A 144,179-nucleotide genomic window follows, 5' to 3' on the forward strand; every position below is an offset into this window, starting at 1 on the left:
AAAAAGTATAATCTATCAATAATGGGGAAAAATATCTTGAGTTCTCTTTTTTGCAGTAATGGGGAGGATGGGTTTCTCCGAGCCCCCTCCAGGTGTTGTACCCAATTCTCTTGGGTCCCAAAAGAAGATCTTTGTGAAGTAGCTGACAGAATGAGGGATATATTTGGGATTAGCTGTTGTGCAGTTGACACCAGAGCCCTTCATTGGACTGTAACCCCCTGGAGGCAGGGAGCAGACCATAGCCACTTCTGTATTCTGGGTCACAGGTGGTGGAAAGCCATGCAATGGACCAACTTTTTCACCGACACATATGACTTTGGCCCATGAGATAACCTCTGGGCTTCTCAGTTTCTTACCTTTAAAAGAATAATGATAGTATCTGCAATGACTTATCAAGAGAATTAACTAAGAGACTATTAAAGCATTCAGTTATTTACCTGGCTGTAGAAGCTCTTGGTATGTGTTAGAATTATTCTCAGCTGGCACATGTTTACCTATGCAACAAACCTGAACGTTCTGCACATGTATCCTGAAACTTAAAGTGAAATAAAAAAAAATAGTAAACAAATAAAAGAATTATTCTCAGCTGGGCCTGGTGGTTCACACACCTGTAAGCCCAGCATTTGGGGAGGCCAAGGTGGGCAGTCTGCTTGAGCCCAGGAGTTTGAGACCAGCCTGAGCAAAAGGGCAAGACCCCGTTTCTACAAAAAAATACAAACATTAGCCAGGTGTGGTGGCACGTGCCTATAGTCCTAGCTACTTAAGAGGCTGAGATGGGAAGACAGCTTGAGCCCAGGAGGTTGAGGCTGCAGTGAGCCACGATCACGCCACTGCATTCCAGCCTGGGTGACAGAGTGAGACTCTGTCTCAAAAACAAACAAGCAAGCAAACAAAAAAGAATTATTCTCACAGAGTGGTGGAAATTCATTTATAAATCAGGTCTTCAGCATTTTCCCTAAAGTGATAGACTTATTTGCTTCAGATTGTTCATGAAATGTAATAACAAAGATCTCAACAGATCACAGAAAAACACTAGCTGGATGTTTAGTAATTTTTATTATTATTTGGGTTTGGAAATATTGGGATTTTTTCTCTGGGAGCTTTCCCAGGTTCTATAGATATCGAGTTTCCTTTATGAAATTAAGACAAAGGATCACTGCCTGAAACCTTCATAGGTCCAGCTTCCAAACACAACCACATCAAACATAGAAGGTCACTGGGTTTTACAGGTCTTGGGAAGGCCCTGTTGTAAATCAATGTTGGGTAATGTTGACGGCCTGTTCCAACTCTGGAATGTCCTATGTAGATTGCACTTCTTTTATGTTACTATAGAAAGACTATGCAGAATCATTTTTATCATTATCATCATCATCCTTATCTTTCTGTTTGATGAATTCTGGAATTTTGCCAACCCAGGCAGCTTGTGAAATAAATTCTCACTGCTATTTGTACTGAGCCTTAAATCACGAACACCAGCTGTTTCTTGTATTTGAAGTAAAGCTTCAGGTATATTGGGGGCATCTAGAGAGCACAGGCGGTTTTTCCTCCTCTAGAATACACAGGTTCTGTGGTTCAGCTGGGCAATTTTCTCCTGTAGTGTAGAAAGTGAATCTCATGCTTTTTTGTATCTCCTACAAGGCTTAGCTCAGCAGCTAGTAAATATTTGTTGATATGATTTGCTGCAGGGCAGCCGGGTAACAATTGCAGAAGCCATACTCTCAACAAGTCAGGGCAACAGGAAAAAAGTACTTTTTCCAACCAACATTATCAGTGGAAGTTTGGAAAATATATTGGAATGTACGTCCCTAAGTTCTAAGAGAGACAGAGCATAAATTAAATATTCAGAGATAAGAAAGGCTTGATATTGGTTAAATTGCTTACAGCTTTGTAGTGATTTATAGTTTTAAAGTGCTTTATAGCTATTGGATAATTAAATTATCCCAATCACCCGGTGATAGATGCAGGCTGGGTATTATAATCCTTATTTAACTGTTGAGGCAGTTGAAGTGCTGAAGAGGCAAAGGAATATGCCCAGACTTAAGGCAATGGAAATGGCGAAGCAGATTGTCAAGAGCGGCTCTACAGATTGTTGCTAAGGTAGCAAGAGGGCAGGAGATGCTTTGCTGACTTTGGTTTTGAATTTGAATGTCTTTAAAATACACATAGCTCTTGCAGTCCTTCTGGTCTCATACTTTTGTATTTTGTGCCTGGCTCCTGAAACCTTTTAATTTTCAATTGTGCACTCATGAGAGGGAATTTAGGGAGCAAAAGCCAGCTCTCCCTTGCCGGTTGAGGGGTATCCTGCTGTTCCTATAGGCTCTCCCACTATGGGTCTGGGCTCAGGATTGCCATTGGGAGAGTTATGGCTAATATTTTAATGCAAAACATCTGGAATGGGCTGAAGACTCTATTTCCAACCTTTAGGGACTTTATGTCTTTTTTTTTTTTTTTTTTTTTGAGATGGAGTCTCATTCTGTTGCCAGGGTGGAGTGCAATGCCGTGATTTCGGTTCACTGCAAACTCTGCCTCCTGGATTCAAGTGATTCTCCTGCCTCAGCCTCCTGAGTAGCTGGGACTACAGGTGCTCACCACCATGCCTGGCTAATTTTTGCATTTTTAGTAGAGATGGGATTTCACCATATTAGCCAGGATGGTCTCGATCTCTTGACCTCGTGATCCGCCCGCTTTGGCCTCCCAAAGTGTTGGGATTACAGGCGTGAACCACTGCGTCTGGCCAAGGGACTTTATGTCTTTTTATAGGGATTCACAGCCCATAGAACCACCTATCCCATCTTTATTTAGCCTCTCACATCCTTGGATGACAAAATGTCCACTTCCCTCAACAAGCAAATAGATGTATTCTGTTTGAGTATTGAAGCAATTCAGCCTAGCTTTATCATTAACCTCGGCTTTGGGCTTATAAGCCCTTCATGGGCAGAGCCAAGGTTTTATTCATTTAGAATCCTCAGCACCTAAGCATACAATGGTGCATCATAAAGAAGTATTGAATGACTATCTGCAGCGGGACCAAGTCCACATAGGATCTCAAGGAAGCCCGGGATATTCTTTCCGCTTAGCTCACTGGCTGCAGCAATCTTCCTCCCTCAGCTCTGAGTACCTCGCCGTGGCATTGTTCTTTCTGATGGATGTGAGAAGCACAGAGGTCAGGAAAAGCAAAGAACTTCTGTTCCCATTTCAGCAAATCTGTATTAGAAAACTCAGAGACACCAGGCCCAGTGGGAAAGGATAACCTGTTTCCTCACTGTGAAGTGGTATTTCTAAAATGCTTCCAGAGGCAGCTGGCAGGTGGACAGGTATTAACTTGGTTAAAGAGACATTAAAGAAGAAGGCACTAGATCTTCCTCCCTCCCTCCTGTGCCAGGGCCACCAATACAATCAGTATTTAACAGGCATGTCTCTGTATGTCCTTATGGGCTCTCTGGAACCTGACTCCTATCTAGGAGTCTTCTGTTTACTTTGGAAAACAAATGAAGGACACATATAGCCAGAAAGAGACTCATTCAAGCTGGAAAGTGGACATTTTGCTGGGCCACGGAAGGCCTGTTCATGAGCAGTGCTGGCCCTTGAAGCGGCCTTCCCTCTTGCTGCCAGTACTGCAGAGATGGGAAAGCCCAGACGCCAGCTCTGCGGTCGTGGAGGCCAACTGTATCATAACCTTTGGAAATTAAATCAGGAGATCAGGTGGAGGATGGCCAGAGATGTTTCCCTTACTCCTAATGCAAGAAATAGGAACAACATTGATCAATGCTCTTCTGGGCCGCTCATACTGGAAACGGCTTTTACTCCAGCAATACTAAGATTTTACTTTTTATTTCTCTGATACTTGGATCCAAATACTCTTCCCCAACAGCTACCATCGATATTTGAGCAATGTAAAGCTCAGAGGGAAGTTGTTGCTTAGGACTTGACGGCCCTGTGTTCTAAATCTTTGTTTTCAACATCCTGAAGCATCTCTCAACTTTCTCATGATCTCATTGCCCAGGGTATTTCTGTGGTCCCGGGAAAGGATAGGCCTTACTCTTTATTTATTTATTTATTTATTTATTTATTTATTTGTTTGTTTATTATACTTTAAGTTCTAGGGTACATGTGCACAACATGCAGGTTTGTTACATATGTGTACATGTGGGCCTTACTCTTATTGCAAGAATCATCTTCCAGAGTCAGGCTACCTTCTCCTTCCCTACATGATACATTCCTGAACATATCTATACCTCTATCTATCTATCTGTATGTATGTGTATACATCTATATAAAGCCTTAAGTATGCAAGTCTAGCAGTAGACACAGATTATAATGAGAAGTCTGTTTCCAGTGAGCCAAAACCCTGCTGCTCAAATAGAATGACAATATCAGGCAAAACCAGGGAGCTTGTCAGAAACGGAATCTCTGGCCCTCCTCCAGACCTTATTGCATCAGAATCTGCATTGAACATAATTCCAGGTAATTCACATGCACAGCAAAGCTTGGGAAGCACTGAGCTAAAAAATATGTTATTAATTATATCTCACCTCAGCAACTTTTAGACAGGTGGTCTCCACCTTGGCTATACATTAAAATCACACAGGGGTTTTAAAAACTACTGACGCTTGGAGCTTTACCCCAGACCAATGGAAACTGTATCTCTGGGCATTGGTTTTATAAAAATCCGTCCAGGTGGTGCTAACGGACTGCCAAGGTTGCGGACTACAGTTTTAAACTTTATTTCCGGCACCATTTTCCCAATGTTTTATACATCCATTGGGAGACAGTTCTCCTTGGGCCTTTTATATTTCTGCATGTCTAGATTATTCCAGATGATCTTTTCAAGGATGTTAGAATAACAAACAACCTTGGAAGATAGACAATATCTCCCTGTGGAGTGAAGGGCAGATTTCTTTACTGTCCCTTATAATAAAAGTAATGTTCCTTCTAGAGCAAAGGGCAGTTAGGCTCACTGCCTATTATAAAAGGTTTGGGGACTTCTGGCTTTAGTGCTGACATGTAAAGAGCTTGGAAACTCTTGGAAACTCTTTCAACAAGAAATAAGCTGAATACGCTGAAAGTTAATGACTTTTCTTGGACCAATCAGAGAACTGAACTCCCAAGGTACCTGCCACCCCCAAATCTGGAGAGACAGGCCAACCTTCTGAGAGCCGAAGCTGTTAAAGCCATAAGCTGGTAAAAACACTTACATGGTAATTTTGATGTAGTTGGAGGCTGAGTGTGAACCTGCTTGAGAGTGAGAAACTCCTGGGGGCCTGTAGCCTTAGGGGCTCGTCCAATATGTTTGTGGATCTTACCTCTAGGAACTCCACCAGGTTCTCATAATGAAGAACCAAGAAAAATTCTCTGGTGTTTCTGGCAGGGTGGAGGATAGGTAACCATTTTGAAATGCCCAGAGTGTTCTTCATAACAAAGACCTACTCTGCTAGGAGAAGACTTTACCAGAGCCTTATCTACTTGGCGGAAGGGAAATTATCCAAATCCAGTCCCCTCTAATATTCCTATCTCACCCTAGAGAGAGAGGAAAAAGCTAAGAAACACTTGTGAAAGTCACAGCCCAGAGACCTATTCATCTCATAATCATAAGATGATAGAACACTTTTCTCCTCCCACATCTTACCACCACACCAAGAGGTATAATGAAACTGGATTAAAGCTGAAAGAACTGGAAGATGCTGACTTTCTCAGAGGAGGAATACTTAGGGAAGCCAAAAGACAACTGGGGAGACAAAACCAAAGACCCCTGAGGAATTGGAAGCCTCTGGCACCAATAACTACAGAAAACATTAAGCATGGCCCAACTCCTAGCCAGACTAATATAAAGTCCCACACTGAAAGCCTATTTACCTCAGTTTCTATTAGTCAATATATCATGTCCAGCTTTCAAAAAAAAATTACAAGGTATGTTAAAAGGCAAAACAAAACAAAACCCAAAACCAAAATCAAAAACATTGTCTGTAGCTGGGTGTGGTGGCACATGCCTATAGTCCCAGCTACTCAGCCGGCTGCTGGGGAGGATCGCTTGAGCCCAAGAGTTCGAGGCTGCAGTGAGCTATGATAGTGCCATTGTGCTCCAGCCTGGGCAACAGAACAAGACTTTGTCTCTGGAGAAACAAAACAAAACAAAGCAAAAGCTGTCTGAAGAGGAAAAGAAACCAAACTTGAACATGATATAGATTCTGGAATTATCACACAGGGAATTAAAAATAACAATGATTAGAGCTGAGTGTGGTAGTTCATGCCTAAGTTCCAGCTACTTGGGAGGCTGAGGCAGGAAGATTGCTTGAGCCCAGGAGTTTGAGTCCAGTCTGGGCAACATAGTGAGACCCTGTCTCTAGAAAAAAAGTAAAATAAATAAAAAGAAAATAACAATGATTAGTGTGTTAACTGTTCTAAGGGAAAAGACAGATGAGTAATGTAAGCAGCAGAAAGATGGAAACTCTAAGAAAGAATCAAAGGAAAGTGTTATAAATCAGAAACACTATAACAGAAACAAAGAATGCCTTTGATGGGCTCATTATTGGTGAAGTGGACACAGCCAAGGAAAGAATCAGTGAAATTGAAGGGGGAAAACAAACACTTCTCATATTGAAATGCAAAAGAGAAAAGATGAAAAAACCCAGAAGAGAACACTCAAGAACTGTAGGACAGTTTCAAAAGGTGTAATGTACAAGTAATTGGAATGCCAGAAGGAGAAGAGAGAACAGAGCCAAATAAATATTTGAAGTAATATGCTTGAGGATTTTCCAGAATTAATAGATACCAAACATATATCTAGGAAGTTCAGAGAAAACCAAAAAGATAAATATCAAGAAACTATACCTAGGCACAACATAATCAAACTGAAAAAAAAAAATCGAAGTCTTGAAAGAGCCGGAGGGAACACTTTACCTATAGAGAACAAGAATAAAAACCGCAGCAGACTTCTTGTCAGAAACTATGCAAGCAAGTAGAAAGTGAGGTGAAATATTTAAAGTGGTGAAAGAAAAAAACTCTTCAACCTAGAATTGTATACCCAGTGACATTATCCTTCAAGAGTGAAGGCTCGGCTGGGTGCAGTGGCTCGCGCCTGTAATCCCAGCACTTTGGGAAGCCGAGGCAGGAGGATCACCTGAGGTCAGGAGTTTGAGATCAGCCTGGCCAATATGCTGAAACCCCATCTCTACCAAAAATACAAAAATTAGCTGGGCGGGGTGGTACATGCCTGTAATCCCAGCTACTCAGGAGGCTGAGGCAGGAGAATCGCTTGAACCCAGAAGGTGGAGGTTGCAGTGAGCCGAGATCGTGCCACTGCACCGCTGCACCCCAGCCTGGATGACAGAGCGAGACTCTGCTTCAAAAACAAAACAAAACAAAAGAGTGAAGGATAAATATTTTCTCAGACAGACAAATACTGAGGGAATTCATCACCAGAAAATACTGAGGGAATTCATCACCACCAGCATATCTGCTCTACAAGAAATGTTAAAAGAAGCATTTCAGTGAGTAGGAAAATAGTAAATCAGTAATTCACATCTACATAAAGAAAGGGAAGAAGGAATAAATGAAAGTAAAATAAAATATCTTATTTTTCTTATTCTTAATTTATCTAAAAGATAATTATTTGTTAAAAGCAATAATAGCAATGTATTGTGTGATTATAACATATGAATAAGTGAAATAAATTTCAGCGATGTCATAAGGGGCGGGAGAAAAAAATTGGGAATACTTTGTTATAAGGTACCTGCACTACATGTGAAATAGTCTAGTGTTATTTCAAAGTGAACTTTGGGCCAGGCGTGGTGGCTCATGCCTGTAATCCCAACACTGGGAGGCTGAGGCGGGCGGGATCACCTAAGGTCTGGAGTTCGTAGACCAGCCTGACCAACATGGAGACACTCCGTCTCTACTAAAAAATACAAAATTAGCCAGGCGTGGTGGTGCATGCCTGTAATCCCAGCTACTCTGGACTCTGAGGCAGGAGAATTGCTTGAACCCGGGAGGCGGAGATTGCGGTGAGCTGGGATGGGGCCATTGCACTCCAGCCTGGGCAACAAGAGCGAAACCCTATCTCAAAAAAAAAAAAAGTGAACTTTGATCAAAAAGTGATAAAACTTTTGCCCACTTTTTCCCAACCAGACATGAGGTTACAGAGGCAGAATCTTGCTCATAGTGGTGCTTAGCAAATAGCCTTTCACTCTATAATACATAGCTTTCAAGGACAGTGAAATTCTGCAACATCTATCAACATGAATTTAAATAAATTTTAATTTTAAAAATCAGATTTTGCCATCCAGCACTATGTGAGAGAAGAGATATTTATAGAAACAAAGGCACGGTAGTGTGCAAGTTTACAAAATAAATTGATGTAAGAACTCTAGGCAGAATTCTTCAGATTTTTTTATCCCGCACTCCTATAATTTTTTAAAAATCTGGCTTGTCACACCCAACATATGTAATTATATATTTATAAATTCTGTACAAATGCCACTGTACTCATATATTTTATAAAACATAAAAATTAAAATTGAAAGGATGGAATAAAAGTATAGCTTATAAGTCTTAATAGTTTCTTCTTTTACCCCCTGGTAGGAATGAATGTCTCACTTTGGAAATCACTGGATTTGATTGAAAATGCTTCTAATTCTCAACTCTGACTTACCTTGAGCTCTCTAATAGATCTGAATAATCTCATAAATGAATGCCTGCCTCTTCAAGTAGACCGGATAGACAAACTATGGCCCACAGATCAAATCTAGACTCCATAGCCTTCAAGCTAAGAATGGTTTTTACATTTTTAAATGTAAAAAGACTCTTTAGGCTGGGTACAGTGGCTCGTGCCTGTAACCCCAGCACTTTGGGAGGCTGAGGTGGGAGATCGCTTGAGCCCAGGAGTTCAAGACCAGCCTGGGCAACGTAGCAAGACCCTGTCTCTATGAATTTTTTTTTTTTTAATTAAAGAATAAAACAGATTCTTCAGTGAGAACAGTTGCTCTAGCTTACCTTCTGGACCCCAAAGCCTAAAATATTTATTTTTTGGCCCTTTCCAGAAAAAATTTGGTGGTCCCTGGACAGGGAAAGCGTGTGGGTCACCTTTACATTTCCTCTACATGGTGAGGCCTTTGGAAGCTCTGCACAGGGCTGTAAAGGTGGCTCTCCGGGCCCAAGGGGCTGGCCTTGGCTGCAGCTGCATCCCTTCCTTGGCCTGTAGGCTACCAACCTACTGTCTCACTGGGAGCAGGCCCTCAGCCTGTGCTCTTGGGCACCTCATGGTGGTCATTAGCTAGGTCCCAGATGACCAGGCATTAGACACCCACCCAGGGAGCCCCCAGCCCCAGCCCACTTCCTCCCAGTATCTCTGAGGCTTGGCAAGTGACATGTCCTGGCCTGCCATTCCATAGCTCTTGCTGCCCTGTGGCTGGTCGGGGGGTGTCTGGCCTCCATCCAGACACCCAGCTAGCGGGGAAGGGGTGGGTGTAGTACAGTTGAGAGGAGGCCAACTGGGTGCCCGGATGGAGGCAGCCAAGTGGTGGAGGGTTGCCCAAGAGTCTATCTTCAACTGCTGGGCCTACATCTGGGCAGGGATGTACGTCCTGGGGGAGGGGGAGGCAAGACCTTGGTGTTAGAGGCCTGCATTTGAGGATGACGCCAGGGGAGGTAGGTCCCTGGTTGTGGGGCATGAGAGTGAGGTCCAGTAACAAAACATGGGGAGCAGCTCAGAGCAAAGGTTTAGGAGCTCTGGGCTGACAGAGGCACAGCTGAGCGGAGCAGGCAAGGGTGAAGGTCCTGGATGTGAAGGTTTGTTCCCCTAAGATTTGGGAAGTCATTGGAATGAGTGAATCAACAAATCAGTCAACAAATAGATCCTGGGCAGTGGCCTGGCTATACAAAGGGTTCCTGGGATGGTGCAAATGAATATGACACAGCCCCAGCCCACGAAGACTTTGTTTTGTGTTTGCAGATGCCTGTAAAGAATTAGAATCTATGGTGTGTGATGGAGGCACAAGGCATGATTAGCTAAACTGGGGAGATGTGGTCAGTAGGCTTGGGTTCCCTGCGGTGGGTGGCCCCAGACTGGGATTTTGCATGAGAAAGTAAATTTCAAACCTCTAATCCAGAGCGGCATTAACCTACCTTTTAGGCCTTTCATTGTTTTCTTGGATTTTTAATATTCCATTTCCTGAAAGCACCTGCTTGGCATATTTCTGAAAGGTGGGATAAGCCTGTTTTTTTGATTAATTAAATCACATTTTGAGTGCACTAGGGGAGCTTTCATTTTAAGAAACAGTGGCAAATCCTCTCAATAATCAAAGAATCCTTTTAGAAAGGGAACGATGATGCTCCTGTTGTTCTTTTTTAAAAGATTACACTCGATGTATTTATTTTCCTAAAACACTCAAAGGGGGCTTTTGGAGACTAAAACATAATTTAGTTTGGAAGTTTTGTTTGCGGATGTTGGAGCACCTCATTCGATCTCTGGAGACCCCCAGGGTGGTCCCCAGCCAGATATGGGAATTAATATCTTTAACGAGGAAGGGATTCAGGGCTAGAATCAGATTTCCTGCAATCTCCCCATCACGCTTTGTCGAGTTAACTCCTTCACATCTTACCTTACCGAACTCAGCTCAAATGTTACTGTTTGGCTGGGTTTTTTTAGTCTTAATTTTGTGTATGTGATAAAATATACATAACATAAAATGTACCATTTTGTTTTTAAGTGTGGAGTTCAGTGGCATTAAGTATATCTACACTGCTATGCAACCATTACCACCATCCATCTCCAGGACTTTTTCCTCTTCCTAAACTGAAACTATATCCTCATTAAATAACTTCCCGTTTGCCCATCGGCAACCACCATTCTGCTTGGTATCTCTATAAGCTGGACTACTCTAGGTATTAAATGCCACTTTTACAACTTCTCTTTAATTTAAAGGGTTACACAGCACATCATATGAAGAGTCAGAGTTCTACAAGACTTGTTATAAAAAGCAACAGAGTCCTGCTCTTTGCTTTCTTGCCAGGTCTTGCTCTCTGGCAATAACCACATTGAGTTCTTCTAGCCTTGATGCTCAACATTCATAAGACTAGGTAAAGTGCTTACATTGCTACTTCTTGATTTTTCAGTTTTGGGCATTTTCGATTGATTCTCACTATAAAAATAAATTAACTTCCCCATATTTCCTTTAAAATATGTTTTATTGTGAAGTATATCATACGTACAAGATCCTGTATAAAACTTCAGTGGCTGTTAAAAATAAAATTAACAGCCGGGGGCGGTGGATCACGCCTGTAATCCTAGCACTTTGGGAGGCCGAGGCAGGCAGATCACTTGAGGTCAAGAGTTCAAGACCAGCCTAGCCAACATGGTGAAACCCCATCTCTACTAAAAATACAAAATTAGCCGGGTGTGGTGGTGGGTGCCTGTAATCCCAGCTACTGGGAGGCTGAGGCAGGAGAATCGCTTGAACTTGGGAGGCAGAGGTTGCAGTGAGCCAAGATCACACCACTGCACTCCAGCCTGAGTGATGGAGTGAGATTCTGTATTTAAAAAAAAAAAAAAGTTAAATTAAATTAACACCCTTACCCTATCATTCAGCTTAAGAACAAGAATGTAACATTATTCGAGTAGCCTGCACATGCCTCTCAAATGTACTCCCTTTCCTTTCCTTTTCTAGACAAAACCAGTAATCATGCTAATAATTTTCTTTCTTTTCCTTATAATTACCGCATATGGACATATTCCTAAACAATATACTGTTTTGTGGATGTATATAAATGGAAACACAGTGCGTTCTGACTTGGCTTCTTTTGCTCAACATTACATTTTTTGAGGTTCAACCATGTGGATGCATGGTGCTGTAGCTGACTCCTTTTCTCTGCTCTTTGTATTCCATTGATTCAGCCAATCTTGTACATATGTTCTGGTGGCATGTGCAAGAGTTCCTCTCTCTCTTTTTTTTTTTTTTTTGACAGGGTCTCACTCTGTCATCCAGGCTGGAGTACGGTGGTGCGATGACAGCTCACTGCAGCCTCTACCTCCCAGGTGCAGGCCATCCTCCCACCTCAGTCTCCCAAGTAGCCGGGACCATAGGCGCACACGATCACACCCGGCTAATTTTAACTTTTTGTAGAGATGGGGTCTCACTCTGTCACCCAGGTTGGAGCACAGTGGCGTGATGACATTGAGTTTTCTTATTTGAGAATACAGTATACTGTTAGATTCGTTTGGAATGTTAGCATTTTCCAATAGTTTTATAGTTGTCTCCAGGAAGTATGGAGGCCAAAGCAACTCCATCTTGGATGCTAATCTGCCATGTTGACTTCCGGTTGCCCCCCGATCGGGGAAGGCCTCGGGATTTCCAGTTTGTCTGTTGTTCCTTGAGTGGAGTATGTGCTTGCTGTGAATCCTGCCCTGGGGTTGGTACAGCCTTGATGCTATCACCCTTCAACGGTCCTACACATTCCTTCGGAGTTATCCTGTCCCTGTGGTATATGGGCCATGGGTCTCGGAAGTAGTGGTGCAGGAATCCACCAGCTTGTCTCACCAACACCTGAGACACAGACATGGCTTCTGCTTGTAAGTCCCTATTAAATGTTTCTTTCTAAAAAACAGATGTGTCGGCCTCTTTCTTGGACCTCTCAGCTTCCTAAGACTTTGGCGGCAGGTTTGCATATATCTGCTTACTTCAGAACAGGGAGGATTGCACATTGCTTGTTAGAATTATTCCTGATTTTTTTTTTTAAGAAGGGGTGTCCCAAGTAGCTGAGACCACAGGTGCATGCCACCATGCCTGGCTAACTTATTTCTATTTTTTTATAGGGACAGGGTCTCCCTATGTTGCCTGGGCTGGTCTTGAACTGCTGTCCTCAAGTGATCGTCCCTCTTTGGCCTCCCAAAGTGTTGGGATTACAGGCATGAGACACTGCACCTGGCTATAAGCTTTCTTTTACTAGTATTTACTTGGAATATCTTTTTTCCATCCTTGACTTTGAGTCTTTCTTTGTTCTTATGTTTTAAGAGTGCCTCTTGTGAAACCATATAGCTAGTATTTTTTTCTTTGTTTTTGAGACAGTCTTGCTCTGTCGCCCAGGTTGGAGTGCCACGGCATGATCTTGGCTCACTGCAACCTCCGCCTCCTGGGTTCAAGCAATTCTCCCACCTCAGCCTCCCGAGTAGCTGGGATGATTCCCACCACCATGATCAGCTAATTTTTGTATTTTTAGTAGAGACGGGGTTTCACCATGTTGGCCAGGCTGGTCTTGAACTTCTGACCTCAGGTGATCCACCCACCTCAGCTTCCCAAAGTGCTGGGATTATAGGCCTGAGCCACCACGCCTGGCCATATAGCTAGTATTCTAAATAAATCATATTGATCATTTTTGTCCTTTATTGAAGCGTTAAATCCATTTACATTTAGTATTATTGGAACGATATTTAGGCAACTTTCTTCTTTTTATGCCCTTTCAAATTGTTCTACTTTTTTTTTCCTAGGCTCTGGAGTATTTTTATGTTCTACTTTTTAAAATTCCTTTTTGTAAACCTTTTTTCCTCATCTTTTTCTGGTTTATGTTTCCTCCTTCATCTCTTTTCATCTTTACCCTTTCTACCTGTTTGAAAGTTATGTGCACTGGGCCTATTCTTCTAGTTGTTGCTCTAGCTATTTGAACACGCATATTTACCAAAATCTAAAAAATTATCAATATCTCTCCTTTCTCCCAACAATTCCAGGACCTTAAAGACACTTTAACTCTGACGACCCACTTGCAGATAACATGCTATTCTTGTCCAGGACTTAAAACTTTGGTGTTAGATGATGCTGGGGAAAATATTTCCTGAGATTTCATAACCACAAGTAAGCCCCCGACATGAGTTTGTGGTTTAAGGTTATGCTAACTATGCAGTCCAAAAAAAAAAAAAATCTTAAACTATTTAATTTAGAGTGGTCTCAGGTTGGTAGTGTCCCCAGCAACTTACAGAAGTAAATGCAAATCTTCTCTGGAAGAAACCACCTTCAACCCAGGCCTCAAGGGATTCTCACAGACAAATATTCAAGGAAAATGATTGGTTCACAGATACGTGGCATGAGAGAAAATGCACCATGAGTGAGAACCAGCGGAAAGAATACGCAGCAGAAATAGACTTAAAACATCTAGGAATTGTAATTATCTAACACAGAATATAAAATATCTGTCTTATACGTTTAAAGAAATAATCAAGAAATTCTAAAATAGATAAGTGTAGGGAGACCCCCTGAAACTATTGCTATGGAATAAAAGAGGAAACGCTCCTGATTATTGTAAATACAAAATTGCATGCAGGATTGTGTAAAGACAATGTCAGGCTGGACTGCCAGAACGAGCCAACAGCGTGTGATGTGCTTCCCCCTGCAGGGAGCCTATGAATGGACGTGCAGTCAGGGAGGTTTCACATCACCAAGATTCCTATCCCAGAAAAGCTGATGTTCATAGCTCTGGGAATGAAATGCGACCCTTGTGGAAAGCCTATAAACGGATGCATGGGGGGCACCTGTCCATATGGATAAGATAGGGCTATAAACGCCCTCATCTTGCCGTGGCTCTTCTAGGCTTCTTTAGGGTTAAGGGCATACTCCCTTCTGAGAATTTCTGGTCTAACTGGTTGTCTAGCTTCACATCCTGTTTCCATGGATTGTTTGTAACCAGCTTTTGTTGCAAGTGTTACTGCTGATTAATATCTTGCTAATCATAGGTTATGGAAAGACTGTGTTTCTGTCCTAAGGCTCTGTTAGAAATTACTGATGCACACACTATGTTGTAAATTCTTATCTCTGTATACTGTACTTCTACATACAAATGTACTGTACTTCTACATACAACTGTTATGTTAAAGAATTACTTCATCCCCATGTGACTATCTCACCTCATAATCAAATGACCCTAAATCCCTCACTAACCTACCCCCGCCCTCACTAAACTTAATAATAAATGCTGGTATATCCAGTGCATTGTTGGCACCGTGGGACCAGAAGGCGGTGACCCCCCTGGACCCAGCTTTCACTATCTTGTGTGTGTCTATTATTTCTCAACCTGCCGATCTGCCTAGGAGCAAAGAGAGAGCCCCGTTGCATTGCAGGCTGCTGGCCAGATCCCGCAATAGATAAGAAATTCAAGTCATTTGGGCTTGAATCAGAAAAAAAGAATCAAATAGAACTTCCAAAAATGAAAAATGAATATCATATTGCATTGACTATAAAACAGGATTGATTTTATAAGATGCACCATAATTTTATGTGCCACCTTAGCATTGCAAGATGCCACCAATTGTAAGATGTATCCTGATTTTAGCAGTGTTAAAAATGAAAAAAAAGGTTGCAGAATCAGTGAATCGTAGCAATTGAAATGTAAAACTTCACAGATCAATTAAATTGCAGATTAAACTCAGCCAATGAAAGAATCAGGTAACTGGAATAAAGACACAAATATTTTTTACAAATAAATTATCCAGAATGTAGCCCAGAGAGACCACACAATGGAAATATAACAGAATGCTTATGAGTCTTGGGGGCTAGAATGAGGAGGTCTAACCAGTCAAAAGTTCCAGATGAAGGTAATAGAGAGGAAAAGGGGCAACGTTTAAAAATATAATGGCTGAGAAATTTGGAAAATAATGGAAAGCGAGTGACACTCAGATACAGGAATTCAAATGATTCTCAAGCAAGACAAAACAAAAAAAATCCATACCTGGACTTATGATGATAAAACTGTGGAACATCAAAAGCAAAGAGAAGCTCTTCAAAGAAACCAGGAACAAAGAGAGGTCACCTTCTGAAGAACAGTAAGTCAACAAACTGATTACCTTTTAGCAGCAAAAATGGAAGCCAGAAGACTGTGGGATAATATTTTCAATGTGTTGAGAGGAAAACAGTAATCAACTTAGAATTTCTATCCCAAAAAACCCTTTCAAGAATGAGAGCAAAATAATTCTTTCTTTCTTTTCTTTCTTTCTTTCTCTTTCTTTCTTTCTTTCCTTTCTTTCTTTCTTTCTCTTTCTTTCCTCTTTCTCTTTCTTTCTTCTTTCCTTCGTTCTTTCTTCTTTCTCTTTCTTTCTTCTTTCTTTTTCTTTCCTTCTTTCTTCTTTCTTTTTCTTTCCTTCTTTCTTCTTTCTTTCTTCCTTTCTTTCTCTCTTTCTTTCTCTTTCTTCTTTCTTCTTTTCTTTTTTTCCTTTCTTTCTCTTTCCCTCTCTTTCTTTCTCCTTTCTTTTTTGTTTTTTTCTTTCTCTCCTTCCTTCCTTCCTTCCCTCCCTCCTTCCTTGTTCCCTCCCTCCCTCCCTCTCTCCCTCTCTCCCTCCCTTCCTTCCTTATTTCTTTTCTTTTTCTTTTTTCTTTTTTTTTTTTTTTGAGATAGATTTTTGTTCTGTCACTCAGGCTGGAGTATGGTTCTCTGCAGCCTCAAAGTCCTGGACTCAATCGATCTGCTTGCTTGCTTTCTTCCCGAGTAGCTAGGACTACAGATGCATGCCTCACCATGCCCAGCTAATTTTATTTTATTTTTGCAGAGATAGGGTCTCCCTGACTTGCCCAGGCTGGTCTCGGACTCCTGGGCTCAAGCGAACTCCTGGGCTCCTCCTGCCTTGGCCTCCCATAGCACTGGGATTACAGATGTGAGTGGCCATACCTGGCCAAAAATTTTCAAATAAGTAAAAACAGAAACCTTCACTAAAGGAAGGTTTGAAAAGATGGATTTGAAGCAGGGGGAAGATGATTCTAGATACACGGTACATGCATCCAGTAGGAAAATCAAGAACACCAGCATTCTGAGAAGTTCTCTGAGGCAAAACTTGCTTACCTCTTGGGTGTCTGTCTGGCTTTTCCTTCTTTTTGGGATCTGTAGATTCTTATTTTTGTGCCAACCCAGCGATGGCTTTAAAAAGTTGTTACTAAAAATATTTTATCCTGCATTTGAGTTCTTTCATTTGGGCAGGATTGCTTAGGTGTCTAACTCACCCATCTGCAGGAAATAAAAGTTCTCCAGTAAAATTTCTGATTTAGGGAAACTCTCCTTCAGTCTTTATGGAGTCCACGTTCACCTTCCTCATGGTACAATGTGCCTTTCCCTTAGAGCACAAACACCAGCTATAGTTTTACACTTATCTGGAGTGAGATGGGCTACCATTATGTCTTGGGGTCACCAATTATCTGCATGCTATTTAAATTGTCTACTTACCCCTTTAGAAATGTAAGGGCCAGATATGTGTTGCTTTCTATTTTGCTTCCAGACTTTAGCAAGTGCCTGGAACATAGTAGGTATTCAGAGGACATTTACTGAGTAAATGATTAGGTGAGTAATTAATTATAAGTGAAAAGCCAAAATGAGGTATTAGGTCAAGCATAGCTACATGTCTCCGCTTCAAATCCAGCCATAAGCTGATAATTGCCGTTCATAAGTGTGATAACTGGGTGCTCACACATGCGTGTGTGAGATGTGTCACCCTCAAACCTTGTTATGACATCAGCACATTACCCGTCTAACATGAACTTAGAGGAAGCAAAACCAAAAACAAATCCAGCCATTGGAGATGGTGCTTTCAGGATTGGTGAATTCCCTGAGAACTCTGCTGTCCAATATGGTAGTCATTAGCCACATGCGGCTATTTAAATTTTATTTAAATTAATTAAAGTTAAATACAACTCCAAAATCAATATTCAATCACACTAGCCACATTTCAAGAGGTTAGTCGCTATCCTATTGGGGGGTGTGGACATAGAATATTTCCATTATCACAGAAAGTTCTATTGGAAGCTGTGTCATAGAATTCTCAAAAATTCCTAACTGCTTCTCTCTCTCTCTTTTGCTCTTATTCTTTCTCTCTCACTCTCTCTCTTTTCCCACCCTTAAGCCAAGTACAGGGATAGTTGTCTCATTATTGGTGGCTTAAAATGATGTTTTTGAACAAGAAGACGCTGGGTACTTTTGGTGACTAGCACTATCTCTGTTTTTTTCCTTTTAAATTCCTGAGCTATTGTTTAGCAGTACACTCTTTTATCTCCATTGCTACTGAAGCTGAATGTTACTTGGGTGGAAAGCATACTGCTTTCTTTTCTATGTCCTTAAACCCTTTGATAATGTTACTGTTTGAGAGTCCCTGAAGCCAGGGTTCTAGGAGAGTCTGGCTTGTCTCAACAGCTGAACTACAAAATAATGGAGTAGGGCAGGTGGGTGGGGGAGCAGGGCGTTCTGTCGATAAAAGAGCTCCCTTCTTTGCACACATAGCCAGTTAATCGGCCATTCTGAGATAGTTTGGATGGGGAGGGGGGGCTTCTGAGAATCGCCAGTGACAGTTAAGTGGCCTATTGTTGACGTCCTCTGCTGAACGACTTGGTTGGATTCAGCTTCTGCCTTACCCACACCCGCTGTGGATTTTCTGTTAGATTCATCGTTTGCCATTCAGGCATCATCTTTCACTTTCTCCTTCCAACATGACTGCTTTGTGTGCTGGCCCCTGCTTTACTCCTGCTATTCCCAAACTATAAAAGGAACTGTGTGGGGCTTCAGCAGGACTGAGAAACTGACTCTGCTGTCTGTTGAGAACTCTAATAATGGCTGCGGTGACCTTCATGTCTAGCAGAAAGCCCACTATCTGTGCTAGCACAGTGATGACCACCTGAAGACAGAGAAAAGGGAATCTTGATTGAATTCCTTCTCATACACTATATAGTTATTTCCTTTGTTCTCCTCTCCATTCTCTTCTCTTCCCCTTCTCCCCATCTCCACTGGAGGACTGATCTCAAATGCAGCTGTGACTAAAAGTTAATGCCTTTGAAATAATAATACATTGCATTTTGCAGGCTTTACCAAGCCAATTCACTCAAGTTGTCTCATCTATACCCCTTCAAACCCTGTGAGGTAGGGAGGGGAGGTATGATTAACCCCATTTGATGGATAAGTAAACTGAGATTTAGAGATTAGGGCAGCTGCCCCAGATATTTTAGACAGGAAGTGAGCATCCAGTCTCTGTCTCTAAGCCCAGTGGTGTTTCAATGGCATCCACACCTTATGTGTAAGGAGGATATGGCCCAGGGAAAGCATGAGTGGGCTAGGGGGAGAAGAAGAGCAAAAGAGAAGATGCTGTAGAGGAGGGAGGAAAGGAGGGGTATCCCAGGGCTGCTGGCTACTCTGGTCTTTCTCCAGAGATGGAAGCTTTGATGCTCACAAGGGGCTGCCCTGGCAAACCTCCTGAGAGAAAAGAAAAGCTAAGGGCCTGTCTTCCTCCTTCTCTGTTTCCTCTCCCCTTCCTGGGAGAGGATGTGCTGGGTTGGGGAGAGGCAGCTGTAGCTCTCCCAAGGCCTGATATGTGGGAGCCACATGCTGGGTGCCCCAGATATAGCCTAATGCTCATTCTCAGGTGGGGCCTTCCAGCCTCTAGGTGCTGTGCTGTCCTGAGGCCTGGGCCATGGTGCCCAAGGAAAGCCCCTGAAGCTCACCAGGAGGAAGAAGCATGCAGGGCACCCCTGGAGGAGGGACGCGCCCTGGGCCATCCCCCATGGACAGGCGGACACTCCTGGTCTTCAGCTTTATCCTGGCAGCAGCTTTGGGCCAAATGAATTTCACAGGGTGAGTGGCTGCTCCACAGTGGGAGGGAGGACTGGCTGGGAGGAGGGGACTGGATGTCCCAGCAGGAGGTGGCTGCCCCGCTGGTGCCTGATCAAGGCGGAGAGTCAGGATGTGGGTTCCTGTCCTGAACCCACTTCCAGCTCCGCAGCCTCCCACTCTCATGCTCCAGGGCTGGCTCGTTGGTGGTCCTCCCCAAATCCAGAGTTCTTAATCCAGAGTCCAGGAGGAAGCCCCCGGGGCTCCAAGAATCCCCTGAAACCACATGCAACAGTTTTCCTATACAACAGCGGCTTCTTCAGGGAGGAAGCATTCATAGCTTTCCTCTGATTCTCAGAGAAGTTGTAGCCCCCACAAGACTACATACCCCTACCAAAAATGGATGTGGGTGTCGTCCTCCTTCAAATGACATGAAGTTCTAGTATTACATGCCAGGACCTCTGTGGATGTACTTTGAGCCTCTCCAAGGTCCACAGGTGGATGCCCCACAGTGCTCCACAGTAGAGAAGAGGAGACACAGCGAGCGTAGAGATGGGGTTCCTCACCCACGGTCTCAGAGCCAGCCTGTGAGGGCACCAACCCCATCCCAGGTGTCGCACCCCAGAGCCTACACCACAGGCCTCTTGGATACGCAACCTCCATCCACCTCCATTGGGAAGGAAGGAGCTCAGCTTCCTCCATGTCAGGTGGGGTGAGGTTGTCTGATCTCACCTTCCGGGCGTTGAGACAGACCATGGCCTTGGGGCCCCCTCACGAAGAGCCCTTGGGGCCACACTGGTACCCCCAGCCCCTGTGTCTATTCCTTTCTCCCCTTCATTCCTTTCATTTGACACACCACCCCCCTCCCCATTCCTTTCCCTTCCTTCTTCCCCTGGCCTGGCCTTCAGTCCAGCAGTAGCACTGACAGGCTTTATTTAGCCCCCGGGGTGGTCTGTCCTTGGGGCTGGAGAGCCCACTGGCTCTAGACTGAAGGACCATGTGCTTCTCAGAGCTGCCTGCGAGTCCTGCCTGCTCAGGGCTCCTTCAGCCTCCACTCATGCGGTGCCTCCCGGCCTTCCTGCCTGGCCCTCAGCTGGGCCTCTGCTCCACTCTGCCCCTTCCAAGTGACACAAGCCTTCCAGGGATCCTTCTCCGCAGCTTCCTCTGCCCCTCCATGTGTTTTTCTAGGGACCAGGTTCTTCGAGTCCTGGCCAAAGATGAGAAGCAGCTTTCACTTCTCAGGGATCTGGAGGGCCTGAAGCCCCAGAAGGTGAGGACTCCTCAGGCTTGAGGACACCCCCCCCCTCAGTGGCTCACACCTTTAGCTCCTTGTCCTGTCCCCCTTTACCCCAAACCTGCCCTCCTGAGGTCCCTGCAAAGAGCACAGACCTGTGGGAAATCACATGTGGCTCCTCTTCGGGAAAAATCAGGGACACCTGCCCAGAAATTTGGGCTGCATTTTTAGGCTGTGTCTCCTCTAGCCTCTCACTCTCTCCTGGATAGGGAGCTGCTACATGACCCATCAGGGCACCGATCTCCAAACAGCAGGAATTTCCTAAAGCCACGCGGGTGGGAGGGCACGATGTCTCTGGGTGGGATGCCACGTAGCATGGAGATTGGATACATTGGCCTCCCAAGTGAAATGGCTTAGCTTGGCAAACCTGTATGTTATCTGGGTTCGTCCCTGTCAGCCTGAGCATCTTTCCTGAGAACACTTGTCCTCTGCAGGTTTTCACAATGGAAAACATTTTCTTTGACTTTGACTATTACATAGAAGGGTTTTGTTAGGGGGCCATTGGAACTACCAGATATTCCTGGATGTGGTCAAAGCCCTTGCTCCTACTTGTCTGAGTGTCCCGTCGACTGGGACTCATGCTGCTTTATGATCATTCTCTCCATTTTACTAATTGAAAAATAGGCATCGCAAAAGGCTGACCTAGGGACCCAGATTCGGGCTCTCCTACTTCTGTGGGGATGGCAACAATGATGCCTCCCTTTCCTGACCAGGGTTCTTGTCCGTGTTCATGTCCCAGATGATGAGCGGCCTCACCTTGAGGACTCTTTAGGGCTCTCTGGATCCAGACGAAGTTGCAATGAGTATGAGTGAGGTGTGGAGGCAACAAGACTTGGAATTAGGGAAAGAACCTCAGTGCCTTGGGGATTTTGTTTGTCCCAGTCTTTCTGCTCAGCCTTAGGGTTTCATTACAGAACTGGGGCCCGTTTAGGTGTACAGTAGTCCCTCCTGATTGGCAGTCAACCAAAAACGTTAAATGGAAAGTTCCAGAAAGAAACAACTCATAAGTTTTAAATTGCAAGCTGTTCTGAGTAGTGTGATGAAGTCTCGCACCTGCACACTGTCCACACTCCCTTCCGCAAGTCACTTAGCGGCCATCTCGGTCATCAGACTGATTGTCGCGGTGTTGCAGTGCTTCTGTTCGTCTAACCCTTATTCGACTTAATAATGGCCCCAAAGCGCAAGAGTAGTGATGCTGGCATTTGTTATAATTGCTCTATTTTATTATTAAGCTATTGGTTTTAATCTTTAACTGTGCCTAATTTATAAGTTAGGGCCAGGTGTGGTGGCTCATGCCTGCAATCCCAGCACTTTGGGAGACCAAGGTGGGTGGATCATCTGAGGCAGGGAGTTCGAGACCAGCCTGGCCAACATGGTGAAACCCCTGTCTCTACTAAAAATACAAAAATTAGCTGGGCTTGGTGGCGCGCACCTGTAGTTCCAGCTACTCAGGAGGCTGAGGTAGGAGAATGGCGTGAACCCGGGAGGCAAAGGTTGCGGTGAGCCGAGACCATGCCATTGCACCCCAGCCTGGGCGAAACTCCATCTCAAAAAAAGAAAAATTTGTAAGTTAAACTTTATTATAGGTCTGTCAAAAACATAGAAAGAGTGAATAAAATCTAGTATTTAACAGCACAACAGGGAGACTATAGTCAATAATAATTTAATTGTATATTTTAAAATAACTACAAGAGTGTACTTGGAGTACTTGGATTGTCTGTAACACAAAGAATATGTGCTTGAGTGATAGATACCTCATTTGCCCTGATGTGATCATTACATATTGTATACCTGTATCAAAATATCCCATATACCCCAGAAATATATACACCTACTATGTATCCACAAAAATTAAAAATTACAAAAAAATTTAAAAAAATTAAAAAATTAAAAAATTTAAAAAATTTAAAAAATTACAAAAAATTAAAAATTACAAAAAAATTACAAAAAAAGAGCATAGTCTAGGGTTCAGTACTATCTGCTGTTTCAGGCATCCGCTGGGGCACCTTGGGACATCACACCCCCGTCTCCATCTCCTGCCTAGAAAGAGGGTCTCTATTGGCTGAGAGATTCTCTGGCTCTCTGTGGTCACCTACAGGATTGTGTGGAAGGACATGGAGTAATGCAGCTCTCTCTCTTTCCTTGGTGAACAAGGTGGACTTCTGGCGTGGCCCAGCCAGGCCCAGCCTCCCTGTGGATATGAGAGTTCCTTTCTCTGAACTGAAAGACATCAAAGCTTATCTGGAGTCCCATGGCCTTGCTTACAGCATCATGATAAAGGACATCCAGGTGAGGCCCTGCCCCAGCTGGGACCCTGCCTTCCGCCTTCCTTTCTGGTTGGGGCCCAACATGGAGAAGATGTTCTCGGGGCTAAAAGTGGACATGGGGTTTCTGGGTCTCCATCGGCGTGTTTGCGAACATGCTGTGGAAGGAAGTGAGCCGCACGCTTCTCAGAATCTGAAGCTAGGACAGAGTTCATGGGGGAAGCACTCACAGTGTGGGAGTGGAGAGGATGCCTGTGATGAGTCCTCCTGGGGAGGGATTTGCAGCTAATAAACAGCAAAGGCGCGGGGAGAAGGGAGACAGGAGGATGTAGCTGGGGCCTTCCGCAGGCACTGTGGGAAGGTGCCTCTGGATAGCTTCTTCCTTTGCTTATCTGACCACTCCCTCCTGTTCCCGCTGTGTCTCAGCCATCCAATGCCTGGGGGAACGGCTTTACTTCAGAGGATTGGGAAATGGTGAAAGAAGCAGAGCACTGGTGTGGTTGACTTCCCCCAACCTCCACTGCATGGCTCTCTGCACAGGGCATCTCTCCCAGGCAGGATTCTCCCAGAGGAACCACTTTGAGAGAAGCAGCTACAGACCTGCTCTTGAGTAGGACAAAGGTAGCCTTCATCCTGGACACCCCAGTCTCCCTGCTGCTTTCCCTGCGTCTTTTCTGAACATCATGAAATTCTGTTTCAATTGTTCTATTTTCCAGTATATCCTAAAGAGCCCCTGAAAGGTGCTGGTAGCACAGCCTCCTTCCTAGAGATCTTTGTGGGTACCACTCATTGGTTAAGCCTCCCTGGCTGCATCTTTCTGCAGCTGCTGCTGCTGGCCGTGTACCTGTGGAACTGTATCCATAAAGATTCATTCCCAACTTTGTTGTATGGCGCTAATCTCCCCTAAGGGCTCCGACTGTGGGAACACAGAGCCTCCCGGAGTGCACACACTTGACACCGTATGTCAGGGGATCAACGCATCAGGCAGCATTCCGTTCCCATGCAAGCGCAGGGCTGGGGCACTTTGGTCCTTTCAAAGACCTTTATCCCTCATCAGGCACATCTGTTTCCCGCTCAACGTGTGGGGGTGGGATACTTCTCTAATGAAATCCCCCACAAACAAAAATGGGGAAACTCCCGCAGACAAAAGAGGCAACCACATCAAAAGAAATAGAACTGAATTCTCATTTTTAGCCCAGGCCTCTATTTTGAAGTTTCCATTTCCCTGGTTCAGCCCCACCCTGGGAACTCCGCAGCATTTGGCAAACAGACACACAGAGGTCTCTAAAAACTTTCTGTTGATTTCTGCACATCAGGGACGGCCCCAGAGTCCCCTCTGAGCCTCCCCCACTGGCTTTAGCCTGTCCTCTCCCCACATCCGCAGCCCCGAGTCCCTCTAGGGCTTTGCCCTCCCTCTCAGGAAAATGCTCTGACCTCTTAGCCTTGATCCAGCCAGGCAGGATTTTCACCAACTCGCTCTTCCTGCAGGGATCAAGCACTCACTGCCATACTTGAGATCATATTTTGGCTTAGAGGGAGCTGGGGGTGGGGGTGGCTGATGTGTTGATGTGTTGAGGGGTTGATGATGGGAAGGGGTCCAGGAGGAGGGAAGCTGAGATTTGCTAACAGGACCGCAAGGGCTTTGCACCCCTTGGGTGTTGGTGTCCAGTCTTGTATTTCAGATACAGACTCGCAGCCCGATTGTCTCCCTGTCCTCTGGATCCCCTCAGCCAAGTACTTGGCAATGTCCCCTGCAGGATGGGCCCTCGGTGGTTGTCTGCTGAATGACTTGCTCGGTTGGGGAGTTCAGGACAGGCAGGACCTTATTCACATGTGGGTCTTTTGTTCCTCTGGCCCCCTCCCCTCAGCCAAGTTGAGCTCCATGCTCCGTATCCATCTTCCTACCCCAGCACCTACCATAGGACCTGCTGCTTCGTTGGGCTTGATAAATGCCAGTGGAACTAACGGACATTCATTAGGAGGAGGAAAGGAAAGAGGAGTGGTCGTGTTTGGTGGCTAGGACCGGGCTGGAAAACCTCGATGCTGGTTTTCACTTTGGCCAGAGGCAGGGGAGATTTTGGAATCTCTCCCTCCCTCTGCCCTGTGATCAGAGGGATGCTTGAGAAACATGAGGCAGGGCCATTCTTTCCACTTCCAGACACAGAGAGCCCTACTGTGTGCTGTGCATCGGGCAACAGACTGGAAACACAGATAAAAAACCTGGCCCTGTATCCAGGACAGCTGGAGGGTCGCGGGGGCCCGGAATGGAGGGGAGTAAATCGGTGGTTACAATGGAGTGGATGAGCGGCTGATGGAGTGAGGGCGGTTGCTATGGGAGCGCATACAAGAGGCACTGCACGCCGTGCTTCTGAGAAGGCAGTAATTACGGTGCGCTGAAGAGCAGGTGAGGGGGGGCTGGCCAGAGGAAGGGGGGCCCCCACCCCGACTGGCGATGAAGCCAGACCCCATCACAAAGAGTGCCCTCCACCATGTGATGAGGTCAGGATTTTATCCTGACAACTAGTGGGGAGTCATGGGAGGTGCTTTGACATGATCAGATTTGCATTTCAGAAAAACCACCCTGACAGTGACAGTGTTGAGTTGGGGACAGGGCCAGGGAGAGACTGACAGGCAGGAGGGTGGTGAGGAAATTGCAGTGGGCCAGGCAAGAAAGTATCTGATTCCGAGCGAGCTCTATTTGCATTTAATTTTTCTTCACCTCCTCGTTCTTTTCAGCCCTTTGGTTTTTTTTTTCCCCCTAGGATGAGTCACCATGGAAAAACTTCACTTGAGCAACCAGCTCTGTGGCTTTTAATGGCTTTTTTTCTGATTACAAAATTAATAAATATTCATGTTAGATAATTTGGAAAATAGTGGAAAGCACAGGGAGAAAACAAAAATCACCGATACTCTGGCCATCTAGAGCAGAATACAATTGAGTGTAAATGCTGCTTTGCCAATTTCCCTCGCCCTAGTGGATCACTCTCATCACCATGCAAATACAGTTATTTCTCCCATTTTAAAAAACCCTCTCTTGATCCTTTCCCTCTTCCCTCCAGCCATCACCCCATTTTTATGCTTCCCCATAGACTGAAACTCCTGAAAATACTGACTCTCCCTGTCATCTCCATCCCTTTCTGCCGGCAGGCTGCCCACCCCCTCACTTCACCAAAGCTTCCCTCGACAATGTCACACGCAACTTCCAGATCCAACCTGATGGCCGACTCTCAATGTTCCTCTTCCAACAGCACAACTGGTCACTCTCTCCTTCCTGGAGTCTGTCTCTTCTCCTGGCATCCAGGACTTCTGTGTTCTGTCTCCAGCCAGCACCTCCTCTCCTGGATCCAACCGCCTACTCAGTGTTTCCACCTGGGGGTCCAATGGGCATCTCCAACTTTCCAGGTCCAGACCAAGCTCCCCTGGCCCTTCATCAGTGCCTCCACAGCCCTCTCTATCTCAGGAAATGGCAACACCATCCTTCCAGTCGCTCAGACCAGAAGCTGGGAGCCATTCTTGACCCCTTCCTCAAACCCCTCATCAACAACAGATATACTGCTGCCTTCAGAATGGATCTTAGCACATCCCACACCACCCCCGAGGGCCCATGCGCCATCTCGTCCCTCACCTGGGTTCTTCCAGTTGCTTTCTAACTGCTCTTCCCGATTCCCCACCTTGATTCCTTATTACCTAGTCTCAAAACAGCAGCCAGAACGGTCCTTTAAAACTATTGCAAATTCAAACATGTTGTTCATCTGCTTAAAACCCAACTAATTTGGAGTAAAAGCCAAAGCCCTTGCAATGGTCATAAGGCTTTTCATTTTATTGTATTTATTTATTTTGAGACAAGATCTCACTCTGTTGTCTAGGCTGAAGTGCAGTGGCACGATCATGGCTCACTGCAGCCTCGAACTCCCAGGCTCACTCCATCCTCTGACCTCAGCCTTCTAAGTAGCTGGGACTACAGGCCCATGTCACCATACCCAGCTAATTTTTGTATTTTTTGTAGAGATAGGGTCTGATTATGTTGCCCAGGCTGGTCTTGAACTCCTGGGCTCAGGCAACCCGCCAACCTCGACCTCCCAAAGTGCTGAAATTACAGATGTGAGCCACCACACCAGACTGCTCATCTTATTTTAAATTGTACCCTTCTTCTTCCCCGCTTCCCCAACTTCCTCTTTCCTTCCCATTTCACTCTTGTTGACATTTACCATTTTCTCATTGCCTATATAATTTAATTCTTTACTTCTTTAAATTATTATCTTGCTAGCCGAAGAGTACAGTTTTTATTTGTTTATTTGTTTTCTTTTTGAGACAGGGTCTCACTCCCTCACCCAGGTTGTAGTACAGTGGCATGATCTCGGCTCACTGCAGCCTCCACCTCCCAGGCTCAAGCAATTCTCATGCCTTAGCCTACTGAGTAGCTTGGATTACAGGCACACACCACCATCCCTGGCTAATTTTTGTATTATTATTATTATTATTATTTTAAGTAGAGACAGGGTTTCACCATGTTGGCCAGGCTGGTCCCAAACTCCTGGCCTCAAGTGATCCACCTGCCTCAGCCTCCCAAAGTGCTGGGATTATAGGCATGAACCACCAGAGTTTTTGTTTTGTTTTTTTTTTTTTTAAGATGGGGTCTTGCTATATTGCCCAGGGTGGAGTGCAGTGGCTATTCACAGGCACAGTCATAGTGCACTGCAGCCTTGAATGCCTGGGCTCAAGAGATCCTCCTGCCTCAGCCTCCTGAATGGCTGGGACTGCAGGCATACACCACCATGCCTGGCTTGAATAGCAGAGTTTTAAAGGTAGAAATGCTGTTGGCTGGTCTGAGGGTGAGTGGCAGCTCCAGAGAGGAGAAGAAGACAGCAGGAAAGATTGCAGGAGAAGCCAGGGAAGACAGGAGCAGTGATGGACAAGACCCTAAGAGAGGTGGAGCCTGCCTGCATCATGGGGCAGGGACAGAAGAGGACCCAGGCCCCTCTGTTGGGCCACATGAAAGTCAGGTGCTGACTGACTCCCCCAGATGACCATTAATGGGGGCTTTCTGCCCTCCAAGTCCTACAGAAGCTATCCTACCTCTGGAGGAACCCAGACTTCCTGGTCATGCCTTGTAATGCTCCATCACAGAGCCCTGGAGTCACCCCAAAGTTATTATCACCCTCCTTATCATTGTCACCCTCCTCCTCATCATCATAGCTAACATTCACTAGCATTTACTACATGCCTGGCAAAAGTCTAAGCATTTAGCATGTATTAACCCTTCTAATCCTCATGAGAACATTGGGGTGTGTGTTTGTGTGTGTGTGAGACGGAGTCTTGCTCTGTCGCCCAGGCTGGAGTGCAGTGGCACAATCGTGGCTAACTGCAACCTCCGCCTCCTGGGTTCAAGCAATTCTCCTGCCTCAGTTTCCCAAGTAGCTGGGATTACAGGCGCGCGCCACCACGCCCGGATAATTTTTGTATTTTTAGTAGAGACAGGGTTTTGCAATGTTGGTCAGGCCAGTCTCAAACTCCGGAGGCCTCAAGTGATCCACCTGCCTTGGCATCCCAAAGTGCTGGGATTACAGGTGTCAGCCACTGCGCCTGGCTCTCATGAGAACATTTTAAAGTATGTGATAACATGACCTCCATTTTACAAAGGGGAAACTGAGGCACAGAGAAGTTAGTAATTTGATGGAGTTGGTGGCAGGATCAGGGTTTAACCTGAGCTCCCGCAGCCTCAGACTCCACTCTCAAGCCATCTGTCCCCTCAGTGGTCATCACTGTTGTCTGTGTGGCATTTTAACTTTGCCTTTTAGACAGGGAAGCCTTATGGTTTGGCCTTGACCTCTAGGGGGTCCATTCTGAAAACTTCAGATCGGCAGCCACCTCTCACATCCAGTGACACAGGACTGGAGTTGCTACTGGCCACATAGCTGCTACTGCAGATGTTAGACCTGGAAGAGAAGGCCAAGAACCTGGGAGGAGAGGCAGCGGCTGCTTTCCCAGAGCCCCCAACCCACTCTGTTTCCACGAGCTGCGTCCATTTTGCATGTGTGGCTGGAGTTCGGCTGTGAGAGATTCTGCTCTCCTCCACCTCAGCTTCAGCACTGGGGCCCCGCTGCCTCCTCCCCTGCCCAACCCAGGAGGACTGTTCTTCCCTTAGGGCCCCCATCCTTCCTGACTCATCGTAAATTAATTCACACCAAGGTATTACTTTCCCTGTCAGGTTATGGCTTCCAGGGAGGCAGATGGCTTACTTCTGAGTTGGTTGGTTTCTTTGTTTTGTTATTTTTTCCTGAGAAGCCTGACAGGGCTGTCATTAGGCATTCCTCCGCCTGTGGCCAGACCGCATTCTTCGGTCACCCATCCCCTTCCCCCAGCCCCAGGAATGGAGCAAACGCTGGTGCATTTTCCAGGCCAAGGCAGATTCCTGTTCCTGGAAGTGGGGCCAGCTGTGAGGGCTGAGAATTCCCAGTTTGAAAGAGGGTGTCACCTCCATTCACAAGGCTGTGAGGGTGTCTGGAAAGTTATTTGCAGTTTGGTGCTGACTTCCCATTTGCCTCCAAGCTCTTGTGTGGAACAAAGGACAGCCTCCTGGGTCCTGTCTTCCTGTGGATGTCCCAGGCTGTGTGGGGAAAATTGAGTCTTCTAGTCCTTTTTTTTTTCCGATTTCTCCTCCCTGTCCTCCACTTTCACCCCAACTTCAGGCTTCTACCAGATCCTTGGAGACCCTCTGCCTTGTCCTCACGGCTGGCAGGCTGCTGTCTTCCTTGCAGCTGCTCGTCACAGCTGATGGCACCAGGCACACAGTGGCTGGCACATATTGGTCACGGTAGGCTGTTGAGATTTGGGTCGGCTTCCTGGGAAGAAGACAAATTCCTTTTGTTAGAGCTTCCCAGAAGTGTTTGCGAAGGGCCAGAGAGGACCGGGGCTCCTCTGGCCATATCTAACTTACCCAGCAATCCCGGCTTTGCCCCTGGCCAGCCATTGCAGCTGGAAAACATCACAACTGTAATTGCCTCGCATGGAGTTGGTGCTCAAAAATAAAGCGAGCCCCAAACATCGATTTCCAGTCCCATTTTTAAATCTGTGAACCTGAGCGTTGTGAGCGAGCTGACTAGGCCTCAGGGATGAGTGAGTCATTAGGCATTGCCTCATCTGTGGCAGGTGGGGCGGGGAGGGACACCGCTCTTCCTGACGGGGGTGGAAGACTCCACAGCAATTAGGGCTTTTGGTTTTGCTATTATTTATTCATTTAAAAGTTCTGGGCTGAGGTGGGTGCATCACCTGAGGTTGGGAGCTCGAGACCAGCCTGACCAACATGGAGAAACCCTGTTTCTACTAAAAATACAAAAAATTAGCCAGGCGTGGTGGTGCATACTTGTAATCCCAGCTACTCGGGAGGCAGAGGCAGAAGAATTGCTTGAACCCGGGAGGCGGAGGTTGCGGTGAGACGAGATCATGCCACTGTACTGCAGCCTGGCCAAGAAGAGAGAAATTCCATCTCCAAAAAAAAAAAAAAAAAGTTCTTATTGAAGTAGTATAAGCACATTTCCAAAATGTAAAAATAGAGGATAGAAAAAATTTACTCCAAATCTGCCTTCTTCTATCTTAGCAGGCATTGTGAACATTTTGGTTTATATTTTTGGTATTTTAGTGTCTTGCGTTCTTATGCTCAGGGGTCCTTGATTTTTCATCATTGTAAAAAACTTTCAAATTGAAAGAATAGTACAATGGAGTCTTTAGCTGTTGTTAACATTTGCATGCTCTTTCTGTCCACACACATATGCATACACACAGACATAAACATATCTGTGTAAACATATCTGTGTTTTTGTGCCTCTGTGTGTGTGTGTGTGTGTGTGTGTGTGTGTGTGTTTAGAAATAGGGTGTTGCTCTGTTGCCCAGGCTGGAGTACAGTGGTATGATCATAACTCACTCTCAATCATAGCTCACTCTAGCCTCCAACTCCCAGGCTCAAGCAGTCCTCCTGCCTCAGCTTAAGTAGCTGGGACTACAGGCATGCGTCATCAAGCCTGGCTAATTTTTTAATTTTAATTTTTTGTGGAGATGGGGCCTTGCTTTGTTGCCCAGGCTGGTCTCAAACTCCTGGGCTCCAGTGACCCTCCTGCCTTGGACTCCCAAAGTGTTGCGTTTACAGGTGTGAGCCACCATGCTCAACCTGCATATGTGTTATTACTGTTGGCCTTTAGTTTTGATAGTTGGCCTTAAGGAACCCAAGGGTACAGACTAGAATGCCTGGTTCTTATCTCACCTCCACCACTTGTTAGCTTTGCCATTAAGTCCCTTTACCACTGCAATCTGCTTTAGCTCTAAAACACAAATAGCTCATTTCTGTCCTGTTATCAGGTCATCTGACCAGATCAAGTGAGATCATGAAGATGAAGAAGCTTGGTCAACTAAGGCTCTAGCCCCAAATAAGTTATTGGCAAGACTTAGTTGTGGCCCAGTGCTGCAAACAAAGGGCAACTTGGGTTAATGAGGATGCTTTCTCAGCATCCTCTGTGGCAGAAGACCTGAGTACTTCCCACACTGGACAGTCTGTGCTGAATCCTGGGGTGCCTTGGCTCCTGGATGCCATTATAAGGGCATGAGCTTGGTGAAGGACGCTAGCTCATCTCATTGTGACCCAAGCAGAGAAAAATGTCCCAAGATTATGTAGGTGGTCTGAGCAGTGAGTGAGTGGTTAACCCAACCAGGCATTATACTGCCCTTTGTATGGGCAGCGGGAAGTACCATGTAAGGCTTGAATGCTTGACTCCACGTTGATACCCAAGGACATTGCTTTTGGCTCCTCCAGACTTGTGTTTAGGAGATAAGTGAAAGACCATTGGCATATTAATCATATTGATTTGGACTGACTTTGGCCATGCCTGGCTTTCTGAATGGCTTGCATACCAGTTGTCTAGGCTGTTTCCTGGAAGTGGAGTTAATGTTGGGGTCAGAGGAACCCTCTGCTTCCCCCAGGGGGGTCAGTGCACATGGTTCAGCTTGGGTCCTGACTCAACAGAGTGTTCATTAAGTGCAAAAGCAATGTTGGCAGTAGACTGTGAGCACATTTTTCTCCCCCCAAAACATCTTCAAATCCATTATTACATTTTATCCTATGAGGTGGCAAGGCAGATATTGCTTTCCCAATTTTCAAGCTGAGGAAACTAAGGCCACAGTAAGTTCCACAGCCAGTTAGTGGCAGAGGCAGATCTAGAACCCAGCTCTCTGGACTCCTTACCCTGTGCTCATTTGGGAAATGGCAGCATTACTGCCAGCTTGCCAGGCAGAAGAATCACCCAGCAACCTGGACCTTCCTTCTTTTGTGCAGTTCACACTCATGGTGGCTTATTCTCCTGTGTTGCTACTGTCTTTATGCACAGCTAGTGGAGGCAGGGCTCAGAAGAGGCATAGCCAGGCCAGCTCTCCCCTTCCTTTCCAATATGTGTTCCCCATCACCCAGGTGCTGCTGGATGAGGAAAGAGAGGCCATGGCGAAATCCCGCCGGCTGGAGCGCAGCACCAGCAGCTTCAGTTACTCCTCATACCACACCCTGGAGGAGGTAGGTCTGGCTGGTCAAGCTCTGGGCTCTCTTGTGTCTTTGGGCCCCTTAGGGTCTCCTGACTCAGTCAGAAACTAGTGAAGGACTCCAGGGTTTATGGGAAACTGTGACTGACACTTAGGGACTGTACAGCAGACATTAGGTGAAGGTCTTTTAGGCAGAGAGTCATATTCCAAGAGATCTGGAAGCCAGAATTCAGATAGAGGTGACAGTAGTTCAACTGTACAGCCCTAGGCAGGTACAGAGCAGAGTAATGGATCTACTAGGCAGAACACTAAGGCAGGGATCCATTATGGGCCAGAATAGAGCAGGTAGAAGCTACCTTCATCCTGACAGAGCAGGAGCGTCACCATCTTGAACAAACACCACCATTCTAAGTTCCCCTTGATTAAAAAACTGCCTAAATCCAGTCCCTATAGTTATAAAAAGGACAAAAAAATCAGCCAGAAGCCCCTCCCGGGTTTATTTCTCTAAAATAAACCTGTCCTTGACTGTGAAGCCACATTTTGTGTTTCTTTCCTCTTTCTTTAACTCTTACACATATCCAATCCAGCTAGGGACCTAGGGCTCTCAGCCTCTCCGTGACCAGTTCTGGTGTTCAGTGGCCCCAGCCGTGGGTGCTGGGGTATATAATACGAGGGGCAGGAAGCCAGGCACATTGGACAGCCATGTTTGTAGAATAAAAGGGAGGTGACTTCACTTGGAGAAAGTTCATGATCACAGTTACAGCCAGCCAGGGCAAGTGACTTGTTTATAAAGGAGAATGTACACGGAGGGTGCAGCGATGCCCACTCTAGAAAGGAACTCAAGGCACACGTCTCATTTTGCATGTCAAAGGACATGACATTCTTGATATCATCCATCTACTATCATCATCGCTTTTCCCACTTCAGAAGTCATGCAATAGAGCATCCATTTTCTTTCATATATTTGTTAATTCAATTACATGTATTGAAAGAACAAGAGAATGAAATAATACAGTCTGTCACTATTTATTGATGCCAAAGATAAAACAAGGACCCTGCCTTCAAGGGGCTTACAGTCTAAAAGAAGCGAGAAGATAAAAACAACACTACAAGGTCTGTCAGATCTGTCAAATGGATTGAATGGGCCAAAGAATGGAGGCAAGAGAGAATTTCCAACCAGAGAGAGCCATGTGGGTCAAGCCTGGGGATTTGAGCAGGCTCAGCACACACTGTTCTCCCAGGCAAAGGCATAGCTCTGCACAGAACAAGGAGCCTGGGAACCCAGCAAGATCACAACTCACTTCCTTTAGCTTTGAGGGAATGCTTTATTTTTGCAATTCTTTATCTGGGTTCTTTTAGACCCTCTGAGGGTCTAAAATACCCAAAGCATTGAAGAGAGTGGGAAGGGGCACAGAGAACATTCAGAGAGGCCCTGGTGTTCATCCCTCTTCCTGCTCAACTGCCAATCTTACACACTTCTTTCCTTTCAGATATATAGCTGGATTGACAACTTTGTAATGGAGCATTCCGATATTGTCTCAAAAATTCAGATTGGCAACAGCTTTGAAAACCGATCCATTCTTGTCCTGAAGGTAAAAGCCAACAGCATCAACCTGTAGACTCTACATTGAGGGCCTCTGGCATAAGATTGAGCTCATATGGGGTAGTGGCTGGGCAGGAATTTTGGGGAGAAGGACAATGTGTCTACTCCCGTCCCCAGGTGACCCATAAACCTTGGGGTTGTGGCATGCAGAGACCCACCCTTGTAGTATGAAGAGGTGACAGTGTGGTGACCTAGCCTGTCCTTCGTCAGGAGTAGGTGGGAGGATGGCTAAGGAGTTGGGGCTGCAGATTGGCAGTTGTCACCCTGGACTTGGGGTGTGAGTGTGGGTGAGCTGGCGTTCTATTATCTCAGTTGCTTCATCTGTTCAATGGGAAGAGAGGTACACAGAGGGCCCATTTGCTAGTGAGGTCATCTGGCTCAGACAGCCCTGCAGACATGCCTGGGTCTATACAGAAGCCTCCCAGCCCTTCCCAGGAGCCACTGGAACAGAATTCAAGCAAACTCAGGACCCTGCAGTTCCCTGGGACATGAAGGAAGCAGGAAATGTGAATGCAGAGCCCATCAGAAAGCAATTCTTAGTTTGCGCCCAAAAGGGCACCCGGGAGTGTGGACCCTGCGGGGCATTTAGCATCAGCTGTCAGGAAGGACAGGTGCCTGCTGCCGCTCTCAACGATTCTCTGGTGGGCTCCTCCGAACAGCCAAGTGGACCCACCTAACTTTGGTTTTGACTTAACCTGTCCCTGCTTCCATTTCTCCAGGGGCCGTGGTCTTCTCTCTCTAATGTTGTCTGAAGCCTTGCTACTCAAAGCACGGCCCCTGCATGACAGCATCAACATCACCTGGGAGCTTATTAGAAATGCCAAACCTCAGACCCCTCCCCAGACCTACTAAGTCAGAATCTGCACTGGAATAAGATCCCCAGGAGACTCATGTGCCCATTAGAGTTTGAGAAACCCTGGTCTTAAGATACTTTCAATCCTAGGAAATTCTGTGCTTCTGCATGGATCACTTTGCTCCCCAATGGCACCACCATATTTTCAAAGGCCCTCACACGTGTGCACTTTTGGGCACACGGACAGGTACCTGCACACACACCCTCTTACCCAGTGCTTAAAGCTGCCCCAGGCACTGAGGATGCCTCGGGGGCCTCCTTCCAGGTAGCCCAGAGACAGTAGCTGTCTGAGTTCAAACCTCGGTTTGGGGCCCGATTCTTTTTCTCAGTTCAGCACTGGAGGTTCTCGGCACCCAGCCATCTGGATTGACACTGGAATTCACTCCCGGGAGTGGATCACCCATGCCACCGGCATCTGGACTGCCAATAAGGTCAGCATGGACCTGTAGCCAAGGTGCACCCATGATGGGAGCTGCAACTGGGGGCAGGGACTTACTAGTTAAGGGCACCTTCAGTTGAACAATTACACTCAGGGTGCTGTCTCCAACCTGCCCTTTGGAGCAGCCACCGTGCACTCTTACCTTTTGCAGCATGGAGCCCACATTGATCCCCTGCCTTCTAGTTGTTTAAAATCCAAGCCTTTGGTTCTGCATAAAAGATATACCTCAGGGGTTTCATGCCACCCCTTCCTGCAGCCACTGGCTGTGAAAATGTCCTGTGCCACCTCCAAGGAGACCCAGTAGGGTCTCCCATCCCTCCTCACTCTTTCTTGCAGATTGTCAGTGATTATGGCAAAGACCGTGTCCTGACGGACATACTGAATGCCATGGACATCTTCATAGAGCTCGTCACAAACCCTGATGGGTTTGCTTTTACCCACAGCATGGTGAGGGCACCTGGGAAGGATGGAAGGAGGGGGTCAGCTCTAGGGGGATGGAGAAAAGGTCACTGTGCTTTGGGAACCAGCCCCTTCAGAGCCTCTTTGCAGAAGCCCTCACTAAGGGCAGGAGGGCTGCTCAGGTACTGCACCTGCAGCCTCTTGCCCTCTGACCTCTTTCTTGCTGCCCAGGGAAGGCCACTATTGGCAGCCTGTGCCCAGGCCTCTCCCCAGACCCTGACTTCAACTGCACAGTATCTGAGCTGCATCCTTGGCCCAGCCCCATGCCAGCCCCATCCTGTCCTGGCAATTCCTTCCCTTTGCTCCTCCCTGCCCCACCAGGGTCCCCTACCCCCATAGGCCAGGATATCAGAGGCTCCCATCCCTGGGAATGAGCCCAGCGAATGAGGTCACCTGACCTGGGCTTTCCCAGAACCGCTTATGGAGGAAGAACAAGTCCATCAGACCTGGAATCTTCTGCATTGGCGTGGATCTCAATAGGAATTGGAAGTCAGGCTTTGGAGGTATGGCAACCTGCTGTCCTGGGGCAGGGTTGGAGAAGAGGTGTTGGCCCATGGCAGGTTCTCCCACTCAGTCAGATTACGTTGACTCAACTTGGGAGGCACAGGACAATGTAGTCAGCTAATATGCATGAGTCACGGCCAGGGACAGGCAAGCACATACCTCAGACTGGCTGTGGGTATGGGAGAGGTTGTGTGTGTGTGTGTTGAATGTACACATGTGTCAAACCTTCATGGGAAACATTTAGGGGAGCCCCCAGCTCCTGAAATGAGGACTAACTGCATGAGTCAAATCCTAAATATAACAGAGAAAGGCTTAAAGGAGGTACAAAGTAGCCTTGCTTGTTGTTCAAAATCCAGAGTTTATGGTGCTCCTAAAATATCCCTAGCCCTGCCCTGAAGGGAGCACAACACGAAGAAATGCCTCTGAACTCTTTCCCCGAGAGCTAGGACCTGAAATCTGCCCTTTGGGGAGGCCAGGGCAATAGTTTCAAGTGTCCAATAGAATGAACCACTTTTTTTTCTTGTTTTCTTTTTTTTGAGACAAGGTCTCATTCTGTCACCCAGGCTGGAGTGCAGTGGTGTGATCATGGCTCACTGCAGCTTTGACCTCCTGGGCTCAGGTGATCCTCCCACCTCAGCCTCCCAAGTAGCCGGGACCACAGTTGCACACCACCACACCCAGCTAATTTTTGTTTTTGTTTTGAGACTGAGTCTTGCTCCGTTGCCCAGGCTGGAGTGCAGTGGCGTGATCTCGGCTCACTGCAATGTCTGCCTCCTGGGTTCAAATGATTCTCCTATCTCAGCCTCCTGAGTAGCTGGGATTGCAGGCGTCCACCACCACGCTGGGCTAATTTTTGTATTTTTAGTAGAGATAGAATTTCCCCATATTGGTCAGGCTGGTCTCAAACTCCTGACTTCAGGTGATCTACTCACCTCGGCCTCCCAAAGTGCTGGAATTACAGGCATGAGCCACGGCACCCAGCCGATTTTTGTATTTTTAAAAAATTTTGTAGAGACGTTCTTTCACCATGTTCCCTCAGCTGATCTTGAACTCTTGGGCTCAAGTCAATCAGCCGCCTCGGCCACCCAAAGTGCTGAGATTACAGGCATAAGCCACCACACCTGGCCTCAAGCCAATTCTTTATCATCAAGGCTGGCTTGAGCCTGATTTTTATTTTTGACCCATTACTTTATGAACCTGGTGCATACCTGCAGAGCTGTCTGATTCCAGTGAGGGAGAGGGGGCAGCTTTCTCCCGAGTTCCTTGGTGTTCTTCCCTAATTATCTCCCTTACCATGCGAGGGGCACAGAGATTGGGAAATTGAGGCATCCAGAAAGCTCAGAGACAGTTCCATGGACCCTGGAAATACAGCAATTTGATGGGCAGGACAATTTGATGGGTCCAGTCATGACAGAGATTCCAGAACAGACACAGCCCTCGGCCCCCAGACATGGCATCTGCACTTCACCGGGGGCTCAGGGTTTGGCTCCACAGGGGACGGTGTCATTGCTGTTGATAATCAGACCTATAGGCTGGTGTTTCAACCAAGGAGATAGAACATTTTAGATCTGGATGCCCATTGCTTTTAAAATCTGGCTTCTTGGGGTCTGTTCTCACTGAAAAATAAGGATGGCCCCAAAGCACTGAGAGTGAGGTCCCTGGCCCTAGCGTGGGGGTTGTAACTGCTTGTGTAAGGGAACAAGACCATGCAAAATTAGGCATTTCCACCTCCAAATGAACAGACGCTTGCCTCAGGGGGGGCATCCACGTGGCCCCTCAGCACTGACTGGAGTGAGTACCCATGGATCCCAAGATAGGCTGGCTAGTAGAAAGATAAATTATCTCTTAAAGAAAATAACTTCTGTGGGTCTCACCGCAGGAAAAAAATATCCGTATACACACAATGTACAAAACAATTATGGAAAAAAGCCCAGAGGGGGCAAAAAGCTCCCATAATCCCACCACTCAAAGATCACTGCTTTTAATAATTTACCATGTCCTTCCAGAGATTTCTCCTTGCTACAAATTACATTTTTAGAGAAGGAAAAATAAATAGCTAATGAATCCATTAGCAGGTACTTGTGAAACAGGCGGACTCAGAGGACCTTGACTGTGAACGTCAGAGATGCAGGCAGCCAATTCCCATTTGGCCAGGGGAAGATTAGTTTATTCTGCTTAGCTCAAACCAGAACTAATGGCCTAAAGTGTTTCTCCATATTTGGGCAAAGCCACCTGGTCGTTGGCAAGGGAACCGCTTTCTGTGCGTGGGCCGCAAAGGCAGACAAAGCCTTCAACCTCCCCCGCTCTGCGCATCTGTTGCTGTTTGTCATTCATCAAGTGGAGCAGGTGCAGGAGCTCCCGGCAGACATAACAAACAAGGCCACTGTTAGATGGGCTGATTCCAGCCTGGGGGCTGCCTTTCACCCCCTAGCTCTGCCGGCACATCCCCTTCTAACCAGCGTCCCCATCCCAGGTGAGGACCACCAAACTGAGAGGGGGCTCGCTCCCTGGGCCTCCCTGGGGCCAGCAAGAGTGTGTGTCTGGGTTGGTGACTCAGGCTGGATGATTTTGTTTATGGTTTTGTTATTGCCTTAATTGAATGGCTGTGTAATGAGTAACCTGTAGACCATCCTTCCCACCCGTGCCTGGCCTCCTGTGCATTCTTGGGGAGGACCTGTGTGCTACATTCCTAGAGCATCATCTGAAGTGGTCCATGGGCCAGCCCCCAGCCCCAGGAGTCAAGAGGAATGCTGTGGCCTCCTCAGGAGACTTCAGAAGTTGAGGCGATCCCTGATCTCTGGATGGTGCCAACATTCCAGGGAAGAGGAGAGAGAGGAGAAACTGGGATGACTCCTTCTAAGTGTGTCCTTAGCCTACAAAGTCTTGACCAGCTCAGCACAGCCCAACCCTCTCCTCAGGAATAAGAGAAAAACAGAGGAGGAGTGGAAGAGGAAGACAGAGATGGGGCGAAGGCAAAGAGTCCAGGCGGAAATGGAAACAAATGAAACTTGGGAAAAGAATAAAAGCCCTGCTCCTCTTTGTTCTCTCCCTCATCTTAAGTCCCCAAGAATAATTTTCAAAGACTTCTTTGCACCTCTGGCTCCCAGAACAGCCTCAGGCAACTATGGGGAACTATTCTCCCATATTGGTTTCCCATATCCCCAGACCCCAAGTTCATGGTGCACCTGGGGCCATGGCTGTGGCAAAGCTTCAGCTGACACCGAGTCTGAGCCCTCAACTGATGGCACACCCAGGAAGGGTCAGCCTAAAGGCATTTGCTGCTCACTAGGGGAAGCCGGGGTTGAGGCAGAGACTTACAGTTTCCTCTGGATGCAACTTCTGAGCCAGGCCCGCCTTCCTAAAGGGACCACAGGACAAGCCGAGGGGGCTCCCTGCAGGGCTTCAGAACTGAGGGCTCTGAAGATGGTGTGGCTGCAGTCCTCTGCCATATTAGACTAGAGGATGCAGCAGTAACAAATATCCATCCCAATCTCAGTGGTTTAACACAATAAAAGTTTGTTTTTCATGTGCACAAAGTCCAACATGAATAGGTGACTCTCCTTGGCAGCTTTCTTCCGCAGTGAGAGAGGGATTCAGGAGGCTGTTTCTATCTAGAATTTTTTTTTTTTTTTTTGTGCTTCCAGCCACACAGATAGAAAAGAGCATGGAGAAGTCACACTTGCTCTTAACAATCTCAACCCAGAAGTGCCATGTCATTTCTGCTCAACTTTCCATGTGTCAAAGTAGTCACATGACCTCAGTCATACTGCAAAGGAGGCTGGGAAATGTAGGGGAACACACAGGTATTTTGTGAGCGCCGTCTGTGTCGCACGTGGGGATTTGACTCTTTGGGTGGCTTTATTTTACTTCCAGGAAATGGTTCTAACAGCAACCCCTGCTCAGAGACTTACCACGGGCCCTCCCCTCAGTCGGAGCCAGAGGTGGCTGCCATAGTGAACTTCATCACAGCCCATGGCAACTTCAAGGCTCTGATCTCCATCCACAGCTACTCTCAGATGCTCATGTACCCTTACGGCCGATCGCTGGAGCCCGTTTCAAATCAGAGGGAGTTGGTGAGACTGGCTGCTTAGGGCTTGGGGAGAAGAGACCGCTTCTCAGGAGAATCCACATCTGTCATACTCCCAGAGGGCTCAGGTTGTTACTCTGAATGCAAGGGTCTGGACTGATAGACCCCATGGTGCGGGGGTGGGGTAGGGAGAGCTTGCTGTTCTCACGTGTGATCAAGTTCAAAGCTGGAGATGCTGTGCTCCCTTCTCACAAGGGCCATCTCCACCTTCAACTTCCAGGACTGCTAAATCTATGCTTCTCACCAGCTGGTGAGGGTGGGGGAGTGTGTGGGAGCCCGGGGGAGCCCCTGCCTTTCACCCCGCCAATGTCATCTCGCAGTATGATCTTGCCAAGGATGCGGTGGAGGCCTTGTATGAGGTCCATGGGATCGAGTACATTTTTGGCAGCATCAGCACCACCCTCTGTGAGTGAGCCTCCCCTGGCCCTGCTTCAGACACCACATCCACCTGGGGCTGGCTGCAGGGCAGTGCCATGGATCTAGCTGGGCTGGCCCAAAGCTGCCTCCCACACTGGATAGAAGGGTGAACAGTGGTACCCAGGCAGGTGTTTCTTGGCAGCTTTTGTGCACAGCTCCCAGTGCCTGGCTTACTGCAAGGTTCCTAAGCCTAGTAGCCTGCAGGAGCTTTCTTTTTGCAGGAGTAGAGAATGGGCTGGGTTCACGGATGTGATCCCGTTTGAGGCCTGGGCAGGAAGCCTGCTGTGGCCTGGGGTGGGTGGGGGTTTGGCTCCCAGGGCTCACTTTCCGCCCAGGATGCCTCTGTACCTTGCAGCCACATCCCCTTCTTCCTTTTGGGGGCACATTTTGGACCTTTTGTTTCTAGATGTGGCCAGTGGGATCACCGTCGACTGGGCCTACGACAGTGGCATCAAGTACGCCTTCAGCTTTGAGCTCCGGGACACTGGGCACTATGGCTTCCTGCTGCCGGCCACACAGATCATCCCCACGGCCCAGGAGACATGGATGGCGCTTCGGACCATCATGGAGCACACCCTGAATCACCCTTACTAGCAGGACGACTGAGGGCAGGAGGCTCCATCCTTCTCCCCAAGGTCTGCGGCTCCTCCCGAAATCCAAGTTATGCATCCCCGTCCCCATGCCCTCATCCCGACCTCTTAGAAAATAAATACAAGTTTGAACAGGCTTTGCTGCCTCTCATGTTGGCTACCACCCCTATGGGCTCAGCACTGACAAGGGGACGAGAGGCTGCTTCTCATTCCGCAGGGGAGCCTGAAATGTGGGGGAAGCCTCTTCACTCTCTAGGCTACCTTCAGGAAAATAAGGGGGTAGAGGCTGTAGCTTTTCTCCTCTTGCAGTGTTTTCAGGGCCCGGAACAAAGAAGGCACACATCGTCCCAGCATATTTACATTTTAAGATGCTCCTGGAGGGGACAGTGTTTGCTCCAAAAGAGCATTTCTGATGGGGGCATTTCTGCCACCTTGAGGGAAAGGTTGGCCCATACAGGCCACCTCTGCCTCGGTTGGCTTCACTTCCCATGCAGGGAGGGAGCAGAAGCACGTTTTGGAGGTTACCACTCACCCCACAACCCAACACGAATGAGTCATTGGCTTGTGACCTGCTCCCCCTGAGGTGTCCTCAAAGGCTCCCTTGGTCTTGGGAACACAGGGTCAGAGCTAGTCAGAGCCAGCACATCAAAGCTCCGCATATCTAGGAAGAAGAGCTTCTCCTCATCCTCATCATCAGCGACACCATCCTGGTTGTCATCCCTGAGCTGTGTTAAGTAGGCACTTCCCCTAAGAGAGTTAAAGGGGCACTTGTGAGATACTAATAAGGCTCCTTCCCCCAGTCCCAGGCTTCCTTGTACCTTTTGCCTCTTCATTCTGCCTGCTGCCTTCTGGGAAATGATGGGACTGGCAGGCTGTACTGGGCAGCAGGGATAGCAGGGCTGTTTGCTCTGCCCTCAGGAAGGCAGATAACCCCCAGAAACAGGAAGAGCCAAATGAGGTTGTGTAAGTCTGAGGCAGAAACATTAGTCATGAGAGCAAGACTTGCATTTGCAAGAGCCAGGCTGTGTATGTGTTTGTGTGTGTGCGTGCATGTGCATATGTGTGCACGTGTGTGTGCATGTGCGTGTGTGTGTCTGTGTGTGTGTGTAAAACTGGATGGCCACGAGCCGACCCCTGGAGGGCATGGAGACAGGGAAGAAAATAGAGTGAAACAAAAATATTTGTGTAGAAGGCATAAACGTTACAATCACAGACTCCGCTGTGTAAAGGCGTAACTTGCTTTATTTATCTCTAGTGTGTATTAACTTAGCCTCCCTTTCCATTCAAACTGTGAAAGGAGATAGTGCTTGGGCCATTTGGTAGAAGAAGGGGATGGGAGATGATCAAAACCCCAAGTAAGGTTCATATCCAATATGGTGTCTAAGCAGCAAATGACTAATGGCTGAAGAAGGAGACTAGACGGATTAGAGGCAGCCATGGGGCTGGTGCAGCTGTGGAGAGCTCTGAGCAAAGAAACAAGGTTGGCAGGTGAGGAGGCCTAGGATAGAGGCCAGAAAGCCAAGCCTGGGGCTGTGCAGCCAGTGGCCATGGTGGCACAGCGGGCACTGGCTGGGCATTGGCTGGGAATGCAGATGCCCAAGGCCAGCTGTGCCACATGGAAGCCCTGGGGAAGTGAGGGTAATTAACCCCTGAACAACCCGGGTCATCTTCAGGGGAACAGCCAGCAGCAGAGGAGGAGAAAATCTTGACTTTGGCTGAAGTTTCCCACAGGAGAATTTTTTTTTTTTTTTTTTTTTTTTTAAAGCTGGAATTGGTCTGAGTGAGCTAGAATTTCCAACCCAAAGTTTTCTGCTGCTAGTGGAAATTCGAGATCATGGGCTAAGTTAATATAAGCTAGAGGTAAATAAAGCAAGTTATACCTTTGCACAGTGGAGTCTGTGATTATAACTTTTATGCTGTCTATACAAATATTTTTATTTTTATTTCATTCTCTTGGGGAGGGTACTCCTGGTATTAATAAGTTCATTTTTTTAGATAGGAAAGCAAGGTTTGGAGATGTTTTAAAAGCCATACAAGGCCACATGGACAGAAAATCGTTGAGAAAGATTTGAACTTGGGTTTGTCGAACTCCAAAACCACTGTCACCATTTGTCCAAGCGTAGCCAGTGGCCCATCTGCAGCAGAATCCATGGAGACTTGTTTAACAGGAAGGGATTTGGTTCCATCTCCAGACTGAATTAGAATATCTGGGGGTAGACACCCCAAATCTGCATTTTTACCAACTGCCCAAGGAGTTCTGAGGTATCTTCAAATACCCACTGATCCCTGTTCCTCTGCCTCCCAGGAAGAATATATTCCAGTCTTCCGGCGGGAGTTGGGCCTTGGGTCTCCCCGCTCAGCCATTGTCCACTGGGGCTGGAGGTGGCTGCCACAGAGGAAGGCCAGTCATTCTCTAGAGTACTTCCTGGGGGCTGCCTTGGCTCTAGCCTAAAGGAGTGTGGTCTGCAGACCACAGGCATCACATCACCTGGGAGCTTAGTCCCAGCCCTACTAAATCCAAGTCTCTAGGGGGTGGAGCCTAGGAGATTTGAATGCCAAATTGGGGAAGAACTGGCCTAGGGGCAGGAGGCCTTGAGCTCTGATGAGCTTCCCAGTAACAGCCGAAATAAACTCTTTTCTAGCACTTACAATATTCCAGGCACAGTGCCAAGTGCATTAGGGGATTCAGCATGTCGCCTCCTCACAGCTCTCAGAGGCAGGACTATTACTGTCCTTATTTTCAGCCAAGGAAGTGACTCAGGCTCAGACAGGATGGTTGCTGAAAGGCACACAGGTCCTGAGTGGCAGGGTTGGGGCTGACCTGCAGGCTGCTAGCTCATCATCTGCCTTCAGAACCTGAACCCAACTCACGGCCAAGGCTCTGCAGGATCAGGGATGAGGAACTTGTTCTCACAGCCAGCTTGGCCAGATCTCTGTACAGCCATCAAGCTCACAAAAGTTGAGGCTGAAACTGCTGTCCAGATGGAGGTCTTCTTTTTTTTTTTTTTTTTTTTTTGTTCTTGTTGCCCATGGTGTGATCTTGGCTCCTCTGCCTCCCGGGTTCAAGCAATTCTCCTGCCTCAGCCCCCCGAGTAGCTGGGATTACAGGCATGTGCCACCACGCCTGGCTAATTTTGTATTTTTAGTAGAGACAGGGTTTCTCCATGTTGGTCAGGCTGGTCTCGAACTCCCGACCTCAGGTAATCTGCCCTCCTCAGCCTCCCAAAGTGCTGGGATTACAGGCATGAGCCACTGTGCCCAGCCCCAGATGGAGGTCTTCTTAAAAGGCCCAAGGTGCTGCCCGGTGGCCCTGTCTACCTTTCCTGCCTTGTGCCAGTACCTCTTGCCTCCCTGCTCATCAGCTCCAACCTCACTGGCTCCTCTCAGGTCCCTCAACACCAATGTTCCTGCCCAGCAGCTTTGTGTATGCTGCTTTCCTGGAACATTCTTTTTTCCCTGTCTCCCTCTTCAATATCCTTTCCTCACAAGTCCTAGGACCTCCCACTGGAAGTAGATCTTCTCCTATTATTCTCTTTTCCAGGACTTCATTTATTTCCTTCAGAGCAATGCAATGATAATTAATAACTAATTGACTTCTTAGTCTACTGCTGTCTGTTGCCCCCATCATGTGCGAGCTACATGAGGGCAGGGGCCATGTGTGCGTTGCTCACTCTCTCTGCACCTGTCAGCACTGGGCATACAGAAGATTCTCTATATTTGTTAAAGGACTGTTTCTTCTCAGCCTAGTAAAATTAGGACTAGGTTTCACTCTATGTGGCTGAAGTCCACCTTACTGTGGCTTAACCAGATAGGGGTTTTATTTCTGTCATATAACAAGTAGTCATCTGAGGTGGGCAGTCCAGGGCTGGACAGTGACTCCTGGGTATACTGGGGACCCAGACCCTTCTGATCTCTTCTGCTTCACCATTCTGCTCTAGTTTGACCTCTACTTTCAAGATGGCTGCTCTACCTCCCTTGTGACGGAATTCCAGGCAGGAAGAGCAAGGGGCAAAGAAGTGAGCCAGCCAAGGTGGCGGGTCCAGAGACTTCGCCTTACACTATATTTGTTGAAACTGTCATGTGGCCATGCCTAGCTGCAAGGTAGGCTGGGAAATTGCTCTATAGCTGGGCATGTTGCTGCCCCAAAGAAAATTGCAGTTCTGTGGGCAAGGAGGAAAGGAAGAACGGATACTTGGAAGGAGCCAGCAGAGTCTGCAGCAGCTTCTCTGAGGGGCAGGGAGGATCTGAAGGGGCCTCAGAACCCATTTCTTGCTCTAGTTTATCAAGGACTTAATCCTAAAGACATATAATTATCCAGATGTTTTAGCCCAACCCACTCATTTTTGCAGTTATGAAGACAGGGGCCTCTGGATCACAAGATTTGCGCAAGGCCCCATGTGAATTTAACAGCTGGGAGAAGACTAAAGCCAGGGGGGTGCTCTAGTCCCAGCCCCACTGCGGCTTCCTTCTGCCACAGATTGAGGGTCCACCCCTCTGGGTCTCCTCAGCAAGCCCAGAGAGATGATGGCGGGGGTTTAAGTTTATCAAATAAAAGCTCAAGATGTAGACGTGCAAGTTGTAGAGCTGTTACAGAAGAACCTCCTTTTTATAAACCCTGAACGTTTTTTCTCCCATTTTCTGAAGTATATAATGCTAAACAGCAGCTCCGTTTTTCAACATACTGCTTGCTGGTGGTTTTTTTTTCTTTTTCCAACAAACTGCTCTTTTTAGGTATGTTTTTTCATCCTTTACACCAGCAAAATTTATGAGCATTTATTTAAAAGAAAAAAAGCATTGGAAAAACTGAAGAGAGAAAGAGCAATTCTACATATGGAAAGCTATAAAGAACCACAGCGAATGTGCTGCGGTTATTGCTTTCTTAAAAAAACAAACCAGGCAGGCAGTTTGGAATGTGAGGGGCCTGTGTGAGGCCAGGCTGGCCGGGAGGCCGCGGGGGCTGGGCCCTGGCAGGGATCCAGGGAGTGCAGTGAGGGGCCCTTCACGCCCCGGTCCTCGTCCATGGCCCCTCTGACCACTCCAGCGAGAAACGGGGCCAGACAGAAAAAGACTTTACTGAGAACATTTAATTTAATGTAAAAATGCTCCTTTAGGAAAACAAGAAGGCCCAGGCGGCCGGTCAGCACAGGCTGGGAGAGAATGCAGCGAACATGGGGCCTGTCGGAGCTTCCCAGACTGGTGGTGGGAACCACACCAGCACAGAGTCAACAGCAGGCAGGGGAAGGCCTGCGGGGCTCCAGGGCCAGAGGCTAGGACGGGCAAGCCAGACCGGATTTGGGAAATGTGTTATCATTTCCAAGGACTATCCCAAGTACGTGGGGTAGGAGAACCTTGAAGGCCAAACAGGCTGCCTGGATTTGTCCTTCCGGACGCCTCCCCCGCCCATTATTTATTGCTGTCACTTTGTTGACGTTCCAGAGCCAGGCCTGGCTGCTGCGGCTCCCAGACCCGGTCCCAGGCATGTTGGGACACGGGCCGGCTGGGCTCTGTGGAATGTTCCCAGGCAGCAGGTCCACTTCCTGGGCTGCAGCCCTGGGTCCTGCTGATACCCCTTCTGTAGCAGACTTCTCCTGCCCTGTCCTCCAGCATGGCCTGCCCGTGTGGGACAGGCCTGCCCCACATCTCAAACTTGGGGGGCAAAAAATGTCCTTCTGTGGAGGGGGCCCCTGAAGGAGAACTCCAGCCTGCTTGGTTGACTGAGGTTCTTCCCTGAGCTTCTAGGACGTCCTTAGCGTGGGAATCCATTCCTTCTGGTCGTCCCTTACCAGGCTCTTGCTCCGGGGCCTGCAGTTCACCTCTTGCTCTCTTCTAACCAGCTCTGCCAAGCTCTGCGGCTCTCCCTCCACCTTCCTGCCCTGTCAGCCCACCTCTCTCAATTTCCCAAAGCATGGCTAGACCACGGGGTAACAGTTCCCACAACTTTACTTGGGATATGGAAGGAACATACAATATAGAAAATAAAACATGGAAGCTGGACGCTGGATGTCTCTGGTGTTGGAGCTGGTGGTTCATGTCCCGCCACGGGTCACCCCAATAGGCCTTCACTCTCCTTGACCCTCAGCCAGCTCCCACGCTGCTGGGGTGGCCCGTACCCCCTCCTACAGTGCGGACGCCCTCCAGGTGCTCCTGAAGCCTCTCAGGCTCCCGCCATCTTTCCTGATACCCGAGGTGCACCCCTGCCCAGTTTCTCTTAGTGGCAGTTCTCCATTCTGAGACTGGGGCTCTGTTCTCAACATTCCCTAAAGACCCTGGACACTGGGGGGCTTCTCTCTTCAGGGGACCCTTCCATCAGAGAAAAATTAGGCCTCTACTTCTAGAGAAAAAATACCACTAGCCACTTTAAAGTTTTGACAGCTCTGCAGCTTCAAAGCAAACACACCAATAGGCTCTGCTGGACACTCAGTTATAAAAGCAAAACTTAAGGAGGCCACTAACTGGACCTCATCCTCTCAGCCTCCCACAATGCCCCCAAGCCCTGGTGACCTCCCACTACCACAGCCTCTGCAGGATGCAGCCCCTCTCAACCCACACTGCCCTGGATGTGCATACCCATTGCAAGCCCCAGGCCCTGCCTGGCTCAATCCTTACCTCCCTGCAAACATGGCATCCTCTCTCCACCCTTCCCAGACCTGTCACCATGGCTTGATTTGTTTTGGGGTAAAAAAATTTAAGTGTGTCAGGTGTAGTGGATCATGACTGTAATCCCAGCATCTTGGGAGGCTGAGGTGGGAGGATTGCTTGGGCCCAGGAGTTTGAGACTAGCCTGGGTAACATGGTGAGACCTCATTGCTACAAAAAAAAAAAAAAAAAAAAACCTTAAAAAATTAGCAGGGTATGGTGGCATGCACCTGTAGTCCCAGCTACCTGGGAGTCTGAGGCAGGAGGATCCCTTGAACTTAAGAATTCCAGGCAGCAATGAGCTATGATCACACCACTGCACTCCAGCCTGGGCAACAGAGTAAGACCCCATCTCAAAAAAAGAAAGAAAAAGAAAAAAATAAAACCCAAATATCCTAGCATTGTAAAGTGTCACCACTGGAAGGGACCACGGAGATTATTCTGACCAACTCCTCCATTTAATAGATGAGGAAACTGAGGCCCAGGGATGTGAAGTGACCTGCCCAAAGTCCTATAACGAGTTTGCGGCAAACCACTTAGAAAGTATTCTTGTTTTATTTTGCTCTCTTCTGAAGTTAGAGAATGTCTTTGTATCACCTGTGCACTGTCTCCAGTCACATGTAACAGAAAACCAACTTGAAAAAGCTTGAGGAAAAGAAGAAATTAATTCATTGGCCCATCCGGAGAACTGGGGTTGGGCTGGGATGTCTAAGTCCACCTGAATCATGTGGCCTCAGAGTGGGCAAGGAGTGGTCTCTAGGGGAAAATGGAGGTCCTGTTATCAGATGGAAGAGGCTACCAGGCAGGGTAATGAGAGGTACACACTGCAGTCCCCGACTCGGCTGCTGCAGTTTCTCAGACTTCCCTTCCATCTGCACAACCGTGTCATGTCCAACCCTGAACACACCTGCAGAAGGGAGGCAGCTGAAGTCTCATCTAGCTATTGCATCCAGCCCTTCTGACAGCACCCATCATGTTCTCTACAGGGATCTTTCTCCACTGTCCCCTATTGATCCCTAACGTGGACACTGGGGACCAGTTCTCCTTTTGCTTCTTTGACAATCCATTTTCTAAGTTTCAGTTTGGGGGTTTCTGAGCATTGCCTTAGAGCCTCTGTCTACCATGTTTGGGGATGTTCTGGAAGCAGGGCTGTCATGGATAGTTGTCCAGTTTGTGCACTGCTCAAAGTCATACGGCCGAGAGAGAAAGGGACTATACCTGCCCAGACAAGGAGGGGTGCTGATATGGGCTGGCTGTGTCCCCACCCAAATCTCATCTTGAATTCCTGCATGTTATGGGATAGACCCGGTGGGAGGTAATTGAATTATGGGGGCAGGTCTTTCCCGTGCTGTTCTTGTGATAGTGAATAAGTCTCATGAGATCTGATGGTTTTTAAAAAGGGAAGTTTCCCTGCACAAGCTCTCTCTCTTTGCCTGCTGCCATCCATGTAAAATGTGACTTGCTCCTCTTTGCCTTCTGCCATGATTGTGAGGCTTCCCCAGCCATGTGGAACTGTAAGTCCAATTAAACCTCTTTCATTTGTAAATTGCCCAGTCTCAGGTATATCTTTATCAGCAGTGTGAACACGGACCAAAACAGGTGCCTTTCTGCATGTTACATAAAGGCTCTGATAGGCTAGAATTGGTCCCCTTTTCTGAAAATACAAACACTTTAAAAGCTTAATAGGTGCATCAGTTAGAATGCTTTTTTCAACAACAGAAACTTCAACTAACAAAAAAGAAATGTACATTCTTTCATATATATATGACCTATGTGTATATGTATATATATACATAGACCTAAACATATACATAAACATATATATATATATATATATATAGTCTGAAGGTGAGGCAACAGACCTGACAGTATCCAGAGAAAGTTGCCCTCTTTTTGGGAGTGGGGAAACCTTTCCTAGAAGCTTCCTCACGGGCCTCCTCTCATGTCTCATTGGCAAAGCTGGGTCATGTGCCCACCTTTAAACCAGTGACTTGCAAAAGCCAATGAGATTTCTTCAATTGTCTTAAACCAGTCAGAATTTGTCCCGAGCCGGCAATGACAGTGTTTCTGGGGGCGGATGCTGACACACAATCTGGTTTATTTAGCAAGGAAGAAACGGGGAGGGACGCTGTGGGCCACAGTCAGCGTGGCTGCTGCAGGCCTCCCACTGTTTGCGTTCTGGCACTTGCCCATGACTTATTCTTGTGTCTAGATCCCAGCCTGGTGGCTTCTTTCTCATGGCGATAGGTCCTGGTGCTCTATTTACCCAGCCCTCGGCCCAGTGGCCTCCATCTTTGCCCTTGCCTTGCTTGGACCAATGTGAAACTATCACATGGAGTGGGAGGGTAGAACCCTAGCCCTCTGACCTAGGTTACATTCTAGCAAATTGGCCTTTACCAAGAGGTGCATTTTTGGCTTCCTGAGGTGGCCGAGAGGGGCCCGAAGCATTAGGCTTAGCCCGCACCTGAGACCCAAATTCCTCTGGCATGATGCTGCCCACTTTCTGCTGGTGCTGGCCCTGATGAACTTGTAGCATCGAATTCATCCTTTCCAGCCTCGCAAAAAAATATATGACTCTTGGGCATCGTAAATTGCTGGCTGGAGGCTCCCTTGGTGAGTCTGCACCCTCTCCCCCAGGCCGCCCCTTTATTCAGAGGTGTCGTCTTTTCTGGAAGTAATTCACAGAAGGCCCAAGAACTAGCCAACATCCCCCAACATGTGTAGTGTGAGCAAAAGAGATTCAAAATTATAGGACAGCTTCATATTTAGGAATAGAAAAAGAAATATTGTTTTTAAAATGCAAACTAAATAAAGACTCTACAAAATCTTCCTTCCCCGTGGGGAGCAGGGTAGAGAAGCCCGAGGACCCTGTGGGGCACCAGGAGATAAGGAGTGGGGAAGACATGGCTCCTGGCCTGGGGTAATTTAATTTTTTTTTAATGTTTTAATTTCATTTTTAACTTTTTAGAGAGATGGGATCTCACTCTGTTGCCCAGCCTGGGGCAGTCACGGCTGACTGCAGCCTTGGACTCCCAGGCTCAAGAGATCCTCCCGTCCCAGCCTCCCAAGTAGCTGGGACTATCGGTGCCACCACGCCCAGCTAAGGAAGTTTACAGTCTCCGTGGAGAGACAAAAATAACATTCTAGGAGCAATGAAGAAGAAATCAATGTGAGTTTGTGTTCAAGCACTAAATAGTGTGATGAACACCCTTCCCCACCTGGCAAAATCCTGTCATAAGACCTAAGTTAAGCTGGGCACGGTGGCTCAAGCCTATAATCCCAACACTTTGGGAGGCCAAGGTGGGCGGGTTGCATGAGCCCAGGAGTTCGAGACTAGCCTGAGCAACATAGTGAGACTCCATCTCTACAATAAAAATTTTAAAATTATCCAAGTGTGGTGGTGCACACCTATAGTCTCAGCTACTCGGGAGGCTGAGATGGGAGGACTGCTTGAGCCCAGGAGGTTGAGCCTACAGTGAGCCATGATGGTGCCACTGCTCTCCAGCCTGGGTGACAGAGCAAGAACTTGTCTTAAAAAAAAAAAAGGCCTAGGTCAAATGTCACCTTCTTGGTAAAGTCTTCCCTGGACTTTGTGCCACAGTGTGTGTCCTTTTAGCCCTCATGGTACTTTCCATACCACATCACAGAAAATGTGCTGTTTAGGTCTCTTACAGGGAGGAGAACAGTCCCCAAAAGTCCTTTGCACATCTAATCCTGTATTGGTGACAGCTTCTTGGAGGACCTGTTAGAGAACCAACAAGTTAGTTGGTTACTTCTGTCTTCCCACCTAGACCGTGAGCTTCCTGAGGTCAGAGAACATCTGTATTGGGTGTCGTGTCCGTGTGGAGCACAGTACTTGGCCCAGAAGAATAAGTATTGATTGAATAAATCGACAAAGGGGTGAGCATTTAGAGAAGGAGCAGACAGGTGAGCCAGGAGGCAGCCGGAGGAAGCTCCAGGGAGCACTGGAGCCCTGCCAGGGGCCGGTGGGGCCAGCAAGGCTGTACAGGGGAGAGCAGGAGCCTCTGCGCAGGCTCCACATCTGTTAAAAGCGGGTTTAGGGCTTTCTCACCTTCCTAGAGTTAGGCTTGGGAGAAAGTTGTGGGTAAATATAAGAGGGTCATTCTGCCTTGGCATGGGAGGGTTGGCCAGCTAGGGGGTAGGGTAAGGAGGCAGTGGGAGTGGATAGAAACTAGAACGGGCACTATGGCTGTCACCAGTGCCCAAGGTCAAGGTCCTGACACAGAGCAGAGCCTCTAGATGGTGCCGGGGAAGCCCTGGGGAGCCTGTGAATGAGGGTGGATTTGTGGGAGACGTCTCTGGGGTGAGATCAGCATCCAGAACCCAGTGAATTCCCCTGTGTGGGTTCCGGTTTCTACTGGACACTGCAGTCCCCACAGGGGTCTGGCCCTGGCTCCCCCCGCCACACTTGCTATTCAGACGACATCTGGTTACTGTTCCCACCAAGGGCAACCCCGACCTCGGGGCCCTGTAGCGGTGGGGGTGGAGGGAAATGCTGGCAAGGGTTGGGCTCCTGACCCTGCTGCTGCTGCCCGGGCTGGACTCCCACAGGACCCTAAGGCCAGCAGGAGGGGGCTGGGAAGTCCCACAGAGGGGGATGTGCCCCGCACAGGGCCGGGGCAGCCTGGACAAAGCCGGTGTGGTGACAGGCCAAATGGATGCAAAAGGTTAGTCCACCGTGCTGGTCTCTCCAAGGCATCAGGGTCCGTGGGAGGAGGAGGTGTCCAGCACTCTGCAGGTATCTGTGCCTCACACAGTTCTAATGGGGGAAAGCTTGGGCCTGCCTGAAGCCGCCTTGGGGATGAGAGAGGGCAGAGGCCCCGCTTGCTCGATCACAGGAATGAAAGGCTGGTGCTCAGGAGCACGGAACAAGGAGACGCCTAGAATGAGGCCCCAGCGGGAGTGGCTGCTTGGAGTCCTGGCTCCTTCTCCGCTACCTAGTGGGCAAACACAACCGCAGCTTTAGGGTGTGGGCAGGCAGAGTCCTGGCTGGGACTCCAGGAGGCCTCGAGCCCCCGCTGACCCTCAGGCCCCGCTGGCCCCAGATGGTCGGGGGTGGAGCTCTGGCTTATCTCTCCAGCTGCCTAGTTCCCTGCCACTTTATCATGGAGGGTGAGAGGGTGTCAGAGCTCAGAACTCCCACCCCAGCCTCCCCGTGGGACAGGACCCAGGTGCTGGGGGAGAACAGACCTCGGGAGCAGCCAGGAGTCCTTGGTCCTGGGAGGGTTTAAAAGCCAGGGGGCCGTCTCGGCCTCAGTCTGACCTTCCCTCCCGGTGGCAGCATGCGGGAGTTGCTGGTGTTGAGTGTCCTGTTGGGGGCTGTCTTTGGCAAGGAGGACTTTGTGGGGTAGGGATGTGGAGAGGAAGGGGTGCCCTCTGAGGGTGATGGGGAGGACTCAGCCCCCAACCAGTAGAGGAGAGAGCCAGACACATGCCAACACAGCCAGAGAGGATGGCCTGGCACCACCTGGGACAGCCGGCAGATGAGGAACCAGGGTTGGGAAGAGGTTGTGTCTCCCAAGACAGTCTCCTGAGCCCTGGAGAAATCTGAGCTCTGAGGAGTTTTCAGGAGAGGAGAAAGGAGGAGGCCTGGCTGGCTTGGAACAGAGAAATAGTCCAAACTGGGATTGAGATAGTAACAGTGTCTAGAAGTTTCTAAAGATGGGGAGAGAAGGGGTGAGGGATCCCAGGCCTCTCCTTGCTGAGACCCTCAGTGCTGTCCCCTGCCCAGCCAGAGGACGAGGCCCAGTCTGGGGATTCCAGGCTGCTGCCTCCCTCCTGCACCTGGGGAGTGCTCGTGGCCAGGGCAGGTGCGGCTTGGGTGCTCACTCCCCACTCCCACTCTGCCCAGGCATCAGGTGCTCCGAATCTCTGTAGCCGATGAGGCCCAGGTACAGAAGGTGAAGGAGCTGGAGGACCTGGAGCACCTGCAGGTCAGAAGAGGGGAGAAGGGCTCTCTGAGGCCCCAGGGTATCAGCTGGGGCCACCCCAGGTCCCCACCAGCCCCAGCGGCTGACTGTGCCTGGGCTCTCTCCACCCAAAAAGGAGACATGGAATTGACCCTGTTAGGAAGCAACTTCAACCCTAGAAGTCGCTCCAGAGTCTTGCTGCCCTTGAGCACCTGGGCAATGTGCCGGGCCCCTTTCCGGTTCCTCCCTCTGCCTTGCTGTTTCAAAGGCCCCTCACTCTGCCCCTGACCTCCACCCAGTCCCCAGGGTTTCCCCGTCTTTCTCTGGCCCTATTACCCCTGACCCATTCCCCAATTATATGAGAACTACTGGCACCAACAGCCCCTCCCAGGCTGGCCCTGTCCCTGCCTACTGTCCTGGCTTGTGCCCCCAGCCCACTGTGACCGTGCCAGCTCTTGTCCTCCCCAGCTGGACTTCTGGCGCGGCCCTGCCCACCCTGGCTCCCCCATCGACGTCCGAGTGCCCTTCCCCAGCATCCAGGCGGTCAAGATCTTTCTGGAGTCCCACGGCATCAGCTATGAGACCATGATCGAGGACGTGCAGTCGCTGCTGGATGAGGAGCAGGAGCAGATGTTCGCCTTCCAGTCCCGGGCGCGCTCCACCGACACCTTTAACTACGCCACCTACCACACCCTGGAGGAGGTGAGGGCGCCCCTCGCGGCCTCTCCCTGCAGCCACCAGCTCTTCATCATGGCTGGTAGAACCAGGCAGTGCCAAGGCCAGGGCCAGCCTGGGTGTGCGCAGCGCCTGCTCTGTTTCCATGTGGCCTGTGTGGTCGTAGCTCCATTGCATTGCAGGGCTCGCAGCAGGCTGGGATGGTGGAGCTGCTAAGGGAAGCATCTGGGTGCCCAGAAGCTATTAAGGCCAGTGGTCTCTTCTTTCGCACCTCAGATCTATGACTTCCTGGACCTGCTGGTGGCGGAGAACCCGCACCTTGTCAGCAAGATCCAGATTGGCAACACTTATGAAGGGCGTCCCATTTACGTGCTGAAGGTAACATCCACATGTGGACATACACACGGGAGAATGGACCCACACGTGGCATCCGTGATGGGTGTGGGCTCTCACGAGGAAATCACGGTCCCAGGGAACACGCTGTTAAATGGACTCCCCATGCAGACATTTGGAAAGGCCTGAGTCTCCACCCTGGTCTTGGTGTGTACACTCCTGCCCATACACAAAGACAGGTGATCCACTGTTTCCAATCAAGTGTCCATTGTGGAAGGTATTGTAGAGTCTGGGTAGTCCAGATAAAGTATTTTCTTGAGACAGAGTCTCGCTCTGTCACCTAGGCTGGAGTGCAGTGGCATGATCTCGGCTTACTGCAACCTCCACCTCCTGGGTTCAAGCGATTCTCCTGCCTCAGCCTCCCGAGTAGCTGAGACTACAAGCACGCGTTACCATGCCCGGGTAATTTTTTTTTTTTTTTTTTTTTTGAGACAGTGTCTCACTCTGTCGCCCAGGCTGGAGTACAGTGGCACAGTAACGTGATCTCGGCTCGCTGCAACCTCCACCTCCTGGGTTCAAGCGATTCCCCTGCCTCAGCCTCCCAAGTAGCTGGGATTACAGGCACCTGCCACCACGCCCGGCTAATTTTTTGTATTTTTAGCAGAGACAGGGTTTCACCGTATTAGCCAGGATGGTCTCGATCTCCTGACCTTGTGATCTGCCCGCCTCAGCTTCCCAAAGTGCTGGGATTACAGGCATGAGCCACTGCGCCTGGCCAATAATTTTTATATTTTTAGTAGAGACAGGGTTTCACCATGTTGCCCTGGCTGGTCTCAAACTCCTGGGCTCAAGTGATCTACCCACCTCAGCCTCCCAAAGTGCTGGGATTACAGGCATGAGCCACCACGCCTGACCCAGATTAAGTGTTTTGTTTGTGATTTCCCCCAGAGAACTGTCCAAGCAGCAGAACGGGGGAAGGGCCAGGGGCCTGGTCAAGTCATATTCACCCCAAGCTTGGGCTGAGGGCAGGAGGCCAAGCTCTGTGGGATTGCTGTCCGGCCCCCAGCCCCACACCCACCTGAGTGATGGCCCCACAAGCAGAGCCTCTATCTGAGATACACAGAGAGCAGGTGGTCTCTGGCCCAGGTCGGGGTCTCCTTCAGGGCAGCAAGATGAGGTCTCAGCTGTGAAATTGCCTCTGATCACTCCCCTGTCTCCTGTCCAGTTCAGCACGGGGGGCAGTAAGCGTCCAGCCATCTGGATCGACACGGGCATCCATTCCCGGGAGTGGGTCACCCAGGCCAGTGGGGTCTGGTTTGCAAAGAAGGTAAGGCTGGGGAGGTAAGGAGGGCTCTCACCTGGTGGGGCATTGGTGTCCAACGCCCACGGAAGCCCGGGCCTCCCTTTGCCCATCCAGAAGCAGTGACCACAGAGGACATGGGGAAAGGTATCCATTGCTGTGGCTTGGCAGATGCCTGGTCCAGCCTGCGCTGCCCCTCTGCCCCTGTAACCCCCCAGATCACTCAAGACTACGGGCAGGATGCAGCTTTCACCGCCATTCTCGACACCTTGGACATCTTCCTGGAGATTGTCACCAACCCTGATGGCTTTGCCTTCACCCACAGCACGGTACCAGCCTTCTCCTGTCCTTGGGGGAAGCGGGATGGGCCTCTGGCTTCTAAGCCGCACAAGTAGTTCACCCCTAATCTCAACCCCCAGAAGTCAAGGGAGGGGCAATCAGACCTGTGCTCCTAGCCGAGGGTGTCTCAACAGTGGCGTGATTGGCATTTGGGGTGAATGATTCTTTGTCATGGGGGCTGTCCTGTGCATCCAAGGTGTTTCTAGCATCCTAACCTTACACCCATTCAATGCCAGTAGGAGCCCCTCTCTCCAGTGGTGACAACCACAATGTCTTCAGATATTGCAAAATGTCTCAGGGGAGGGTCAAGATTGTCCCCAGTGGAGGCCCACTGTCCCAGACCTTAATTCCTGGTCCTACTTCTATTTTTACGGCAAATAACACATCTGACCAATGACATGGGGCCACAGAGGTGGTGGAGGACACCTCGCGGCTTCTTCGCCATTTCGAACCCTCTAGCCAAATGCCATCCTACGGCCTTCCCCACTGTCTTCCACCCGACGCCCCCTCTGCTGATCTTCCTCCCCGACAACCAGCTGGGAGTGGATCCCATCCCAAGCTGTGCCTGCAGCTCAGCTTCCGATCAGGGCACTTGTGTTGAGGGCTTCCACCTCCAGGGAGCCCTCCCCCCAGTCCACTCTGCTCTCTCCAGCCTCTGAACCATCCCCCACCCAGCACTGTGACAAGCATCACACGTGCCTAGGGGTGGCTGATCCCATTTCCTTCCTCAGAATCGCATGTGGCGCAAGACTCGGTCCCACACAGCAGGCTCCCTCTGTATTGGCGTGGACCCCAACAGGAACTGGGACGCCGGCTTTGGATGTAAGGCCCAGAGCGTCTTGGGAGCAAGGATGGGACGGCCTGGAATGGCTCCTCACCACTGCTCTTGCTCCCCACCTCTCTCCTGCCCCTGCAGTGAGGGGAGGGTTGGGGGTGGCAGCTCTGCTTCTGAGGGCTCTTGGAGATGGAGGCTGTGCTCTGAGAGTTGGTTGTTACTCGCCTGCAAAAGGCAAGTTGCTTGCAAATGGGCTAAGGTCTGAAATCCTATCTAGGGGGCTTCTAGCTTAACCTCAAGTCCTGCCTCCTTGGCCACGTCTCTGTGAGAACTGGTCTCCACTGAGGAGCCCATCTTTCCTCCCTGGGTGTGTCCATCAGCTCTGCCCAAACCAGGCTGGGAGGGCAACTCCCCCAGGTTATAGAAGGCCTCTGGGCTTTCCCGAATCCAGGGGTGGGAGTGAGCCCTTCCGTACCCACCTCACCCCCAACTCCATGCAAATAACTGGATTCCAGAAGCCACAGAAGCTGGAGGAGCCACACCGCCATGCCCTCTGTCCCCCCACAGTGTCCGGAGCCAGCAGTAACCCCTGCTCGGAGACTTACCATGGCAAGTTTGCCAATTCCGAAGTGGAGGTCAAGTCCATTGTGGACTTTGTGAAGGACCACGGGAACATCAAGGCCTTCATCTCCATCCACAGCTACTCCCAGCTCCTCATGTATCCCTATGGCTACAAAACAGAACCAGTCCCTGACCAGGCTGAGCTGGTAGGCACTGACCTCGGCTTGCCCTCTCGTCCCCAAGGTGGCTTCAGACAGGTCCAGGCTTTCCCCCATCAGACCTGCTTAAGGCACAGAAACCTCCAGAGTGCCTGACACCCTTCCTTCCCTGATGGCTTGGGAAGACCAGCAGGGTGGACTAACCATTTTTTCTGGGAAACCGAGGCACAGGAGTGATGGAGTCACTTCTGTAATGTGACAGAGCAAGGGGCAGGGCTAGACTTCGATCTTAGGCACCACATGTGGAGGTGCATGTGACTGAAGGGCAGGGAAGGCCAGCCGGACACCCTGAAGGGCCAGAAAACTGTGCTGACAGGCTCCCGGGCTGAGCTTCCAGGCTAAGCAGGCTCTGTGCTCCCTGCTGGAGGCCCACTTCTGCAGGGTGCTTCTCCTAGGCTCGCCTGCCAGCCCCCAGACTACCCTGGACATGCTGTTCCAGGAGCCTGGCCATGACAGGTGGCTTTGCTTGGTGTTTTGTCCAGGATCAGCTTTCCAAGGCTGCTGTGACAGCCCTGGCCTCTCTCTATGGGACCAAGTTCAACTATGGCAGCATCATCAAGGCAATCTGTAAGTGGCTATATGGTCTCTTGGTGGGCCTGCGAGGAACATCTGCTGGCTCTTCCTGACCGAGGGAGTATCCCTCATGGAAGGAAGTAGCCAAGGGCGCCCAGATTTGCCAACTGCTGTTGAGGGCTGTTCTGAGGGGTGGGCAGTCCCTTTTCCTGACATGAACTCTGCTTCCTTTGATACTTTCAGACAAATGTGAATTCCTCTGACAGCTCTTGTCCTCTTGTGTTGGGGCCAAGTCTAGTTTCTTGGTTGGATGGGGTGGAGAGTCCTGCTGGGATTTGTAGATCACCAGGAAATTCAACTTAAAAAAACACTTCTCGGGGGCAGGGCACCGTGGCTCATGCCTGTAATCCCAGCACTTTGGGAGGCTGAGGTGGGTGGATCACGAGGTCAGGAGATAGAGACCATCCTGGCTAAGATGGTGAAACCCCATCTCTATTAAAAATACAAAAAATTAGCTGTGTGTGGTGGCGTGAGCCTGTAGTCCCAGCTACTCGGGAGGCTGAGGCACGAGAATCACTTGAACCCGGGAGGTGGAGGTTGCAGTGAGGCGATGGCGCGCCACTGTACTCCAGCCTGGGCGACACAGTGAGACTCCATCTCAAAAAAACAAACAAAAACAAAAACCACTTCTCCTCCAGTGCCCCTCAATTAGACAATAGGCCTGATTTATTCCTCGCTTACTTATTCATGCAGTGCCCATGAGAGGAGCATTACTGAATCAAAATGGAATTAACTCAACAAACGTTTATTGAACACCTACTATGCACCAGGCCCTGTTTCATGTACTTGGGATATAGCCATGAATGAAATAAGCAAAGATCAGGGAACTTTCTAGCCAGGGAGACCGACAATGAACATAGATAAGTAAATGATACAGTATGTGAGGTGACGAATGCTGGGGAGGAAAACTAAGACTAGACCAGGTGAGGTGAATCGGGAACACCTGGGGGTGGAGGTGGGGCAGGTGGGTTGAAGGGTGGGCCTCATTGACAGAGTGGCATTTGGGCAAGTATTGAAGGAAGTGGGTGGAGGAGGTGGCAGCCAGGAGGCTACCCAGCTAGGAAGAGCCTTCCAGGCAAAGGCTCTACAGTGTGGTCTGGCCGGGGATGTTGCTGGAACAACAAGACTGGTGTGGCTGCCTCCAAGTAAGTGAAGGTCAAACCTGGGTAGAGGGCTGAGGGGGCAGGGCTGCGTACACACCCCACACGCTTCCTGCCTGAGTGCCTAGGCCTTGGTGGGCAAGCGGGTCACAATCTTATCCAAGGTTGACCTCACTTTTGGACTCCAGGCCTTCTTTGGAAACTGATTCAACTCTGAGTCAAGGTTTTGCTTCATTCAACATTGTCAAGTTAAATTCTGATATGCAGCCTACTGCTCTCTCCTGGGCCAATTCAAAAGTGGCTTCATTACCCACTGTTAATTACAGTTTCCCAGGCAAAGTTTCCTCCTAAAAGAAAGACAAGGGGCTTTTGCTTTGACTCTGGCTCTTTGCACTTTCCCCCTCACAGACCAGAGCCCCAGGGGAACAAATCCTGGTTACCCAAGCAGGGAACTTGGTATATTTAGGGGCTTCACTGAAGGGGCTGTTGGACAGAGGCTGTTTTCAGAGGGGCTTGTGCAATTGCAGACTTCCTTGCATCCCCCAGTGAATAGGGGAACCATTGCTCGTCTCCTCTTTGGACCTCTTGGCTTAGACCTTTTAGTGGGAGTTTCTTGGAAGTGAGGCTGCTTGGTCAACAGCAGACCTTAGTAGACCCTGACTCCACTCAGCATTGCACAAGGCACAGAGCTTTGGACAGGGTTGGATCGTTAACCCAACCCATGTAAATATTCCCAAAGTGATTGACCCTTCCTCTCCTATTTTACTCCTGCCCCAGATCAAGCCAGTGGAAGCACTATTGACTGGACCTACAGCCAGGGCATCAAGTACTCCTTCACCTTTGAGCTCCGGGACACTGGGCGCTATGGCTTCCTGCTGCCAGCCTCCCAGATCATCCCCACGGCCAAGGAGACGTGGCTGGCGCTTCTGACCATCATGGAGCACACCCTGAATCACCCCTATTGAGATGACCCTTTGACACCCTTCTTGTCCTCCTCTCTGGCCCCAGCCAGGCAACCAAATAAAGTTTGAGTGTACCAGGAACAGAATCCTGGGGCTTGCATGTGGAGTGTCTGCCTCTTCAAGCTGGGGCAAAAGTGATTTAGTTCCTTCAGGCCTCACTGGAAATGTGTGGGTGGTTGGACTAGATGACCCCTACAGTCCCCTGCATTCCAACGTCCTGTGAAGTCGTATCCAAGTGGCGTCTGTTTTAATTAGACCACCCTGAGTTCAGCTTACCAGTGGGATGATTTGTTCATACCTTAGTAGCAAGCAGCAGCCACAGCTGCTAACCAAATGCCCGGCACCCCACAGTGGCGTGGAATTCAGCATGTACAAAGGTCTAGCTAGCTGTGTCCATTCATCTATAAAAGCAACAACCTGGAAGATGAAATATAATAATCCAGGTGGCCACTGCTGTCCAAAATAGATGTTGCAGCCAAGTAAAACAGATTACTAAAGAGCAAAATATCATCTTCCATTCCTGAATCAAATTGGAAGAAAACAATTGGGTTAAATAAAATCATTAACTGAAGATAAAGAACCAATCCAAAGGCAAATCCCAAGACATTTTTAATTTTTAAATTTTTTTGGTAGAGACAGGGTTTTGCCATGTTGCCCAGGCTGGTCTTGAACTCCTGGGCTCAAGCAATCCTCCTGCTTTGGCCTCCCAAAGTCCTGGGATTACAGGTGTGAGCCATCACATTTGGCCAAGATATTTTATTAACTGTATAAATTAATTATATATTCTGAAGATTTTGCCTTTAGGGATAGAAGTCACCCACTTTTCATTTGCCACATCCTTCCCAGCGTCTTCGGTACACGGTTCTGCTCCCTTGTGTTTCCAGCCACCCCACTCCTTCCCATTCTCCTGTTGAGACCACAGCTCCTAGGATTTAGCTTCCCTTCTTCAGCCTGGTGATCCTGATGAGTGTGATATTACAATTAGCAGCTAGTGTGACTACATAAGATATCCCAACTTGTTTCAAAGCAAGAATCTCCCTTTTGGCCTGGCCACGGTGGCTCACGCCTGTAATCCCAGCACTTTGCGAGGCTGAGGTGGGCAGATCACGAGGTCAGGAGTTCAAGACCAGCCTGGCCAACATGGTGAAACCCCATCTCTACTAAAAATGCAAAAAATTAGCCAGGCATGGTGGCACATGCCTGTAATCTCAACTACTCAGGAGACTGAGGCAGGAGAATCCCTTCAATCCAGGAGGTGGAGGCTGCAGTGAGCTGAGATCACACCACTGTAGTGCAGCCTGGGTGACAGAGAGAGACTCCGTCTCAAAAAAAAAAATTAAAATATATTTAAAAATAATAAATGCTTGTGAAATGGAGACATGAAAGTTGTTGCTCATCTCAAAAAAAAGAAAAAAAAGAAAGAAAGAAAAAAGAATCTCCCTTTGTTTCTTCCATATTGCTTCAGATGTGAATGTGGAGCAGGGGGTTTTCCCACAGACTCTGCTGGGGAAGTGAGTGGACTGGGGCTGGAGTGAGGATGGCAGCTTCTCCCTCTAGCAGCCAGGCCAGGTTTCAAGAAGCATCCAGCTCTGTTGACTTGAGTCTTTTCCACATAAAATGGCCTGAAGGTCAAAAATGCCTTTTTTTTTAAAAAAAGGAACATTGATGGAATTTTCATCTTGGACTTTTATTTTATTATTGTTTTTGCTATCAACATTCTAAAAATAAAAATAAAAAGAATGAGGGCTGGGCACAGTGGCTCACACCTGTAATCCCAGCATTTTGGGAGGCTGAGGCAGGGGGATTGCTTGACCCCAGGAGTTCGAGACCAGCCTGGGCAACATAGGGAGACCCCCCCACCTCTACAAAAAATAAAAAATTAGCTGGGTGTGGTGGCATGCACCTGTAGTCCCAGCTAATCGGGAGGCTGAGGTGGGAAGAACCCTTGAGCCCAGAAGTTTGCAGTTGCAGTGAGCCATGATGGCACCACTGCACTCACTCCAACAAAGTGAGACCCTGTCTCTTAAAAGAAAAAAAAGGATGAGGCTCTATGTATGTATTGTTACATTTTGTATGTATTTGTTACATTATTACATTATACTGTTTACATAAACTTATAAACATGTAAGTTTATGAGACAAGGTAAAATGTGTTTCAGTCTTTACAGAAAGATGACCTAAAAGATTTGATAACACCCTCTTCAAGTTATCTTTTAGAAAATGCTTCCTTCAATCTATATAACTAGATTATAACTCTCTTTTCCCAAAACCCATTTTAACTGCTTAGTTTGAGTGAGTAGGAAGCTGATCATCTTTTGTTTAATGAAGACTGATAAGAAGAAATACTAAGTTAGCATGACAATTTATCATTTTATAAAACTGGATCACTAGACTTTGATGGTAGAATTGCTTAATTTAAAATAAACTGCGCTTCCCGACAGCAGGAACCACCTTGTTTGGCATTCAATCCCCAATAGCATTAACAGTACCTGACACATAGATGCTTAATAAATACCTGTTGAGTGAATGTTCTCTACTTTTATTAGTGAATTCATAAATGTTAAGATCTGTATGTTGTAGGCTTGCTGAAAATACCCTGTGCAAGTTATTTTGAATTCCCAGAGTTGAGTAAGTCTTAAGAAAGCTGAAGTCAAAGAATGAATGCAAATTGCACAAGGGCAAGGATTGCTTTGTTTTGTTCACCATTTAACCCCCACTGCTTGGCCAAGTGCACAGCACATAGTAATAATATTGGTATTAATATCAATAATAATAAATGCTTGACCAGGTGCAGTGGCTCATACGTGTAATATCAATACTCTGGGAGGCTGAGGTGGGCGGATTGCTTGAGCTCAGGATTTCAAGACCAGCCTGGGCAACACAGTGAGACCCAGTCTCTACAAAAAAACAATTTTAGGCTGAGTGTGGTGGTTCATGCCTGTAATCCCAGCACTTTGGGAGGTCGAGGTGGGCAGATCGCTTGAAGTCAGGAATTTGAGATTAGCCTGGCCAATATGGCAAAACTCCATCTCTACTAAAAATACAGAAATTAGCCGGGCAGAGGTGCATGCCTGTAATCCCAGCTACTCGGGAGGCTGAGGCATGAGAATTGCTTGAAACCAGGAGGCGGAGGTTGCAGTGAGCCAAGATTGTGCCACTGCACTCCAGCCTGGGTGACAGAGGGAGACTCTGTCTCAAAAAAAAAAAAAAAGGAAATATATTAAAAAATAATAAATGCTTGTTAAATGGAGACAAGTTGTTGGGTTTTTTTTTGTACTTTCAAGTATGGGAAGAGATTTACATTTTGTCTGTAGATACATATTTTTACAAATTGATGGGTGAAAACACTTAAAATTCTTAAGTAAAAACATAAAGCTAAAAGACAATTTTGGAAAATATTGCAACTTAAAAATGAAAGTATTGATATGAAAATAAGTATGAATAACCTAAAAGACAATTTTGGAAAATATTGCAACTTAAAAATCAAAGTATTGATATGAAAATAAGTATTAATAACCTTGAGGGGTTAAAATAATAAAAAGGGTTAAAGAAAAAGACTAACATTTCAAAAGAAAAATAGGCAATTCCACTAAGAAGAAACACAAACAAATCAATACATGTATGAAAGATACTGATCCTCTAAGTGATTTCTTGTTCATTAAGGAGAAACGAAGATGTTTTTCTCTCATCAGATTGGCAAAGAATAAAAAGACTGATGACTCCAGTGTTAACGTGTAGTGCTGGTGGAGCAGAAACTGGCACCACCTTCCCAGAGGGCAAATTTGGCAATATAAATCAAAATTATAAATGTATTGTGTCTTTGATCCAGAAAACCCACATGGAAGAATTTACTTTATAAAAATATTTGGATGGATTCAAAAATATGTATGTACAAGATTGGAAAAGTAAAAAATAAAAAACCTAGATAATTACCAGTCTTGATGCTGATCTGACACATCCACACACTGGAACAACACGAAACCATTAAGGGCTGTGTTGACGTGGAAAAATGTTCACAACATACTAAGTGAAAGAAACTGGCTATAAGATGGAAATGTTATAAAACTGGATTGTGGTGATGGTTGCACAATTCTGTAAACTTACTCAAAATCATTGAGTTGTACACTTAAAATGGGTGAATTTAATGGTATGTGACTTATACAATACAGTTGTTTTAAAAAAGAAGCTGGATACAAAATATTGAGTCTGGATCCCATCCTGTTTAAAAGACACACACACACACACACACACACACACACACACACACACGCGTTTTCTCTCTCTCTTCCTGGAAGGATATATCCCCCAATAATAATAATGATTAACCTGGGTAGTGGTGTTGGTAGTTTTCCTTTTTATGCTTCTCAGCATTTCTCGCAATGAGCTTTTATAATCAGCTTTTATAATGGGCAGGGAGTGAAGGGAGCTATTGCAAACACAGTAGATAACCTGTGTGTAAAGTTATCTAACATTGGTGTATTATCAACATCAAACAGCTAAATGGCCATCTTAGTTTTTGCTCAGATTCTTTTGATTTGTCTAAACTCATTTTTTTCTGCTCCAGTATTATGTTTCATCATCTTGCCCGGAACGCTGCAGTTTGTCTTATCTTCAGAAAAATTCACACTCCAGGATACAGCTGGAAGCAGCAGTGTTTCTACCAAAGGAAGAGATTACTCAGCTCATGCAGTTGGGGGCCATTCCCCATCCTACACCTTGTTGTAGCTTGATGAAAATTCCCAAAACCCCTTCCTGCTCACATTCAGTTCTTGTAGCAATCTTGGGAACTGATTATGCTAATACCTATTCCCCAGGGCCTTTGAAAATCTTTATTTTCAAATGAACTCATTTTACTTTTTAATCAGACCATTACATATGGTTCTCTAATGGCCTGTGGGCCCAATATTGGTGGTCTATGAGAATCCTTAGGGTAGCCTCTTGAATTAACACTCAAATATGCACAGCTAGCTTTCTGTCTTTGGCCTAAAGTTAAAATGGGAATGTCATTGAATACAATCCAGATATGACCTCACTGGTCCTTCATCCAGTGCAGGGCGATTCATCACCCTGGCAATTGTTTTGCAAGGGCGAGTGGGATGAGGTGGATTTGAAGACGCACAGGGACTCTTGCTTTAAGGACTACAGCAACATCATCCTGTGAACACACTAAGACCCAGATGCTACTCAGATGAAGCTGATATGACTAACCGTAACATTCAAATTGGCCAAATCAAGGAGAAGCTCTCAGAAAAGCACAGAGCATGCATCATCAAATCTAAAAAACTGTCAAAGGGTAATGAATTCTTCCCCAAAGCTTTCAGGATCTGCATTAATTTGGCAACTCAAACACTGAGCATCATCCAACAACCTCAGAGACTGGGATTGCCAAATGTTTATTGCCAAACTAAAAGGAGAAAATGGAAAGTCTTCTGCTTAACCACAGTAGTGGTATTGGCTACATTTTTAGAAGAGTGCAGTAGAACAAGGGCTCTGCTGACAAGGACTGGGGCAAGGAGGTTTGCCTCTGCTTCCCCCGGGAACTCAGGCCTATGGCCATCGCCAATTCATGCAACTTACGTTTCAGCCGAAATCAGAAACATCACCACAAAGGAAAGAAAAGATCAGGCACAAATCATATCAATATGGTTTACTGAATGAATGGCTCGACCTATCAGGAAAACAGCCTACTTTTTTCCCCCTACAATATAATTAAAAGTTTGTAATTCTCATTCCTTAAGTGGTACTTCGCAAGGTGTCCATTAACAGACAAAATAACCTCGGAAGCCCTGGAGCACCTGTGTTCAAGATAAGACACCAGACACAGGCGGTGGAAATGTGGAAATACGTATTCCCCAGAGCAGATGTTTCAGTTCCTGAATTGCCATCGCCTTTTGTGCAGGCAAGCGGAGGAAAGTTTTCAAAAGAATCTCGGCTGACTAGGAGGGAAGGGAAGCCAATAGCCAAGGGAAAGGTACATTTTCACGGTAAGTTAGAGGCATCACCAAAGGAGAACACGGCTGCGCCCACCCAGAGTGAGAAGCACAGACTGGGGTGGCTGAAAGAACACCCTCTGGAGCCACAGTTCTCAGGCTGGCTCCTGGCTTTTCAAACCCCTGGTCAGAGACTGAAGGCAAACCTGAGTCACTTAATTTCTACCCGAACCTCAGTCTCCTCATCTGAAAATGGGGGTGCCTGCCTCATCAGACTGTTGTGGAAATTAAATGAGTCAAAACATATAATGAAGAATCTAGGAGCAAAGTAAGCTCTCTACAAACGTTGGCTAATATTATTATTTTCTGGAAATCTTCAAGATTTGAAACAAAAGAGAAAACCCACTCTTAGATGGGGGTGGTGTGTGACCTGTGCGTGCTGAATTCTGGAGGATACTTTAAGCCTGGCAGAGACAGTTAGAGTAATAACACCCCCAACAGCTCTCTGGGTACTTCCTATAGGGGGAGATCTAAAAACCTCAGGGTTTTGAATTCCTCACCTACAAAGGCAGGATACACAAGGGGGACAGAAGATAACAAGCTTTCTGGGTCTCCGGAATGACAGACTAGCACTGAGTGACCGCCACAGTGGGCATCACATCCAAACTTCAATCTTGACAGGTTCAATTCATTTATTCATGAACACTTATTAAGGGTCACTGTCACAGGGTTGGTGATTTTCACTCTCTGGGAGCTTATAGTCAAAATAATTGCAACAGGAAGACATATTGATAACCTTTAAAAGATGCAGCCCATTCATCCACAGCATTTGAGAAGTGGCCTCTCTTTGCCTCACATTTTACCAGGTGCTTCCGGATGTTACACAGGTGAGAATTTGCTTCTGCACAGAACAAAGAGGATCAGCAACAGAGAGGGGGGCCATCAGGGGATCGCAATGTGACAGATACAGTTTCGAAAACACATAAAATCATGCACTGAATCCTGTTCTGCCTGAATTCAAGGCTGACAAATTTCCACCATTACATTTTTTATGTTGTAACTGACCTGTGTATCCATTTAAAGATGTCGTAATAATAATTTCAATAATTATTATAAATCTAGGAAAGTATTACTACCCAAATGTATTCTGAACATTTTGGAAGCACAATGTTATTTATTGCTTTTGCATGAAAAAATATTTGTTAGTGAGAAATTAATGGACCTGCATGTAAGTACTCAACATGCTCACATAATTAAACTGGTGAATTATATTCCACACGTTGTGGTGTTTCCTGGGGGAAAAAAAAGTATCGTGGGAGTTAAATCTTTGAAAGAATTGGGAAGAAAATAAACACACATTAAAGACACTGAGAACGTTCTGGAACTGGGGAAAGAAAGGTTCTTAATGATTATCTTCAGAGTAGAGCAAGAAGGTGGTCATGGATTTAAATCCAGGTGGACAGAAACTAATTATTCACTCTAAAAAAGTCAGATAACATAAAAGACAGAATCTATAGCCAATAAACAACATGACAGAAACCAAAACCAACACAGGAAAAATTACCTACATATTTCTTCCTAGCCTAGGACTCTGATTTCACTTACATTCCACAAGGGAATTAGAGAAAACACGGTTTTTGTTTTGTTCTGTTTTCTTGGTCGAGTAGCCTAAAGTCTTAAGAATTTTTGTGTAATTTAAATAGCACCACAGGAAAAATCCCTGAGCAACTAATGAATGTTATTTGTTCTCTTTTCATTCGGATTTATACCAAGCCCAATATGATTGTGCTGGTCCTGGCTAACAACTAAAGGTTAAAAAAAAAAAAAAAAAAAGATAAAATGAATGCAGGCCATTTAAATCATTCCATACTTTTCAAGAGATTGAGCCTGACGTTATTACAGCCCAGGGTGTTCCTTTTGTTTTCAAATAAGTAATGTAGCTTTCTCTTTTCTCTCTCGCTTTCTGCCTCTTTTCTTCTCTCTGCCCTCCCTTCTTCCCATTTCCTTGCTTCTTTCCTTCTTTTCTCCCTTCCTTAAACACAAACCCCTTTAAAGCATTTAAGGTATTATTTAAACTTTGGCCATCACGGCTGTTCAGGGCGCTGTAGACGTACATCGATGAAGCACCTTCCGTCTCAGGGTTCACAAACCCCAGACAAGGGCAGCTAGTCAACCCCTGAGACGCTGGCAGGAAGCCATGATCGAGTTGTTGAAGGTGGCTTCAGTCCCAGCCTGAGCAGGAAAAGAAATCCAGGCTTTCTGACTGGAGAGCTGAGGCCCCCTGCCCTAATTGGACTGATTTCCTGATTCATTTATTTTTTTTAAAAAATGCTTTCCTAGGAGATGCAGCAAAAATCACACCAGTCTCCTGTGGCTCCCCCAAATCATCTCGACAGAAAAGAAGAGAGAAGTTGGCAGTTTTCAGCATATTAATAGCAAACGACAAATTAGTAACTATGTACTTTAATTTTCAACATTCATAATTGCACAGAGCATCACTGGTCATTTAAATAATACATGTCAATTAATCTAATGAACAAAACTGGCAAAATAGAATGTTAAAAGCAATACCTCGAGCACGTAAAGAATGTTTGATAGTAACACTTAACATGCAAAACGCAGAATTAGAACAGCTCTTTTGAGCATGGTTATTTAAAATCCTTACCAACAGGGCAAAGCAAGCACTGTGGAGAAATACACATAAATATATTCAACCTGCCAGATCTCTCAGGTGAGTGCACGCCAATTCTAACAGGTCTGGCTGACCTGGCTTTCCACATATATACAGTGGTTTCTAACACTCCAAGTTGTCTGACAATGGGAATGCAGAATCGTAACAAGGAGGGAAGACCATTTACTTTCAAAATAGAATCCGGCAGGGAAGTCTAAACTCCTGACAAGTCACCTTTAAAACGGCATAACCAGAACTTTGTTACAGAGAAAAATATTTTTTCCTTAAAAATGTATATGTGGCAAAAATGGTCGAAAATCTTGTCCATGCTAGGGGAAAGCTGAGTGTGGAAAAATGTGCATTTTTCTATCTATGCTGTAAAGAAAATACAAAGCCAGAGCATTTTGGCATTAGCAAAGGCTGAACTAAGTTCTCAGGCAATAAATTTATGGGGAAACATGACAGGCTCCTCATTAAAGCTATGTGTACGTTGGCTGAATTTTATACAAGATTCTTGAATCTTGTGGAAAACTGGGCATGGCTTGACATCTGAACAATGTCCCTGGTTTGTTTGATTTCTAAAGCATCGGAAAATGTTGCACTTTGGAAATCGAGTAGAGAAGAATAAACACACTCTAAAACAGAACTGGGCTGAATCTGAAAGTTATTTTTCCATATGTCTCTATGAGATATTTATTACGTTTATTTCTCATACAAACACAGCCTCCATGCTAGAAATACTGTGGTGCATTTTTTTTTTTTTTTTTTGGTGGCGAGAAAATAGTACTGTTAAGGCAAATCTTACCCCGTAGCAGTTACCAGCAGGACAAGCAATTTTCAGTTGGCTGTTCAGAAGCTGGTTGCCATGACAAAGAGCACAATTTATTCCTCAGTCCCTTATCACAGCTATGATCACAGACCATAAAAATTAACACGGCTCTTTTCCATCTGATTTCAGAGTTCCTCATCCTTACCTGAGGCCTTTTGTTCCCCCAATTAAATGGAATGAATGTCAGTCATTTAGCAATTCAATTAATGCTGATTCAAAATTCCGGCCAAAACCAGAATCTATAATCACAACTTCCTAATCACAGTTCAGTCATGAAAATGAAAAGTAAGCAGGAAATTGCACTAATTACTCAATTAGACTAATACTGTATTTCTAAGCAAGGGCTTATGAGGTTGTCAGCCCTGACAAAGGACTTCGGAGTCCTCTTCACCTTGTGTGTCCACAGTTGTCCAACCGAAGCTGGTATTTTCAACTGGCCATAATTTCTATCCATCTAACATGGATGGACTGAAGCTGGGCAATGGGCGTCATAACTGATATACTGACCACAAGTGAGGGCCGCTTTGGTGGGCTTCAAGGGTCACAGGCCGGTGTGGTGGCCAGGGCTTTCCCAGGAGAGGCCCTCCTCCCCGGTGGGAAGACACCCACATGCACACCTTTCTGGCTCCAGGAAAATATCTAATAAGGGGGAGCATTCAGTGAGTGTACAGCTACTCTCCTCATCTTCAATTTGAGTGAGCACACAGGCACTGGCTTCCATACTCAAAATAGGGCCTGCAATATGCCGGGCAGAGAGCTCCTTGCTGAGTGAGCCTGCTGGGGTGGGGTCTGCAGGTGGCTGGAACATAAGGCTCATCTGCACCCTTGGAAACAGCTTCTCATACCAAGACTGCCCAGAGAAGCCTTCATGAAGTCAAGAACAGTGAACGAAAAGGCGGGTGGGACAGGCACACAGGCAGATGTGACTGAAGTATTTACAAAACAACGAAGAGAGACCCAAAAAGCTGGACCTTATTAAAAAAAAAAACAACTAAAATCTTAGATCCTTTTTTCCTATACAGTTTCACAAGACTTAAATATGCTGTAAACAACAGGGAGGACACTAGAGCCTGTCACACCTCTGGTTTTTGTGGTCACCTGTCAAAATCCTTCCCGAGGTGGCCTCCTGAGGGGAGAGGAACTGGAGACAGGGAGAGGGAAGAGGGCCTATCCCATACATATGTCATGGTCTTTCCTCTGCAGAAGTTTCTGGAAATGACCCAACTTGGGAAATGCTCAGGGGTTCCGAAAAGAGGAAAAACATTTATTCGCCTAAGTGAGACAAAGTCTTTACTTCCAGGGTTTGCCTTGCCGGTGGCCACTGCTGAGGGAGCGGGGGTTTGAGTGGCTGGCAGGGCCGCCACCAGGCAGATTCTGAGCGCTTCGGGCACCAGGCACCTTGGACTCTCTTCCAGAGGAGTTAGCTTGGTTCAGTCGGCCTGAAGGGAGCAAGAAAGAAGGAACAGAGCTGCAAGAATGATTCCAGGGACAATCTGCCAAGTACAGTTTTAAGCTAATGAAGTCCTAGCCTACAACCACTTTTAAGCTGATGAAGTCCTATGCAGTATCTACTTTAGGCCAATGATGACCTACTCCTCATCCTTGAGATCAGCCTGAAGGTGGGGAGGGGGACAGAAATGAAGGGAAACCCAGATAGGTTTTTTTCCCCTTCCTCTCCATCATCCCCAACAAACCTAGTCTGTCCTCCACTACTTCCTTGGTAGAGAGGATGCAGACAAGGAGTGATTTGGGGAAAGAAAAGAGAAAGCAGTATGGTGAAACTAAGGTAGCAAGACAAACCACGGAGGCTCTCAGAGTGGAGAAGCAAAAGCTGCAGAAGGAATCGAAAACTTTCCAAGAAGGAATCTGAAGGTCTGATGCTTAACTCCTCAGTTTTACCTGAGATATACTTTTTGACGAAGTCTCTACATTTTTGTCTGGGCGGTGGCTCATGCCTGTAATCCTAGTACTTTGGAAGGCTGAGGCGGGTGGATCACTTGTGGCCAGGAGTTCGAGACCAGCCTGGCCAACATGGTGAAACCCTGTCTCTACTAAAAATACAAAAAAAAATTAGCCTGGCATGGTGGCGGGCACCTGTAATCCCACCTACTCGGGAGGCTGATGTGGGAGAATTGCTTGAACCAGGGAGACGGAGGTTGCAGTGAGCCAAGATCATCCCATTGCATTCCAGCCTGGGTGACAGAGCAAGACTCTGTCTCAAAAAAAAAAAAAAAAAAAAAAAAAGAGTCTCTCTTCAATGCGTAATTCTTGCCACTATCTGGGGTCACCTCCACTGCCTCCCCTCCCCAGCACCTGTAACATACCTCCCTAGTATTTTAAGAATCTAAATATAAGAGATGAAGGTTTTCATATGATGAGGTGATATTCAAAGCTGCAAACCAAACATTATCTTTAAAGGTCAAAAGATCTTACTAGGATGATCTGCAGGCCCTTGCTCCTCTTCCAGATAATATTCTATCTTTTTTAAGTCTTCTGGGGTAAATCTCCATTTATTCTCAGCTGGTAGGGGTGGCCCTTTGGGGCTGGATCGTTTCCGGGCAGACCCAAGAGGAAGGGCCTGCTGGCAAGATGCTGGCAGGGAACCAGTAATCAGTCCTTCCGGGAATTTCTGAGCTAAGACTTTTAGACCTAGGTTTGGAAAAGCATCAGAAAAAGCTGCATTAATATGGCAAGGCCAGGCCAAAACCTGGAAAGAAGCCTGCATGTCTTCTAATCTCTGGTCATCAAGTTGAGGCTAGCACAAGGACATGAAATCTTTCTTAACTATTTCATCATTAAGCAAATTATACCAGAAAATATCTGTTGTTACATGGGATTCTGAGAATTCCACAAGAAATCCTTTTGCTCGAGTCTTCAGCATTAGGGCTTTGTGACAGAGCCCTGAAGCAACATCAGGAATTAAAAATATGTGCTGATGAAGCTAAGGGAAGTTTCACATAACTCCTGACTCCTTTCAGCCAGCATGGCTTTTTCTCTTTCCAGAACACTGAATTCTGAGCACCAAGAGAGAAAAGGGGATGCAGGTGGGACTGAAGGATGATCAGCCTTTGAAGTCCCAAGCAGAGTATCACCTTGCTCACCTCCGGAAAGCATGAAGAGGTTTTCAAATCCACGCTCGCACATGGTGGTGGCCGCCTGACTGGCCAGCCTTTCATCATCGTCATACAGAATGATGATCTTGCCATGAGCATTTTTCTGAGTCAGATGAGTTAAGGTTCCAAGGCACTGGGCTGATGTCCCAAGACTACGAGAAACCCCCAAGGAATAAAAGGTCAGGTCCACCTGTCTGAGTTCCTGGGAATGATGGACAAGCCCATTCCTACCGTCACACCAGCAGGGACTAGATGGTTTCCTGTCGTGGAAACCACACAAGGTGGTATTCGTTTCTTTTACAAACTGATGTTACCATGATCTAAAAGACAGCACTAGTTCCGGACTTTACATCCTTTAACTCTCTTATCCCTATGACCCTGGAAAGTAAATATTACAATCCCCATTTTACAGATGAAGAAATAGAACAACTTCTATGCCTAATGTGTCCACTGAAGCCTATTTATGATAGTAAAAATGCGGGAGCTGTCTAAAAAGTCCAAAATAAAGGAATAGTTTAGTAAATCATAGTAAATCTGAAGATATTACACAGCATCAAAAATGTGGTTTACAGAAGGCTTGCATCAGCATGGGGAAATACATCGGAATATGAACTGAAAAATAGCAGGATACTAAATTACATATATAGTAAGGTTTCAACTTTGTTAAAAAAAAAAAAACAAACACACAGAAGACAGTCTGGAATAAAATATACTAATAATGTAATAGAAGCCACTGCTCAACTGTGTGATTATAAGAGATTTCAATTTTCCTTTTAATAATTTTTGGTATTTAAATTATTTTCTGCTTGTATAATTTTTATCAATGAAAAAAATAAAATTTTAAAGGAAAAAATTAAAATAGAAAAAAACCCTAAGTTCTGCTATGGAAAGTTTTCTGGGAGGAAAAAAACTCTCTTAGGACTACCTCTCAATGGATCCTAACTCTTAACCTAGTGTTTTTTGGCCCAGGGCAAGACGGTTTGAAAGCATCCGCCTAAAGAGTCAGGATTCTCGGCAACAGCTAGGAATCCAAATTCTAAAATATGCTCAGCCGAATAATATCAAAGGTCCTTCACAGCATTCTTACCAGGAGCTTGGTTCATGATAACTTTGATTCTTACAATCCTCATACCACCCAATTCCTTAAAATGCAACAAAGGATACATATTCAAGAATATCATTTGAATAAGGGTTCATTGTTCTAGACAGAGTTGCAATTGGGTAACTGTAAGCTGCAAAGAGAAGAATAAGTTTAGGAAGTCTGTTGTTCTCTTAATACAACTTGGCCTCAATTCCCAGCTGGTTTAAAACCTAAGAGTTAAATACTTCTTCAAAATCCATGAGCTGCTGGGCATGGTGGCTAACACCTGTAATCCCAGCACTTTGGGAGGCCAAGGTGGGTGGACCACTTGAATCCAGGAGTTTGAGACCAGCCCGGGCAACATGGTGAGGCCTCATCTCTACAAAAAATACAAAAACATTAGCTGGGGGTCGTGGCATATGCCAGTAGTCCCAGGTATTCAAGAGGCTGAGGCAGGAGGATCACTTGAGCCCAGGAAGGCAAGGCTGCAGTGAGCTGTGATCGCAACACTACACTTCAGTCTTGGCAACAGAGCAAGGTATTGACCAAAAAAAAAAAAAAAAATCAACAAGCCATAAACCTAAACACTTCTGTGAAAGAAAACAAAGAGCACTATGAACGAAGTATGAAGCTTCACTTCCCTGCTTCTGACAGCCATCTGTGAAAATCAGCAGCCTCTCAGAGTATTTTATGGTGGAGCCAACCCTATAGGATTCCACAACGGATCCAGCTAACATACAATTTCCTTAACTGTCTACCATGGGCTGTGGTTCCAGCCTGCCTAGACTCAAGAGCAGGCTCTCTGTTCTTGAGAGTGAGGCACTTTAAAGCCTTCTCTCTCTTACCTCCAACAATGTGGCACTGCTGGTAAGAATCTCTATCACGCACATCTAGCAGCAGGAAGGGGCAGTCAGGATAAGGTTTGTCTTTGGTATGGGGCTCTGCTTTCTTCACTGGCCCTTTGTCTAGATCCAGTTCCCCAACACCACTGATGACACTGCAAGTGAAAAAGTAGGTCAGCAGAAACTAGTCAGAGGTTGGTGGCTTAAAGGTCGAACGTGTTTCTTCAGAATAGTGAGGTGAGTGCTCAATGTCTTTTCAAAGGATGCTTCAAAGGGAAAGGAAAATGGACGTGGTGTCTCAGTTCTGCCTCTGAATGCAGGATCCTATGGATTTCCTCTTCTACTACACTGGACCCCACAGAGGAGACCCACATGTCCACACTCACCTTCAGACAATGCGTGTCAGTGCATTACATGGCTGAGGGGTAGGGACTGAAGGGCACATGCTGCCTCTAGCTACAAGGGCAGCATCAGAGAGAGAAAGAGGGGAACTGTGAATCCAGTGGAGCGAAAAAGGGAAGAATATAGTTGGTAGGACAGGAAAAAGGAAAGACATTTCTTTCTACGTGTAAGTAATATAAAGTAACAATAATGCTTTACATATTTCATATACGTAGTCAGTGACCTATCTGCTATGGTATTGAGTCTTAATACTTACATAGCTCTCTGTGCTTACTTTAGTTTTGTAGGTTACAACATTGAGGTTGACGAGGCTTTAGATTTGGTGGCATTCATAGAATGAGGCGGAGGAACAGCTGGGATTAAAATGAGGAAGCTAACCACTACCACTAACAGTTCTAATTCTAAGGTCATTCAATCACTAAAACTGGTCACCATCTTAATATTATAGGGAAAATGTGCTAAAAACATGAATCAAAGTAACAACAAGACTAGGTGTTATGAACAAAATGGCCAGCGTGAAATATCCTTACTGGAATAAGAAGATGGTTACTTTCTTAGGAAATATTAAGACACATACGCTAAATCACAGATTAGTACGTAGCATAGCTCCTTTCCCATAACAGCAAATCAAATTCTGCATTTAAATCCAATAAACACTATAACTCTATGCTATATAGTGCATATTTTGTTGAACCAAAGGAGAAGAACATCTGTTTGATAAGAAACTGCATCCTCAGTGGAAGTCCTGTTGGCCTATCTCTTCTTGAGTGCAATTTTAGAGTCCTTTCACAAAAGTAACTATAATAATATAAAGCTAAAAGAAGAATAATAATAATAACTAATAAATAATTTCTCCAGAACTATTTTATCAGTCAAAGGGATGGATATCTGCTGAAAATCAGTACTGTCTTATAATCAACAGTTAATATTAGTGAGAAAGTACTACACGGACTAAAGTCCATGTAATCCATGGAATAAGGAGGCCCATGCTTTAGAAGAAGGAGCAGAAAAATAAAATAAAAAGAAGGAACAGCCACATTCAGCTTTAGAATAAACACCAAGTACTGCTTTTTCCTTTGCACCTACCCAGTATCAGAGCACTATGTGTGGCACTGTCACTTCCGGACAGGGTATTATAAGCTGCAGCAGTCGGAAAAGGGGGAAAAATCATACTCTCTGAATCAAAAGATAGTATTTGTAAAGCTAATTCCTCATAACAAACTTACATGTAGGAGGGAGAAGAATGGAACTGAGAAATGAAAATTAAACTCTCCTATTAATATATTCTCACATTAACTCAGTAAGAATGCAGTGAAAAAGATTCAGGAGGTAGCATTTATACAAAGAGAAAGTAGAAGGCTGGGATTAAAATGTGAGACTTTACTCCTGGCCAGTTCTGTTTCTAAGGCAAGAAAAAAAAAAAAATCCCTGAAATTGGCCTCTAGATTAATATAAAGGCAAAATGCAGTGAAAATATGAATCAGCTTCGAGTACCTCTGAAGAGTTGAGCGGCTGGAGTCCCCTGCTCCTGCGTTGTTTATGAACTGCTCAGGGCTCGGCGACTGCTCACCTGGATTTCCTTTCCCATTGGTCCTGGCAGTGGTTTCAGCATCAGGGTCTGAAGCTGCAGAATCATTGTCTAATATTTACAAATGAAGAAATAATTAGATTGAACCTCAGGATTTGTATTTACTTATTAGTTCCACTGACATTAAGTCAAGAAAAGGAAATCTTATCATCATTATTAAATTGCTGTGGAAGTGCTAATGTACAAGTTCCCAAAGTGTAGTGGACCCCAAACATCCCCAAGGCCCTTTCAGGGGATCTGCAAGGTAAAAACTATTTTCATAAGATGTTACTTGTCTTTTTTACTGTGTTTATATTTGCACTGATGGTACAAAAGAAATGGTGGCTAAAGCTGCTAGCACCTTAGTAAGAATCAGGGCTGTGGCACCAAACTTTATTAGCAATCATTGTATTATTCACCATCATGCATGCGTTCACAGTAAGTAAGTATGGCAGTCACACTAAAAGAAGGTCCCTGTTAAAGCAGTTAACAGTTACTATTCTTATTAAATCTCACCTTGAAGTAAGTACATGCTTTTTTTAATGTTCTGTGTGATGAAGTGAGGAGTCCACATACAATTAAGTTTGCTACATACCAAATTACCAGGGTTATCTCAAGGAAAAGTATTAGTGTGATTGCTGAGTTGCAGGCTGAACCAGTAATTTTTGCTATGCACACCATTTTTGCTTGGAAGAAAAACTGACAGAAAAACTATGGTTAGTTAGACTTGTATATTTGGCAGACATTTTCTCAAAAGTGAACTAAATAAGCCTGTTTGTTATTTCAGGGAACACTACTGATGGCATTGTTGCCAATGATTATATTTTAAGCAAAACTCAGAATTTTGGAAACTATATTTGCCATCAGGAACTGAAGTATGGGGAGCTGCTTCCCCATGCTTATAGACCTTTTTGGTAAGATAGATAGTGAGAATAACATATGTGATTTTTCTGACAGTTGTATAATAAAATGTATTAACCTTTGGGAAGAGCTTCATAACTCAGTGAACCAGTATTTTCTAAATGGCCAGTGCATGATGTTATACAATCATGCATGGGTAAAAGATTCAAAGTATAAGACAGTTACACTGAAAGTGCCTGATTTTAATCTAACAGTATGAAAGATTCATTGATATGATTTCAGATTCTACATTACAGCTAATCCTTAAGAAACCAGCAGTTGTCAAGTTTTATCTGAAAGGGCTATTAAAATACTTCTCCCTTTTCCACCTACAGGTTTGTGTGAGCTGGATTTTCTTCACACTCTTTAACACAAACAGCACATCACGACAGACACCGCAGAAGCAGAGAGGAAAATCAGCAATCCTTTCATTAAACCAGACACTAAAGAGATTTACAAAATATGTAAGACGACGTTCTCAGCAAAATTTTGTTTTGGAAATAATGCTATTTTTCATAAAAACATGTTATGCATGTTTCAATGGGTTTAGTATGGTTATTTTTAGGTGAAATAATAAATAAACACTGTTTCAGTTCCCAGTTTAAATTTTTAATATACTATTAATAGACATAAAGCACATAAACCAAAGCTCTTTGGGATCTTCAATAATTTTTAATAGAGTGGAGGAAGAGAACAAAATGTTTGAGAATTTGCTGTTCTAACCAATACAATAAAATTTTTTTAAAAATAATAATAACAGGGCGGGAGTGGTGGCTCACACCTGTAATCCCAGCACTTTGGGAGGCTGAGGCGGGTGGATCACTTGAGGTCAGGAGTTCGAGACCAGCCTGGCCAACATGGCAAAACCCCATCTCTACTAAAAATATAAAAATTAGCCAGGTGTGGTGGCAGACACCTGTAATCCCAGCTACTCAGGAAGCTGAGGCAGGAGAATCACTTGAACCTGTGAGGCGGAGGTTGCAGTGAGCTGAGATCGTGCCACTGCATGGCAGCCTGGGCAACAGAGCAGGACTCCATCTCAAAATAAATAAATAAATAAAAATAAAAATAACAAGTCTAATTATTAAAGAAGATATTAAATTTATTTTGCATATGATATGATAACATACCTAGAAATTTTAAGAGAATAATATGGGAATGAGTGCAATAAATATGTGGTTAGATAAAAGAAATGCTAAAATATTTGTCCTATACACCAATTAAAAAATAACAGGAAAAAAAATCTCATATACAGTAATAACTGCAGCTATAAAATATACTCTCCGGTGGGGGTCAGGGGGAGGGATAGCATTAGGGGATATACCTAATGTAAATGATGAGTTAACGGGTGCAGCACACCAACATGGCACATGTATACATATGTAACAAACCTGCACGTTGTGCACATGTACCCTAGAACTTAAAGTATAATAAAAAAAAAGTATATAAAAAATATATATATACTCTCCAAGAAATGATCCTAAACTGAATGTAAATAACCTATAAAAATGTATAAATCCTTTAAAGGACTTATAAAAATTTTACTTAGAGGCCTTAAAGAAGACCTCAATGATGAGAGTGACACACCCTGCATGTTCCTAATTGGGCAAGTAAAACTAAAATGTTAGTCCCTCCCAAATTTAACTTTTGTCCTTAATACTAATCCCAAAGGGATTTTTTTAAAACTTAAAAGGATTTAAAAAATAACAAGAGTAAACACACACACACACATACACACTCAGATCTTTTTTTCCTATTCAGTTTCACAAGACTTAAATACTCTGGAAGCAATATATACCCATGGGTTTTTGATGTGTTGGTTTTTGATATGTATGAGGAAATAGGAAAATATATATATACACATACATAATTAGGGGTGATTTGGAGACCTGCCTTATCAAATAGTAACATATGTTAAAAAGGTAAATGATCAAAATAGTACAGCACTACAACCAGAACAATGGAATATAATAGAGAACATGGAAAAGAATATAAATAAAAAGTCAATACATCCATATCACAAATCAGTGGGTAAAGGAAGAACTACTGAGTATATGGTGCTAGGAATATTTCTCAACTATCTGGAAAAATCTAATTCAGATAATCACCTCGTGTCATATATCAAAATACATAACAGATGGTTTAAATGCAAACAAACAAGCCAATAGATTGTTTGTTACAAAATGTAGGTAAATAGTTTACCAACACTGAATTTTATGAGTCTAAAGCAATAAAAGAAAACAACAGTACAGGCTAATAGATTTGATCATGTAAAAATGCAACCTCATATATATCAAAAACCAAGACAAAAAAAATTAAAAGGTGAATAACAAATTAGGAAAAAGATCTGTAACACATATGAATTAAGAAGGTTAATATACTTAATTTATAGATTTAAAAAATTAACCAGCTCTTTAATATAATGTGAAAAGAGTAAAAATGCAATAGGATCCTGCGCACGAGGTAAAAATGCAAGTAAGATTAAATTGTTAACATGGAAAGGAAGTCTTTCCCCCACCGAAGACATGCAGGCCCTCCTGCCTCCTTCCCCAAGGGAAGTATCAGTATATTAAACACTTTCACGTATTTATGTCTCATTCCAGAAATAAAACATTTACATGTGCTTGCATATATTTTACTTCTTCCACCTTTTACAAATCCAGGAGAATTCTATTCATAATATTTTATACTTTGGGTTTTTGTTTTATTGTTGTTTTATTTTTACTTAATATAGCCTGGAAATTGTTCCAACTAATCAAGATTTTTTCTCATCCATTGTCAAGTTAGTATTGTTCTCCATTGTATAAAGATATCATAATTATTCAGAACTCTCACAAACCAATAAGAAAAAGATGAACAGCCTATTAGAAAGAAAGGAAAAAGAGCATGTAAACTCCTTAAAAGAAGAAATATGTATTTATGACCAGTAAACACACACACAGAGCATAATCTTACTATCAAATAAATAAAAAACTATTAGATACTATTTTTCATCTATTGAACTGGAAAATATTTACAGAAATGATAATTATTCAGCTTTGGCTAGGATGAGGAAAAACAGGTCTTCTCATTCACTCTTGGTGGGAATGCAAACAGGTAGAACCATGCTGGAGAGAATGTGGCAGTCAGTACTGGGTGTCTAAAATGGTTCCACCCTTTGACCCTCTGCAGCAATTTATCTTCAGGGAATAATCAGAATCATACAAACATTTACATATATACATTGCAGCATTATTTTATAAAGGTGAAAAATCAGAAAAAACTGTAATGTCCAACAAGAGAATAATTAAATTATGGTATATCCAAAGGACAGACATTAGATGACAACACAATCTTTATAGTCATGCTTTTGAAGCCTATTTAGTGACATGGGAAAGTATGAAGGAAAAAGCCATAATTGAAAACAGCACAATACAAAATTATATACAAAGAATATAGATTTAATTGGGGTGAGGGGTTAGAGAGGAGGAAAGCGGACCAAAACATAAACAGTGATTATTCGTTATTTAATTTTCTTCTTTATATACTTTTTACTGTTTCCTAACTTACTAGAAATACACTTTTAAGTTAGGAAAAAGTGATAAACATTATAAAAGGAGATTTTTATTTATCCCTTCAAAGATAGCCAATATGCATACAGATACAATCTGTTCCCCAGGCACTCCTGAATGAGTTATTATCTGTGTAGAGCACTAGAAAAACACTAATATTACTCACACATTATGGTGTCCTACTTTACAAGAGCCTACTTTGCTGTGCAAATTTATCTCAGAAGAGAAAATTGCATGTGCCCATATGTTCTGGTGCTGCAATCTCAACAATGAATTAAAGGACCAAATCTAGGTGCTTATATAACCCAGTTAAAATTGGAGTACTTGTATGAGGAGACTCAATTATCTCTGTTACAAAGAGCTCTTATTTCTCTGCTTTGTGAGAGGCATCTGTCAAAGATAAATTCCTGTCGTTTTCAGATTCTCTTTATCCTCCCTAACAAAAACCAGTCCAGGGAAATGACAGTTGAGTTGCACAAACCCAGTGTTCAGACTTCCTGAGAAACTTGTCTTGAAATCAGAAGTCAAATTCCTGACCTACATCAACCTTAACAAAACACATTCCTCTTCAATAAACAGCCACACACTGATTGCTGGGTACTTCAGGATAAAATAAAGACCCTAACTCTCTGTATTCTTCTCATGAGAGTACAACTATTATTTTCAACTTGGTATTTAAGAAAGGAGATATGGAGCCTACCTGTCTTTCTAGCCTTATCTCCTACCCAGCGCCTACTCATCCCTTAGACCACAGCCAGATTGGATGACTCGATTCCCCAAACATGCCTTGTGTGCTGTCCTCTCCATGCCTTTCACAGGCTGCTCCTCAGCCTGCAACAGCCTCATCTTTAACTTGTACCTATTGATATTCTACCTCACTTCAAGGCCCAGTTCCAGTGCCTCGAGGAAGCCTACCTCAGTCTTCTTCCTTTTTTTTTTTGAGACGGAGTCTCTCTCTGTTGCCCAGGCTGGAGTGCAATGGCGCAGTCTCAGCTCACTGCAACCTCCGCCTCCTGGGTTCAAGCGATTCTCCTGCCTCAGCCTCCTGAGTAGCTGGGATTACAGGCGCACACCACCACGCCCGGCTAATTTTTGTATTTTTTTTTTAGTAGAGACAGGGTTTCACCATGTTGGTCAGGCTGGTCTTGAACTCCTGACCTCGTGATCTGCCCGCCTTGGCCTCCCAAAGTGCTGGGATTATGGGGATGAGGCACTGGGCATGAGGCACCGTGCCTGGCCGCCTACCTCGGTCTTCTAACTGCAAGTGTCTTTCCTTCCTTGGAACTCTCCCACAACATCCTGCATCTTTCCTAAAGGCACTTTTCAGTCCTTAAGGGTAGAATGAAGGCAGCAAGAAGACACTGGATGCTACTGGACACACTTAGATTTGTAACTCAGGTCCCTTCCTTACTAGCTGTATCACTTTGAGGAGGCAGCTTAACCTCTGCAGCTTGGGCCTCTCATCTGTAAAGTGTACCTTCCTTCCAGAGTTTTAAAGAAGCTTAAGTAAGAAAATTCATGTGAATTCACCTTGCAATATACAGCCAACAAACGATGGTTTCCTTCCATTCCTCCATTTTAAAATTCTGCCACCTTAGTAATTTTGTGGTACTGTTATCATTCAGCCCACCCAACACACATACAGGTGTGCACATGCACACATGTGACTGTCAATTTCATGTAAGCAGAGCTGTGCTTTGTTCATCTCTGCAGTCTCATAGCACTTAATGTGTAGGTACAGAGAATGCTAAAAATATTTGTTGAAAAAAGTAATTAGTATATTAAACACATCTAAAACATTTAAAACTGTAAGTGTTAGAGCCAGAAAACCAGATGGCTTTTTAAAATAAGAATTAACAACTAAAGTATCAGGTAGCATTTCCCTGAGAGTAACAATCTAATTACAAATAGACACATCAAAGTCCCAGTCCCTGGGAACAGACAGCAAATGTGTACAGGGTGAGTGTTTCAGTCAAATGGTCAGCCTGTTATTTTCCCCACACCCTCAATTCTCATTACCTTCCAGCCTTTGAATCTCCTCAGCTGTCACTTCCAGTGTTTGATCAGAGAGGGAAGCAACTTGGATGATCTGATAGAAAAAAGAATGAAATGTGTGGATGTTTGTTTGTTTTTAAACAGAGGCAATTTTGTCTTTTACAAAAGACGAGGGAACAACAAACATCAAAGATCTCTTGTTTTAAGAAGCTGTCAGTGTCCTCAACTGAACGCTGAATCTCAGGCCTCCTTCCTTTTGTGTTGGTAATATACTGCAGATGATCATTTCAGAAGAAAAGCACACTTAGAACACTACATAAACTTAGAATGCTAAGAGGAAAATTTAGGACAAGAAACATGAATAAGAGTTTAAAACCACATCTGTATATATCGTGGTCCAAGCACTACACGTTATTTCTTGAAAATGCAATACTGACCTAGCATAACATAGAATGGTATCAGCAATTATCCACACAATGAAGAAGTAAATGTAATAACAAATATAATGATTACAGCGTTTTATACTTCTATACAGTATTCATTTTTAAAGCACTTTTCACAACTTAGCTCACAAGACCCAAGATTCAACTTGAGTTATGCCAGTGGAACTCTTGCTTGGGAGGTGGAAAGACACCTTCTCCATAATTTTCAAATAAAAGAAGAAAGTGACTTGCCCAAAATAACAAAACAGCTCCGGTAGGATGATTTGGAAAAGATCAGTCCAAGAAAAGGGGAAATCACTTGGTTTCCAGAGAAAAACGTTGAAACAATCCAGGATCCAGAATTTTAGATTCTAAATATTAAGTTAAATGTATAAGGAAAAAAACCCCTAACCACAAGTTTAATGAATTAAAAGTAGGGCAAACATTTACTTTATAGAGTTCTTATCAAAGAAGAGAGAAAAATTTCTCACCATCCTCATGTGAACGAACACACATACCACATACCAATTAATCTTCCCATAGCTGAACGACATACAAAGAATCAGAAGAAACTCCTCTGCAAACATTCCGTAGAGTTGAATTTAGAAATACATAAAGTGGCACAAATTAGACAGTCTTTACTCCAGTGGAAAGATCATGAAACTTACCAGCTGGGCAAAAGTTGTAACTTTTAGTCTCTTGAAAAGCTCATCTTTTTTGTATCTATAATCTGAAAAATATGGTAAGACAAATATTTACCTATTTTGCTTTTTTAGAGCTATTCTTTCTAGTTGTCAAGTTACGTGGTCTTTCAAGTTATTTATATGCTTTTACATCTATTATCGCATTTGAGCCTCATGATATCATCAAAATTAGGTGTAGCAGGTAGTAGTATCATCTGTTCAATTTGTTTCCCTTTGCTTTGTCATTAGGAAGCTTAAAGTTGAATTTATAAGTTACCTTTGGTCTAGTGACTACCCCTTGCCTTTATTTTATTAGTCTACCATTTTCCTTTAACTAAGCTGTCTCTACTTCGACCACATTGTACTCCATGCATTTTTGTAAGCCGCCTCAAATCCTTTTCAGAGCAAAGCAGGGAAGAAATGTCCGTGTTTTACAAATGAGGACAGAGACTCAGAGAGGCTGAGCTGCCCCAGCTCAGACAGCTGGTGAGATGTTCATGCCCCACTATTCTGACTCCAGCTTAAAAAGAAGGCAATATTATTCCTGCCATTACACATTATGCTGGAGCCACAGGACATTTCTACGTGTATGCTGGGCACACAGCTGTGACTGGTTCTGATCATCTCTCAGCTTCTCTCCAACTTCACTCCAATAAAAATTAACCTACTTAGTTTCGCAAGATGAAAAAGTTCTGCAGTTCTATTGTACGACAGTATGAAAATACTTAATGCCACTGACCTGCACACTTAAAAAACATTATGATGGTAGGTGTTATGTGTTTTTGTTTTTGTTGTTTACTACCATTTTATTTTATTTATTTATTTTTATTTCTCTGTTGCCCAGGCTGGAGTGCAGTGGTGTGATCTCGGCTCTCTGCAACCTCCGCCTCTCAGGTTTGAGGGATTCTCCTGCCTCAGCCTCCCGCGTAGCTGGGATTACAGTCGCCCGCCACCACGCCTGGCTAATTTTTATATTTTAGTAGGGACGGGGTTTCACCATGTTGGCCAGGCTGGTTTCGAACTCCTGGCCTCAAGTGATCCACCCACCTCAACCTCCCAAAGTGCTGGGATTACAGGCGTGAGCCAAAGCGTCCGGCCCCACCATTTAAAAAAACAAAATAAAACCAACTTAGGCCAGGTTTAGTGGCTCACGTGAGCCAAGAGTGCACTACCACATTCCAGCCTGGGTGAGAGTGAAACTGTGTCTCAAAAAAAAAACAAAAAACAAAAAACAACTTAAAACTTCAATATTTATTCAGTGCTGTCTTTACAATTCTGAGCTGTAACTCAAATATAGGTACCCCTGCACTTGTGTTAATAATTCTCGTCACATTAAACAGTTATTAAAAACTAAGCCAGTTGCACTTTATCTAGTATCTGTTCCATAGATATGTGTTAAAGGTTAGCTTCCTTAAACTGTTTTAAAGATGACAGTGAAATTCTGAAGGGTTTTCAGTGTTGAACTCTGCCCACACTCATGCTTTCCTCCTCACCTAGGTTTTTATATTGGTACCCACGACTCTTTAAATGCTGCCTCATTATTTCAGAATTATTAAAGGTTAGCTGGTTAATTGCTATGGCCTTCACAGCATAAATGTCTCATAAACCAAGACTCCTAGCAACAAAGGAAAGGATTAAAAGTATCTAAGATTATTTACCTGGTGTAACTAATCACTTTCATGAATTTTCCAAAAACCAGCACAGACCTTAAGACTCAGAGTCGGGAAATGATATTACTTTAAAAACTAGCCTTCTGTAAATATATCAAGGCTTTTTAAAAATAGGGAATTAAACTTCTCTGTTCTAAAATGTCTTAAAGAGAGCAATTTGGCTAATAACAGATCATTACTTCTAGGAAATGCTTAGAGATGCTGCTTCTGGATACAACAAAGTAACAAACCTATATGCAGTGGAACTTCTAAAACCTGCCGGGATGCAGACCCAAGTAGGCCGAGGTAAGGCTTTACAAAGTACAACCGAATAACTACAGCGTTCCTTTCGATTGCCACCAACTTGCCCACCAAAAGTCATTTATGCAAATCAAAACAACAATAAATCAGCAAATGGAAACAGCCAACAGCTTTCAAGTAGTTTGCACTGTGACATTTACCCACTGATATTCTTTTGGTATGGTTACGTGGTTTAAAATGCTTCTAAGCATAAAATGTATACTTTAAAATCTCCTTTAACTAAACAGAGATTAATTTAAACAAACAAAAAAAGACTGCTTTATTCTAAAGATTGGGATTTCTACTGTCTTCTGCACAAGCACTAGCAGCCCCCTACATATTTTAACCTGAACTCGACGTACCTGGTTCTGGTTTAGAAGGACAGCCGTCAGTAGGACTTTCTGACATGATTACTCAGAGATAAAAGATCAAACTAGATGTTTTACAGTAAGTTTAAATTTTTATAAAAAGGATGACTTGGAAGGCTCTGTCAGTCTGTCCTTGCAAGAGCGAACAGAGCTTTAAGAATGGAGCTTCTGCTATGTGTCTTCTCCCAAACTCTGTGTTGAAGACAATCCTAGTTTCAGATATGTTATCAAGGTGTGCTTCTCCAGTAAGTCTAGGTTCTAAGTCTGTCTCTCTCGAGTTACTGGAAGGACAGAGACCTGACTATCTAGGATGTTTCACACTGGGTCCAACTAGTGTCATCTAACCACCAGAAACCAAGAATGGGCTTTGTAAATTGTCAATAGACATAGAGTGTCTATTTTCCCCAGGTAGAGTTGAAAGAATATTCAGATTACAAAGGATTTCTGCATTTTCAGAGTTCTGCTGAAATGCATTATTAGCAAAGGGAAGTTGGGTTCACAGTGGAAGACAAATCAAAGGAAGTAACAGAACAAGGTTTGTGGTTTCACAGAAAGAAATGGTATCTAAGGTAATCTGAGTAAAGTGATGGGTCTAGGGTATCATGAAACAAGGGAATATTCTCCTCCCTTTCAACCCCAAATAATACTTACAAAAGAAAATGGGGAAAGAGAAGGAAATATCTTCTAAGATGTAGATGCCAAACCAGAATCTAAAGCAATTCTGTTAGGGAATCAGCACAAAATGTGTGAAATGGGGTAACAGGAATCTCCTGCTCTACTAAAAGGAAGCCCTCCACTCCTACAGAGGGAAAGTGAAGCAAGCATTTTTCAAGGCTCTGTTCCAAGGGTATTTCTTCTGGGAGATCACCTCCACGTAAGGTTTAGATACTAAAGAAACCACATCGTACTTTGAAGAAATGTTTTAAGTGAGGTTCTGGCAACCTGGGCAGAATGGGACATTTTTATGGCACAAATTTCTAGTGAGGACATGTGAACTCACACTCAGCTGCAAATGGATGAGAGGTGACAGAGACGACAAACCCAAAAAGAAGCAGGCCAGCTGGATTCTGCCTGCCTTGGATGAGTTAAGGATGGCAACAATGAAGTGTAGGTGAGTAAATGCGATCTTTCTCCAGAGTTTAAAAGTATATATTTTATGGAGATATTTAAAATACATATACTTATGTAATACAAAATGTTTAGGAAGAAAAGAGAATGATACTGTGGCATTACATATTTTTAAGAAGTTTGTAGCATTAGCCCTTATAGCTGAACATGGCAAATGAAAACACAGCATAAAGCAGCTCCTGAGTCCACATCTATTGGTTGGGGTTTCCCAATATTGCAGCAATTCAAATGGAACTTTGATTTCAAATAAAAGGTCTGCTGTGTAAAAGAAGAAAATGTTCTGATGTATTCTGGATGTGCAATTTTCTCTTCCAAGAAGATGTACATTACCAGAGCCAAGTCTTGAACTATGATCAATCAGAGTACCTCTTTACCACCATTAACTAAATATCCCCTAGCACTGGGTTCTCTTATTCAAGATACGAGCAAATCCATCTTAGAAAATAGATGTTTCTACTTCTTCCTTAATTCTGGCCTTGAAGTATACACTTTACATCAGTTTTGGATGCAGACTGAAAAATTATGATTTTGTGCAAGGGCAATGCACTCAATGACTGGTAACATATCTTTGCAGATTAGTTTTTTAAAAGGATGTAGATGGAATATGATTTTTAATTAAAAGAAAACAGACGGCAATGAATTGATAATGCATAACACTAAGTTCTCACGTCCCTGTCTTCCATGAATACTCTCATTTATACAGACAAGAATGTTCTGAAGGAAGATATTATTACCCCTATCTCAAATAGAGACAAAATAAGACAGAAAAGATGAAATATCTTGAAGAAGGGCATGAAGACTGCAGTACAATGACACTAGAAGCTTAACCAGAGCTCATTCCACCAGCTCTGACTCCGCAGGCCAACAATAATGTCTCCTATGGGATGGAAATAGGGCAGAATTTAGGCCTACAGGCCACGATCTGAGGAGCAGCCCAGTACAGCACCCAGGATCTCCCACAGCCCTTGAGGCACCTGCCAGGCTTATCGGACCATCCATAGCTCTCTGTGCCTGTCAGCTGTGAAACACAACTGTTAGTTAAGAACCAACTTATAGAACAACTACAGACTTCCATTTTCCCAAACCATCAAGAGTGTTACTTACTTTTCTTAATCTCTTCGAGCTTCTCAGTATATTTAGTCATACTGTTACCTAAAAAGAAAATAAGGGTTTTAGATATACTTTAAATGGAAGCAAATGGGTACCACTGCAGAAACAGAATGGAGGAAAAGTATGCCCTAAGCTTTCCTATCCTGTTCTTAGGGGATTCTGGACAGCAGCAAACAGGCCACACACAGTAAAATCTTTTGGATAATACAGCGTTATTAAAAGTTGCAGAGCCGAGGGAAATGTTTCAGTAGAATGTGTTTAAGCTGGGATGCATACCCCCAAAACATTGAAAAGTTCCAGGAGATACAGATGGTCATTTTCTATCAATTTGTTTTTCGAGTCTAGGCTTTCCTCCTCCTTTTATCTCCCCTGCCCCCGCTGACGATCTTTTTGTGGGGAAGATATACAGAAGAGGAGCAAAAAGGAGGCAGTGTTCTTTGAGTGTCTAAAATGTGCCTTTGTGGTTACCCAAGCAACTCTCTCCTCTCGGCTTTGTCTTCACAGTTTCCTTCTCTTTCCTGAACTTACTCTTCTACTGTTCATGCTCACGTTGCAGTCTGAACTAGACTACACAGTCTACACACTAGTATTCACCATAGATTTGATGTGCTGAGAAATAACAGCAGATTCTCGAAACTGCGGAGAGGCCCCAGCCCTCATGTTTTATAGTATGTTTCTATAATACTAGGTACTGGCCAAGGTGGTTTGGAGGTTTTCAGACTTAAAAAACTCAGCCAGGAAACTTCTGGTTTCCAACTCAATTCTAGCTGTCAAGCCAGGGGCTATGATATTTTACTGGGTATGCTTCAATTTGATTCAATTCAACGCAGGAAGCTCTTTCTGTCACCTAAAAGGTATGGCAAAAGGAAAACATTCAAAATAATTTCTCATTTCTAAAACTGTGCTCCTAACTTTTTAAGTCTGGAGAGGATCTAGTCAGATGCAGCCCCTTCTAGTCAGATGCAGCCCCAACATCAGATAAAAGAAATGCTTTCAATTAATAGTAGCATGAACTGACATTTTCAAGGACTATTCTGAACTTTTCTTCATGTTTGGGTCAGAGGCAGAAAAAGAAAATCCTTGCTCTGAAACCCAAAATACATTTTCAAAAAAACAACTTATTTCATTGGCTATTATTAAATCTTTACCATGAATTCATCACGGAATAAAAATCCACCATTGTTTTCTTTTCTTTTTTTCTTTTTTTTTGGTCTTAAGACATACACTGTCTGTATCCAGGACCAGAAAGGAGGATTCAGAGTAGGCCTGGACCTGGAAGTTCCAAGAGAAATGAAGGCAGTCAGGGCTGCTGGGAAGGCCTAAGCCTTCTCAAGAGAGACACTGAATACCTCTTAGAAGAGGCCCAAATATCACCAAGATTAGAACCAAATACAGTCTTTCCTAGGTTCTTCAGACTGCAATTGACCTGAGATGTGACCAGATCTTCAGAGCAGAAGCCACGATTTCTTCCTGGACACACATCTCTCCTGCCCACTGCAACTCTGAATTCAGGCGTGGACTTGCCTGGTCAACACAATGGAGGAAGAAGACGGCAAATCAGTATGCTGTTCAGCTTCCCAAGTCTCATTCTTAAAATATTTTACCCAGTAGCTTTAGGTTATATGTCCCTGAGTCACCCACAGTTGAGTGTTATTGACGTGGCAGGTAGTTTCTTTTGGCGAGGGAAGCTTTAGGCAATCTAGTCAGAAAATGAGGGATAAAAAGCAACACCTGATTTGTCTGGTGGCATGGCAAGTTAGTAACTAAGCCAGGATTCGCATTTCCAACCTCCTGAAAAACACGTCTTTTTTTTGTTGTGTTGTAAAAAAACACAATTAATCATGAGGTAAATTTGTAGGAAATGCTACTTCCTTAATAGTGAGAGGTGAGGATCATCTTGTGTTGTAAATTCCCTGAAGAATGGAAAACACTAGCCAACCTTATTTATCCAGTCTTTATTATTGAAACACTGCATTTCCAAACCACAACCTTATTTATCCAGTCTTTATTATTGAAACACTGCATTTCCAAACCACAGTGGTTTCTACTAACAAAGTGTCTACACTTCACTTCTCCATTATTTACAAACATTTCAGGTTAATTACACTTTAACACTTTATCTTGTATCAGCTGACCCTCACCACAATGCAGGAAGGTAGGCCATCATGCCCACTATTTGTTTTCCCCCTAAAGGAGAAGGCTGAGAAACAAAAGTTTTTTGCAATTATACAAATATTTGGGGAAATTCAGAACAAATCTGAGAGGACTACTGATGAGTTCTTTTCACTATAGACATTCACTGTATCCAAGAATGGGGAAAAAAGGAGAATGGAGGATTTCTTCCTTGCTTTAATTGGACAAATCAGATAGCAGGATGGCTGACACAAAAATATCCCTAAAAATGGTTTGAGAAAGTATGAAAAGTAGCATTTTTATCCCACTTTGTAAACTGCTTATATCTTAACTACGCAGCCTATCTTACTGTATCTAATTGCATCTGAAAATAGTTTCTGACTACCTTTTAAAAAGATTGGAAATGAATCCATTTCATAATTCACTTATTTATAAACATGGCTTTGTTTCATACAAAAGAAGCCTAAAAAACTATCCAAGAACCAATTTAAAAAAAAAAAATTGAAATTACACATTACTGCCAGATACATTTTCCTAGATAAGACTTTTTGATCAAAAAGAAAAAAAAAAAGTCAGTGGCTCCCCATTGCTTCCTAACTAAAGCTGAAACTCCTTGCTCTAGCACTGGACACCAACTCACTACCTCTTAATGCTGCCTTAATTACTTAACTTGACAAACTCTTAGTCTTCCATTCTCTAACGTATCACCTTGCCACATACTCTTAATAGCTAACTGAGGGAAGTGACCTTTCCCTCCTCTGAGCCTCTATAGCACTCGGCTTACAACTCACAAGGCATTTATCACTGTATTGTCTTACCTACCTTACTAGACAGAAAGCCAAGAACTATTTATGGGCATGTACACACATACACACACACACGCACGCACACACACACACATATGCACAATCTTTATCCCTTCCATTGTCTAGCATAGGAGACACTCAAAAATACTTGCTGAATGATGGTCAGGTGCACTGGATCATGCCTGTAATCCCAGCACGTTGGGAGGCTGAGGAGGCAAGATTGCTTGAGTCCAGGAGTTCCGGACCAGCCTGGGCAATATAGTGAGACCTCGTCTCTACAAAACACACACATACACACAAACTAGCCAGGCATGGTGGCACATCCCTGTAGTCCCAGCTACTTGAGAGGCTGAGGTAGGAGGATCCCCTGAGCCCAGGAAGGGGAGGTTGCAGTGAGCAAGAATGTGCCACTGCACTACAATGAGGATGACAGAGTGAGACTCTATCTCAAAAAAAAAAAAAAAAAAAAAGGCCAGGTGTGATAGCTCACACCTGTAATCCCAGCACTTTGGGAGACTGAGGTGGAAGGATTGCTCAAGGCCAGGAGTTCAAGACCACCCTGGCCAACACAGTGAGAGCCCACCTCTACAATAAATAAATAAATAAATAAATAGGCCTGGCACGGTGGCTCACGCCTGTAATCCCAGCACTTTGGGAGGCTGAGGCGGGAGGATCACGAGGTCAGGAGTTCAAGACCAGCCTGACCAACATAGTAAAACCCCGTCTCTACTAAAAATATAAAAATTAGCCAGGCATGGTGGTGCGCACCTGTAGTCCCAGCTACTCAGGAGGCTGAGGCAGAAGAATCGCTTGAACCTGGGAGGCACAGGTTGCAGTGAACCGAGATCATGCCACTGCACTCCAGCTTGGGCAACAGAGCGAGACTTCGTCTCAATAAATAAATAAATAAATAAATAAATAAAAAGGAAAAATATACATTTGCTGAATGAAATTTACTATGGAGATCTACTGAAAAATCCTTATAATGAGTTATTTTATAATGCAAATATTTCCCAATTTGGTTTGAGTTTCTGCACACCTGATTTTCTTTAAACTATGTACAACTTGACTTATATACAGTATGTTATGTGCTACATATATGACTCATATTGCTTCACGACTTAAGCAACCTAGAAATGTATAAGGTAGAATTTAGCTTCTACTTTGTTTACTTACAACTAAAGTTGTGATAAAAGATATATAACAAAACTTTACAATTAGAATCAAGAGGAAGAAACAACCCGACTATAGCAACAGTGCAGTGCAAAGACAGAGTGCAACTGATTCAGTGAATGAGTCATTCATTAGATTTTTTCCATTGTTTTCCTATAATTTAATAACATTATTTATACTGAGCCAATAAGAAAAGCAAGTGATTTTGTGCAGCAGTAATCTAAAGTAGATGAGATTTATAAGGCACGAACTCAGTTGCTAAGAGACAACTCCATGGCTTTATTTTTCTTCAATATTTCCCTCCTCTATGGAGAAGTTCTCTTGGCTCGGAAGAGCAGAAAGCATGAAAAGAGGCACAGTGGTCCTTTGTTAACCTCAATAAGTGATATGTGTGTATAGTGCTTTCTGGTTTATAAAAGCCTTTCACATATATTTCTTCCTTTGATGGAAGAAACAGAATTAAACAACAAATAAAAATGAAGAGTACCTAGTCTATAATGAGTTTGATGCTTACAGTCAAGGCTATTAGCAAATATTCAGGAAAAGTAAAGCCTAAAGAAGAAAAGAGGGAATGAATAGTTTGTCTAGAGATAATAAAAGGAAGGTGAATTTTTAAAAAGACAAAAATAAGGCTAGAAAAGACTGAGTGGAGAAAGCCTACAGAATTTCAGAAAGCTAAAGAAATTAGAAATTAAATTGAATATAGATAGAAATGAGAGGACAATGCAGCCAATGAAAGACTGTGGGGACTAATAAAGGGAGAGCCCTGTGGTTTGGAAAGTGTCCCTTAATCAGCCTGCAGTGCTGCAAAACAGAAACCCAGAGAGGGTGCTTGAGAATATACAAGAACCCTGCGGTGGTGACTGAACAAAACGCAGCCAGGGATTTCATCAGAAGCATAATCCATTCATGGCACAGTCTGGCAGTGCTGGGGAGCTGGTAAGATACACACAGGCACCTATGGAACAAAAGAAATATTTGAAGTTCAAAATAATTCTGAGATTTCTAGCCATGGCTGCACTCAGTGTTTGAGTTCATATGAGAAGCAGAGCCAGAGGTATAAAAACAAAAAATAATCTTTACCCAGGAGGAAGATAGCAGTCTTTGAAGAACTCAGTAGAACGTGATTTGAGTGAAGACAGGAGATATCACGAAATTCTTGATTTCTTGTGATTACTCTGAATTGCTTGCTGTTTGGTAAGAAAAGATGAAAGACCCATCTATTCAGCCTAAAAATGAGAAATGCTCACTCATTCCTGTGCCTATTTCCAATGCTCTGACTGCAGAGCTTAAAAACAAACCACAGGTAGAAACTCTGTACTCTTACTTGGGCTATAAGGTCCCTTTTCTGTTTTCTTAACTCCTCACCCTTTTCACCTCATGATAAAATGTGGATACAATGCTGGGTTTGGGTTGATCCAGGCCCTGTTGGCTAAAGGGCTGCAGGGATCTGTACTTTGGCACATAATGTACCTTGGCACATGGCTGCTGCACACCATGTAGAAAACTTTTTCTGAATACACAGGGAGGTAAGTCACAAAAATGCACAGAAATATAAGCATTAAAATAAAAGTCTCTCCTCTAAATTGACTTTAGAATAATTTCTAAATTTGAAACAACAAAAAAAATCGAACACTAGAATAAGATTTCTCTCCCACACTGACTTTAAAATACTGTGAGTTTTAAGCAATGAAACACACTTTGGCCCTTCCAAAAGCTTTACAAACTAGTTTGGGAGACTTCTGCTTCCAGAAAGATGAGGTAGATGTACTTAGCTACTCCTCCAGCTAAGAAAAAGAAAACCCTCGACAATCCACAGAATGGGAGAAAATATTTGCAAATCATATTTCTGACAAGACACTAGTATCCAGAATATATAAAACAACTCTTTTTTTATTTTTAGTTTTTGGAGATGGAGTCTCGCTCTGTCGCCCAGGCTGGAGTGCAGTGGCGCAATCTTGGCTCACTGCAACCCCCGCCTCCTGGGTTCAAGCGATTCTCCTGCCTCGGCTTCCCGAGTAGCTGGGACTACAGGTGCACGCTGCCACGTCTGGCTAATTTTTTTGTATTTTAGTAGAGACAGGATTTCACCGTGTTGCCCAGGCTAGTCTCGAACTCCTGAGCTAAGGCAATCCACCCGCCTCGGCCTCCCAAAGTGCTGGGATTACAGGTGTGAGCCACTGTGCCTGGCCAAAAGAACTCTTATAACTCAACAAATAAGAAGAAAAATAACCCAACATAAATACAGGCAAATGATTTGAACAGACATTTCTCCATAGGAGATATACAAATGCCAAAAGGCACATAAAAAGGTGCTCAAACATTATCAGTCATTAGGAACATGCAAATCAAAGCCATAATAATATACCACTTCATGCCCACAAAGATGGTAATCAAAACGATGAACAATAACAAGCACTGGTGATGATGTGGAGAAAACAGAGCCCTCCTACATTGCTGCTGGGAATGTGAAGTGGTGTGGCTGCTGTGGAAAACAGTTTGGCAGTTCCTCAAAAAATTAGACATAGAGTTATCATATGAAAAGCAATTCAAGTCCTAGGTATATGCCCAAGAGAATTAAAAACACATGTTTACACATAAATTTGTACACTGATGTTCTTAGCAGCACTATGTCCAGTAAGTGTAAACAACCCAAATGTCCATCAACTGATGAGTGGGTGAACAAAATGTGGAATAGCTATACAACAGAAGATTATTTGGCAATAAAAAGGAATGAAGAACTGACACATACTACAACATAGATGAATCTTGAAAACATTTCACTAAGTGAAAGAAGCCAGACATAAAAGGCTACATACTGTATGACTGCATCTACATGAAATGTTCAGAATAGCCAAATCCATAGATAGAGAAAGTAGATTAGTGGTTACTCAACATAGTAAATATGTCAATTCTCCTCATGTTGACAAACAGGCTTAATGCAACTCCTATCAAAATCACAGCATTTAAGAAGTAAATATAAATATGATTATTCTAAAATTTATATGGAAAGGCAAGGGAATTAAAATAGCTAAAATAACTGTATAAAGAAAAAGGCTGGGCACTGTAGCTCATGCCTGTAATTTCAGCACTTTGGGAGGCTGAGGCAGGTGGATCACTTGAGGTCAGGCGTTCATGACCAGCCTGGCCAACATGGTAGAACCTCATCTCTACCAAAAAATACAAAAATATTAGCTGGGCATGGTGGCGCCCGCCTGTGGTCCCAGCTACTTGGGAGGCTGAGGTGGGAGAATTGCTTGAGCCCGGGAAGTGGAGGTTACAGTGGGCCGAGATCACACCACTGCACTCCAGCCTGGACTACAGAGTAAGACCCTGTCTCAAAAAAAAAAAAAAAAAAGAAAGTGGCCATAGTCAGTCTCACCAATTTTAAGTATCCAATTTACTATACAGCTATAGTAATCAATATTATGGTATTGGCAGAAGGCAGACACATGGGTCATGTGATCAGAATACAGAACCCAGAAACAGACCCACATAAATATGCCCAACTGATTTTTGACAAGGGTGAACACGAAATTAAATGGAGAAAAGGTAACCTTTTTAACAAATGGCACCAGACCAATTGAATATCCGTAAGCAAAAACTTAGTCTTGATGTGAGTCACATCTCTTATATAAAAATTACCTCAAAGTTTATCATGAACTTATATAAAAAACTTTTAGAAAAAAAATCATGGTAGAAAAAAAAATCGTTGGGATCGAGGCCAGGCAAAGACTTTTTAGACTAGACAACAAAATCATGATCCATAAAAGGAAAAGCTGATAAAATGAACCTCATCAAAATTAAAAACTTTTGTTCTTCCGAAGACCCTGTTAGGAGGATGAAAAGACAAGTTATGAACTAGGAAAAAATATTTGCAAACCATATATCTGACAAAGGACCAGTAGCTAGAATGTATAAGGAGCTCTCAAAATTCAACAGTAAAAAAGCAAACAAACTAATTAGGACATAGGCAAAAGATATGAACAGGTATTTCACCAAGGAAGGTACACAGAAAACAAACAAGCATGTGAAAAGATGTTCACCATTACCATGGGAAAATGCAAATTAAAACTGCAATGGGCTGGGCACGGTGGCTCATGCCTGTAATCCCAGCCAAGGCAGGTGGATCACTTGAGGCAGGAGTTTGAGACAAGCCTAGCCAACATGACAAAACCCCATCTCTACTAAAAATACAAAAATTAGCCAGGCATGGTGGTGCGTACCTATAATTCCAGCTACTTGCAAGGCTAAGGCAGGAGAATCGCTTGGACCCAGGAGGCAGAGGTTGCAGCAAGCCAAGATCATGCCACTGCACTCCAGCCTGGGTGATGGGGTAAGACTCTGTCTCAAAAAACAAAACAAACCAAAACAAAACTGCAATGATATATGCCACCACACAGCTATCAGAATGGCCAAAATAAAAGCTGGTGACAACACCAAATGCTGACAAGGATGTGGAGAAAATGAATCATTCATCCATTGCTGGTGGGAATGTAAAATGGTACAATCACTTTAAAAAACAGCTTGGCATTTTCTTTAAAAACTACATGGGCAACTACATTGTGACCAGCAGTTGTACTCCTGAGCACTTATCCCAGAGAAATGAAGATTTAGGTTCAAACAAAAATACGTGCATAAGTGTTTATAGCACTTTTACTTTAATAGCCAAAAAGTGAAAACAACCCCGATGTCCTTCAACAGGTGAATGGTTAAACTTGGTACATTCATATCACGGAATACCAGCCATTAATAAAATGGAACAAATTACTGATACATGCAACAACCTGGATGAATATCCAGAAAATTATGCTAAGTGAAAAAGCCAATCCAAAAGGTTGCATACTGTATGATTCCATTTATACAGCATTTGTGAAATGACAAAATTACAGCAATGTAGAACAGACTGGTGATTGCAGGGGCTAAGAAAGGGGTGGGAGTAGAAAGTGGATGTGGCTATAAAAAGGCAACATAAGGAATCCGTGTGGTGATGGAAATGTTCTGTATCTTCACTGCATGTATCAAATGTCAATATCACAGTTGTGATAGTGCATTATAGTTTTGCAAAATGTTACCTCTATGGGAAACTGGGTAAAGCGTACATGGAATCTCTCTGCATTATTGTCTACAAAATATATATGTATCTAAAATTATGTTAAAATTAAAAGTTTAACAAAAAAGCCAGTTTAAAAATCTCAGGATATAAAAGGACATATGTATTTAATATGTATTATAAAAAGCAGATATACTTTTATCTCAATATCAAAAAAATGAAATTAATCTTAGGCACCATTATTGAGTCAAATTTTGGTTATGAATTGAGAAATTAAAGAGGAAGAAGGGAGCTGTCCTTCACAAATCCCAGTTTAATTTCCAGGAGGAAAAAAAAAAAACAAACTATGAAGGCATAGACAAATCTATATATTTGAAATAAACCTCAACTCTTAAAGTTTTAATTATAAGAAAGTATACAGATTCCAAAAGAAATTCCTTCCTTTATAGTAGTCTGTAAAATAATATCTAGCCTCCTCAGAAAAAATACAGCATTTTAAATCTAGGTGCTTACCTCACAGAATCACTTACTTCAGAAGGGTGGATCACAGTTGCAATTAGGGGTTAGATGGGTAGAGATGAAAGAGCTGAGGGTTTTTGTGGCAGAAGAAACAAGGCTTGGGGGAAATACAGGAACAGTACGGCCTAAGAAACAGTACACCAGACTTGGCACCAGATCTCCAATATTGACTTCCTCATCCTGTATATAATCCTAGTTCTCTCTCCTTTATTGAACTCGGAATAAATCACAAAATCCCCGTGCCACAATTTCCTCTTCTAAGACAGAGATAATATTTTCACCTGCCCATCAAGCAGGATTTTGCAAGGATAAATATCTGTACGGCATGGAAATGTCTGAATGAAGGGTACCAAGAAATAGCATCTGCAAATGAGGTGAATTTAAAACACTGAATTTAAGTCTATTTTATATGAAGAAACATGCATAATGGAAGATAATGATTTTTTGAAGGAGACTGGAGAAAGAGAAACAAAATAAGCAAAATGATTTAAACAAAGTCAACATTGTCATTTACTTTTCTCAATTGTCTTGAGGTTACTGGTGGGAAATTCGGTATTGCTAAAGGCATACAGTACCCCAATCCACTAGCGAAACCATTTTAATCGCATGAATTTACCACAGCAGGCTTTAAAAGGTTGAAAAAAACACAAAAACAAACAACCAAAACCTCACAAGACTGAAAATCCACTAGGGTCTGGGCAGCAGTCTTTACCACAACACTGAAAAATGGTAACAGCGTGGAAATAAGAAGTTCATTTTACCTGCACTGCAGCACTAATTAAATTCTGACTGGTATTTCGGTTACTCATGCAAGTCTGTCTGCCTCCACTTGAATCTAAACTCTTTAACTAAAAAAAACACAATTCATACTCAGCTTTACATCTCTCATGGTCCATAACTTGCCATATGGTCAGCACTTTGCAAACACTGCATTGAACAAATATGCATGTGTCTAATCCATTACTGCCAGTTTAAAGGAATATACTTAAGGTATTCCAAAATGGAGGCTGATCTCCTGATATTTATTTAGCTTCAGCCCTGAAACTTACTGAACAATAGTTTTGATTTCTGGAATTTCATTTTCTCAGTTTATATTATTTCTTATGTGGTAAGGAATAATAAGCTAAATTATGTAAATATAAATTTTTACTGATAATCTGAAAAACATCTTTTAAGGATAAATCCTGAACCCAGAAAAACATCAGGCAAAACAGTGAGAAACTTTTAGCTGTGATTTATACCAGATATGTGGGGTTGCTTTCTGTCAATAATTAGCTATTGGATTTTTTTTAAGTTCTAATTTTCTAATCTTTACTTACCAGTGTCCAGTCTTGATTTGACATGCTGGTATCTCGGGTTCTGTGGTATCCTTTTCATCAGATACTAAAAAATAAGGAAATTCACAATTAATTGGGTTAATGTAAGGATAAGGGTGGTAAAGTCAGGAGTCAGATACTTTAAAAATGGAAAAAAAATGCTAAAATTTCTTAGAAATTAAAGATGGGGCCGGGCATGGTGGCTCATGCCTGTAATCCTAGCACTTTAGGAGGCCGAGGTGGGCGGATCACCTAAGGTCAGGAGTTCGAGGTCAGCCTGACCAACATGGTGAAACCCCATCTCTACTAAAAATACAAAAATTAGCCAGGCATGGTGATGGGCGCCTGTAATCCCAGCTACTTGGGAGGCCGAGGCAGGAGAATCGCTTGAACCCGGGAGGCAGAGGCTCCAGTGAGGTGAGGTGAGATTATAACACTGCACTCCAGCCTGGGTGATAGAGACAGACTCTGACTCAAAAAAAAAACAACAAAAGATGAAATGAGCTCCAGAGGTCCAATTGTCTTTTCAATATAGGATTCTTTTCAATAGCATTTCCATAGCTAAATATATTTATCTTGTTTCTGTCAGAACACTTCCATATTTCATCAAACTCATCTCAGCACACTACATGATAAGAAAAAAAAAAAAAAAGCTGCCTAAAAAATTACTTCTTGGCCAGGCGCGGTGGCTCACACCTGTAATCCCAGCACTTTGGGAGGCCGAGGCAGGTGGATCACAAGGTCAGGAGATAGAGACCATTCTGGCCAACATGGTGAAACCCCTTCTCCACTAAAAATACAAAAATTAGCTGGGCATGGTGATGCGCACCTATACTCCCAGCTACTTGGGAGGCTGAGGCAGAAGAATCACTTGAACCCAGGAGGCGGAGGTTGCGGTGAGCCGAGATCGTGCCACTGCACTCCAGCCTGGTTGACAGAGCGAGACTCTGTCTCAAAAAAAAAATAATAATAAAATAAAAATAAATAAATAAAAATATTTCTTACATTGAGCCCAAATCAGTCTTTCTAATTTTCATTCAGTCCACTGTTGCAACCCACTGTAAGTCATCTGCCTCTGCCTCAAGAAATCTGTTAAGATGACCAAAGGCAGTTGTCCTGACCCTCTTCCATTTCACTTTCTTTATGATGGTTTCTAGGGCATTTCCTCTGGACACCCCTGAGATTTTATCCATCTCCCCTGCAGGGATCCAGCCCTAAGCACAGCGCTCTAGATGTGGGCAGGCCAGGCCCCAGGTGGGCAGGCTCCCGCTGCTCCCCAGAGTCTGTAGCTCCAGGGATGTCGACCATGGCATCTGCTCTCATGGCAGCTGAGGCTCACCTGGGGCTCAGCTCAAGTTTAGAGTCAGCAAAAATACATATGTCAGGTCTCCTTTGTGCTGCTGTCTGGTAGTTAACTCTTTGAATCCAAGCATAAGACATTAACCCACATTAAATTAGAGTGGTGATTGTGAAAGCCATTAAGTGAGGAGAAGCTAATGAATAAAGATATTATGAAATAGCACTTTCTTGCTCAGGCCTTTTTCTGGCCTGCAGGTATGAAAGTCCTTTCTTCAATAACAGGTAGCTGTGGAACATGAAATTACCGCAATGTCTTTCCGGCTTTATCTTCTGCCACCCTTCCTCATGTTCCCATGTTGAAGTTGCTGGGAATGTTTCTTTAATGCAGCACACTGATTCAGGTTGCCAGTCTTTGCATATGTCTGCCTAGAATGCCTTTCCTTCACTACTCCTTGGGCAAAATGTATTTCCTCTGTAAAGCTGTCCCCTACGGAACTAGGCACTTTCTTCTCCCTGGCTCCCAGAGTACTCACAGCCCGCTCCATTGTTTAAACCTCAATCTTCTTCCCTAGTCTAGGATTTCCCTGAAGGCAGGGACAATGACTTACCATATCTGTATTCGCCTAGGACCTAGTGCATGGTAAGTACATTTATTGATATTCAGTCAATAAGTGAATACCGAAAATGAAGATCGTATTACAGCAACTATCTGGTTCCTTAGAAGAGAACATTGGACCTATAAAAACTGCATCCTTTGCCTTTGAAAACAGTTAACTACAGCATACTCTGTCAGGAAGATTGCAAAATAAACATTTGCCTATAAAGTAATGGTTCAAATGACCCACAAAGCATACAAACAATATGGGATACTTTAGTGTCTTACAGAATATCTGTCGGCCAGAGTTTTGGATTTCAGGACCAGGGAGAATTTTTTAAAATTAGAGGCACCTTTTAATATTGCCAAGGACATAAAAAACAAAACCAAAGCAAAAGCCTCACAACAACTATCTGCTATTTTAGCATCTAAAAGGAAAAAAAAAATCCCAGAGTGGAAAGGGTCAGTCCTTCAGTGTCATTAAAAACCATTCAGGACATTGTGATTTTCACTTCACCCCAGGCAAGTCACATCTTTATCATCAACTCTTAGCATCGGTCCTCAGATTGTGTTTGGAACCACTGAGCTATTTTATCCTTAGAAGAAGGTCGGAAAGCTTGTTTCTCCAAATGATCAGTAACTTGTCTTATGAGAAAGTAACTATAATGCCAATTTCAATTCCTTCCCTAGAGAAAGACAGAGCAGATTCTTGAGTAAAAGAAGGAAAACATACAAAGACTGAAAAGCCAGACTTCAGTATAAATTCTCCAGAGACAGACAATATCATGGCAAAATGAAACAAACAAACAAACAAACAAAAAAACAGGGAAAGTATGTGCTTGGTAAATTGAGTCAAGTAACGCTAATACTACATTGCAGTTATCTTGGGCTAAGGGAGGATTTTTTTTCTGCACTCTGTATTTTTTTTTATCGTTTCTATACTCTATTTCCTGTTTTTACTTTTGTTTTGTTTTTCCCACTAGTTTCCTAGCAAAGTTTCTTTTAAAAATTCCAGGCTAGTCTCTGCTGAACCAAGGGGATTTGTCCATACCTAAGCCAAAATAGCTAAGAAGTGAGGGTGTCTCTGGGGACCAGGTGTGGTGGCAGCAGAATGATGAGGGGAGAGAGTGTGGACAGCTGCAGTGGCTGAGCCCTTCCCGCCCCCGCTTTTCCCTTACATAGACTAATGAGAAATCCATATGCTGCAGGAGAAAAAAATGTAGTTTCTTTTCTGTGTTCCCATTGCAGTCCAATTTCTTGCTCCTGACTTTCTAGTACCAACCGCAATGTAAAACTATTTGTGCTCCGCTGCAAGCCGAGCACCATAGATTTTATGGGACTGACATACTTTGTTTAATTTAAAAATCTTGCTTTGTAGGGTGACTGCTTTTTGACCTACTGACCAACTGGCTTTCTTTCAATTACATAAACAGGATGGAATGGTGCAAAGTGAAGAAGCTGAAAAAAGAAGCTGTTTTCAAGGAAGACTGTTCATTCCACAAAGACTTATTGAGCACCAACCATTCATTTGGTGGACGTTTACTGAGTGCCTACTAGGGGTAAGCCTCTGTGCTGAGGACAGAGAGGTGAAAAACACAGTCTTTGCCATCCAGCTTTCACTGACTGCTGGGAAGACAGACAAGTGGATAAACAGATGCCAGGCTGCATGAGGAACAAGGAAAGGGAAGGAGGGGGTGTGACAAAAGCACATCAGATTGGCACCTAATCCAGGTTAAAAGAGTCAAGAACTGTTTCTTGAAGGGTCACTTCTGAGCTGAATTCTGAGGGTTGAGGAGGTTAGTCAAGCTAAAGGAGTAGTGGGTGGGAGCTACGGGGTTTCTGGCGAGGGAAAAGCATGGCAAAAGAGTGGAGACTAGAGGGAGTACCAAGAGTTTTCAGCAATCTAACAGTAACTGGCCGGCCTGGAGCATAGCGGGAAATACGGGGACAAACGATGCTGGAGAGGCAGCAGGGGCAGATCACAAAGAGCCTTGCATACATGTTTAAAAAAACTTGGGTTTCATCCTGTAGATCAGTGGATCTCGAACGGTACCATTTTGCTCCTTGTACCCCCAGGACATTTGTCAATGTCTAGAGGCATTTTTAGTTGTCCCAACTGGGTGGTAGGAGGTGCTACTGGCATCTTAGTGGGTAGAGGCCAGGGGTGCTGCTAAATACCCTACAATTACAGGACAGCTCCACCACAAAGAATTAGCCAGCCCAAACACCAATAGTGCCTAGGTTGGTGAAGACGATGAGGGGTCACTGAGGAAGTTTGAAGGAGGAGTGACAAGATTATAGTTCTGTCTTAGAAAGGTGACCCTGGCAGCAATATGGAGAATATGAGTCAAGAAAGGAGGCATGAAAATCAGTTGAAAGGCTATCGTGCTAAGAGGATCTGTAGTCTTAAGGAAGTAAGGAAGTGGCAATAAAGATGAAGAGGAAGAGACCGTTTCAAGAAATCTTTAAAATGTTAAATCAATATAATTTAAAATTGACTCATGTAGTAACAGGACAGTGATACCATTCTCCAAAAAAGGGAGTTAAGGAGGAAGCACATATTAAAAACATAATATGGTCAGTTGGAGCATGCTGAGTATGAGATATCTGTGAGTTGTCCAAAATGGAACCATCGGCCGGGCACAGTGGCTTACACCTGTAATCCCATTAATTTGGGAGGCCGAGGTGGGAGGATCGCTTGAGCCTAGGAGTTCAAGACTAGCCTGGGCAACACAGGAAGACTTTGTTTCCACACACACACACACACACACACACACACACACACACACACACAAAATTAGCTGGGCATGGTGGCATGTGCCTGTGGTCCCAGCTGCTCGGGAGGCTGGGGTGGGAAGATCCCTTGAGCCCAGGTCAAGGCTGCAGTGAGCCATGTTCCTGCCATTGCAATCCAGCCTGTGTGACCGAATGACACTCTTGCTAAAAAAAAAACCCGAAAAACAAAATGGAAGTACCTAGTTGGCTATTTGCGTCTAGAAATCAGGAGAGAGACCTGGGCTAGAAAAAAACAAGATTTGGGAGTTGTCAGCATACAGGCAGCAGAGGAAGCCATGGAAATGAACAAAATCATCCTAGGGAGAGTGCAGACTGAAAAACCCCAACATTTAAGGTCAGGTGGAGGAGAGGCACCTTGGATGAAACTCAGAAGAGGCCATACAAAAGTGGGTCATGAAAATTAAATCAGGAAGAAGGGAGTGGCCAACGGTGAACAATGCTGTCAAGTCAGAGAACAAGAGGTCAAGTATGAACAAGTGAACAAGAATGCTGTTCAAGTAAGAGACCAAGAGAAAAGCGAATTTGAATTTAGCACACCAGGACATTGTTGACGGCCCTGGTGGAAGCAGCTATGGGAAACTGATGGGGCAGATGCAAAAAACAGCAGGTCAAGTATATGAGAGGCGAAGGAGGAAAGAGGACAGTAGCTGGATGATCTTTTCTTTTTCCCTTAAGAGAGTTGCTAAGGAATAATCTTTGTTGTTATTTTGTTTTGAAAAAAAAAGGAGAGATTTGAGGATGTATACAGGCTAATGGGCAAGATAAGAGAGGTTGAAAATGGTATGGAGAGAGTGGGAGAGGATGAGGTCCAGAGCCCAGACAGCAGGGTCAACTTTAGATCTATTTAAGATAAAGATATAAGATAGGTAGGTGATCAGAATGAAGTTCATCTGGAAGAGGCAGGAATTTGAGAAAGTTCATGTTTGTGGTATCATTACAGGCTCTTTGAAAACAACCAAAAATGTCAAAGACCCTTTGAGGGTTTACATAAAAGAAAATGTCCTCCCTGTCTACCCACCACACCCCAGCTATTTCACTTCTACATGACTTCCAAGACTCAGGGCAAACTTATCTTCTGGGAGGATTCCTCTGAAGGCCTTAGTCAAATGGAAATTTCTTCCTTGACTGAATATTCACAGTTCTTTGTACCACTCACACTTCTTACTCCTGCACTTGGGACGGGGCTCTATCTTGTAGATCTCTGTACCTACTACAAGACCCTCTACTAATGAGAGAGCAACAAGTACCTGCCAAATGAAGACCTGAGCAACATGTAGTGTGCATGCTGGTGCCACGTGGGCAGCACAGACATGGAGGGCTCTAGGGAGGAATGTCAAAGGAGATTGCTCATCCACTGGGGGTGATAAGAAAGACTTCATGGAAGAATAGACACTGGAGCTATGTTTTAAGGGTTGATCTTCTGTGGATAAAAAAGATGGGAAGGAGGAATGGAAAAAGTATTCCAAGTGGAGAAATTTTTAATAGCAAAGCCACTTTAAAAGCAAGTTTAAAGAACAAATTGTTCTATTTGCTGGAGATGATTTAACAACAATAAGAAACATGGTAATGCTGCTAACATTTATTGAGTACTTACTATATCATCAGGCACTAAGCATTTTACCTACATTATCTCATTCCCCACAACCACTGTAACCAATGTTACATATGCTATGTGAATTACATCTCAAAAAAGCTCTTACAGAAAAAAATGTAAAAAGTAAATACATTTAAAAAAATTGCTTTTTGCTCTACAAAAGACCCTGTTAAGAAGATGAAAAGATAAGCTACATACTGGGAGGAAATATTTGCAAAGCACATATCTGACAAAGGACTACTATCTCAAATATATAAAGAGCTCTCAAAACTCAACAGTAAAACTATTCATTGCATCAGTGTTTGTAACTGCAGGTAGTCAAAAACAACCTAAATGACCACCATGGGGAAATTGATAGATAAAATGTGGTCTAGTCACATGCTAGATTACTATACAATAGCTAAAGTAATAAACTGGACATATTTATCAACATAGATGGATCTGAAGCATAATTTGCATGATAAAAGCAAATTGTATACAAATAGCATAACACTATTTTTGTAAAATTTTTAAGCTCACAAAATAATGTCTGTTTTATATGAAAAATATGGCTGCTGAATTAGAAAGATATACATTAAATATATGGGAGCAGATGTCTATAGTCAAAGGAGAAGAGTGGGAATAAAAGCAATAAGAACCAAAATTGGCTATAACTGAAGTATATGGATAATCAAATCATATCAGTCCATTTGTACAACTGAGGTCTTATAGAACTAGAAAAACAAAAAAACAAATAAACAAACAAAACTGTGATACAACCACACCAAATACTTAGGTAAGAGTTAAAAGGAAATCATTACACTGAGGTATATTTTCTGACGTGGAAAGATCTCCAGGATATATTGTTAAGTGAAAAAAATCAAGTCAAAGAACTATATATACAATGTTATAACATTTATGTAAAACAAAACTACAAAATAAAACTCATATTTCTCTCCTTTCCCCTATCACACACATGTTCAAATGTATAAAGAAGGTTTTGGAAAAGATAACTATGAAAACATAGTAAGTAGTGATATAAGAAAATGTCCTGAATTATTCATTAAAAGTATAGAATTAAAAATAAAGGCAAACAGAAACTCCAGGAAAAAACAAAAAGCAGTAAGAAAGGAAATGTAGGATTACATTTTTTTGCAATAATATTTACAGTCATCACCAACAACACAAAAGGAAACAAAAAACTCAACAGTTAAGAAAAATAGAAAATAGGCAAAAGACACAAAGAGATATTTTACTGAAGAGGATATATGGATGACAGATAAGCACATGAAAAGATGTGCTTGGTATCCATTAGGGAAATGCAACTTAAAACCACAATGAGATGGCACTACACATCTATTATAACCATTAAAATAAAAAATATTGACAGTATTGAACATTGCCAAGAGTATGCAAAACCTGAATCTCTCATACACCGTTGGCAGGAATATAAAATGGTACAGCCTCTCTGGAAAAGTTTGGCAGTATCTAATAAAACTAAACATATGTTTACCATACAACCCAGCAATTGTACTCCTGGGCGTTTATCCCAGATAAATGAAAATTAACATCCACACAAAGAGTTATACCCAAATGTTATCTTTATTTGTAATAGCCCCAAACTGATGACAACCAAAATGTCTTATACTAGTTGAATGGTTAAAAAACTGCTGTACAGGCCAGGCACGGTAGCTCACGCTTGTAATCCCAGCACTTTGGGAGGCCAAGGCTGGTGGATCACAAGGTCAGGAGTTCAAGACCAGCCTGGCCAAGATGGTGAAACGTTGTCTCTACTAAACATACAAAAAATTGGCCGGGCGCAGTGGTAGGAAGTTGTAATCCCACCTACTGAGGAGGCTGAGGCGGGAGAATTGCTTGAACCCAGGCGGCAGAGAGTGCAGTGAGCCAAGATGGTGCCACTGCACTCCAGCCTGGGTGATAGAGTGAGACTCCATCTCAAAAAACAAAACAAAACAAAACAAAACAAAACAAACTGCTGTACATTCATACCACAGAATACTGATCAGGCACCAGAAAGAATGAACTACTGCTACATGCAACAACTTGTATGCGACTCAAGGACATTATCTTGAGTGAAAAAAAAATGCCAATCTCAAAAGGTCACATACTGTATGATTCCATTTATGTAACATTGTCAAAATGACAAAATTATGGAGATGGTTACCCAGGGTTAGGAGGATGAGAGGGGAGAAAGTAGGTGTGACCAGAAGAGTAGCTTGGAGGTATTTCTAGTGATGCAATAGTTATTTATCGTGATTGCAAATCTACATATGTGTAAATCTTGATTAAATCTATACAAGTGATAAAATGGCCTAGAACTCTACATACATTGTACAAATTTCAATTTTCTAGTTTGATATTGTACTGTACTCATGTAAAATATAATCATTGGGGGAAAATGGGTGAAGGATACATAGGACCTCTTTGTACTATTTTTTTTTTTGCAACTTCCTGTGAATCTATACTTATTTTGAAATAAAACGTTTTTTAAAAGTACAACAGAGCAAAAAACAGAGCTCTTAAAAATTAAAAACATGTGCTGGGCACAGTGGCTCACGCTGTAATCCCATAACTTTGGAAGGCCAAGGCAGGTGGATGGCTTGAGGTCAGGAGTTCAAGACCAGCCTGACGACCATGGTAAAACCCCGTCTCTACTAAAAATACAAAAAAATTAGCTGGGTGTGGTGGCGGGTGCCTGTAATCCCAGCTACTTGGGAAGCTGAGGCAGGAGAATCACTTGAACCTGGGAGGCGGAGGTTGTAGTGAGCCGAAATCGCAGCACTGCATTCCAACCTGGGCAACAGAGTGAGAGTTTATCTCAAAACAAACAAACAAAAAAATTAAAAACATGATGGCGGAAATTAAAAACTAAAATGAAGGATTGGAAGATAAAAATTAAATATCCCAAAGGGAGCAGAAAGACAAAGATGAGGGAAACAGGAGATAAAAGTTAGGAAAATCAGAGAACCAATCATATAGGTTATTTATATGAATACAGAATAATGAATTCAAGAAAAAGAGGATGGAGAAAGTAGGAGAGAGAAAATTAAGAAAATTTTCAGACTAAAAAGACATAAATTTCTGGTGCCTATCAAAATGAGTGAAAATAGAAATATCTTTGTAAAGTCACACTGGGGACAAAAAAAAAAAAAGGTTCCACAAGCTTCCTGAGAGGAAAATTCAGTCACGAAGCAACAGAATGGCTTTGGACTTCACAACAACAAAAGACACTAGACCACTAAGCAATGTTTTCCAAGATGCTGATGATGGCCAGGTGCGGTGGCTCACACCTGTAATCCTAGCACTTTGGGAGCCCAAGGCAGGATTGCTTGAGCCCAGGAGTTCAAGACCCTCTTGGGCAACAAAGGGAGACCCCATCTCTATAAAAAATACAAAAAAAATGAGCTGGGCACGATGACACACACCTGTGGTCCCAGCTACTCAGGAAGTGGGAGGATCATTTGAGCCCAGGAGGTCAAGGATATAGTGAGCCATGTTTGTACCACTGCACTCCAGCCTGGGTGACAGAGCAAGACTGTCTCAAAAAAAAAAAAAGAAAAGAAAAAAAAAGATGATGATTTTCAACCAATAATTCTATACTCAGCCAAACTCACTGGCAAATAAATGTTAAGGTAGAATAAGAACATTTTTAGACATGCCTGACATTTTAGACATAAATTTTTAAAACCATTTCTGATGAATTCTTTCTTAAGAAACTACTAGAAGTTGTGCTCTATTCAAACAAGAGAGTAAACTGGGCATCTTTGTCTCGGGCACAAACATAACCACACAGAACATCCCTGCTCCTCTTTCCCCACACTGCTAAAACTATTCCTCCTTTTCCTTCTCCCATATTCTTGATCTCATTCATGGTGCCAGCACCAATGAATAGTCTAAGCTGAGACTTAAGTCACCCATCACACATCTCTCAAAGCTAATCAGGAAGTATTGATGATTTTGCCTCCCTAAATATTTATCCTCGATTCCATCCCTAGTTCAATGGCCTTAGTTTAGATCTCTATCAAAATAGTAACTACTGGCAGGGCGCGGTGGCTCATGCCTGTAATACCAGCACTTTGGGAGGACAAGGCAGGCGGGTGGCTTTGAGCTCAAAAGTTCGAGACCAGACTGGGCAACATGGTAAAACCCCATCTTTACAAAATACACAAAAATTAGCCAGGCTTTGATGGTGTGCGCCATAGTCTCAGCTACTCAGGAAGCTGAGGCTGGATAATCACTTGAGCCCGGGAGGTGGAGGTTGCAGTGAGCTGAGATCTCGCCACTGTACTCCAGCCTGGGTGACAGAGTGAGACTCTGTCTCAAAAATAAATAAATAAATAAAAAATAGTAACAACTTAACCAATCTCATTGCCAGTCCTGGAGCCTCCTCAAACCCATCTTCCACAATGTAGCTACAGCCATCCGCCTAAAATGCAAATCTGACCATGTCACTCCTTTAATAACTCAAAAAATTTCTCAAATTCTTACCAGCAGACAAGATAAATATGTGGCAAACTGCCACCTTCCTCACCTATCTCTCCCACCCCCATGATAGACAATATTAACATTTTTATTAATATTTTGATAGACAAATCATAACTTTATACATTTATGGGGTACAATTTGATGTTTTGGTATATACACACACACACAATGTGGAATGATTAAATCAGATTAATTGACATATCCATCAACCCACTTATCATTTTTTTCCGGTGAGATATTTGAAATTTACTCTCATAAAATGTACAATTTACTCTATTTTGAAATCTACAATATAATTGAACTTTGGACAACATGGGCTTGAACTGTGCAGGTCCACTTACACCCAGATTTTCTTCTGCCTCTGTCACCCCTAAGGCAGCAAGACCAACCCCTACTATTCCTTGCCCCTTAGCATGAAGACAATTAGGATGAAGATGTTTATGATGATACATTGCCACTTAATGAAGAGTAAATATATTTTCTCTTCCTTATGATTTTAATAATAATCTTTCCTCCAGCTTACTTTAAGAATTCAGTATATAATACATATAAGATACAAAATATGTTAATCAACTGTTTCTGTTATCAGTAAGCCTTCCAGTCAATAGTAGGCTATTAGTAGTTAAGTTTTTGTTACAGGGGGTGGGGAGTAAAAAGTTATACATGGATTTTCTACTGGGGATGATGAGTCTGCTGTAATTATTATTAACTATAGTCACCGTGCTGTGCCAGAGATCTCAAAAACTATTCCTCCAGTTTAACTGTAACTTTGTGCCCTTGGATCAACATCTTCCCATTTGTGCCCTCCTTCCCCCCACCCTCCAGGTTCTGGTAACCACCATTTTATTCTCTACTTCTATGAGCTGGACTTTTTAAGATGCCACGTATAAGTGAGATCATGCGGCATTTAGACATTACTAATTGACCATGGCTCTCTCGCAGGGCTTAGACTCAGCCTTACAACTTTCTCAGCCTAGTACCAGGCAGTCACCAAGAGATGAAACAGTTACAACTCCTATTTGGGATAAAGGCTAAGAACCTCAGCAAGGCAAAGAAAGCCTGGACTCCTACAGGGGCCTGTTCTGACTTCACACACTCCTTACCTTCACTTGGGCTGTTCTACCCGGGATGATGCTTCACCTGGCTAATGAATGGCCTTGCCACCCCTTCCATCTCCACAACCCTTCTCTCACTCCCTCAGTTGAGTCCTATTTTCTCGTAACATCTTGCTCCCCGACCACACTGTACTCAAATTCTGTTCACAGGCTCCTTCACTAGACGCAATTTATTTATTGTTTATTTTTATTTTTTATTTTTTTGAGACAGAGTCTTGTTCTTTTCACCCAGGCTGGAGTGCAATGGCACGATCTCGGCTCACTGGAACCTCCAACTCCCGGGTTCAAGCGATTCTCCTGCCTCAGCCTACCGAGTAGCTGGGATTACAGGCGCCCCACAACCACGCCCGGCTAATTTTGGTATTTTTAGTAGAGACGGGATTTCGCCATGTTGGCCAGGCTGGTCTCAAACTTCTGACCTCGTGATCCGCCCGCCTCGGCCTCCCAAAGTGCTGGGATTACAGGCTGAGCCACCGCGCCCGGTCCACTATACGCAATTTATTAAAGGGCAGAGGCCTTTGTACGTCTAGCACCTACTGCATCATAGAAGTCCAATAACGTTTGTTGAAACTGTCACAAATGCAGCAGGGGACTAGGGGTGAAACAGATGAACAAACTGAAGGGTCCTATTATGGAGAGAGGGGTAAGCTTAATGTCCTATTTTGCCCGTTTTCCAAAGGTTTGGTCAGCTTACTCCTGCTCTTCCTGTATCCCCACAATCAGAGATGCTGGCTGGCTTTCAACACGTGCCATTAGTGTGCAGCGCTTCCTTTGTCTTTTCTGTTTTGTAACTGTCACTCCGAGACTGTAAGCCATTTGAGGGCAAGGGCTGTGTCTTTGTGTACTTCGCTCCTCACAGCCACAAGTACTGGCGTGCGTACGCGGGGAGAGATCGCCCCTCACCACGGGGTCCTGAACGCTGCCCTGCGGCCCCCAGGCCCGCCCGGCCCCGCCCCTGCACCCCGACCCCTCCTCACGCCGGCCCCTTCCCGCCTTCCGGGCGGCGGAAGTCGCTGGCTGCTCTTCCCTGCCCACATGAAGCCTTTTCCGGTGCGCCCGCCCCCTCCGGCTCTCCGGCCGGGACCTGGCCCTCACCTCAGGGTTCCCAATGTGCCTCCGGAGGGACATATTTGCTCCAACCGACCACGTTCGGGGTTCTAGCCTCACGGGTTGCCTCTAACCCTAGCTTCCTACCCCCACAACCTTGTTCAGCCGCCTCCCTATACCCTCTTCTCCGATTGGCCCGTCTTCCCCGGCCGGCCAATGGGGGCCCCGTTTACTCTCTCATCTCAGGGTCGCAGGAGGGCAAGACGCCGCTCAATGGTTGCCAAGGGCAACGCGGGACGCCCGCTAGGGAGGCCTTTTGTGCTCCGGACCGGGGCTCGCCGGCTCCAGCCTTAGGGCGGGAAGAGGGGCGCGGGGGGAGGGGAAGGCTGGCGCCTGCGCAAAGGCGGGGGCGGGGGCAGTGGCTTGAGAGCGGGGACAAAACACGAGTTTTAGCTAATGTGGAACCATAAATACAACACAAGACTCCCCATCCCCCAGCTCCGTTTTATGGCCGTTTCAACCAAACATCTGGGCTACTGATTCCACAATAGGGAATATGATATGGGCCAGGGTTGTTCAGCAGAAATAGGAGAGTATGGTTTATTATTTTCTGGTTAAGTTAATATGCAAATTATGCAAAATACATGGGTAAATACAATAATTATCGGTGCTTTAAAAGCTTTTAGGCTAGCTATAGAGCGACATCCTTAATTGCAAAGCACACGCGCCATTCTGTGGTTCATCGTTCATTTAACAAATACTTAATAAGCACCTTACGAGAAAAGCTGCAGTAGGTTTTGTGGAGGATGGGAGGATGACTAGGACCCAATCCCGTCGTCATGGAAACCATTGTGACTCCTGCCACCAGCCACCACCTGTTCCCATTCCGGATCTGAAAATGAAGTCCTAGCACCTTTACAAAACAATTACACACACAGTTTGACTTGGCTCCTAAATGTCCCACCAAATCCATCAAAATTATTATTTCCTTTTACATGAAAGGAACAACACAGTAACCCTTTGTCCTTTGCTCTAAGTTGTTTTTCCAGGAATGGAGAAATGTTACTCTGAGCAGTTCATACTCGCCAGTTGTCTGTTAGTGAATAATAGCACACATTTGAGCTACTTCAGGGTCTGTGAGATGACCCATTCAACAACAGGGCCTCACATGCCGTTGTTCTCTAGGCACTTCAGCAACTCAACCTTAGGGCTACACCTTGGATCATGTTGCCAGTCAGTGCTGCTTGACCAGAATCTTGAATTCTGGCCACAGCTGCTTCTTGGACTTTTCATGTCACTCTTTCATGTTTATTAAGTTTTGTCTTAATTTCCATAATGTTTGCCAGTTCTTTAACCCCTCTAAAATTCTTAGTCTCTCACTCCTCTACCAAGGAAGGGTTTGAAGGCTGCAAAAAATTGGAAGGAGGCAGAGGGAAGTATGTTAATCTAGAAGCTTTTGCATAGCAAGCAGAAACTTCTAGATTCATTACTATTTAGAATGTATGCTTACTTGGTGCACCCTGTGGGTAACCATAGAGATTATGGATAGAATAACGGGAAAGGAGAGAGGGAGATGATAAGGGACTACACTTAGAGGTGGTGAGAAAGAGAGGAAAGGAGAGATTTAAAGACGTGTAGGTAAAATCAATAGTATACATGAGAAGAGATAAAGGGTGCAAGGAAGAGAAATTCATCAAAGATGGCTATAGTTTCTCTAACTTGAGGAACTGAGTAGATGGGCGATAATGCATTAATCAAGTTAAAGAACAACAGTCAAAAAGCCAAAACAGCAGAAAGTACAAGTAGGTCCACCAGTCCATTCAACTTCCATTCTTCAGTGTTTTGGCTCACTTCTTTGTATGGTTGTCTCTCTTTTGTTCCAGAGGGTATAGGAACATCTAGTTTACTTGCCTCGCTAGTCATTGTGGTTGTCACATTTGGACTGCACAGGAAGCATTATAGAGAGATTATAGAATCCAGCTGGTCCTTGAATCCAGCTGACTGTGTGTCTGTGTGTCTGGGTGGGGTAATTTAAATACGTGTTCCCTCCCCAATCCCTCAATTCTGATTCTGGCCGGGGGGTGGGGGTTGTGGTCCAAGGAGACTCTCCTTTAAAAGAGTCACCCCTTTCCTTCACATTTGGCCTCAGTGGAATCCTTGGAAAGCTTAAAGCTGTAAATCAAAAGACTTTTAACATCATGAATTTCTCTTTAGGATTCCTTTTGGATCCTGCTATGCCAAAACTGGATCAAAACGAACACCAAGTGCTTACTTTGAAAAAACAGGCAAATGGTGGTTGCAATGGCTCACGCCTGTAATTCCAGCACTTTGAGAGACCAAGGCAGGAGGATAACTTGAGGCCAGAAATTCAAGACCAACCTGGACAACACAGTGAGACTCTGTCTCTATTTGTAAAAAATAGGCAAATGGTACAAAATGCTAATTGATAAAAGAAAAACATCCAATAAACATATTAAAAAAACATAGAGCGCCGGGCGCGGTGGCTCACACCTGTAATCCCAGCACTTTGGGAGGCTGGCGGATCACGAGGTCAGGAGATTGAGACCATCCTGGCTAACACGGTGAAACCCCGTCTCTACTAAAAATACAAAAAATTAGCCGGGCGTGGTGGCGGGTGCTTGTAGTCCCAGCTACCCGGGAGGCTGAGGCAGGAGAATGGCATGAACCTGGGAGGCGGAGCTTGCAGTGAGCCAAGATCAAGCCACTGCACTCCAGCCTGGGCGACAGAGCGAGATTCCGTCTCAAAAAAAAAAAAAAAAAACACAGAGCAAGATAGCTAGATCCCATTTTTCAACTGTCAAATGTACAAAAGTTTTTTTCTTTTTTTTATTTAACGATAATGCTTAGTGCTGGCTAATGATCCATGAAACAACATGATCACATATTGTTAGTGTGAATATAAAGGAGCATGACCATTTTGAAGAATAATTTGAGAGTAGGTATTGAGAAGTCCTCAAATCTTAATATGCTAAGAATTCCTCCTAAGGAAATAATTGACAAATATGCAGACATTACATCCATAGATGTTTACTGGAAGTATATTTAAAATTAAAAATTGAAACAATGTAATTGATCATCAATTTAAAAATGATTAAAATAAATGCTGGCATATCTATAAAAAGTAATCTTATGGAATCATTTAAAAGTATGTTTCAAGGCATAATTAAGGCAGTGGAGAACTGTTCCTGATACAGTAAATGAAAAGAGCAAGAAACAATTTTTATTTAATATAATCCTGATTTGCATGGAGAAAAATACAGGTATCTGCAGAGAAAAATTGAAAGCAAAATCAAAAATATAAACCATCTTTGGGTTATGGAATGCAGATATTTGTTTTATTCTTTATACTTTTGTGTATTTCACAAATTTTCTTCATTGACTGTGAATTAATTTTATAATTTAAAAATTACATTCTCCCTCTAAGAAACAAAAAACCTGATGTTGACTTCAGCCTGGAAACTGTCTATGGCTTTTGTGTGGGCTGATTTAGACTGAAGCTGAATTCTGAGTAATTCCTCTATCTTAAGTGCCGCAGTTCTTGGCAGTAAAAGACTCTCCAGGCACTTTAGTAAGAGTCTTGCAATCAAAGTCGTGATTGCTAAGAGGTTCAAGCTTTGTTTGTAAGAGAAAAAATTCTGATTCTTTTCTTTAAAAGTTCCTACTTCCACTGATTAATCTTATTTTTCTCAAAGTTAGAAGTGCTCTTGCGAACTTCCATTTGTTTGATGTCTTCTTTTTAACCCTGTATGTGTTCCAAAAAGCTTTTATTCTCTGCAGAGCTGGTGGAAGCTCTAGATAGCTAAGTGTGGCTGGTTTAGGGCTATTTTGTATTTTAGGTGCTCATTTCCCTTCCCCTGGAAATAAATGGACATTTTGGTGTCCAGAAGGCTGGCCCTCTCCTGAACCGAAAGCCCTCTGGACCTTCTGGCATTCTGAATCCCTCTCCTCCAGCCTCACAGCCCCCAAAGAGCTCTCTACTCCCACCCTCAGTGCTCAAGCCTGCGCCCAACACCCTCCCCTCAGACCTGTCTCATGATGTTACTTCTCTGATGTGGGCCTTGGCTCCTTCCCTTGGCTTCATTTACCCTCATTCCCTAAATGACGTGCACTTCCAGATGCTTCTGGAACAATTCTGCCTAATCCAGTCCAGACCCGGGGTTCTTCCCCTGGCCTCCAGAAATGGAACTACACCTGAGGCAGTGAACCCACAGATCTGCATGTCCCACTCTGCAATGAAGTCCCTGCAATTGTGGTAGCAATTTGATTTCATTCCACCTAGTGGCAGAATGTGTCCGAGGGAGGGACATACCAGCCTCTGAGTGGAGGCCTGGCCCTTGTCTGCCTCCAGCTTAGGCTAGAGTTGAAGTACTTGGCCTGAGCCCAAAGGGCTCAACCATCCCTATGGCCCCTTGCAGAGGAATAATAACTACCTCCCAGAATTTATTTGGGACCATCATAGGCTGTGTTACTTTCTGATGAAACGAGGAAATTGGCATCCTGGTTGCTTGACGGGGTTGGCATTCTCACCTATGTAGTTCTGGAGCTACCTCTGTGGGCCACATGGAACTCCTGGCTGTGGCAGAAGAGATGCATGATGGCCCTTCCAGCGAGATTCAAGACCTCCTTTACTATCTGTGAGCAAACCCAGTACCTTTGGTCGTTACATGCCATGATCTGGTTTCTGGCGTGGGATTTGCATAGAACAATGCTCTGCCACAGACTTAGTTCCAAGGGGGCTCTTGAGCTGACCTGGGTCTCAGAACGGTCTGCCCCAAGGGGTTGAAGGAGGAGTCAGTGTTGAGAGGTACCTGTCTCGCTCTGGCACAATGGACAACTGGCGAGCCTGTACCCTGTGAAGAGGCCAGTAAATGTGGATCAACTATGTCAGATATTCACATTTCTCAAAATAATCTAGAAACCTAGGTTTTCATGTGAAACCTATGGGCCATTAACTTGCAGTCCCTGTGCTAGATGCTGCAAATGTAATTCCTGTCCTTCCTGGTTCTTAAATAATCCACATCATACCCATAGTAAAAACAAAACAAAAACCACATTAATGGAGTTCTGCTTTGATTTAGGATGTAAAAAGTTGCAAGGGAGCATCACTCCCATCCTAAAATAAGAAAAATGAATAGCCTACAAAATCATAAGTTTCCTTTTTTTTTTTTTTTGAAACAGAGTCTCGCTCTGTCACCCAGGCTGCAGAGTACAGTGGCATGATCTTGGCTTACTGCGACCTCTGCCTCCCGGGTTCAAGTGATTCTCCTGCCTCAGCCTCCCAAGTAGCTGGGACTACAGCTGCCCACCACCATGCCTGGCTATTTTTTGTATTTTTAGTAGAGACGGGCTTTCATCAAGTTGGCCAGGCTGGTCTCAAACTCCTGACCTCAGGCGATCCACCCGCCTCGGCCTCCCAAAGTGCTGAGATTACAGGCCTGAGCCACTGCACCCAGCCAAAATCGTAAGTTTTCTTGTATTCTTCAGAGTTGAGGTCACAAAGCAACCACATAACGTAATTCCAAAAGTAACAAGCCCCACTGAGAACAGAAGAGATACACAAACAGTTTCACATTTGGCAGAGCACTAGGCGAAAAGGTAACCATCACGGAAGTGGAGAAGAGGAAATCAGCTCAAATTTGCACTAATCCTAAAGGCTGAGTTTGAGCTAGTGGATCAGGTTAGAATGACTGGAAGCCTGTGACAGCTAATTTTATGTGTCAGCTTGGCTAGGCCGTGGTACCCATGTATCTGATCAAACACTATTCTAGATATTTCTGTGAAGGTATTTCAAAAGACGAGATAACATTTAACTCGGTTGATTTTGAGTAAAGCAGATTACCCTCTATATGTGGGTGGGCCTCATGAAATCAGTAGAAGTCCTCAGGAGAAAAGAGACTGATCTCCTCCAAGGGAGAGGGAGTTCTGCCAGCAGACCGCCTTTGAACCCTTCCCTGGTTCTCCAGCCTGCCAGACTACCTACCCTGCAGATTTTGGACTTGTCAGCTTCTATAATTGTGTGAGCCAATGAACCAGTTCTTTGAAATAAATCTTCCTCTCTCTGCATACACACACACACACACACACACACACACACACACACACACACACGCATGCACTTACCCTATTGTTTCTGTTTCTCTGGAGAACCCTAATACAGAGCCCCAGACACAAGGGGAATTTATGTTTACTTGTTGCAATGTCTTCTCCAGCAGTGTCCACTGAGTACTCAAAAGAAAGATGGGGGCAAGATAGGAGACCAGAGAGAGACCCCCTTGGTGGTGTACATTTGCAGGACGTGACTTGCTGCTGCTTCTGAAGACAGTCACAAACCACCACCCCTATTCTATGACCCTTCTCTTATTAAAGGGCTTTAGGGGAGGGGCAGCAGACTCCCAGGATCACCAGGGGAGGGGTAGAAGCTAAACATGGGAAAGGAAAAGAAATCATCCTTTGTGCTCTCATGATATCAGTAAATATCTAATGCTTCAGTGGGAGGGCAGAAGTAAAAGCTATTTGCTTCTAGGGTGGGGGTGGGAGGGTCAAAAAAACCTCTTGGGTCCAAGAACCTGAACCAATATAAAGTAGAGATAGACTACCTATGGGAGAGATACAGGTAAAAGTCTTCTGCCTAAGATCCACCAAAGATACAAGGCAGAGTTTGGCTACCGTGGGGCAGGTGAGGGGAGGAGGATAGGAATTTGAGACGGTCCCATCCCCCAAGCCCAGGTGCATAGGCCTTGCCTAAGACTAAGGCTGGACTAGGAGATACAAGAATGACCACCTGGCTAAGCAACAACCCTAGCAACAAGTAGCAAGCAACAAGAGTCTATTGCTGAAGGGGAGGCAATACTATGGAGAGAAACCCCCGCTCAACAGTACAGGTATACAGGTACTGCTGAAAGCTGATGACAGAACAGGTGAGAAAAACTCTCCACTCACCACACTAAGCACAAGATAATGGCACTTTCTGGTGTGCTAAGGTTAGTGATAGCAAAAACATAACCCAGACATAGCTCAACTGCTAACTAGATTAACTCAACCCTCCACAATACTAACTTAACAAAAGAAAGAGCATGGCCATTTCCAGGTATAACTATTTACCTCATCTCTCCTGGCTTGTACACATGATGTCCAGCATTCAATAACAAATTATAATACAAAAAAAGAAAATAAAAACAAGACAGAGAGAGAAAGAGAGAAGAGAAGAGAGAGAGAAAAAGCTTATTGTCAAGAGATAAAACAATCAACAGGACCAGGCTCAACAGAACCAGGCTCACCAATAAGGATACATAAGACAGGGATTTTAAAATAATTATCACTAATATATTAAAAGATCTAGCAGAATAGAAAATACATAGGAACATATGGGTAATTTGGAGAATAGATAGAAACTATAAAAAAAGTAAATGTGAGAAATAAAAAAACACAACATCAAAAATGAAGAATCCTTGTAATAGGATCATCAGCAGGCTGGACATAGCTGATGAAGAAATCAATGAACTTGAAGATAGTATGATAGAAATGATCACAAATGAAACACAAAGAGGAAAAAGTTGAGAAGGAAAGTACAGAACTCATCATTTAAAAACTGGAGAACAATATGAAGGAGAGGACAGAGAGGCAATAGGGAAGAGGAAATATTTAAAGATATAATGGCCAAGAATTTTCTAAAATTGATGAAAGATAAGGAACTACAGATCTGAGAAACTCAACAGCATAAATACAATAGAATGGAACAAAATCAAAATAAAATTTACCTATACACTCATTATAGTCACAGTGACAAAAACCCAAGATACAGAAAAAATCTCAATGGCAGCTAGAGAAAAAAAGAAGTATTATATACAGAAGAACAAAGATAAAATTACAGCAAACTTCTAGAACCTTAGTTGTACAAAACAGAAAACAATGGAGGGACATTTGTAAGTGCAGAAAGAAGAAAAAGAGTCAATCTTTAATTCCATACCCAAGGCAAATGTCTTTTAAAAATGAAGATGAAATAAATTTTTTAGATAAAAATTGAGAGAATTCATTGCCAATAGACTTGTATTACACAAAATGTTGAAGGAAGTTCTTAGACTGGGCAACATGGTGAAACCCCATCTCTACAAAAAAATACAAAAATTAATAAGGTGTGGTGGCGTGCACCTGTAGTCTCAGCTGCTTGGGAGGCTGAGAGGTGGGAGGATTGCTTGAGCACCAGAGGTGTATGTTGCAGTGAGCCAAGATCGAGCCACTGCACTCCAGCCTCAGCAACAGAACGACACCCTGTCTCAAAAACAAAACAAAACAAAAACAAAGGAAGTTCTTTGGCAGAAATAGTATGATACTAGTGGAAATTTTGGTATACACAAAGAAATGGCTTGGGCACAGTGGCTCATGCCTATAATCCCAGCACTCTGGGAGGCCAAGGCAGGCAGATCACCTGACGTCAGGAGTTCAAGACCAGCCTGGTCAACATGGTGAAAGCCTGTCTCTACTAAAAATACAAAAACTAGCCAGGCGTGGTGCTGCATGCCTGTAATCCCAGCTACTTGGGAGGCTGAGACAGGAAAATCACTTGAACCTGGGGAATGGAGGTTGCAGTGAGCCGAGATTGCGCCACTGCACTCCAGGCTGGGTGACAGAGCAAGACTGTGTCTCAAAAAAACAAACAAAACAAAACAAAAAAACAAAGAAATGAAAAATAATGAAAATGATAAAAAGCAGTATAAATTTAAAAGACAATTAACTTTAAGTTTTTATTCTCTTTAAAAGAAAATGTACTGAGTACAATAGTAACAACGTATTATGGGATTTATAGCACATATAATTAAAATAAATGACTACAATAACACAAAGGTTAGCAGACGAATTGGCAGTGTACTGTTGGGACATTCTTAGGCTATATGTGAAGTGGTATTTATTTCAAGGTAGACTCTAATAAGTTTAATATACATATTATAAACCCTAGAGCAACCAGTTCTTAAAAAAGAGGCATGACTTGGCCGGGCAGGGTGGCTCAAGCCTGTAATCTCTGCACTTTAGGAGGCAGAGGCGGGTGGATCACTTGAGGTCAGGAGTTCGAGACCAGCCTGGCCAACATAGTAAAACCCCATCTCTACTAAAAATACAAAAACTAGCCAGATGTGGTGGCGGGCATCTGTAGCCCCAGTTACTTGGGAGGCTGAGGCAGGAGAATCACTTGAACCTGGGAGGTGGAGGTTACAGTGAGCCAAGATCCCACCATTGCACTCCAGCCTGGGCAACAGAGCGAGACTCTGTCTCAAAAAAATAAATAAATAAATAACTCAAAATGGATAAAAAACCTAAATGTAAGAACTAAAACTAGAAAACATAAGGAGAAATCTTTACAACACTGAATTTTGCAATGAATTCTTAAATATGACACCAGAAACACAGGCAAGAAAGAAAAAAATAGATGAATGGGACATAATAAAAATTTAAAATGCTTATGCTTTGAAGAACGCCCTCAAGAGAGTGAAAAGATAACCCACAGAATATGAGAAAATATTTGCAAATCATTTATCTGATAAGCAATTAATATCCAGAATATATAAAGCACTTCTAAAACTCAACAAGAACAAAACCCAAATAAGAAATCAGCAAAGGACTTGAATAGACATGTCTCCACAGAAGATATAAATATGACCAATAAGCACATGAAAAGATACTCATCATAGTTATTCAAGAAATGCAAATGAGGCCAGGCACGGTGGCTCACCCCTGTAATCCCAGAACTTTGGGAGGCCAAGGCAGGTGGATCACCTGAGGTCAGGAGTTTGAGACCAGCCTGGGCAACATGGTGAAACCCCATCTCTATTAAAAATACAAAAATTAGCCCGGCATGGTGGCGGGTGCCTGTAATCCCAGCTACTCATGAGGCTGAGACAGGAGAATCGCTTGAATCTGGGAGTTGGAGGTTGCAGTGAGTCGAGATTGCATCATTGCACTCCAGCCTTGGCGACAAGAGCGAGACTCTGTCTCAAAAAAAAAAAAAAAAAAAAAAAAGAAAAAGAAATGCAAATGAAAACCGCAATGAGCTACCACTTCATATCCGGTAGGATGGTTATTATGTTATTATTTAAAAGAAAGAAAGAAAGAAAGAAAACCAGTGTTGGTTAGAATGTGGAGAAGTTGGAACCCATCGGCATTGCTGGTGGGAATATAAAATGGTGGGATGCTGTGGAAAACAGTTTGGTGGTTCCTCAAAAACTTAAATATAGACTTACTAGATGACCCAGCAATTTCATTCCTCAATGGTATATACTCAAAATACTTGAAAACAGAGACTCAAACAGAAACTTGTCCACCAATGTTCATAGCAGCATTATTCATACTAGTTAAAGGTGGAACCAACCCGTGTCTATCAACTGATGAATGGATAAGCAAAATATAGTATATATGTATAATGAACATTATTCAGACATAAAAAGGAATGAAGCTCTGAAACATGCTGTAACTTGCATGAACCTTAAAAACATGCTACATTACATAAGCCAAACGGAAAAGGGAAAATGTGTGATTTTACTTATGCGAGTTATCTAGAATAGGCAAAGTCATTCAGAGATAGAAAGTAGAGTAGAAGTTACCAGGGGCTGAGGGGAGGGGAGAGTGGAGAGTGGGGAGTTATTGCTTTAAAGTTACAGAGTTTCGGCCAGGTGCGGTGGCTCATGCCTGTAATCCCAGCACTTTGGGAGGCTGAGGCGGGCGAATCATCTGAGGTCAGGAGTTCTAGACCAGCCTGGCAACATGGCGAAACTCTGTCTCTACTAAAAATACAAAAATTAGCCAGGCGGGGTGGCAGGTGCCTGTAATCCCAGCTACTTGGGAGGCTGAGGCGAGAGAATTGCTTGAACCCGGGAGGCAGAGGTTGCAGTGAGCCAAGATCGTGCCACTGCACTCCAGCCTGGGTGACAGAGCAAGACTCCCTCTCAAAAAACAAAAACTTAAAAACAACAACAACAACAAAAACAAAAAAACAAAGTTACAGAGTTTTAAAGTTACAGAGTTAAAGTTTTGGAAATAGATGGTTATGCAATATTATGAATGTACTTAATGCCACTCAATTGCAGATCTAAATGTTTAAAGTGGTAAACTTCATGTTATACACGTTTTACTACAATAAAAACAGACAGCACACAACCAAAGCTATACCAGCTATATTAATTTCAGAGTAGGCTTTAGAACCCTGCAGTGAACCTCCACAATGAGGCCTTTGAAATCCTGTCCTCTACCAATCACTTCCACTCAGTCTTTTACCATACCAAGAGTTCTTGCCATTCTAAGGACAGCTCTTCAAATGTGCCGTGTTGTCTCTGCCCCGAGTCTTTGCGCCTGCTTGTCCTTCTGTTTGATAAGTTCTCCCACTCGTCATCTGGTTACCTTCTACTTGTGCTTTAGGATAAAGATGGAAATCACCTCCTTCTGGAAGGCTTCCTGGGCGACCACCAACCCTCATCCCAGACTTTGGGAGGCGCTCTTTTTAAATGCATCTGTGGGCTGCCATGCTGTACTGTGATAGGCGACTTTCTTGTCTGCCTTCTTCACTACCCTATCAGCTCCTTGAAGGCAGGGATATCATGTCTCATTCTTTATATTCCTAGTACCTGGTATGGTGTCTGGTGTATGGCAGGCACTCAATCAATAGTTGTCAAATTAATATAATTATGGGACAATGCTCGTGAAGGGACATGGAAGACCAGGACATGGGAAGCTTCCCCCTTTAGCATACTGGTCATTCACCACCTTTTTTTCTACTATCTAGTGAATCAGTATATAGGGCATAATGTGAAGTATCTCCCAATCTGATAAATAGTATCTTTTGATTGTTAAACTGGTGAAATCCACACACGATGGATGTGAATAAATGTCTGCAAATATCATCCTAAGAAACAGGATGCAACAGTGCCTGGAAACCTAATCAAAGCATGACGGAATGTGAAGGAAAGCTGTAACCTAATCAATGGCCTTAACAGCTGAAGAAAGAATATGTGAGCAGAAGGGGGGTGGTCTATAGGGAGTGCTGAAAAGTGGAGCCAAGGAACAAACATTTGTCATGATGTCTCTAGCCCTGTCAAGGGAAAGAGTTGTTTTTTGACCATTAGGCACAAGTATGCAGTCCACCCTATATCCCTATGGATGCCACAGAGCTCATCCAATTCCCTCCCTTTGTTCTGATTTCATGCTCACAAACAACCTCCTGATTATAATTTGGCTTCCCATGTAGATTTTCCAACAGGAGAGAATGCGCTGACCAGTCAACATGAACATCTGGTCCATTTGGCAAGGAGCGTTCTCTTTGTATACGAATGCATTGGTGTTCTGGTTTCTATATCAGTCAGTTTATATACCCCAGGGTCTGCAGAGGTGCTCCTTCTTCCAGCTCTTGCTAGGACTGCCAGCAAGGTCCTGCTCCCCTTTGTTTGCACCCTTACCCAGCCAGTGTGGGCTGAGGACAAAGTATGAGGAATCAGCCACAGCTCCTCCAGGTATAAACCCATTTTGCTTTGGGCTTACCTCTTCCTCATAGAGGTAAAGGGCGTTGGACCCACAGTCAGTGTTGATGGGCAGGACCTTCCCGCAGGGTTTTTCCTCTTCAGAAGCCTGGTCTCTGCTCATGATATAGTGTTTTGTTTTTAAGATTCAGGGGGTACATGTGCAGGTTTGTTATATTGATATATTTCGTGATGCCGAGACTTGAGCTTCTATGGAAATTGTCATCCAAATGGTGAACATAGTACCCAATAGGTAGTTTTCAACCCTTGCCCCCTCCTTCCCTCCTTCCTTTTAGAGTGCTCAGTGTCTGTTGTTTCCATCTTTATGTCTGTGTGTACCGAATGTTTAGCTCCCACTTATAAGTGGGGACATGTGATATTTGATTTTCTGTTTCTGTGTTAATTCACTTAGGGTAATGGCCCCCAGCTGCATCCACATTGCTGCAAAGGACATGATTTCATTTTTTTTTAATGGCTGTGTAGTATTCCAGGGTGTATATGTACATTTTCTTTATCATGATACAGTTCTATCTTCCTGTGCCAATACATTCATGCACCTTAGCAATAATTTTTAAAGGTCAGGGATTAGGAAAAAACACTTCCAGAGAACACAGCTGATGTTGAGATGAGTCTGGCTGTGGTTCACCCTGTCAAGGACTCAGGCACAAGTGGAATGGAGGAAGGAGAAGGAGATGGCCAGCCTCTACCCTGGTTGAGTTAATCCTGTTGGGATGGATGCTTGGATAATTTCTGTTGGTCCTAAGGCCTCCACCAACGTTTTGGTAGTGCTGTGGCTATTCTGGGGTGCTATATCTTGATGGGCTGCTTTGAGTTCTGGAAAAATTTAGGAGCTAAGTTAATGGAATTACTGAGAGGAAATGCCAAATGGATTGTTGTTGGGCTGGAGAGAGGTCTTGTATACATTTTCAGGTTGAAAGGAAGATCTGTAGAAAGTAGAGAGAAGGAAGATGGGGTTGGTGAACCCTATTCTAAGAAAAGAAAAAAAACCCTGAAAATTTGTAGTTAACTGGAGGAAATTAAGCATTTATTCTTCCTTTCTAGCAGGAACTGATTTCAGGGTAAGCGAATAGTCCCCAATTGGTGAGGAAAAGCTCTGTTAGAAGAATGCCATCAAATAAATGCAGAAGGAATTATAAAATAAGAAAAGCAAAATTTTGGAAGCCCAAATAAAATTACTGATTCAGGCAAAAAGCTTCAATTGTTGTTAAAAAAAAATGCTGGGGAGCTAGATATTTGTATAGTACCAAACAAACACATCCCAGACAGCTTCTCAGTGGCAAGGAGGAAAAAACATACAATGAAGGAGTCAGGTTGTCGGCATCCTCATATCTGGGGGCGGGGGTCAATCTTAGTTTTACTAATGGGTAGTGTATTAGTCTATTTTCATGCTGCTGATAAAGACATATCCAAGACTGGGCAATTTACAGACGAAAGAGGTTTGATGGACTTACAGTTCCACGTGGCTGGGGAAGCCTCACAATCATGGCAGAAGGCAAGGAGGAACAAATCACATCTTACATGAATGGCAACAGGCAAACAGACAGAGAGTTTGTACAGGGGAACTCTACCTTATAAAGCCATCAGATCTCTTGAGATTTACTCACTTTCACTAGAACAGCACGGGAAAGATCCACCCCAATGATTCAATTACCTCCCACTGGGTCCCTCCCACAACATGTGGGAATTGTGGGAGTTACAATTCAAGATGAGATTTGGGTGGGGACACAGCCAAACCATATCAGATAGTCAGCTAGATATTATGTGTACCCTGATGTAACTTGATGGAGCATACAATATAATTTATAGTATGTTCTAGCAAAATGTATTGAACTGAAACATATAGTTCAGATATAACTTTTATGGGAAAACAAGAGATGGAGGAACAAGCAGAATGGTGTCATGAAGAAGCAATCAGAAAAATCAGAAGGACATTCTGCAAGATAACTGACCTGGCCTCTTCAGCAGGCCAAACTCATGGAAAAGGTACTGTGCTAGGTTCAAAGAGATTAAAGGGACATCAAAACAAGATGCAATACATGGTCCTAGATTGGCCATCCATTAGGGCAAACTAACTGTAAAGAAAAATTTTTAAGCAAATGGAGAAATTTGAATATGATTGAGGGTTAGTTGAAATAGAAACTTACAGAAATGGAAAGGCAACTGAAGTTTCCAAAGAGTATATTTAGTAATATGTCATTTGGTTAAAACGTTACATATAAACATAAAGAAAGAGGCAAAAAGATATTAATGTGGGGCTTAGCAATTGTATATTCCCTTTTTTATTGAGATAAAATTTACATACTGTAAACTCACCCATACATACCATATATTTACATACCATATTTTACAAGGTTGTGGCACCATCTCCACTATATAATTCCAAATTATTTTTATCACCCCAAAAAGAAGCCACATATATATTGGTACCCCATCTCCCCTTTCTCCACCCCAGGAAACAATAATTTACTTTGTCTCTATGGATTTTCCTATTATGGACAGTGCATGTACATGGAATCATATAATATGTGGCCTTTTGTAGCTGGCTTCTTTCATTTAATATAATGTTTTTAAACTTCATCCATGTTATGGTATGTATGATTACCTCATTCCTTTTTGTGGTTGAATAATATCGCATTGTATGGATATACTAAATTTTGTTGATCCATTTATTAGTTGATGAACACTGGGTTGGTTTGACCTTTTTTTTTCTTTTCAGACAGAATTTTGCTCTTGTTGCCCAGACTGTAGTGCAATGGCGCAGTCTTGGCTCACTGCGACCTCTGCCTTCTGGATTCAAGGGATTCTCCTGCCTCAGCCTCCCAAGTAGCTGGGATTACAGGCATGTGCCAACCACCACACCCAGCTAATTTTTGTATTTTTAGTAGAGACAGGGTTTCACCATGTTGGTCAGGCTGGTCTTGAACTCCTGACTTCAAGTGATCCACCCGTCTCTGCCTCCCAAAGTGCTGGGATTATAGGCGTGAGCCACTGCTTTTTGACTATTTTGAATAATGCTGCTATGAACATCCATTTACAGGTTTTTGTGTGAACACATGTTTTCAGTTCTCTTGGGTATATGCCTAAGAGTGGAATTTTGCCGCATGGTAACTTTATGTTTAACTTTCTGAGGAAAAGCCAAACTGCAAGGCTGGGCATGATGGCTCATGCCTGTAATCCCAGCACTTTTGGGAGGCTGAGACAGGAGGATTGCTTGAGCCCAGGAGTTCCAGACAACTCTGGGTAACATGGCAAGACTCTATATCTACAAAAGATATAAAAAATTAGCCAGGTGTGGTGGCGCATGCCTGTGGTCCCAGCTACCCAGGAGGTTGAGGTGGGAGAATCACTTGAACCCAGGAGATTGAGGCTGCAGTGAGCCGTGATTGTGCCACCACACTCTGACCTGGGGGACAGAGCGAGACCCTGTCTCTAAAAAAAAAAAAAAGAAAAGCCAAACTGTTTTCCAAAGCAGCTGCACCAGTTTACATTTCCACCAGCAATGTATGAGGGTTCCAATTTCTCCAATCCTCTCCAACACTTGCTATTGTCCATTTAAAAAATAATAACCTTCCTGGCCAGGCGCGGTGGCTCATGCCTGTAATCTCAGCACTTTGGGAGGCAGAGGTGGCTGGATCACCTGAGGTCAGGAGTTCAAGGCCAGCCTGGCCAACATGGCGAAACCCTGTCTCTACTAAAAATACGAAAAAGTTAGCCACGTACAGTGGTGCATACCTGTAATCCCAGGTACTTGGGAGGCTGAGGCAGGAGAATCACTTGAACTCAGGAGATGGAGGTTGCGGTGAGCTGAGATCGAACCATTGCACTCTAGCCTGGGTGACAGACTGAGACTCCGTCTCAAAAAATAATAATAATAATTAAAACCTTCCTACTGTGTATGAAGTGGTATCTTACTGTGGTTTTGGTTTTCCTTACCTGTTGGCTAATGATGTTGAGCATCTTTTCATGTGCTTATTGGTCATTTTTATATCTTCTTTGAAAATAATTTTTTGTTTGTTTTATTTTGTTTTGGGATAGGGACCTGCTCTGTTACCCAGGTTGGAGTGCAGTGGCATGACCATGGCTCATTGCAGCCTCCACTTCTCACGCTCAAGCAATTCTCTCACCTTAGCCTCCCAAGTACTTGGGACTACAGGCACATGGCACTACACCCGGCTAATTTAAAAATTTTTGTAGAGATGAAGTCCTGCTATTTTGCCCAGGCTCGTCTCAAACACCTGGGCTCAAGTAATCTTCCCTTCTCAGCCTTCCAAAGTGTTGGAGTTACAAGCATAAGCCACTGAGCCCAGCCTTGAAGAAATGTTTATTCAAGTCCTTTGCCAACATTAAAATTAATTCATTCTTGTTTTCTAATTGTTAAGCTAAAAGAATTCTTTTATATTTTCTGGACACTAGACTCTTATCAGACATGTGATTTGCCAATATTTTCTCCCATTTTGTGGGTCGTTTTCTCACTTTATGGGTCATGTCCTTTGAAGTACAAGAGTATTTAATTTTGATGAAGTCCAGTTTATCTATATTTGCTTGGTTTCTTTTGTTTCTTGTGTCATATCTAAGAAACAATGCTTAACCTAAATTTATGAAGATTTACCCCTATATTTTATTCTAAGAGTTTTATAGTTTTACCTCCTACAGTTAGGTCTTTGATCCACTTTGGGTTAATTTTTGTATTTAGTATGAGGTAGGAGTCCAACTTCTTTCTTTTGTATGGGGGTAACTGCTTGCCCCAGAAACATTTGTTGAAAGGACTGTTTTCTCCCTACTGAATTGTCTTGGCACCCTTGTCAAAAATCAGTTGACCATAAATGTATGGGCTTATTTCTGAACTCTCAAGTCTATTCCATTTATCTATATGTCTACCCTTCTGGCAGAATCATACAGTCTTGAATATAGTAGTCCTCCCTTATTTGAGGTTTCACTTTCCATTCGTGGTTTCAGTTACCCACAGTCAACCGTGGTCTAAACTATTAAGAAATTTTGAGAGAGTGAGAGCACACATTCACATAACTTTTATTACAGTTTATTATTATAATTCTTCTATTTTATTGCCTATTGTTGTTAATTGCTTATTTTGCCTAATTCACAAATTAAACTTTATCATAGGTCTGTATGCATAGAAAAAAACATAGTGTGTGTGTGTATATATACATATATATATATATAGAGAGAGAGAGCTATATATATGGTTCAGTATCCACTGGGGGGGCTGGGAACGTACTCCCCATGGTTAAAGGGGGACGACTGTATTGTAGCTTTAGTAAGTTTTGATATTGGAAAGTGGAAGTGTGAGTCTTTCAACTTTATTATTTTCCAAGGTTGCTGGGCTCTTGTGTGTCCCTACCATTTCCGTTTGATTTTTAGAATCAGCTTGTCAATTTCTGCAGAAAAAAAAAAAAGGCATTTGAGATTTTGATAAGGATTGCATTGATTCTGTAGATCAATCTGCAGAGTATTGCCATCTTAACCATTATAAATCTTCCAACCTATGAGCTATATATCTTCCCATTTATTTAGGTCTTCTTTCACTTATTTCAACAATGTTCTATAATTTTCACCATACAAATCTTGAATTTCTTTTGTGTCAGTAGAAGTAAGCTCTTATGGTCTTTGCACAGCCCTGGGCACAAATATGTCCTATGTATGCATGTAGACTTCTAGAGTTTAAGGAATATGCAGATTTTTTAAAAGTTCCTGTGGACATTCCATTCCCATATTTTTCTGTTAAGCTTTTTGCTTGTCTATTATTTGCTCCAACTGTTATTCATGAACTCAAGCAGCCATGAAGTTAAACAATTACCTTTAATTGTTTTTGACAAACATCCTAGGGAAAAGGTTTTTTTGCACTGATGAACTTTAATCAAATAAAGCCAGCCTTGCAAGTAGGGTTCCCAGGAAACACCAGATAGGTAAAATAATGACAATTTCTTTTGAATGAGGCTTTGAAGGAGCTCCAGCTCCTTCAAAGTGGTGGGAGGTTGCGGGACTCTGTCCTCTCTGGTGGCTGCCGGGCTGCTGCTTTTTACTGCAATTGTGAGCTCTTTGTTTTCAAGGCTTCTGTGGATCTAGAAAGAGGAGCATGGGAATAGGGAAAGTTAAATTATCACAAAACTCATTATTTTACTGAGATTCAGCTGTTTTTCTTTTTTTTTTAAGAGATGGGGTCTTGTTCTATCACCAGTCTGGAGTGTAGTGATGCAATTATAGTTCACTGCAGCCTTGAACTCCTGGGCCCAAGCCATCCTCTCACCTCAGCCTCCCACGTAGCTGGAACTACAGGTATGCACCACCATGCCCAGCTAATTTTTAATCCTTTATTTTTTTTTTGTAGAGACAGAGTCTTACTATGTTGCCCAGAATGGCCTCAAACTCCTGGCCTCAAGCAATCTTCCTGCCTTGGAGCCACTGCACTCCTGGCCTTAGGTGTTTTTCTTGAATAAATGCTCTCTGAATGCTGTAAGCCTTTGGTTAATTTCCAGAGTTCTGAAAGGGTTGATTCTGGCCATTTTTCCAGTTTTCCCATTGCTTTCATGGAGGAGAAGATTTTGAGGTTCTTAGTCTACTATTCTTGCTAATATCATTCAGCAGTAATAATTTCTTGGTGATGGTCATGTAGCAATTTATTTTGTAATACTGGTTGGTCTCAATGTTCTAATTTTCCACAATATCCATGTGATATGTCTGCAATAATACATGGTCATCTACATAAAGTAAAAGAAATAAAATCTAAAACTAAAGTCCATGAAACTTTAGTTGCCATTTCAGAGTAAATCTGGCTGGTCAGACCAGGGACCATACACTAGAAACATTCATTTAACTTTCCCTGATTGGTTACTTCAGTGATCACTGTCAATTTACCTGTAACAACTAGAAGTAAAGCCTTTCAAGTGAGAAGTTTATCTGCATGTTTGTGGGGACAGCAAACAGAACAGTGTAGTGACTGTGACACTCCAGTTAGTTTTGAGAGAGAGAGCTCCTTGGGATGGAGGGGTAATTGTTAGGGTGACCATATGCTGGTTTCCTGGGACAATCCCAATTTATACCTGTTGTCACAGTGTAATAATTAAAAGCATCCACTTTGCATTCTCAAAAGGGTCCCAATTTGGACAATGAATTTTATGGCCACCTTAGTTATTGACAGCAGCAGCAGATGACTCAGGAACTACTGCAAGAATGGAAAACTTGGGGAGCCAGTCTAGGATTAAGAGTGGATGTAGGGATGACAGTCGAAAGGACTGAGCATGGCTCCTCAACAAATGCGTAGAGGTTTCCCCCAACAGTGTCTCAGGTATCGCTTGGATTCTTGTCTCAGGGGAGTTCTTAGTTCAAGCTGATTCCTCTTGTGTTACTATAAGGCAATCACTAGATCCTCTTCCCACCTGCTCTGGCTAGCAGAGGAATTAAGGCCCACCTCCAGGCTCTTGCAGATATTTTCCATTTATCATTGGTAAGAGCAGCCACATGACAATCCCTTTCTGGGCTCCTTGGGCCAAGATATGGCTTGGAATTTGTGGTACTGAGTTCTCTGGTTGAAGAAGATGCTCTGTGATGGTCTTCCTGGTGTCTGCATCTTGGCTGAAACTGCTTTGGAGGTTCGGGGGAAAAGACTCATCAACTTCAAGGATTTAGGTGAGTGATCAGAGAGAGACAAACAGGTAAGTCTTGCTGCCTAGAGATTAGGAAGATGAGGTTCTAAGGATTCAGGGTGACTGTTAAATGCAAGGTTTGGCATGATCAAGAGCCTTCTTTGGATTCTTTTGGGTAGGCTGAAGACAGGAAGCACGTTTCACTAGCTTTCCTTAAGTTTTTGGAGGAGGGGAACACCAGGCAAGCATTCTCCACATGTGGGGCAAATATGTAGATGTTGCTCACTGAGAAAATAAAACACAACAAATCCCAGAATCCAGTATGATCACCATAGCAATGTAAACCCTTTCTATGAAAGGAATGTTTCAACAAAGTAGTCACGAAGCAAGGGCGATGTTTTCCTCTGAATGCCTGTTCTCGCCCTCACATGCAATTATGCAGGCATAGGCCAATGATAGGCAGGAAATTTGTTGATGAGTGCACAGCTCTTTCAAAAAAAAAGCTGTGATTAGGTGTGGGACAAATCAGCAGGTAGGGTCAAGCTACTCATCATAAGCCTGTGTTGAACTAGATTCACCTGGAGGGAGACTTGTTTAAAAGGTATTTTCAGAGTACCTACAAAATTGCCTCATTTATGTTTTTTTCTCTCTTATTTCATTGATGTATTGAATTACATCAACTGACTTTAAAATGTTAAGCCAATCTTCCATTTTTGGGATAATCCCACTTGGTCAGTTTTATTTATTGTTGCATTCAATTTATTAATATTTTGTCTATGTTTATATATGTATGTTCATAAGGGATATTGGCCTGGAGTTTTATTTTCTTGTAATGTTCTTGGTTTCAGTATCACTGTATTATTGGTCTCATAAAATGAATGTTTTCCCACCTCTGTTTTCTGAAACAATTTGTGTAAGCTTGGTATTATTTTTTCCTTGAATATTTAATAGAAATCAGGGAAACTTCTCTCCTGTCTGGAGTTTCTCTTATAGGAATATTGTTTACACTTGACTTTATTGAGAATTTACACCCTTAAATTGTACCCATTTTAAGCATATCATCCAATGAATGTTGATAAATGTATATACCTGTGTAACCACAACTACAATCAATTCTGTCATCCTTATAAGTTCCCCTATGCTCTGGTCCAGGCAATATACATTACCCTGGTCCTAGGCTACCACTGATCTGCTTATGTCACCGTGGATTAGACTTGCATTTTCTAGAATTTCATTTATATGAAATCATATGGTATGGTTATTGTGGTTCATCATACTGTTTTTAAGACTTATCCATGTTGTTGTAGGTATTAGTACTTAGTTACTTTTTATTGCTAAGTGTGGACATACTACAATCTGTGTATCTATTACCTATTAATTGACCATTGGGCTGACTTCAGATTTTAGCTATTAATAAAGCTACTATGAATATATATGTACAAGCCTTTGTGTGGACATATGTTTTTATTTCTCTAGTGTAAATAGGAATGGAACTGTTGGGTTGTATGGTAAATATACATTTAGCTTTGTAAGAAATTGCCAAACTGTTTTCTAAAGTGGCTGTACTATTTTATATTCCCATCCACAATATATTGGAGCCAGTTTCTCAACACCTTCTCCAACACTCAGTATTCTCATTTTTAAAAATTGTAGTCATTCTAGTGGGTGTGTAGTAGTAAATTATTGTGGCTTCAGTTTGCATTTCTCTGATGACTTATGATATCGTACATCTTTTTGTGTGTTTGTTGGCTGTGCATCCTATTTTGTGAAGATCTCTTCAAACCCTTTGGCCATTTTTAGTTGAGCAGTTTGTTTTTTAATTCATGAGGTTTAAGAGTTCCACATATATTCTGAATACAAGTCGTTTGTTTGATACATGTTGTGAATACTTGCTTTTTTGGGGTATCAGTTATTATAAGTTGTATTTTTCAAGGACTTTCTCCATTTCATCTAGGTTTTCAAATTTACCAGCATAAAATTATTCATAATGTCTTTTTTTTTTTTTTTTTGAGACAGCATCTCACTCTGTCACCAGGCTGGAGTGCAGTGGCGTGATCTTAGTTCACCACAACCTCTGCCTCCTGCTTTCAAGCATTTCTCCTACCTCAGCCTCCCAAGTAGCTGGGATTACAGGCACATGCCACCACACCTGACTAATTTTTATATTTTTAGTAGAGATGGGGTTTCTCCATGTTGGCCAGGCTGGTCTCGAACTCCTGGCCTCAAGTGATCCACCCGCCTCAGCCTCCCAAAGTGCTGGGATTACAGGCGTGAGCCACTGCGCCTGGCCTCATAATGTCTTTTTATTATCCTTTTAATGTCTGTGGGATCTGTGGTGGTAACTCTTCTTCACTCCTGTTATTAGTGATACGTGTTCTTTTTCCCTTGATCAATCTAGTTAAGGGTTTGTTGGGTTTTTTGATGCTTTCAACGAAGTATCTTTTTACTTTATTGTTTTCATTATCTGTCTCTTTTCTCCTTTGTTAATTTCTGCTCTTTGTTATCTCTTTACTTTTATGGATTATGAGCTTATTTGCCCTTCTCTCTCCAGTTTTTGAAGGTGGAAGCTTAGGTTAATGATTTCAGATCTTTTTCCCTTGGATGAGGTATAAGCTTCCCTATGAGCACTTCGTTGGCTGCATCCCAGAAATTTTCCTATGCAGTATTGTATTTTCCTTGTCATTTAATTCAAAATATGTTTTCATTCTCCTCATGATTTTATCCTTGATCCTGAATTATTTATGTTTGTTTAATTTCCTTTTATATGGTGTTATGAAGATTATACAAAAGAAACTTGAACTCCAGTTGGCATTTGATTCAGTGCTAGATAGCTTTAAGTCTTCGTTCCTGCCTGTGTTTATTGCCTCCTGCAGTACCCTGATAAAGCTCACTCACCCTCAGGTCTCATAAGCACATGTGCCCTCTTGCTGCCTCTTTAAAATTTCATGCTAGGTGGAACCTCTTTTAAATCTCATGGTAGCAGGACTTTCTTTTTATAAACCATTACACATTTGCTATTCACTCTGTCTGTATTCTGGACTATGTCCCAGAGAGAGCCATCCTCTCCACCACTCACTTTGGGACTTCTACTCCTATGTGAGTAATTCATATTTATTTGATCATACCACAGAATTACTGTCATGTTGACATCCAAGCATAAAATTGGAGTGTCTCTATGCCATGTGGAATTGCTATAACAAGTTTTGTGAGTTCTATTTTAATGTCTTTGTGGTCAGAGAATACACTCTGTATGATTTCCATCCTTTTACATTTATCAAAACTTGTTCTGTGGCCCAACATAGAGTTTGTAGTGATGAATGTACCATGTGAACTTGAAAAAAAAAAAAAAGGGCATTCTAAAGTAATTGGGAATATTCTCTACAAATGTCAATTAGGTCAATTTGGTTAATAACGTTGTTCAAGTATTTTATATCTTAACTTCTTTTCTGTCTATATGTTCTATTAATTCCTGAGAAAGGCTGAGATCTCCAACTATAATCATGAATTTCTCTAATTCTTTTAGTTCCATTAATATTTGCTTCATATATCTTGAAGCTCTGTTATTAGGTGCAAATACATCAGTTTTGCTGTGTCTAGATGAACTGATTATTTTATCATTTTGAAACATCCTTTCAGCAGGATGAATTCTAGAATGACCCACAAAATGTCCTTCGTCTCTAGGGTACATGAACTGAATAATCTCCAGGACTTTCAATATGATGGAGTTTATTTCCAGGATTAGGTTACGTTATATGGGCACTAGTGATCTTAAGATTGAAATAATTGGCCGGGAACAGTGGCTCATGCCTGTAATCCCAGCACTTTGGGAGGCCGAGGTGGGCGGATCACGAGGTCAGGAGATCGAGACCATCCTGGCTAACATGGTGAAACCCCATCTCTACTAAAAATACAAACAAATTAGCCGGGCATGGTTGTGTGTGCCTGTAATCCCAGCTACTTGGGAGGCTGAGGAAGGAGAATGGTGTGAACCCAGGACGCGGAGCTTGCAGTGAGCTGAGATCGTGCCACTGCACTCCAGCCTGGGCGACAGAGTGAGACTCCGTCTCAAAAAAAAAAAAAAAAAAAAATTGAAATAATTATCTGGATAGGTCTGTCCTAAGTATATCAAAGCAGAGTTTTCTGCAGCTGGTCACAAAACAAGAGTCAAAACTTTGGAGCTTGAGGATTCAATGCCCTGTTGATGGCTTGAAGATGGAAGGGACCACGTGTGGAGGACTGTTGGTAGCCTCTAGGAACTGAGAGCTACTCCTCCTTGACAGCCAGCAAAGAAATGAACTACTTGGCTGGGGGCGGTGGCTCATGCCTGTAATCCCAGCACTTTGGCAGGCCGAGGCAGGCAGACTGCATTAGCCCAGGAGTTTGAGACCAGCCTGAGCAACATGGCAAATCCCCATCTCTACTAAAAGTACAAAAAATTAGCCAGGCATGGTGGCACATGCCTGTAGTTGGAGCTACTCAAGAGGCTGAAGCAGGAGAATCACCTGAGCCCAGGAAGTCGAGACTGAGTGAGCCATGATTGTATTCCTGCACTCCAGCCTGAGAAACGGGATTGAGACCCTGTTCAAAAAAAAAAAAAAAAAAGAGAGAGAGAGGAACTCAGTCCTACTACCACAAGGAATTGAATTCTTTCAAGAACAAGAGTTAACTTGGAAGCAGATGTTCCCCCAGAACTTCCAGGTGAGAATTCAACCTGGCTGATACATGCCATACTGGACTTGCAATATACAAAACTACAAATTAATACATGGGATTGTTTTAAGCTGCTAGGCTTTGGTAATTTGTTATGCAGCAATAGAAAATTGATACAATCCTTCTTTATCTCTGTCAATACTCCTCATTCTGAAGTATACTTAATTTGATATATAGTCACCCTAGATTTCTTATAATTAGTTTTTGCATGTTATTTCTCTTTCCATCTTTCTATTTTAGTCTCTTTCTGTCTATGTCAAGTGTGTTTCTTGCAGCCATCACAGAGTTGGGTCTGGTATTTTTATTCACTGTGATAATTTCTGCCTTATAATTGAATATTTTTATTTCTTTATATTTTATTACATATATGGTTTAGCTTGTGTCTACCACTTTGCTATTACTATTTGTTTATCTTATTTTTGTTCTTTTTCTCCTTTTTCACCCTTTTTTGTTTTAATTGCTTTTTTTTAGTGTTTCATTTTATCTCCTCTATTGCATTACTAGCTATGGCTCTTTGATTTTTCTGTGGCTGTTCTATGTATAATAATATCCATCTTTACCTTATTACACCATGATATAAATCATATTCTGTCCCATTAAGTATGCCACTGTATCTGTCTATATTCCCCTCCTGACCTTTGTGCTCTTGCCATTTTCCTTCTACATATTAAATCCCACAATGCATTGTTATTATTGGTATTTAAACAATTATACTTTCAAGGGATTACAAAAATAAGAAAAATTTATTTATTTTAACCCACATATTTACCATTTCTGATTTGTGTGTGTGGGGGGGTGGAGATCTAAGTTTCCTTTCTTCAAGAAGGAATAATTTTCCTTCAGGTATCATTTTCCTTCAGACTGAAAAATTTCATTAACATTTCTTATAGTATAATAGTGCCAGACACAAATGATTTCAGTTTTGTGTTTATCTGAAAGTCTTTTTTTTTTTTTTCCCCTGAGACAGCGTCTTGCTTTGTCATGCAGGCTGGAGTGCAGTAGCATGAATATGGCTCACTGCAGCCTCCACCTCCCGGGCTCAAGCAATCCTCTTCCCCCAAGCAACTGGGACTACAAGCGCATACCACCATGCCTGGCTAATTTTTTGGGGGTATTTTTGGTAGAAACAGGGTTTCACCATGTTGCCTAGGCTGGCCTTGAACTCGTGAGCTCGAGTGATCTGCCCGCATTGGCCTCTCAAAGTGCTGGGGTTACAGGTGTGAGCCACTGCACACATCCTGAAAATGTCTTCATATCACCTTTATTTTTAAAAAATACAGGTTTAATTTTGAAATAAATTTAGATTTACAGAAAAGTTACAAAGATAACAGAATTCTCATAAGTCCTTCACCATTTTCTCTATTTTTTATTTATTTATTTTTTGAGATGGAGTCTCGCTCTGTTGCCCAGGCTGGAGTGCAGTGGAGCCATCTCCACTAACCGCAACCTCTGCCTCCCGTGTTCAAGTGATTCTCCCACCTCAGCCTCCTGAGTAGCTGGGATTATAGTCACACGCCACTGTGCCCAGCTAATTTTTGTATTTTTAGTAGAGACAGGGTTTCACCATGTTGCCAGGCTGGTCTTGAACTCCTGACCTCAGGTGATCTGTCTGCCTTGGCTTCCCAAAGTGCTGGGATTACTAGGTGTGAGCCACCATGCCCAGCATATTCCCTATTATTAACATCTTACATTACCATGGGGCATCTGTCAAAACTAAGAAACCTACGTTGGTACATTTCTATTAACTGAACTTCAGATTTTATTTGGGTTTCAGCAGTTTTTCCATTAATGTTTTCTTTCTGTTCCCAGATCCTATCCAGGGTACAACATTGCTTTTTTTTTTTTTTTTTTAAATCATGTATCCTTAGTCTTCTTTGATGTATGATACTGTCTCAGTCTTTGCATGACCTTGAGAGTTTTGAGGGATGCTGGTCGGGTATTTTATAAAACATTCTTCAATGTGAGTTTTTTTTATGTTGTTCTCATGATTAGATTAGGGGTATGGGGTTTTGGAAGGAAGGCCACAGAGGTAAAATGCCCTTCTCATCACATCATATAAGGAAGTACATCATGGCTATATGGCATCATTGGTGACATTTACCTTGACCATTTGGTTAAAGTAGGATTTGCCAGGTTTCTTCATGGTATAGTTAATATTTCTCCCTTTCCACACTTTATTCTTTAGAAGTGAGTCACTAAGTAAAGGAAGAAGGAATTAAATTCTGTCTGATAGAGTGGAGAGTATCTACCTATATTATTTGGTTCTTATGTAAAGATTTGTCTCCCCGCTTTTATTTATTTACTTGTTAAATTGTTTATTCAATCACTTATTTATATCAGTAGGGACTCATGTATATTTACTTTGTAATTTGGATTATAATCCAATAATGTTATTTATTTTGTTGCTCAAATTGTCCTAGATTTTGGCAGAACCCGAAATCTAGGCACTGGTTTTGTTCATTACTACCAGGATGTCATTGCTTAGTTCCTCTCAGCAGACAGAGCTAGGTAATACATGTAAGTATACTAACTCAAAGATTGTTTCTCCATGTAAGTGTGTGTGCATAGTACACACACACACACACGCATACATTCATACTGATGCCTCTGACTCCAATTCAGTCCCACAGAGCTCATTCTAGCCCACGTTTCTTGCTTTTCTGTCACTTTCCTCCCCAACAGTGGGAACCTGGCTCCCACCATTCACCCTTCACCTACTTAATTGCCCATCTCCCATATACATGTAAAGCAATTTCAGAATTGTTCACCTATACGCCAATGAGAAGCAAATTTACGAAATAGAATACAGTGTTGATATACAGTTTCTTTTGCCTTTAGCCTTAAAGCTTCCACTTATGCACTTTCCAAAGTTACTTAGTTCAGTTCCTTTTCTTCCACACCCTTAAGTGTGATTATAATTTTAGTACAAAATAAAGTTAGATTTATTTGTCATAGTTTACATTCCATCCTGGGATTTCCCCTGACATCCTGCTTGATCTATATCAATAATCACTGTCATGTTTACTGTAGTGTTATAGTAATAGTATATCTTGAAATCAGGTAATGTTCTTTTTCAGAATTATTTGGCAATTCTAATTCCTTTGCCTTTCCATGTGAATTTTAGAATAAGCTTGGAAATGTCTACAAAAAAGTTGGTGGGGGCTGGGTGTGGTGGCTCATGCCTGTAATGTCAGCACTTTGGGAGAATGAGGTGGGCAGATCAGTTGAGGTCAGGAGTTTGAGACAAGCCTGGCCAACGTGGTGAAACCCTGTCTCTACTAAAAATACAAAAAGTTATCCAGGTGTGGTGGTGTGTGCCTGTAATCCCAGCTACTTGGGAAGCTGAGGCAGGAAAATTGCTTGTATTCGGGAGGCAGAGGTTGCAGTAAGCCTAGATCGTGCCACTGCATCCAGCCTGGGTGATAGATTGTCTCAAAAAAAAAAAAAAGTTGGCTGGGTTTTGATTGGTATTGCATTAAATCTATAGACCATATTTGGTAGAACTGACATCTTAACAAAATATGAGTCTTCCAGTCTGCAAGCATGATATATCTTTCCATTTATTTAGATCTTTTATTGTTTTCATCAGTGTTTTTTTAGATTTCCAAGTACAGATCTTGGACATATTTTGTTAGATTTATACCTGTCTTTTTTTCTTTCTTTTGCAGTGTGAGAGGTGCTATTGGAAAGGGCATTTTGTTGTTGTTTTTGTTTCTTTGTTTCAGGTTGCAGTTGGTCATTGCTTGTATATAGGAATACAATCAACTTTCGTCTGTTAACCTGGTATCCTGCAACCTTGCTAAACTCATTGATTACTTCCAAGATATTTGTTAGTGTAGATTCTTTGGGATTTTCTACATAAGCCATCATATTGCATGTGATTGAAGAAAGTTACATTTATTTATTCTAATCTACATACCTTTTATTTATTTTTCTTACCTGATTGCACTACTAGGACCTCAAGTATAATGTTTACTTGGAATCGTAAAGAGGACATTGTTGCCTTTTTCTGGACCTTAGAGGAAAAGCATTCAATCTCTCACCATTAATTATGATGTTAGTAATAGGGTTTTTTTTGTAGATACCATTTATTAGGTTAAAGAAGTTCTCTTCTATTTCTAGTTTGCCAAAAATTTTGACCATGAATTGATGTTAAATTTTATCAGAAGCTTTTTTCTGTATCTACTGAGTTGGTCATATAGTTTTTCTCACTTTAGTCTATTAATATGGTGAATTACATTGATTGACTTTTGAATGTTGATGTAGACTTATATTCCTAATATGAACCCCACTTGGTCATATGTATTGTCCGTTTTATGTATTGATGAATTAAATGCACTAATATTTGGTGAATAATTTTTTTGTCTATGAGTTATACTAGTCTGTAGTTTTCTGTTGTCTGATTTTTGTATTTAGGGTAGTGCTGACCTCATAAAATAAGTCAGGAAGTGGTCTGTCCTTTTCTATTTTGTGGAAGAGAATGTATAGAGAATGTGCTGTTTTTTTCCTTAAATATTTGGTAGAATTCACAGTAAAAACATCTTGCCATGAGTTTTTTGAGAAAGTTTTTAACTACAAATTTAATTTATTTAATAAATATAGGGTTATCAGAACTATTCTTATCTATTCCTTCTGTAGTTTGTATCTTTTAAGGAATTGGTTCATTTTATCAAAGCTTTTGAATTTTGAATTTGGGGGCATAGAGGTGTTTGTAACATTGCCTTAGTATCCTTTTTAATATTTGTCAGATCTCTCTCCTTTTATTTCTAATATTGGCAATTTGTGTCTTCTCCCTTCTCGTTTAGTCATGCTAATCTTAGGTTTTCAACAGAGAGGGCAGCATTTAGGGAGCCACAAACTTGCCTAGAAAATTATATAGGGACACAGTTGACTCAAGCATTGGTCTAAGAACATCAGCAGGTTTTTGATTGTCAATGAAAAATTGGATTTTGTAGTATCAGGAAGCCCAGCCTGCTGATCCTGCTGGGGACTCATATATCCAGATGGAGGGTGAATTTATGTTCAAGCATAATTCCTTAGCAACCTGAGATACTTTAGTTGCACCAATAGTTGTGTCTTTTTAGACATTAGATTGGAATGATCTCATGATAAGACATTAACTAATGGTCCAAGGTCCGGGAACTTTTTTTTTTTTTTTTTTGGGTGGGGGTATTGCTGTTGCCCAGGCTGGAGTACAATGGCATGATCATAGATCACTGCAGCCTTGAACTACTGGGACTAAGTGATCTTCCCACCTCAGCCTCCCAAGTAGCTGGGATTCTAGGAGTAAGCCACTGCAGGCATTTCAAGAGCTCATTCTTTTTAGATGGCTAAAAGCTGGTTCTTTGGGAATATCAATAAAGTTGATAATATGTAGTATACTAATCAGGAAGAAAAGAGAGAAGGCACAAACTACCAATATCAGGAATAAATATTATAGGAGATATAATGTGGATATTACCACAGTACCTATAGGCATTAAAAAGATAATACTATTTATGAAAAAAAATACATGCCTATAAATTTGACAATGATACAAACCACCATCTCACTCAAGAAGAAATAGCTTACCTGAATTGTCCTATATGTATTAAAGTAATTGGATTTATAGACTAAAAACCCTCTTCCCCCATAACATTAACTAGCCAACAAAACAAACCCCTCCAGGGAAAGATAACTTCACTGATAAATTCCACCAAAATTTAAGGGAGTAATAATACCAATGCTATACACATTTTTCTGAAAAATGGAAGAGGAAGAAACATTTCCCAACTCATCTTGTTAGGTCAGCATTACCTTGATACTAGTATTGGACAAAGGCATTATAAGAAAGAAAACTATATTCCAATATATTTCATGAACATAGACAGAATCTT

The 144,179-nt window shown here is 43.5% G+C and overlaps 3 protein-coding genes and 1 non-coding gene across 31 annotated transcripts; 3 read left to right on the forward strand and 1 right to left on the reverse strand.

Annotated features, from left to right (window-relative positions):
* Window positions 1–15,550: 15,550 nt before the first annotated feature.
* On the forward strand, window positions 15,551–41,717 carry CPA5 (carboxypeptidase A5). Of its 21 annotated transcripts, none has more exons than XM_054497277.1 (13): window positions 17,796–18,867; window positions 19,381–19,575; window positions 20,740–20,821; window positions 23,000–23,134; window positions 23,650–23,730; window positions 32,564–32,662; window positions 34,119–34,220; window positions 35,414–35,515; window positions 35,860–35,970; window positions 36,395–36,485; window positions 40,360–40,559; window positions 40,894–40,978; window positions 41,397–41,717. In XM_054497277.1, exons 2-13 carry the CDS (start codon window positions 19,460–19,462, stop codon window positions 41,582–41,584), a joined length of 1,392 nt encoding a protein of 463 aa, XP_054353252.1. In that variant the 5' UTR covers window positions 17,796–18,867; window positions 19,381–19,459; the 3' UTR covers window positions 41,585–41,717. The 21 variants fall into 21 exon arrangements, 20 of the variants coding, with proteins under 20 accessions (XP_054353267.1, XP_054353256.1, XP_054353269.1 ...); XM_054497288.1 differs by having other exon boundaries at window positions 17,866–18,867; window positions 40,493–40,559; XM_054497278.1 differs by having other exon boundaries at window positions 17,866–18,770; window positions 19,388–19,575.
* LOC129041863 (small nucleolar RNA U13) lies at window positions 17,391–17,494 on the forward strand. Its single transcript, XR_008503990.1, has one exon. It is a non-coding gene; the product is annotated as a small nucleolar RNA U13 (small nucleolar RNA).
* An 11,775-nt stretch (window positions 41,718–53,492) lies between the features above and the next one.
* On the forward strand, window positions 53,493–61,082 carry CPA1 (carboxypeptidase A1). The gene is made up of 10 exons (XM_054497298.1): window positions 53,493–53,584; window positions 54,089–54,170; window positions 54,615–54,848; window positions 55,098–55,199; window positions 56,380–56,481; window positions 56,673–56,783; window positions 57,525–57,615; window positions 58,136–58,335; window positions 58,830–58,914; window positions 60,798–61,082. Exons 1-10 carry the CDS (start codon window positions 53,520–53,522, stop codon window positions 60,983–60,985), a joined length of 1,260 nt encoding a protein of 419 aa, XP_054353273.1. The 5' UTR covers window positions 53,493–53,519; the 3' UTR covers window positions 60,986–61,082.
* A 10,602-nt stretch (window positions 61,083–71,684) lies between these two features.
* CEP41 (centrosomal protein 41) lies at window positions 71,685–113,805 on the reverse strand. 8 transcript variants are annotated; one of them, XM_054497303.2, is made up of 11 exons: window positions 113,502–113,805; window positions 100,526–100,589; window positions 89,517–89,564; window positions 84,953–85,014; window positions 83,887–83,956; window positions 77,344–77,488; window positions 75,451–75,602; window positions 74,689–74,756; window positions 73,513–73,627; window positions 72,845–73,060; window positions 71,685–71,850 (listed from the first exon to the last, which is right to left on the reverse strand). In XM_054497303.2, the coding sequence occupies exons 1-11, from the start codon at window positions 113,532–113,534 to the stop codon at window positions 71,702–71,704; spliced, it is 1,122 nt and encodes a 373-aa protein (XP_054353278.1). In that variant the 5' UTR covers window positions 113,535–113,805; the 3' UTR covers window positions 71,685–71,701. The 8 variants fall into 8 exon arrangements, with proteins under 8 accessions (XP_054353278.1, XP_063524531.1, XP_063524532.1 ...); XM_063668461.1 differs by lacking the exon at window positions 113,502–113,805 and adding an exon at window positions 99,218–99,331 and having other exon boundaries at window positions 100,526–100,581; XM_063668462.1 differs by lacking the exon at window positions 113,502–113,805 and adding an exon at window positions 99,201–99,331 and having other exon boundaries at window positions 100,526–100,581.
* Window positions 113,806–144,179: the final 30,374 nt, after the last annotated feature.

This window comes from Pongo pygmaeus, chromosome 6, assembly GCF_028885625.2.
Source record: "Pongo pygmaeus isolate AG05252 chromosome 6, NHGRI_mPonPyg2-v2.0_pri, whole genome shotgun sequence".
Classification (NCBI taxonomy): Eukaryota; Metazoa; Chordata; class Mammalia; order Primates; family Hominidae; genus Pongo; species Pongo pygmaeus.

Coding starts and splice junctions, on each gene's coding strand:
- CPA5 (XM_054497277.1), top strand. CDS start 19,460: ATGCAGGGCACCCCTGGAGGAGGGACGCGCCCTGGGCCATCCCCCATG. Junction 32,663..34,118: donor CATACCACACCCTGGAGGAG/GTAGGTCTGGCT, acceptor CTTTCCTTTCAG/ATATATAGCTGGATTGACAA. Junction 34,221..35,413: donor GATCCATTCTTGTCCTGAAG/GTAAAAGCCAAC, acceptor TCTTTTTCTCAG/TTCAGCACTGGAGGTTCTCG.
- CPA1 (XM_054497298.1), top strand. CDS start 53,520: ATGCGGGAGTTGCTGGTGTTGAGTGTCCTGTTGGGGGCTGTCTTTGGC. Junction 54,849..55,097: donor CCTACCACACCCTGGAGGAG/GTGAGGGCGCCC, acceptor TTCGCACCTCAG/ATCTATGACTTCCTGGACCT. Junction 57,616..58,135: donor CTGGGACGCCGGCTTTGGAT/GTAAGGCCCAGA, acceptor GTCCCCCCACAG/TGTCCGGAGCCAGCAGTAAC.
- CEP41 (XM_054497303.2), bottom strand. CDS start 113,534: ATGTCCCTCCGGAGGCACATTGGGAACCCTGAG. Junction 100,590..113,501: donor GGCACATTGGGAACCCTGAG/GTGAGGGCCAGG, acceptor CTTATTTTTTAG/TATCTGATGAAAAGGATACC. Junction 85,015..89,516: donor GCTCGAAGAGATTAAGAAAA/GTAAGTAACACT, acceptor CATATTTTTCAG/ATTATAGATACAAAAAAGAT.